The following is a 144,179-nucleotide window of genomic DNA, read 5'->3' on the forward strand; positions in this document are numbered from 1 at the left end:
GTCAGAGCTGTGTTGTTTAGGAAAGACAAAAAGAGGTTCCCAATAAAATCTATTACATACTGATATTCAGGAGACTCCAATAATAGATTCTGGAACCACAATTACGTTCTTGCCTGTAGCACATCTCTGATCTAAGTCACTGCTCTCTCTTTTTGAATCCTTGCTGGCAAAAGTATATAACCAGAATTTGAGCCCATTTGCCATATTAAACATGAAACACTTACAATTATTAAACCCTTTACTACTAGTATACTTGGTGCCCATCATTTATGGAAGAGCTTTCTTGTTTCTGTACATCTGTTTCCATTTTAAAAAAAAATTAAGATAATTATTACACGAATAAATAAAACTGGAACTTACCAACAGCATTTGAAGATTGAAGATACCCTTCATCTGCAAAGCAATAAGGAAGAATACATGAAAATCTATGATATAATCCTACTAAATGTCTGTCTTGCACAAGCGCAGTGAGTCCTAAATGGAGGCCCTGCTTCTCTTCTTCTTCCAGCACTGTATGCATGCAGAGGACAGTTCCCTCCTGTCAGCGCCTGGAGACTTAAATCACCGCTATTCCCCTGTGACCCCCATGAGAGAGACAGAGGCAGGAGCGGGGGGAAGGGGGGACAGACAGTCAGATGGGGGAGAAAAGGAGTTTCAGAGGAGAGAGAGAGAAATAGATGGTGGGGGAGGGGACAGAGATGGGAAGATGAGTAGACAGAGGAAAAAAAACATGAACTGCAACACTGAGCACAATAGTAGCAACCTGTCGACTGACGGGTCCAAAATACTAGTATAATCATAGCGTTGTAGGACACAGATATAGCCAATTGTTTTCAATATTGGAGATATAAAATAACTACTGTATTTGCCCTTACCATGATGCAGGAGGGTGAGCTGTCCAAAGTTCAAGAGTCTCCCAGTGGGTATGAATTAATTGATATATTTTGAGTATATTTTAGTTACACGAGTTAATCATAAAAAAAATTGATTCTGAAATGGTCTAAGCAATTTTATATTATTTTTATACATTTTCTTCAATGATTTCTCTCTAACTTATTTATTTTACAACAGGCATTATTTTCTAACTTTTTTAATACTCTATTGCATAGCAAATAATATATTGCTAATCACAGACATTTAGGGGTAAATTTACTAAGATGGGAGTTCTATTAAGAAGTGATGTTGCCCATAGCAACCAACCAGATTCCAGGTATTATCTTCTAGAAGGTGCTAGATAAATGAGAAGTAGAATCTGATTGGTTGCTATGGGCAACATTTATTCTTATATAGAACTCCCATCTTAGTAAATTCACCCCTCAGCCTTTTGTCTGTTTCCTTATAGAGAAATTTGGGGCATATGAATTCAAAATTGGGAAATAAAATCATGTTAACAACCACCACATTCTTCCCTCTAATCGCGACAACATCACCACAAATTTCTCCGTATGTATCAGGGACTGCTCCTCCGATAACTAGCTACCCCAGTGAAGAGGGCCTTTTTTATTTGAAGTCCATTGCACACAGTTATCTCAGATGGACCTCATAGTGTTTTTACAGTTCCCTATAACTGTGCGCATGTGCTGAATATAGTTTGGGCAAGTGAGAGTTTGCATTCAAATCCTTAATCACCATACGCAAGTGCAGGGAGCAAATAAAAGATAAATAGATTGTTTACAGATAGAAAATAAGTTCTGTCAACAATCATTAATATACTATTTATACAATGCTTTGTGTGGGGAGGAAGGACACATGGAAGGAGCTGCAGAAACAGGAGTGGAGGGATCTTAAAGATCCCCATGACCATGTGTAGTCTCTGGTAAAATCCCTCTTAATGCCATCTGAAGTTGGCGTTACCTTCTGGCTTTAAGCGCCCCCATTTTTATTTTTATTTTGCAGATTTTGACGCATTTGTAAATATCGCCATTACCATAGAGGATATTGGAAGAGCGATGTTATTACAAAAATATCAAGGAATTTAAGTAATGCAGGAGATATTTCCAATATCTCCTACATTACCGCCTAATACATATGGCCAATACTTAAAACATGTGGAGAGTGGCGATTCCTCGTGTTTTTTGGAAAAAAAATCCCAAAATACGCTACATTTGCTTTTTTGAGGTTACATTTTCTCTGTATATTTCTTATAACTCACCTGATAGGAAAATAGGACCATAGTCTAAGATAAACGTGTTCTCCTCATTCTGTTGTACACTTTTCCTGACACCGGAACATGACTACAGAAACAATAGTTGTAATATATTATATGGGTAAATGAATACCTTAAATGAAAATGTTTAACATATAGCTATATTGATTTTTCCTAAGCTGCTGTACCCACTGCAAGTCCTCCCGATACTTCTCTCTTTAACTGATATTAAAAAGATAGATGCCGCATTCCGGAAATTTATTTAGAATAACAAAAATAACAAAACTTCAACACACTAAGGAGGCGGGGGAAATTAATTTTTCCCATATTCTCCTTTATAATCAGGCTGCAATCTGTAGGTAAATTAAGGATTGGATTTTACGTAGAAACCTCATTGCTAACTACATCTGAAAGAAACAATTCCTTTCTGGTTTGGACTTGATCTGTTTTTACATATGCCTAAGAATGATATATCACTGCCTTTGCTTAATAACCCACTCCTGATGTCAACGTGGTCAACATGGCATTCTGTACGTAATAAATGTAAGATTCATTCTTCTTACTCATAATTACATCTCCCTCTCCTGGGTAACAACAACTTTCAGAATGGATCTGCTGCACACCCTTTTTGAAGGTGGGTTTCTGAGGTCCTCCGCACAGTTAGACATTTCACCAATTCCTTAATGTTTGAATAGGCACACATACAATATGATTTTCTACAATCTTGTGACTTAGCCTTTTTACCGGCACAACACTATACAAGTAACGTCCTATCTTTTTTGTTTCCTTTGGATTAGGATAATTAAGTTGGATACTGCTTTCTTGTCCGCTGGCTATTCCTATCGAGCTATAGCTCTTTTCTATCACATATTAAGACTTCCTTACTTTACGGGAACATTCACTATGGGCATTACTAAATGGCAGACCTGCTTTCCAGATCTAATGGAAGCTAACATTTTGCGTACTCTTCAATACTCTCTTAGGGAGATGTTCTACAGACTATTTTATAGAGGCTATCTTTCACCCAAGCATTGTCACCTTATCAGTATTGCAATCTCCCCTGTGTGTCCAAAATGTACCCATGTGGAGGCATCTCTATATCACTGCCTATGGGACTGTAGGGTCATTAAGAAATTTTGGATTGAAGTGAAACAGTTTGTGTTAGCTGACCTAGTTAATTATCTTCCATTGACGCCGGAATGGGCAGTGTTGGGATATATCCCGGGAACAACTAGCGTTTCTAAGGGTTGTAAAGAATTATTGCTGATTATTTTGGCTGTAGCTAAAAAGAGTATCTTCCAACAATGTCCCCCTCCTTCACTAGCCATGTTCAAAGATAAATTATTCTATATCTTCAAAATGGATTGGGTTGACTCCTCCCTTTATAAGGAAAAGAAAAAATGTTTTTCAATCTGGGAAAGTTTTATTGATACTTTAAATTCTGATATTAAAAGGCAGATACAACATCAACACAATGGTATAAAACTAGAATGCTTCTACAAGATCCCCCAAGTACCTACACTTAAAGATAATGGTGGCCTTGGGCCTGGGCGTGCATGGTTAATTTCTTCTTCCCATCTTATTCCCCTTTTCTTTTTTTTTCCTTTCCTTTCCCCTAATCCTTGCCTTTTTCCCTCATTACTATTGAAGTTACTGCCCTATTTTTTCCATCATTCCTATTCTGGTTGGAAAAAGAGAAAGTTGTGGTGAAGTCTTTGTCTCAATGCCACAAGCTGAATATATATGCCCGTTTATTGGTTGGTGTTAATGGACCGAGATGACCGTTATTTTTGCACTTGATTTCTGTTGATAATTTAGTATTTGTAATACATGCTGTAACTTCATCGTTGCCTTAATACTGTACGTACATATAATATTTTTTTGGTATACTGTATATTTTCTGTTGACTTTGAACAAAATATTTTTGAAAGAAAAAAACATATAGCTATATTCAATTATCTGCGTATGTGTTTTGCATTATTATTATTATTATTATTATAAAGAGCAGTAACAGCAGATAAATTACACTCTTACCATAACTGGTCTTGGTGGCCATGGTTTGCCTAGACATTCTGTTGTTGGAGGCAGTACTAACATAAATCAATCAGTGTAAAGTATCACTTTAATAAGCAGCTGACCCGGCAAATCTAAAAAGCTATACATTTGCCAATAATAGCAACAACAAATGCTTACACTGCTGGGTTCTGTCCACTTTCCTTCACATGTGCAACTCATAATGGCTGACTATGGTCCATCTCCAGGGACTATCTAGAAGATCCCTGGAGAGGGAGGTCCAGGTGGCAGTAGAGGCTTGGTACTGCAAATGAGGTCATCATGGCCCTGCCCCAGTGATGTTTTGACACGATTCCCAGCTTTGTGCTGCTTGGGGTGGGGCAGTGTTGACATGATTCATAACATTTGTAATCTTCCTGTCCTTTGCCTCTGCCCAATTCGCCTAATAAGTGGTGGCAGCCGCTGGTTGTAGGAAAGTTACCCACTTTTATGTGAGTCCAGAGACTCTCCCCCAAATTTGTGTGTCTCCTGGAAATTCAGGGAAGGTGAGCTGCAGAGAGTAGGTCACGCATGCTCACTGTGCGAGCCAGAGAAGGCAGAGGGAGCTAGCGCCATCTGAAAAAGGCATTGGCGATTGGTGTCAAGCTTTCAGAGCTTGATAAATAACAATCGCAACATCACCATACATTGTGCTCCCATTTTGACTATGGGGGGTATTAGACCTTAAACACCTAGATTAGAGACAGATAGAGCTGACAATGCAGGGGTTCTAAGGGGTTACAATTCTTAATTTGACTGCAGCCAATGGGCTTTATATACTTGTTACCGGCAGGTATCAGTGATTTCTTCTGTGAGGGGGCTGCTGTAGCTGCAGGTAAGTGATTTTGTATTTGTGTCATTTCTTGCCTTTCTGTTCTTTCTTCTCTCTGCTGTCTTCTCTCAGCTGTGTACATTTGTGTATGTTTGTTGGGTATATACAGGCGTATATGTATATTTAACATCTACTATTTTTGTATATGTATATTTTATATATAATGTGATGACTTGGGGTAGTTAGCTTGGTAGAGTGTCAGTGGTGCAGTGATAGGTGCTTTAATCAGGGTCCACACATAGCTTTTCAAGAAAGTAAACAAAAGAATAGAGCTTTACTGTCAACATATAAAGGAAAATAACAAACACCTAGCCCCCTTTCAGGGCACTGACTCACTTCTTTGCCCCTGCCTAACCTAGGGCAGCTAGTCTGCAAATAATGTCCAAAGTTCCTCTCTGCTTCCTGCAGAGTAAAAGTTGCATACACACGGTACGACATAAATGGACGATAACAATATTGATCATATCGTTATCGTTCATATTGTGCATTCTTCGGCCACCAACGACCTGCGATGCACGGGCATGTATGGTCAATATTGATATCGACCATCGCCCGTACATGCAGGCCAACCTGGTCGATATCGATCAGGTTACTATAGGGATATACTATAGTCGATATCGATCGTCCAGCACACCCAGGAGTTTGAACAAAGATATCGTTATCATTGTTGATCGTCCCATGTGTACGCGCTATAACACTGAGATAGTTAGCCTGGCCTGGCTTGGCCTCTGGCTTCTCAATTGTCAGCTGTCCTGCTTCCTGTAGCATGTTGACACAGGCTCTGGCCTTTAGCTGGCTGGCTGGCTGCCACAGCCTCACAGTTGCAGTCTTTTAGAGGTTTAGGGTTCTCCCTACAGGAGGTAGATCTGAACCCCGGCTTCCTAGCCACCAGTGGCTTCCCAGCACACACTGGTCCCAAAATTGCAGTCCCACTGGTCTGCCACAGTCCTCCTTAGACTGAATCCACTGGGCAGCAATTAGGCATCTTCCCACAACCCTTTTCTTCTCTGTGTGGGCGGATCTCGGTAGATTTTCTGTTTTGGGGCGTTTTCTGTACTTGCGATATTGGCCTATAGCCCAACCTCCATTCTCGTACATTATGGCTGTGCTGTTTTTATTGGTCTTTTCAAATCTTGCAATTGTGCGAGCAGTGCAGCATAGCAAAGGGTTGTTGGATATGTGAGACATTGCAGCTTGGTCACAGCTGTCTCCAGTGCATGGGGGTCTCAGGCGTACCCGTACCCTTGATGGTTTTCATTTAGTTTAGCCCTTATGGTCATTATTTTTTTTTGTGTTTCATTTCGACTCACCTTTGTGACTGGCCTTTCATGGGTCCTTTTGCATTGGTGAGCTTGTTGTCACTTTCAGATTTGCCATCCCACCTCCTGATATATGATTTACAATGTGCAGGTTGCGACGCTCAAAGTCTGATCGGCTGGATTGTGGTCGTAGGCTCCTCTGTGTCCCCGTGCTGACTACCAGTGGTGACAGGTGAGGCTGTCATGGGGTTATTTGTTGTCTCGATTGCGGTTGAGGGCTCGCGGTTGATGCAGTTGGATTGTTCCTTGGGCACAGTCTTTCAGTTACTGTAGGTCGGGTCTTCTGGCATAGTAATTCTGTGGAGTGGGTTGTCCAACATGCTGTCTCATCTTTTCTGTTGTCTTAGGTCCTTACGTTTGATTCTGTTTGTGCGGTTTGCGGCGTTTGAAGGCTTGTCGGCAGGGTCATGGTCATTGCATCCATGTGCTGACTCAAGGAGGTGCCTGGTGATGCTGTCTCAGGCATCTTTGTTGTTAGATTGTCTATTTGAGGGTGCTTGAATGATGCATCTAAATGATTCACTGGCCATGGTTTTTCAGTTCGGTTGGGACTTCCAGCATTATCTTCTGTTCGATCAGGTAGTGCCTTAGAGATTATGGTGCTTAGATGTTTTTGTTTCAGCACAGGGACTGCCTTGACTGCCCCCCGTCTTTGGGCTGCCAGAGCCTGTGCTCTAGGTGCTGGGAGTCAGCTTTTTAATTGACACGTTTCCCGTTGCTGTTGGGGTGTCTTTGTTGCATTATTGATTGGCATTTTTCCTACATTTTTTTTATCTTGGGAGCTTTCAGACACTCATCACTGTTAGCAGTGGGGGCCTTGAGGGATTTTGCCCTGTTTTTGCCCTGATCAAGGTTGATTAGCTGTTTTTACCTCTGGCCAAGTTATCCCTTCCCTTTCTTTCCTCTCTTCCTCTTTTCCCTCCTTTGGTTAGCTGATTTTGTTTATTCATTAATTTGTTTGGATATTGCAGGGTGATATTCGGGGGTTGGGTATGAAATCCCCGCTGTCGGGATGCCGCTGGTCAGAATACCAACAGCGGCATCCGTACAGCCAGAATCCAGACACCCATAGAGAACAACGGTGAGTATTTTTCTAACCCCTAACCCCTTCCCTAACCCTCCCTCCCCGATGCCTAACCTTAACCTCCCCACCCGTAGTGCCTAAACCTAACCTCTCCCTCCCCGCAACCTAAACCTAACACTCCCTCCCCAGTGCCTAAACCTAACCTCCCCCCCTAGTGCCTAAACCTAACCTCCCCCTCCCCGCACCCTAATCCTAACACTTCCTCCTCAGTGCCTAACCCTAACTCTCTCCCTAATGCCTAACACTAACCCCGCTACCTAACTCTAATCTCCCCCTAACACCCCGATACTTACCTTCAGGATGCCGGCGGTTGGGATACTGGTGCTGGGATCCCTACCTGTCGGGATTTCTGCACCGGTATTCAGACCATCGGCATCCCTCATGCAGGATGCCGATTACATCCCGATATTCGGATGTCTGGCAACTTTGTTTAGAAGGGCATTCCTTTGTGTACTGGGCTTACTGTATCTATCCCCATTGGTTCACTCTTCTCCCTTGGTTGCAGCATATCACACTAGTCAAATGATCAGGGCCAGGGGGTTACGTGTTTGGTGTTGCGCATTCGCTTCTCCATTGGGTCACTGCCTGTTTATTTGGACTGTATGTAGCCATCCTCCTGAAGAGGTCCCCCCCTTTTTTGTGGTTTGTACTTGGTGGGTTTTAGGTTTTAGTGTGAGCTTTTAGTGTGAGCTTGTTGAGTTATGGTGGTGGGCTCGGCTCCTGGTCGGTGCCTTGTGTGATGGGAAAGAACGGCAACCTAGAGGCCAGTGAGATTGTTAATAGGTTCACTCCCCTGTAATATACCTTCAGATTGATTGCCCTACCTGGTTCAGCAGCCTTAGTTTCTCTTCCGGGCCTTGGGGTATTGTTTGACTTTTTGGTGACCTAAGTACTTGCTGTTGAAATGGGCATTTAGCCCTGCAAGTATTTTGTTGTCATCTGTTTGTAGACATTGTTCCTGATAGCTGCCTTTCTGTTTCGGTTGCCACCATATATAGTTCAGTATTGGTATTATAAATAAAAAGGGCGACTAGTTTTTAATGCCATATCTGTGTCTGTGTTTTTGTTTTAGATAAGTTTGTTAAGTTTTAGCTGCACCGGGTATTGATGTATCTGTCATTTGCAGATAGGGCATTTATGATATCTAATATATAGGTGTATTAAATAGGTATTTTATCGAATTTAGTGATAAACACTGAAGCTGAGAGGCTTGATAAATAGACCCCTTACTCTGTAAGGAAAAAGCCAGAGATAAAGGATTCTCCTCTCTCTGAATAAGTAAGTTAGTGGGTTAGTTGTTACTCAATTTAGCATCCTTTGGTTTTGTAATGTAGGTCAGGCACTTCACTAGCCATTAACTTTATACAGGTAACAAAAATAATAATGTATATATGTAACTAATGGTAGTCAGGAAAAGCTTTTTATGTATACTACTCTAATTTGTATGCAGTATACATGAGAATATTTCTTACGGGTTGGCAAGAACCTCTTGTGGTATCACAGATGCTGGCTTCACAGTGCAAATAAACTAAGCTGTAATCTCCAACAAACTTGAACATTTGAACAGAAAATCGTCCCTGAGTGGAGACTCCATTTTCCATCACACTGACAGTTCCATCCTTCCTGTTAGGGCACCTGGAATAAAAAGGGAAGGAAAAAACTATAATCTAAAGACAAAGTAAAGTTTTTGATCAGTGGTGGTGCTATGCCCCTCCCAACCCTACTGTTGGTGATAGTGCCACAAGTCTGGCGAATGGAGGTCACCAGGTCTTCTGTTGTTTCGCGGCTGGTGTCAGTTCCATAATTTAGCAAGTCTGCCTCTTGCTATGATAAGCAGGGGATAACATGGAAGGTTAAACTGCCTGACACAGCTGGGGCCATTTATGAGATGTTGTGCGCAGAAAAATTGTAGTGTTCTCGTAGCAGATCCTAGCTGCCATTTTTGTAGTGTAGTATACAAAATGAAATCAAACATCTGATGGGTTCTATGGGTAACACTACAGTTTTCATTGTAAAACTTCAGAACATTGCTATTGTCTTTCCAGGTTCTCCATACCTCGCAGCATAAAGTATTAGGTAAGCTGGCCTGGAAGACTAACCATTCTGACACTCAACTAACTTACTAAGATGCGGGGTCTTTCAATTATTATATTTAACTAATTTTTAGACTCAGTACAGCAGGGGACAGTTTAAAGGAAGTGACACTAGGGTCTAACTACCTATTGTATTCAGCCTTCATCTCCTGCTTGAAGTGTATACCCTATTTATTATCCATTAAGATCATCAGAACATTCACAGAAGCAGGATGTGAGTGCGCTTACCTTGAGGGAGGCCTCAAACGTGTTTAAGGACAGGGCTGCATGTAAAAGAGTCCCAATAGTGATATAAGACTACTGTAGAACTGATGCAGTAAGATTGTGATGTTAAATGCACCTCTTTACAAAACAGAGGTGCACAAGTTACCATAGAATATATAAATAAACATTAATATCCACCCTGACAATAACTACTAATTCATTCTGAAGGGCTTGTTATTACTTTACAAGTGGCTGGAGTGTTTTACTAATATTTTGTGGTCTTTTAATATTAGTTATAGACCGTGGCATGTGCACACAGGGACCATACTTCCCCAACTGCCAGGCTGAATCGTGAAGGCAGCACAGAGCCCCCAAACCAGGAAATAGTCAAAAGGGAAACAGAAGAAAATATATCAGAAGGTAGTCAAAAAGGCAGCAAACACAAACCCCTGATGTTGCTCATTGATTGTGCAGAAGGATACTTTGGGCTCTATTTACTACAATCTGCATTGGTAATGCAGATTGTAGTGTGATATTACCGAGTGAATTCGCATTGCGAATTCAGGCAATATCACAGGGATTTACTACAAATCCCTTGCAGGGACAGAGCTTGCGATAAAGCTCTGTCCCTGCTAATCCCCTTCGGAGCCTTATCACAGTATTTTCGCAAAAAATACCGTGATTAAGTGCCCGCGCATGCGCCGACCAGTCGCCGCTGCTACCCCCCCTCCGACGCTAAGCCCCGCCCCTGGCACTAAGCCCCGCCCCCGCGATCGCGGACCCCTTGCGGTCTGTTTAGACTACACAGCTGATTACTGGGACCGACTCCCGGCTCTGCTCTCCCCGTTAGAGCAGGGCAGGAGGCCGGTAACCGGGGGAGACCCTGGATAACGCCACCTCCAGGTGGCGTTATTATCACAGGGCTTTCCCCGGTATTTTTTTCACATTTATTTTTAGTAACTATGGTCAGATCACATTTCCCATTACAGTTATGGGAAATGCGAACTGCTTTACTAAAAATAAGTGATACTTAGGGCTTGGAGTAGAATTTTACAAATTGGAGTAGAATTTTACAAATTGTACTCCAATTGCCCTGTAATAACTATAGGTGATACTAAAATAATGTGAAAAGGGTGTGAAAACACCCTTTTTCACATTATTTTAGTAAAAATAATGTTGATAAATAGAGCCCTTTGTCTCAAATGTAATAACTTGCGAGTTACAGACACCAGCATGATAGTGCCAATAATTTAAAGGGCAAAATCAGCCTGATTTTGCCTTTTAAATCATTATTGCTTTAAATCTACCCGCTAAATTATTAATATTGTGCCAGTGTCTACAACTCACAGCCTATTACATTTGGGCTTATACTGTATGTCTAAAATAGTAATTGTCCTGTTCTAAGCACAATCAGAGCAAATACTATTTCTGATGTTATTGTTACTTTCTTAAGTTCTTACGTTACCTTCTTAAGTGACTACGAGAGACTTCCTAATAAAGTTGTCTTAGGTTCAGGGGCGTTTCATGAGAGGAGGGGGCCCATGTGCATTCTTCGTCACGGGCCCCCTCCTCTCAGGCTGGCGACGTCCATCAGTGCACTGAGCACTGCACCACACTGATAGACTCTGGGCACTAGAGTGTGTCCAGAGTCTATGGCACATGTGCAGGTCACCGAGGCGGCCATTTTACAGGCATTTTTACAGCGATGACACCAACGCCGACGTGGGACTACAGAGACGTGGGCACCGCACACCCTACACCCATTATAAATACGCCCCTGCTTAGGTCCGTGACAGGGGCAGAACACTAAATCGCCGGACCCCATAACACAGACTGGAGGAGGGGCCCAGTGATGCAGACATCCCCCATAGTCACCACTCTACTGAGCATGTACACAGGCTTGTGCATGCTCAGTGAAGCCCTGTTTCATCTATGATTGGTCAGTGAGTAACTTAATCACTGCAAACTTCTTTCTGCTGATGAGGGAAGAGAAGAGAAAAATGATGCCTTCGAATGTACCTCTATATCTGTCCCAAATCCAATTAATTATTGTTCACTACAGATCTCTGAACTAGATGACTTGATTGTAAAAACCCTTACAATGCAAAACACACACTTTATTGATTAGTATTTATTTTCCCCCTTGGCACCCCCTTTATGCTATACTAGCTGGGATACCTGGCATTGCCCAGGTTGAAGAATGGACCTTAAAGTAGATCTCCAGCCTTATTTTTTTACATTGTCATCACCTATAACCCCATTCCATTGATCCATTGACATCTGCTTGTACTTCCTCTGAGATCTCCTCAAATTTTGCCTATCTATTACTTCTAGCAGTTGCGACCCAGAGTGGATCGTTTTTTTGGTGGCATGGCTATTCTGAAACTTAGTCTTTGGTTGTGCTTTAACAGTGAATGGTCTTGAAAAGGACCACACTTTTGAAGGCTTAGAGGTGAAAAGAACAAAACTTAATTTGAATGTGGTATACTAAAGGGAGAAAGTTTTGACAAGGAACACAGAAGTCATTCACATCTGGATATCAATGCAATTTACTGTAGGAGTAAATTACAGTTCAGGCAGGTGTATGCTCTGACTGTTTGGAATGGGGAATATCAGGAGCAGAAATCACTGCAGAACAGAAATTATTGCAGAGCAGAAATCTCTGCAGACCAACATTGGAGACCATGGCATATGAAAATGTTCTTGGAGGAAATTAGTAACTGTCAGTGCAGGTGCAGTGTGACAGTTGATCCTCTGACTCACTTCTCTTCTGTCGGAGCTCTGCTTGCCCCCCACTGGTACATATCAGCCTGTGTCTTCAGATCAGTGCAGTTTAAGGCACTTTAAGACAATCTGAGCGAACTTGCGTAAACCAAAATTTTAAATCAGAGACTCCATGGTCTACTTTGTGGGCACCATGTAGACCTCCATGGCTCTAACGAACTTCAGACATAGCCAAAAACTTAATTCTGGTCAAACTACGCCACCATGCCAAATTTGGTGGCGCTAGGTACAAAACCCTGGCTGTGCATAAAAGATAAACAGACAGACACACACATACTTTCTCACTTATTATATGGATATGAAAGCACAGCAATGACTGTATCTGTTACAATTGTAAACACAACTGCACATTATGTATAATACATGTTCGTGGACTTACTTGTTCTTGATCATATAATATTTCACAGGATCGTCAATACTTCTTGTAGGCGTAGCAAAGCAATTTTTCATCAGCACAACATACTGAGATGTGTTTTCACCCTCAAGAATGACCCCGATATATAAAATAGTTCTTGTTGACAGAATAATTTCCTGCCCTTGATACGGTGATAAGTAACTCTCATCTCTGTATAGTACCATTTGTGCCTTGAATTGTCCAGTGCCCTCAATGTTCAAAGTCATTGAACTGCAAATAAGATTACAATTATACATTACTGAATCCTGAAATAAACCTAAGCTATTGTTGGCCTGTGTGTATCCTAACTTAGTCCATCACTGTTTTGATCTATAAGTCAGAACTCTTTAAGTTACGCCAGCTACAGTATATGTTTTGATAAAATTGGAAAGTGTGCAGCCAGCTTAACAGAGGTACAGGGAGCAATGGGCATATTATTAATATTTTCTTTTGTTAATATTAGTTAATTTTGTTGACCTACATATACAGCTATCTTCCAACTACGCTTCCTCACATGACAGTTAATGAAAGTTTATTATCGGGAATTGGTTGTGTTGTCACCTATGCCCAGGGGTGTAGCATGGACATAGCAGGTGGAGCTCATGCTCTGGGCGCCATCTGGGGTATGCATTTTGTCCCTCCCTAGTTCTTCACAGACCACCAGGAAAAGGAAACTAGTCCTAGTGGTTCCTGATCAGATGACCCCCTGCTGATATTGTCATCTGACTGCTGCTGTCACACTACACGGAGGGCTGCTGGTGTTCCAGCCAGGTTCTATCTAGCTGACAGTACTCCAGAAAAATTGGGTAAGTCAAAAGTGTAATGTTGGGTCTAATCTACTGCAGAAGGGAGCATATTGGTGTGCAGGAGGGGATATTTTTCTGTGCAGGAGAGGGCATTTTGATGTGCAGAAGAGGGCATGTTGCAGTGCAAAAGGGGGCATGTTGTAGTGTAGGAGAAAGCATGTTGTAGTGCAGGAGGGGGCATGTTGCAGTGCAGGAGGGGGAATGTTGGTGTGCAGGAGGGGGCATGTTGTAGTGCAGAAGAGAGTATGTTGTAGTGCAGGAGGGGGAATGTTGGTGTGCAGGAGGGGGCATGATGTAGTGCAGGAGGGGGAGTGTTGTAGTGCAGGAGGGGGAATGTTGTAGTGCAGAAGTGAACATGTAGTGCAGGAGGGGGCATGTTGCAGTGCAGGAGGGGGAATAGTGGTATGCAGGAGGGGACATGTAGTGTAGGAGGGGGAATGTTGGCGTGCAGGAGAGGGCATGTTGTAGTGCAGATAGGGGCATGTTGTAGTGCAGGAGAGGGCATGTAGTGAAGGAGGGGCATGTTGTAGTGCAGCAGGAGGCATGTTGTAGTGCAGGAGGGGGAATGTTGGTGTGCAGGCGAGGGCATGTTGTAGTACAGTAAGGGGCATGTTGGTATGTAGGAGTTTGCATGTTTTTTATGCACGGGGCATGTTTTTTGTGCATGGGGTATGTTTTTTGTGTATGGGCTATGTTAAAAATGTTTGAGAGCTTTCTATGAATGTGATCATTGCTGTTAACATTGTTCAAGATTCCATATTGAATGTAGTCCTTTGTTTTTCTGTATTGTAGATTTGACGGTACGTGTGATGCTTCAATAAAAAAAAACTTTTTTCTCAAAACAAAAAAAATGTTTGCAAAAAAAAAATTGCTCCTTGACAAAGGCGGAAGCTGAAACGCGTTGGAGATCCACAGCACCCACACGAGGCAGATGGAAGAATCCCCACAGGCTACTTTGACTTATCTCTACAAGCCGCATTTATTTACCACACTCATCCGGACTTCGCGATCACGTGACCACAGGTAGCGCTTGTACACAGAAGACGGAGACGGAAGACACCACTAGCCGACAAGGGGCAGGAGCGGTCACCTGGCACATGCAAGGGGAGGTAAGTGCCGCACAGGAGAGGATCTATGGCAGCAAGCTCCGTGAGAGCCCACACCGTTACATCCACTCCCCAGACGTTTTGATTACCTACCTCCAGCAAACACACTGGTGCTGGTCTGGGACGCCCAGCCCAAGCGCCGGTGTACTGTCTGGACAGGGGGGTATACATCATGTCTAGGGCCTTTCCTCTATCCCTGCACACCCAGACAAGAGCCGTACTCCTGGCTTGGGAAGACTACCCCGGGACATCACTTTTGCATACACCACCAGCAACTTATATATTCTCTCACCCAGCCAGATAACGGGACGCCGCAAATCTGACACACTGACAATAATCGGGATTCTAAGTACTGTCTTATTATTCCCGGAGGGGAACAGTGACCTTAGTGCCTACAGCGATTTGTCACTATGTTCCTCATTTGCAATCATTCATCTTAACTGCATTATTTGCATACGTTGAGCATTATGCATAGATTTGCATTGACTTTATTTATCTAAATATCAACTTTGTTTCTCATTTTTTTTTTTTTCCTACTATATATGTTCATGTAATTTTTGAGTGTTTTTGAATTGAGTAAAACATTTTAAATTTTTTGATACATCAGTGTGTGTTTAGTATATACAATATTGATCATCATTAGATAGCAACATTGTATGGTGTAGCGCTTCAGTACTTCCATAACTACATTGCCAATTTATTATCTGGAGACGGGACATCTCTAGTCTTCTGAAGCAGCTCCCCTCTAGAATCACGATTCATTCCAATTAAGCGCTGGTTCCCTTCCACCCCCTTTTTCAAAAAAAATGTTTGAGAAAAGCTGGTACCAGCTTAATCATAACTATTACCCCCCAACAAAATGGAAGGTGCAGTAGCATACTTACTTTTGCGCCATAACTCCATGCTTAACCTCTGCTTTTGCCACATTATCAAGCGGCCCATATCACAGTGTGTTGGTGTTGTTAGAGGTTTGGCAACTGAGTTCTATTGTAATAAAGATTCATGTGTGGTTCATCTGCTCTTCACTGGTTCAGCAAGAAGCTCAAGCAAGAGATACATCTAATCTAGAATTTATTATACCATTACCTTATAACTGGTCTCAATGAGTTTTCCAGAGTGAGATTTAAATCCAGAGGATATGAACAGGAAAAATCCAGTTGGACTTCATGATATCGTACGATGATCAGGTCTGATATCATTTTCACATACATAGTATTTTTGTAGGTTGCATGTGTTCCATTATTCTAGAAACACAAAGTTAGGCAAATTAAAGTGTGTTACTATTGTATTGACATGGATGTTTCATGTACTTGTTTGTGTAACTGTTTCATAATATACTGGGGTTTATTTATCAAGTAATAGTTACTTTCTACCCCAAAACTGCTGATTATAGTTTTATTTGCAAGTAGACGTTGTTCCTTGCGTTGTCTGGTTTTTCCTGTCTTTCTCCTAAGGGTAAATTTACTAAGATTCAATTTGGTCCCGAATTGTTCCTTTTTCAACTCGGATAGGATCGATCAAAAATGTCAGTTTTTTTCACATTAAAAATCGGGAATTTACCATGCTCCCGATTTTGAAAGGATCGTTTTGATTGATGGTGTATTTGGTCGATTCTGTCCTTTTTGAAGCCCCGATTTCCCTGCCCGAATTTCTATTCTGAACAAGCAGGCTGCACATGTCAGTGAAATATGTGCAGATTGCTTGTTTATTTTTTTATATTTTAAGGCACGGCATCTCCAGCAAGGCCACGCCCCTTGTTGATAGATCACTCACCCCATTTTTGGGCGCGCTCATTTGGTGCGCTCGGTTTTCCCTCCTTGCTGGATTCAAAAGTTGGGAGGTACAGTATGTATAAAGTGGTTGATATACAATATGAAAATTCATAAGGAAGTATTAGAAAGTGTCCTATCATATATACCCTAAGTGGAAACAGGAATTATATACTGTATATGTGTATATGTATTCTTGTCTATTCGGCACTGTATTTATTCAGACAACCACCCTGGTACCTTCACTTCAATAGTGCACAAAAACAGTATGTCGGCAATGCACATGAGGCACTCTCCATGTATGTTGTATCCTGATGAAAAGGCTCTGCGCAGCCCTAAAATGTTTGTAGAATGTTTGCACATTGCTTATAAAAATTTTCTACTTTGAAATAAAAAAAATTAGTACTGAGGACACCGCCGGCACCCACGCACTGCCGACACTGTCAGCATGCCCGCACTGAGGACACTGCTGGCACCCCCGCTCTGCCGACATCGCTAGCACTCTGCAATGAGGACACTGCCGTGCCTCATACTGAGGAAACCGTCAGCACCCCGACACTGCCGGTACCCCAGCATTGAGGACACTGCTGGCACCCCCACACTAAGGATGCTGCTGGCACCCCTGGTGACATCGCCAGCACCCCCGCACTGAGGACACCACTAGAACCCCCTCAGTGAGGACACCGCTGGCACCCCAGGCACTGCTGACGCCGCCAGCACCCCCGCACTGCCGACACCGCCAGCGCCTCTGCACTGAGGACACTGTCAGCACCCCTGCACTGCCGCACCCCATGCTGTGGACACCGTTGGCCCCTGCCTGCACTGCCGGCACTCCCACACTGAGTACACCACTGACACCCTCACACTGCCGACACCACCAGCATCCGCACACTGAAGATGCTACTGACATTCTCGCACTGAGGATACCGCCAGCATCCCCGCACTGTCGACACCGCTGTCACAGTAAATGCACTATTGGTATATTCAGCCCACACTGTATACCGCACTGTATCCGACCTGTACTGTATCCATCCCTCACTGTATACCGCACTGTATCCGACCTGCACTGTATCCATCCCTCACTGTATATCGCACTGTATCCAACACTATATCCAACCTGCACTTTATCCAACCCACAAATGTATCCCGCACTGTATCCATCCCACACTGTATCCAACCTGCACTGTATTAGACATGCACTGTAACCGAATCACACTGTACTTGCACTGTATCCAACCCACCTGCACTGTATCCAACCCACAATGTATACCACACTGTATCCGGCCAGCACTTTATCCAACCCACAATGTATACCACACTGTATCCGGCCTGCACTGTATCCATCCCACACTGTATTCGACCTGCACTATAAACTGCACTCTATTAGACATGCACTGTAACCGAATCACACTGTATTTCCCACTGTATCCGACCTGCACTGTATCCAACCCACAATGTATACCACACTGTATCCGGCCTGCACTTTATCCAACCCACAATGTATACCACACTGTATCCGGCCTGCACTTATCCAACCCACAATGTATACCACACTGTATCCGACCTGCACTTATCCAACCCACAATGTATACCACACTGTATCCGGCCTGCACTTTATCCAACCCACAATGTATACCACACTGTATCCGGCCTGCACTGTATCCAACCCACAATGTATACCACACTGTATCCGACCTGCACTGTATCCAACCCACAATGTATACCACACTGTATCCGGCCTGCACTTTATCCAACCCACAATGTATACCACACTGTATCCGGCCTGCACTGTATCCAACCCACAATGTATACCACACTGTATCTGGCCTGCACTTTATCCAACCCACACTGTATCCAGCACTATATCAGACCTGCACTGTATCCCACACTGTATCTGACCTGCACTGTATCTGACCCACACTGTATACTGCACTGTGGGCCTGATTCAGAGATGAAAACAACTGCAAATCGCACGCAGTTCGAGCAATTATTTACCATTGCACATGCATCGCAGTGCGCGTGCGTGAGGGCAGCAGTGCCTTTGCGCAGACCATGGAGGCCCATTGCAGATTGATTGACAAGAAGTGACCATTTGGGGGTGTTGATGGGGTGGTTATTGAAACACAGGTGTGCCTGGCCGTTTTAACGCCGTTACGTGGGTGTGCATAAATTAGAGCCACTACAACTGCATATGCAGCTCTGCGTGGCAGATGAGCTCCCTGGACTACATCAGGTCAGACCTGCAGCAAGGGTAAAATGGCCACCAATGAACTTCGATGTTACCGATGTTTAAGTAGGTATGAGTAGTTGTACGCAGGCGTGAAGGCAGTAGTGGGCGCCTTTATGCTCGGGTGATCTTTGATAACATTAGCATATTTTTGCAACTGCGTTGTGTGCAGAGACGCAGTTGCTGACGCATTAGCGTCCGTCTCTGAATCAGGCCCTGTATCCAGACTGCACTGTATCCAACCCACACTGAATCCAACATTATATCAGACCTGCACTATATCCTGCACTGTATCTGACCTATACTGTGGCCAACCCACTGTATACCACACTGTATAAAACCCACACTGTATCCCACACTATATCAGACCCACACTGTATACCACACTGTATCCGGCCTGCACTGTATCCAACCCACACTGTATCCGCACTATATCAGACCCGAACTATATCCCGCACTGTATTAGACCTGATCTATATCCCACACTGTATCCGACCCACACTGTGGGCCTCATTCAGAGGCGGTCGGAGGATGCAAGCGGTCGCTCAGAAACTGGGCGGCCACTTGCATCCTGACCGCCCGCCTCTGTTGCGGTCGTTAGGCTGTGGGTTAACACCCACAGCTCTAACGACCGCTCCGGTGATGGTCGCGATGGTCAGAGACCATCGCGACCATCGGGGCTTACGACGAGACCCTAGGGTAGGGTCTCCCTTGTCATAAGCCCCAGAGAGCTTCTGGCTCTGTCTGAGCCGAAAGCTCTCCACTGACATCACTAGTGATGTCAGTGGGGCCACCCCCAAACGGTAGGCGTTCCCATGGGAACGCCTCAGTTTGGGCTGCCACACCCCCGGCCCGCCTTCCAAACGGGGCGAGCTGTCAATCAACATCGACAGCTCGCCTCCTTTGGATCGAGACCCGCTACGACCGGCACTGTCGGTCATAGCGGGTCTCACGCATGCGCGCGCCGGCGCCGGGGTGCGCATGCTCTGTGGGGGGCCATCGACCCGGTCCGAGCGCATCGGCGCTAACGACCGGGTCTGAATGACCCAAAGTATCCTACCGGCACTGTACCCTGCACTGTATCTGACCCGCACTGTTTCTGACCCATAGGTAAGGAATGCTGTTTTTTATGGTTGGAAGATTTTGGGGAACTGCTCAACAAAAAGGCTGATTGAAAGGGGCTTTACATGGGCACAAAGTGCCAGTCATCAGTGGCCCAGCACCCCCAGGAGGGAAATACAGATTGGGCACTGAGAATAGGCATGTGCTAAGGGCATGTGCACTTGTGTAGGGAGCATTCATGTCTGCTGTTGCTATTCATACATGGGTTAGGTTTTTTTTGTTTGCTGCTTGTTAACTACGGCTACTTGTTTTGAGCCAGGATATTCCACGCACAACTTTTAGTAAATTACTGTGTTGTATTGTTTTCTATTGAATGTACTTGCGAGTTGCTAATTTGCAAAACATTTGTAAACAGAAATAACTGCTGTGTGTTTGTGCCGCTGCTCATATATTAATACATACAGTATATACACACACACATACACATTCAAGGGTGGTTTAATAAATAAGGTAACAAGACCTCTCATTGCGTAAATATTACTCGTACATATACGTACTGTATAATTAATAGCATGGCCTTGGTACAGAATATAATCTTTCCACACAGCCCCCATACTTATCTAAGCATTTGTTCCAATGGTGCACCACGGTATGTATCCCGACATACAAGACATCTATCCCGGCATAGAAGAAATCAGTGTCAAGCGCCTGAAGCAAGGACATGATGAATTTTTGAACGTCACCATCGGTCATGAACCTTCCACCCAGGTGCTTCTTCAATGGTTCAAAGAGATGAATATCACTCAGTACCAGGTCAGGGCTGTAGGGAGGATGCTGCAGTACCTCCCAATAGTAGCTTTGTAACAACTCATGCCTGCGGTTGGCTGAGTGTGGCCAGCAACAAACATTTAAAATCCTGGGACTATCACTAGAATTAGGGAAAGTTGGTAACTACTGTATTAATGATCTGGCTATTGTAAGAGTTTCTAATAAAGAAAATATATAAACAAATGAAGAAATGGTCAGTAAAATAGGCAGCATAACTGTAAGATAGGATAGACTAGTTCACTTATTATTGCCATAATGTTCTGTGTTTGATTATTTAATAATCTTATTCCTTCAACTTCCCATGACAGATTTCTACATATCCTCAATGTACTTACATAAAGCTGGTTTCCACATGTTCTATCTTGCAGAGGACTTATAACAGAAATGACTCCTGTGTTGTTCCGGTCTTCATAACCAACACAATTGTTGTCTAATAGGTGGATGTTGGTGACATTAAGGTTTAGTCTTTTCAGCTGACATGTCCGAAACAAAGCTGTTATTTCATGTGTACTGCACATCAGGTCAAGGTGCACATCTTCAATATCTGTAGAGTCATCATTAAATATGGTGTATAGTATGTAATTATAAGGCATCTTAATCAATTAAAATAAATTCAATAAACAAAGTAAATGAAAATAATATAGATCCCATATGTAAAATAAATAAATAAATCATTAAATGTAATAAATTAAAATAAATTCCAGTGGTGTTGCTTACTGGTGGCATTCTTTAAATGTTGCACAATACAGTATCTGCTTCTATTGTTATGTCCCCTGGTATACCCTTTGGATGCATAAGCATAGATTAAGACGTTGGTGTGCGGCTCCACTCACAGTGCATCTTGGTGTTTAGTAGATGCAGTTAATTCACTACTACAACTGGAGTTGGAATATTACTGTCCCAATCTTTCACATACGCAGTTCTCCCACAGGTATCATCACTCACATTTACATCATTTGGAGTACAGTACATTCTATCAGGACTTTCACCCCTTTCTCTCTGCATGTTGCTACTGTCTATCGCCCACCTGGGCCACAACAACAATTTCTGGAATTTTTTTGTGCCTGGCTCCCTCACTTCCTATCCTCAAACATCTCCACCATCATCATGAGTGATTTCAATATCACTATTGACAGTCCACAATCTCCTCATGCCTCCAAACTACTCTCTCTAACCCCCTCTCTTGGCTTCTCACAATGGACTGACTCCTCTACTCACCAGGAGGGCCACTGCCTTGATCTTGTATTCACCAGACTATGCTCAGCTTCTGAATTCACTAAAACTCCTTTCCCTCTCTCAGATCACAACCTTATCACCTACACACTCTCCTCCATTACATCAACCACAATGTCACTGAAATCAACCAAGCCTCCACAAACCCGCAGAAATATTAATGTTATTAATTTTCAACAATTATCCAACTCTCTGCGACATCTATTCTGAACAATTTTTACATTCACTTCTCCTGAGATTGCTGTATCACCCCTGAACCAGACTCTAGAAATACCCCTTGATGAAGTGGATCCAGCTACCCATCACACTCCATGTACACTTAGACATCATCCATGGCATTCTAAATTAACAAGACCCCTGCAAAAACTCTCACGTAAAGTGGAACGTCATTGGCATAAATCTTCTACTCTAAGTGACTTCCTCACATATAAGACTATCTACCACTCTTATCGTAATGTTCTGGACACTGCCAAACAAACATATTTCCAATCTCTCATCTCTGCCCAAGCCTCTAACCACAAGCAACATTTTAATATATTTAAATCACTTCTTACTCCTCCTTCAACCAACCCACTGGCTACTGTCAGTGCACAAGATCTTACTTCCTATTTCAAAGACAAGATTGATAAGACCCGAAATGGTGGGCTCTTCCTCAGCCAGTGACCTGCTCAATTCCCTACCTGAACCATCTGGCACATTCTCTTTATTTGACCCCACAAATGAAGATGAAGTAACTACCTCTCCTGTTGACCCTATACCATCAAAAATCAGTAAAGCTCTGTCTCCTGTGCTAATCCCAACCTTAACTAAAATCTGTAATCTCTCTCTCTACTGGTATCTTTCCATCACTGTTCAATCATGCAGTGATTACTCCCATTCTGGAAAAAAAAAATTCTGACCCTAACTCTCAAATTACTGCCCCATCTCCCAAGTCCCATGCCCCTCCAAGCTACTTGAGAGACTTGCCTACACTCGCCTCACACACTTTCTTAACTCATACAACTTATTGGACCCACTGCAGTCTGCCTTTCATTCCCAACACTCCACAGAGGCAGCAGTGAGTAAGGTAGTGAATAATTTGGTTATTGCCAAGGCTAAAGGCCACTACTTACTTCTTATTCTTCTAGATCTCTCTGCTGCTTTTGACACTGTTGACCACTCTCTTCTCATACAAACACTACAATGCCTAGGTTTTCAGGACACAGGGCCTGATTCAGACCCGCTTGCGAGCGCTGAGTGCTCGCAAGCGGGTCGATGTTGCCCAAGTGTGCATGCGCACGACGGAGGCGGCTCCGTTGTGCGCATGCGCGAGACCCGAATAACGACGGCCAAGCCGTCGTTATGGGTCTCGCACCAAAGGGGGCATGCTGTCGATGGTGATTGACAGCACGCCCCCTTTGGTGGGCGTGCCGGGGGCGTGGCTGCCCAGACGGAGGCGTTCCCATGGCCTACCATGGGGCCGGCCCCACTGACATCACTAGTGATGTCAGTGGGAGTGCTTTTGGCTCTGATAGAGCCAAAAGCACCCCAGGGCTTGCGGCAGACGAGACCCTACCACAAGGGTCTCGTCGCAAGCCCGATGGTCGTGATGGTCTCTGACCATCGCGACCATCATTTTGGCCAGGAGGCCGCTCCAAAAAGTAAGAGGGACGGCCCTGATTCAGAGCAATCGCTCTGTCAGAGCGTCCGGCTCTGAATCAGGGCCACAGCCCTTTCTTGGCATCCTACCTATCTAATGGCTCTTTCAATGTGTGTTTTTCTGATTCTACCTTCTCATCACTACCTTTATTAGTTGGAATATCACAAGGCTCAGTCTTAGGTCCTCTGCTTTTCTCAGTCTATACCACCTCTCTTGGCAAACTAATCAGCACTTTCGGATTTCAGTATCATAGGTACACAGATTATACTTAAATCTACCTATCCTCCCTTGGTCAGTGTCATTAAATATCTTTCTGACATGTCATCTCACCACCTGGTCTTAATATTTCCAAAACAGAATTAATTATATTTCCAAAGGTCAATAGTAGTTACCAACCTGATCTCTCTATCACTGTTGATAACTCAACAATCCACCCTACCCCAAAAGTTCACTGCCTAGGTGTCATTCTTGACTCTGAATTGTTCTTTTTTTCCCCACATTCAGTATGTTTAAAGATCATGTTACATACATCTAAAAAACATATCCAAAATTTGACCATATGTTACACTAGATTTTGAAAAACTCCAGTCCATGCACTCATTATTTCCCGCATTGACTATTACAATAGTGTCCTTACTGGTTTTCCCAAAAACAGATTCTTGCCACTACAATCTTTTTGAATGCATATGCGAGGTTGATCGTCCTCGCCAAACGTCCATCGTCTGCTGATCTGCTCTGTCAGTCCTTCCATTGAATACGGTTTTCTACCGTATTCAATATAAAATACGTTTACTTACACATAAGACTATTAACCAAACTACGCCAACATACATCTCTTCGCTTATCTCAAAATATCTTCCAACCCGACCTCTCCGCACTGCACTGCGTCTCTCATCCACATGCATTACTTGCTCCCATTCATGGTTACAGGACTTTCTGCAGGCTGCACCCACTCTGTGGAATGCCGTCCCAGGCACAATAAGACTTTCTGTTAGTCTCCAAACCTGCAAGCATTCCCTGAAAACTCACCTCTTAAGATAAGATAAGCTTATCAGATTCCAGAACTGTCCATATAACGTTCATATCTTCATCTATCTAATTACATCCCTTCATACAGTCCTCACATAACCTCACATATTTTCTCTGTCTTCACTTTCACATCCTCCTAAGCCTAGGCCAGCATTCCTGTGTGACTGGATCACACAGCCCACCAAGAACCTCTGCAATCTTGATGGGCCAATATGCAATATGTAGGACCTAACCTTGTGTATCAATGTCTACTTCCCTATAGATTGTAAGCTTGCGAGCAGGGCCCTCTTACCTCTATATCTGTCTGTTATTAGTATCCAAGTTTTGTTCTATTAATGTTATATACAATTGTAAAGCACAACGGAATATGCTGCGCTATATAAAAAACTTAATAAATACATCTATATAATATAAAAGAAAGCATTTCTGTCTGTTTGTACCTTATGCAAGAGTTGTGGACCTAGCTCAACCAATTTTGGCATGGTGGTGAAGTTTGGCCAGGATTAGGTGTTTGCCTAGGTTTGAACTTCGTCAGGGCCACACACCCTTTTTTCTTCACAGTCTGAGCAAGTGTCAAACTTTATGACTCATGCAAGTTCATATTAAATCCAGAGTTCTTTATAAAGTGACCATATTTATATTAGTCAGCCCTCTGTGTTTGCATGTAAGGACGTAACTGGAACTTTGTGGGCCACATAGCAAGATCTTAAAATGGCCCCCCCAGAGGTAAAAAAAACACATACATTTGCCCCCACACAGAGCCCATTCATGTTATGCCACACAGAGCCCATTCAGGTTATGCCACAAAGTAGTACCCCTTATACACATTATGCCATGCAGTAGTAGTGCCACTTATACATTATGCCACACAGTAATGGCCCTTATACTGTACATTATACTACCCAGTAATGTCCTTTACAGATTATGCCACATAATAGTAGTGCATCATATAACCAGGGCCAGCGCCACCATTAGGCAGCTTTAGGCAACTGCCTAAGGGTGCCGGCCACTAAAGGGAGCTGCTGGGTTAATTGAACTAACAAATGAAGGATGCCTCAAAGAGACATCCTTCTTCTACATTCTGCTAGTGGTGGCTGCAGGTCTAACCAGCTGCAGCCGCCGCTGTCACCTCACCCCACACATGACCTGGAGTAACTGGCACTGTCAGAAGATGAGAAGCAGGGTTGCTGGAGCTGAGCTGAGAACAAAATTCACAATATAAACGTTATCCAACTTGCCTAACAGCCTGAGCCAGTACAGGTAAGTCAGCTCAGCAAGCTTTGGGTTAAGTGTGTAGTCAGAGTAATTATATTTATTTTATACAATCACACAAGACCACTATATACCGACAGAAGGGTCTGCTGGTGTATGCTACATAACAGTAAAAATATATATACTGTAGCAGGCAGCTTTACTGTCACAGAAGCAGGGGGGGATGTTATTTGGAAGGAGCCCAAAGGTTTTGTTAAAAGCGGTAGTGAGGTTGTATGGAGATGGCTGGGAGGAAATAAGGGTGGTAGGATGAATATTTGTCTAGGGCGCCCAGAACCTTGCATCGGCACTGCATATAACACATTATTTAACACAATAGTAATGCCCCTTACACATTATGCCACACAGTAGTGGCCCTTACACATTATGCCCCCCCAGTAACTCACCTCCCCGTGTCCCTCCAGCAGCCGTTCCACCCTGTGTGCCATCAGCAGCCAGCGGGTATGGATTTGGTGCTGGGCATGCAGTATCAGACATGGACAGACAGCGCCAGCGCAATTTGAATCTGGCGCCAGTCGCAAGCCAATCGGAACTTACGGATCGGCAGCCAATCAGGAGCCGCCACTGCTGATTAGCTGCCTGTCCGCGAGCTCTGGTTGCATCGCAACTGCCAGCGCTGTCTCTCCATGCCAGCCAGCCAGTGCACCAGCTGTAATCAGCTGGCGGGCCGACACCAAATCAACACCGCTGCAACCCGGGCCCCCTTCAGCGGCCCTGACTGGACCGGCCCACCTTGTGTGCGTGACTGGGTGCAGGGTGAGCGGCAGGCCAGAAAGACATACAGTACTGTAGAATATTATTCCCCTGCTGAGCAATTAGTAAATTAGGATGATATGAAAAATTAAATTACAGCCTTATATACTTAGCGACTTTCTTAATGTCCGCAGAGGGTGATGTCAAGGTGGGAGGAATGGGAGCCAGGGTATGGTGCAGCATATCATGTCATTGGTGCCCCTCCATCACAATTTGCGTCAACAAGTCCCCAGATTGCACACTGCACTGGTGTGGGATTCAGAAAGCTGTTCTACTCTGCCAGGAGTCTAGGAGAACTTCCCGAACTTCATTAGATAGATTTAATGTAGAGATGGATAACAGGAACACATACATAGAGGTTAAGTACGGGATGCTCAGGATCCCGATGGTCAGAATCCTGTTGGTAAGTATCCTAACCCTACCCCTAACGTTCCCTACCCGCACCCTAAACCTAACCTCTCCCCCCTAATGCCTAAACCTAACCCTCCCCCCTGGTGCCGAACACAAACCCTCCCCCCAGTGCCTAAACCCTCCGCCTAGTGCCTAACTAACCCTCCCCCTTACCCCACTACTTACTTTCGGGATGCCGCTGGTCAGGATGCCGGTGCCGGGATTTTGACTGGTGTCGGGATTCTGGCGCTGGCATTCAGAGTGCTGGCATCCTGACAGCCGGGATTATAACTCCACTATACTATAATCCCATACACAGTAGGCAGTGCACTGAAACGGATGCCCATGTTCGCACATTGAACATATGTGTTTTGTACATATTTAATTTCACACTCTGTTAGTAGCAGAAAACACATTTGTCTGTACCAGTGCACCTGCAAGTAGAAGTGCAATTGTATGTCATACAATCTACGTTCTAACCACTTTAAGCCCCCCTCCCCTGTCACCAATAAAACATACAGTATATATATGTTTTTCATCTAAAATGCATCTCAGATTAGTCTCATGTATGCCTTAAATTAATAATGAAAACCCTCAAGTACTGTATGGCGTAAATTCATTTTGACAGTCAAATACACTTTTATATTTGGTAAAGTACACCCAGAAATGTGCTTCTCTGCCAAGGCGCGACTGAAGATTCAAGATGTCTTAGATCAAAAAATCCTGCCATTCTTTTCCTGCGTGCCCTTGCAGATCAGCATAAATCTAGGCACAATATGAGAGGCACAGCATAAAGGACTTTGGGCCTGATTCAGACCCACTCGCGAGCAGCTGTCTGCTCGCAAGTGGGTCGATGTTATGGATTGAGCATGCGCACGATGGAGGGAGCTCCGTCGTGCGCATGCGCCAGACGCGACGAGCGAAGGAAAGTCCTTCGCTCGTTGTGTCCGATCAAAGGGGGCGTGCTGTCAATGTTGATTGACAGCACGCCCCCTTTGGTGGGCGTGCCGGGGGCGTGCCTCCCTGACGGGGGCTTTCCCACGGGAACGCCTCCCGTCAGGAGCCGGCCCACTGACATCACTAGTGATGTCAGTGGGAGTGATTTTGGCTCTGATAGAGCCAAAATCACTCCGGAGCTTGCGGTTGAAAACCTCAACCGCAGGCTCCGGCTCGCAAATTCGATGGTCGCGATGGTCTCGACCATCGCGACCATCACAATGCACGCTCGTATAGCCTGTGGGTGGTGACCCACAGCTATACGAGCGTCCAGGAGGACGCTCCATGAAAATGGAGCCCAGCCCTCATTCAGAGCGTGCGCTCTGCTCAGAGCGTACGGCTCTGAATGAGGGCCTTTGTGCTATTCCTTATACATTTTGCAGTAAGGCACTTTTTGGAACCAGAAATAGACATACACACTTGATGTGCCACATTTCTTCATAATTATCTCCCAGTGTCTTTCAATTCTTCATCTCTGAATGTTTTATTTGCTCAATGTCTACCAGTTTTACATACCTAAGGCTTCACGTCCATCTTTACAGTGACAACTATAGCTTCCATCCTCAAATCTACATTCTTCATCGTTTCTACAAGGGCAGAGCTCACGCAGGGTAGCTGGGTCTAAAATATAATGACACGGTGTTAGTTACAGATAGCTGCGCATTAGTTACAAATACAAATAAATAGAACATTTTTGGAAAACAGTCCCAGAAATTCTTATCCTCACAAATAATAGAACATTTTTGGAAAACAGTCCCAGAGATTTTTATCCTCGCAAATAATAGAACATTTTTGGAAAACAGTCCCATCAATTTTTGCCCTCATAAATAAATGGAACATTTTTGGAAAACAGTGGCAAATGACACAATAGGGCATCTGGGCTGGTGAGTGGAGCCCAGGTCCGTACTGTGGGTGGTGCGACCTGTACCTCATCCCAGGGTGCAAGGTCATGGAAGCAGCATGGTTGCTGCCTTGGTAGATCTGTAAAATAGGTAAACATACAACAGGAGTGGAGCATCGTCTATACACAAGTCTGATCCACCTGTTTATGTTAGATCCACTTACCCCACTTTCTCTTCCTACTACCTCTGGGCCTGATTCAGAGATGGACAGTATTTCACATCCGCACACAAGCAGCTGTGCAATGTTGTCCATCTAAAATGCTAATGCTGCAGGAGGTGTTTGAAGAATGGAGACGCCTCCTGTCAGCATCTGCGGTTGCAGCCTGAGATCACCACTGATGGCTTACACAGGCTGGTCAACTCCTGGCTGCTTGTGAGGCCAGGAAAACAGAGTCCATGGAGGCAAACCCTGACCTCGGCAATCCAAGAAAACAGGGTCGACAACCCCCCGTGTATAAGGGTACGCAGGCTATACCAGCCCCCACACCTCCCTCCAAACACTTCTGCCTATCAGTCAGGCAGAGGCTCGGGGGTACTCTGTGTGAGATCGCAGGACCCGTTCTGTAGATGCTCTAAACTGGTCCAAAACATCAGAGATGTGTGCTAAGTAACCATCGGTCTGGTGACTACCATCCAAAACCCGGACTCTATGGGGGCGATTCAAATGTTTTGCCGGCGGCTTTTTTTTTAAGACGCCTGACAGAGCAATTCAGAGACTTGCTGTCCTGTTTCCTCCACACTCCCGTACTCCTACCCCAGGAAGATCTACACCCCGGGCACGATCTATCATCCATTAGCGGGACGCCGCTAACTTTAACAATTAACATCTGCAGCACATCACGGTTTTTGTGGATCATACTTTCTACATACCATCATATTTACAGCTGCTTGTCTACAAGTACACTTGCATGTACTTAACATCCAGCAAATCATCAGTTACAAGAGGTTACCTACAAAAGTGCAACCTGATCAGTTGCAAAATTTCACCTTGTCCATTTATTGCTTAAATAGACCGCTGACCCATTTATCTCTGCTGCCCAAGTGACATTAGATGTTCACTACTTGTTTTTTTTGATGTGGAGAGCCTGCTCCCATCACTTTGTGATGCACATTGACTCTAATCATCAGTAATTATTATTATATATGATTCTTTGTATTCATGTCAGTTTTGTCTGTATTTTTTGTTTATGCAAGCTTCTCATAGTAGGTACTTGAAATTATTTTTGGTTGTATGTACATATCGTTTTTGAGTTCTTTAGTAAACCTATGTTTCTTATTATAACAGCCTCATCCATCTATATTTTCACGCTACAGTACATTGTATTAATATTCATTGCTTCGCATTACAATACATTAAGGGGTTTACAGAGCGTGTTTTAACCTCTTTACTTTGTATCTATATAGGAAGTTAGATACTCCTTCCCAACAAACGCAGCTCCCCCATACAATAGGCTACAGCTCAGTGCGCAATTGTACTTTTACCTATACACACATATTTGCCTCCACAGGAATAACATACACTATATTGGCCTCCACAGGAATAAAACTCACTACATTGGCCTCCACAGGAATAAAACACACATATTTGCCTCCACAGGAATAACACACACTACATTGGCCTCCACAGGAATAAAACACACTACATTGGCCTCCACAGGAATAACACACACTACATTGGCCTCCACAGGAATAAAACACACTACATTGGCCTCCTCAGGAATTAAATGCACTACAGTACAAGCGAGCTGAGCTGACCACCGCGGCACACTTGACAACCGCACACGGCACAGTGGTTGAAAAACGCTGAGCTACAGGAACCTTCTTTATGTCTAGTATTTCACTTGATTAGCTGTCCATGCATTAATTAATCCTAAATGCAGCAGCAGCAAGACTGATCATCCTTTCTTGTTGCTCCACATCTACTGTACCACTTTGAAAATCCCTAAACTGATTCCCGATTTTTTTCTTAAGTGAACCTCACCTACAAAGCCCTCAAAAACACTGTCATACTATATCTCACCCGTTGTCTTAAAATACCTTGTGACCTTTCAGGTCTGGCTGTAACCTGTGCCTCATCATTCTGTGATAAGTACCTTTCACTCCCACCTGCAAGACTTATCCATCACCCCTACCTACCTCCCATATCACTCCTAATCTGATTCTACCCCAGCCTTCAAATATTTAAATGCTGGTACACCATGGAAAACCCTCACTGTTGTCTTGATCTCTTTGCTGATACACACTAACTCCTCCTATCTCAGCTTTGTCCTTTTCTTACTAGATTGTAAGCTCTCTCCAGCAGGGCACTTCCTAGCCTTGGTTTTCATGATTGTGTTTACTTTTTGTGCCTACTACACTGGCACTGCAGAGTACTAGGAAGTCTTACAAATCAACAACAATAATATATTTATGCTTTAAAATAAGAACTATTACCTGTACAATATGCAGCGTTGCAGAACGATGTTCTGCTGAATTTGTACACGTGGTAACCGTGTGGACAAGCCTTGATTTGTATATCAGTTGATGTGTAGCAGCAGTCACCATAGAAATGGGTACAAGCTGTTACATTAACAATCCCGGCGCCTTGCATAGGATGTGATCCGTTTACCCACATTGGGAAGTTTGTGCTGCAATACCCTTCAGGCACACAGGTTTCTGGCATGCGAATTCCTCCAGTGCCTATAAATCTGTACCATCCAGACATATAACTATCACATTGATATCCATAGTTACTTGATGTGCTTCGCCATGGTTCGTTAAGTAAAGTATATTTAATACATGGGTCAAAACAGGAATAAGATCCTTTTTCTTTAATGCAGTCTGCGTCTTGAGGACAGACATCTGTTGTACATTCATCATGCTCACAATGAGACCCATTCCCATAGTAGCCATATGGACAAGAACAAGAGAAGCTGCCCACACTGTTTGTGCAGATTGCTAGAGAATGACATGCACTGTGTGCAGGGTCTGAGCATTCATCAATGTCAACACAATTATCTGCCAAGTTTTTCCTATACCCACTTGGACAGTCACACACATAGGAGCCAAAAGTATTTGTACAGGTAAATGAACAGTTGTTGGACCACGAGTAGGCACATTCATCAACGTCAGAGCAAGTAAATCCATTCCCGATGAAACCATCATTACAGGAGCATTCTTTATTGCCAAAACGTTCTTCACATGTAGCTTCAGGATGACATTCAGAGCAATCAACTACAGCTGGAGAAGATGGACAACATCAATTGACAGCAACTGCAATGTAATCTTCCCATATTACATTGACCATTATACCCAGATGGGTTGAGCATGGGATCCTGATGGTCAGAATACCTACAGTGGTATCCCAACATTAGGTATCCCGACAGATTTCTCTAAGTATTATTAACCCTTACCCTGACCCTTCCCCTAACCCCAACCCACACCTCCCACAGCCTAATCCTAACCCTCTCACCCCACAGTCTAACCCTAACCCTTCCCTCCCGCAGCCTAACCCTAACTCTCTTCTCCCGCAGCCTAATCCTAACTCTCCGCTCCCACAACCAAACCTTAATTCTCCCTTCCCGCAGCCCTACCCTAACCCCCCTCCTTGTGCCTAACCCACCCCCTAACCCTAAGCCTCCACTTAACCATAATACTTACCTCAGCAAGCTATCGGGATTCTGACAGTCGGGATGCCGCTGTCGGTATTGTGACCGTCAGCATCTTGACTGCCCGGATGCTGACTACATCATGACTAGTTATATGCTCTACCTATGTATCAATCAGAAAAGGCCATATCTTTTTTCTTTTTTACTGCACTTTATCTTGTGTACTAGTATTTTACAGTATTTGTGCAGCCTTAACTGGAGGGGAGGGAAGGAGCAGAAATGTCACTAAGTGGATCTACATAATCATGCATGGTTTGGCAAGTCCATACCATACCCTTGAATACATTTTCTCCATCATAACTCTGGAAAATGAATACAATTTGAACAGGAAATATTATTGTGCACGGAGGCACTTTACTTTGTTACTGAAACAATAATAGTTCTTTGTAGGATTATTACATTGTTACATTATGATTTGTTTTGTTTAACAGACAAGCTGTCAGATCATTTCCGTCCAGGTTGGGGCAGTTTAATGATTGCCATGGACAAATTGGATTTAGATATGGATTACTTACTTGAGGTGTTCAGTGCTGAAAGGAAAACAAAAAACAAGAGAGACTTAGAAATCACAACATACTGTATAGCCAAATTACTAAGCTTAATACTAAGCCTAAATACTATACACTGTCTGCAGTAATATTATCCAGGGGGAGGGGTGCAGTAAACAAACAAAGTCTGATTAGAGGTGATGGACGCCAGTAGCGGAGCCAAGAATTGTTTAAAAGGCAGTAGGGACGACTCATCATAACTGGATATGAGTGTCACCCTCCTAGGCCAGATACATCCCTTTTCAGCAGAGCCTCCATCATCTTTAAAAGGCTGGAAGCACATGAATAAAGGCAATAATAAACCATATTTTTAGTCATTTATAAACAGATGGTTTCATGGATAAAATATAATTGTTATTATGATTATTATTATTATTTCAGCACATTTGAGCCTGTTTTTTTTTTTTGTAAAATGTTTGAATTAGCGCAACAACCAGAGGAAAGTTTAACTAACTGATTTTAGCAATTCCCATCTTGTGTATCACTGCATGTTTTTTGTCTATATAACCTTCCCTCCTGTCCTGATTAAGAAGGACAGGCCTGATTCTAAGAGAATGTTCTGACGCTCAGACGTCAGAGCTCTTGACTAACTTCCGAGACTGTTGTAAGGTATGTCATTCTCCCCTCCACTTTGTTAAATGAGGAGCGCTGTGGGAAACGGGTGACTAAGCCGGCTGTTTGTAGGACCTGCCGGAACTCAGCAAGAGGTCCGACCTCTTACATGCACTACTGCACACATGCGACATCTCTGCATGTCTTTCTCCCTGGCATCTCTCATGGTCAGACGCAACCCTGAGACTCTCCATCTGTTTGCTGTGTGCAGGGCCTGTAAAGCTGCTGCAGGTATACTACACCACCACCGCTATAGTGATGGGGAATAGTGATAACATACATTGGTGCTCTTACCACCCAGACGCCCGGCGCACTACATTGCCCTGCAATACCCATTAGCTCCAGGCTGCTTCTATGGTTCTTTTATACCTGTTATAACCCTTTGTTTTATGCTGCTTGTTGTGCTACCTAGTTCAATAAACCTAAGAACTGGTTAAGCTGTACCACGTATGAACTAACCTCCACCAGTACCAAACAACTGTGAAAACACATCTAACATCACATATACTCTGCCACGTATATTTCATCACGGATGGCAATCTGTCTGATTAATAAATACATCTAGCATAATTCCATTGCGCTCCACATTGTTAGGCTACTCTGCCAATAGGTTATGGGACCAGGACGCAGTCCAGCAATTTTAAGATAACAGGTTATGGCCCTCATACACCAACTCTGCTAACACACTTAACACTGCAAAGCATGTGCCAAGCGCACCTGCCCCTGGTGCACAAATGTTCTGGGGTTTACAGTTGTCTCAGCACTTCAGAAGCACTAGACATGACCCCTGGAGATATGACCATGTCCTGTGCCCTTACTCCAAAGAGCCAAATTCTGGGAAGTATGACTATAATTATGGGAGGAGCTAGATGGTCTCATTGTATTCCATTGAGAATTTGGACAAGCCAAATAATGTTACTAATTATGGGGCCTCAAAATTCATAACCATGCTAAAGCGGCTGGAGCTAAGTCCTACAATAATAGGAGGACCCAGCTATGGATTTCCCAGTTTTAATGTGTCTAGCCTAGCCTGTCATAGCCTGGCACTGGGTGCAGCTCTGGTTGTGGCTGTTCGTCCCCTGCATTAGTGGTAACCAGTCACTGCAGCCAGTATTATGAATACTATGAATAAAGGTGCTTGTTTCACTCTTTGGAGGGACACACAATTTGTATTTATTTTTTAATCTCCACAGGCTGGATCATACTGTGAATGTATGTACTTCAGTTGAACTTGCTAACTCCCACTTCACCTTTCCAGTAGTAAGGGGCTGCAAGTGCAATTTACATGAAACTCTCTACGCCACACTGTTTTCTTACATTTATAATATTACATTTATCAGCTATATTAATAATAAAATAAATATTGTATTGGAAGATATACCTTTCATTCCTTCCACATGTACAGAGTGATATCCTTCTCCAGTTACATTTATTGTCCACTTTCCTTCCACAGGATTCCTCACAAGATACACAGATCCCCAACTTTCAGACAAAACCTTTTTTGTGTCGGTGTCAGTATCTGGATATTAGATCATATCAATGGGATATTATACCCAAAATAGCTTCAGTCGAAAAAAACAACATACTTTGTGCATCACCTACAGTAGTTCTCACAACAGCAAGAATAATCTAAATTGCTGTAATAATTTTAATTGTTTATATTTATAAAAATGTTATTGGTAATAACTATTTTGTTTACACAGTGGTTCCCAAACTAGGTGCCACGGGGCACTTGTAGGGGTGCAACAGGTTGGTGGTCCAGTATCAATTCCAATTATTCATAGTCAATGTACTAGGCAAAACCAGTGTTGGTGGCTGCCAGCCTAACTGAACATAAGGAATTTAAAATGTATTGCTGAATTTGAGCCTATATCTTCTATGGAGCACATATACGCATTTGCAATGAGCAGAGGATTTGCATTGAAAGTTACAAATGTTCTTTGCAGTGACAGAGGGCCTGATTCAGAGCCGCTCGCAAAAAGCAAGCGCTCGCTCTGAATAAGGGCGGGCGCTTGTTTTTCAAGTTGCGGCCTCCTGGCCGCTCGCATAGCTGTGGGTGACCACTCACAGCTTATGCGAGCGGCCAGGTGATGGTTGCGATGGTCAAGACCATCACGACCATCGGGCTGGCGACGTGACCCTTACGATAGGGTCTCGTGGCCGCAAGCCCCAGTGGACTTCTTGCTCTAATAGAGCAGGAAGTCCACCTACTAGCATCACGAGTGATGTCAGTAGGGCCGCCCACAAACGGCAGGCATTCCTGCATCAACGCCTCCGTTTGCGTACCCACCCCCCCTCCCCGCCTTCCAAATGGGGCGAGCTGTCGATCAATATCGACAGCCGCTCCTTTTGGATGCGAGCGCCAGAGCGAGTGCTTTTTGCGCTCACTCGTGCGCACTGGCCCACCATCGACCCGCTTGCGAGCGCTATGCGCTTGCGAGCAGGACTGAATTAGGCCCAGAGTTTTAATTAATATACGCATGTGAGTAGTCTACATAGCCCTCTGGTTGTTTCAGAATATAGAATGACGTACATAAGCTGTCACTATTGTGACAGTATCACCAGAGACATAGCTGGTGAACAGCAGAATCTGTGTGGGGCAGCAGAGATCCACCCACATAGAGTAGGAAAGGAGTGTGGGAACCCACCTAAAGGCTGTGTTATGGAGAGTGCTCAGGTGAGGGCAAATAAGGCAGACCAGTCGAGCTGCATGTGGGATCAGTCTAAGGAGGACTGTGGCAGCTACAGAGCCCAATGTGCCTGGAGGCCAGTGGGGGCCAGACTTAGCCGGTGTCCAGACCTGCAGTCAGGCAGGGAGGACCGCAAATCTCTGGGACTGTTTGTGTGACTTTGTGGAAGTCAGGCCAGGAGGCCAAAATCCAGACCTGCAACCCAGGCAGGGAGGAACACATGAGAGATTTTGTGTGAAGACAGGAGGCTGTGTTTTATCTGTAAGAGACAGGAGTGGGACTATAAGACTAGCTGCCCATTATAGTCAGGGATCAAGCAGTGAGGTAGTGCCTTGCATAAGGGGCTAGGTTGTTTATTTTGTTCCTGAAATGCTGAAAAGTAAACCACCATTTATTTTCATTTAAACCTAAAGAACTGCGTGTGGATCTTTATTATGCACCTACTCACTGCACCACTGACCTCTCTACTGAGCTAATTACCCCAGATATATAACACTATAAAGTATTGTACTCTGCATGTCTTTACTAACTACTGCATCTTTTTATTAAAATGTGTTTAAATCTTACAAGTATTAGTAGAAGGTACTCAATAAAAGGTCAAAGCAGTCATGGATTTCAGAGAACTCAAGGACATGGTGATGGAGCGCACTGTTCAGGAGGAATTTTATAGTATGCTTTTTCCAGTGTTTATAAAATGTGGGGTCAATACCTTGTGAAAACAGCAGGTTGGTGCTCGCTATTCTTGTGGTTGGTTTTTGCTACCACAATTTTGCGAGCAGTTCTGGCTATTAAATAACCCAGTGACGTGGTCAATGACGCTGCTGTTTTAATTATGCACACCCATAAAACGCCAGTTTTGACCTTTAAGCACGCCTGCGTTCGGATCTCCACTCCCCATTTTCAAGCCCCTTCCCCTGTTACCACCCACATACGCCTCTTTCTGTCACTCAAATTATCAGGCATTCGCTATTTTGCGAGCACATGAATTTCGACCGCACTGACTGGTTCGCGCATGCATATAATGATCGGTACGCATGCGCAGTTGGGCAAACATCGCTCAGAGCGAACGAGCGGCCGCTTACGAGCGGCTCTGAATCAGGCCCATTGTCTGTCTTTAGGTACCATCCAAAAAACATTGTGTAGAGATTACATATGTAAATTGTCAGCCTCAACATCAACCCAAAGCCTAGATTGAGCATTGATATGGGATAATACAATATGAGTTAGGGGAGCCACCAGATAATATTTTTGTAAGTACTGTAGTCTAATGCTGGGTACACACTGGCCGACATATCGGCCGTTCAATTATTTGGGCAATATATCATGTGTGTTGTCCAGTGTGTACAGACGATATATCTGTGAACGACTTTGTTCACAGACATATTGTGTCGGCTGTGCTGGCATATATATATCTGCACATCATGCTGTGTGTATGGGTGGTCAGACAACTCCTGCACAGGCCGCCGGGGAGGGGGGTCCCTGCCAGCAGGACCCCCGGCTGGATGATAGTGATGATTGTTCAGTATGTATGAAAAACCATCATCTGCAGATTTACCTGCAGATCAGTCGATCTGCAGTAACTTCTTTCAGGTGTGTACCCAGCTTAAGACCTTACTACTTGGTTGGTCTGTAAAGGACCCTCAGATGGACCCTGGGGCTCCTACCCAACCAAATGAATAGCAACACACTTCTCTTGAGGTTTCTGAGAACAGCATAGGGAAATCTGACTGGCATAGTTTGGAATGGGTAGAGAAGCAGTAAAAAATGAAAGAAAGAAGACTGCTTTGTTGGGGGTACTCTTAATCCATATACAGTATATAAGTAAGAAAGATAAAGGATAAAATATAACTTTTATAATAGATATTTATTATAGAAAGCTAAAAAATATACTGATTCCACCCAAGTTCCGTAGTTACTTGTTAATATATTTTATATATCACTAGATTCTTGGTACGCAAACATTGAAGATTCAGTGAAAACCTCTTCCCCCTCTTTCTTTTCTGCACAGCTAGAGGAGTCTAAGCAGGGAGTTCATTATACTGTATCCACCCTACCTGTCCAGGAGATATATTGGCTGTCCCATGTGCAGAAGTGCATCAATTAGGGATAAGAGAGGGAGGATTTGCAACAAAAGCTGATCATTGTGCCTAGCTAAGTAAATACCTAGTTTAAGTAGGGTTGCCGCTCAAAGTTACAGTTAGCCTAAAGGTGTTGTTACTTCTCTGAATGAGTATTGAGGGCCTGGATCTTTGGGCCTGATTCAGACCCACTCGCAAGCGGCTGTCCGCTCGCAAGTGGGTCGATGTTGTGCACTGCGCATGCGCACGACGGCGGGAGCTCCGTCGTGCGCATGCGCCAGACGCGACGAGCAAAGGACTTTCCTTCGCTCGTTGTGTCTGATCAAAGGGGGCGTGCTGTCGATGTTGATTGACAGCACGCCCCCCTTGGTGGGCGTGCCGGGGGCATGCCTCCCTGACGGGGGCGTTCCCAAGGGAACGCCTACCGTCAGAAGCCGGCCCACTGACATCACTAGTGATGTCAGTGGGAGTGATTTTGGCTCTGATAGAGCCAAAATCACTCCGGGCCTTGCGGTTGAAAACCTCAACCGCAGGCTCCGGCTCGCAGTGGCGATGGTCGCGATGGTCATTACCATCGCGGCCATCAAACTGCACACTCGTATAGGCTGTGGGTGGTGACCCACAGCTATACGAGCGTCCAGGAGGACGCTCCATTTTTATGGAGGGCGGCCCTCATTCAGAGCGTGCGCTCTGCTCAGAGCGTACGGCTCTGAATGAGGGCCTTTGTCTTTTTAAAGTTGGAAATCCTAATTTCCTTCCGGACTTTGTTCCCTTTTTATGTTTTTTTTTTTAAATGAGATGCTATTGGGGATTTTATTCACCATTTGTCATAGTTACTTTTTTTTCTTTCTATAGAAGTACGCAAATATTTCCTGCTTTGCTGTTTGTTAACCATATGTGCCAAATTCTAAAGACAGAAAAAGGAAAAAGAAATTGTACAGCGTGGCACACAAATGTGAGAATATTAATGGATTAAAACATAACTTTTAATACTATTGAATAAAAGGAAAATAAAGACACCTTGTTCAGTGAAATATTAAAATCAAAAGAAAAAATATATATTACAGAGATAGTGAAATATAAGTAAGAAAAGTGAAAATAAAATGAGAAATATATATTGGTAAGACAATCAGACCTCTGAAAGTAAGAATACTAGAGCATGTCAACAGTATTCTTAATGCAAAAAAGGACTCAGCAAGATTCAAAACTTTGACACCAATAGCAAACCATTTTCTACGTCACCATGGAGGTTTCCCCATGGGTTTAAAAGCCTTTGGGATGCAACATATAAAAATGGGAATTAGGGGAGGTGATTTAGATAAAGAATTGCTGAGAAGAGAAGATGATTTTTCTCTTTAATGGTGTCTCTCCTAACGGAGATGTGATACAAATGCTTCTTATACTGAAGCATACTGAGTTGTGCTTTACAGTACAGACATCTACATTTGGAAAGTAATGTTTAAATATTTACAATCAGCAAATGTATCTTACCAGTTAATGTTGTTACAATAGAATACAGCAATAAAATAACAGTATAGCTATAATTGATTCATTCGCTGTATTTGAAATACATGGAATTTACTGATGTAAGATTAGAATTGTGAATATATGTAGGTGTCGATCCAGATGCGATATTAATATCACTTTCCAATTGATGCATATTAGTTATTCCCAATTTACAGTGTTATTGGAGATAATTTGCAATTTATGAATCCATCTGACTTGACAGCAGGAGTATTCTTTATTGAGATGTATATACATATGCACTAGATACTTATATCTACTAGTGACAGAATAATTCATTTATTTATTACTTTTGCCTATTTAGATTATTACACGTGAACTATTTACAAGGTATTTGAACCATTATAGTAATACATAATAAGTGAGCAGCATATGGTGTGTCAGCTACATTTTATTTTTACTTTTCTTACTTATATTTCAGTATCTCTGTAATATATACTGTATTTTTTTTCTTTTGATTTTAATATTTCACTGAACAAGGTGTCTTTATTTTGCTTTTATTCAATAGTATTAAACTTATGTTATAATCAATCAATATTCTCACATTTGTGTGCCATGCTGTACAATTTCTTTTTCCTTTTTCTGTCTTTAGAATTTGGCACATATGGTTCCCCATATTGTCAGTGGCAGCACCCCCATTTATTATACATGATCTTTTGATCAACTAATCTATTATGGGGTTATTTTTGTAATTCCATTTGTTAGTGCAGTGGTTTTTTCTTTTCCCTTTTTTCCCTGGATTGAAACATATTTGTTGTTTGTTAAACCTGAGCCCTTTTGATTAATTACATATAGCGCCTTTTTATATATTGGCACATTAATCCACCTGCTGGATTATACCAAGCACCTCACCTGTCACTCAATCGGTAACCATGTATGGACACAACTCGTTTGCCCCTTATTTAAAAAAGTCTGAAAACCCCCACTTATTCAGTGCCTTCGTGTAGCGGAATACCCCACATTATATGCACTTACCGTTTGGTCCGATAATGGTTAAAGAGAAAATGACTCCATCACAGCTTACTATGAGAGAAGTGAAGCTATTCGAGACTGAGAACTGCTCAGAATTAGAGCCACCAGAGAACTCTGCAGAGTACAGATGAGTTGAAGTGTTTACTGGTCTTGAAAGAGTGTAGTCCAAATAATAAAATACCTAGTAACAAAAAGAGTGTATTATACTGATATATGTTTCTCATCAATAACCTTTTTAACAATTTCACAATTTGAACAATAAGCTGCATTTCTATGCATGAAGTGCAATGTAGAGGCATACATTTTATCCTCTTGTTAGTTTGCCTATTATACTCTCTCGTCTCCGCTAACACCCTCACAAATTTGGGGATGGGACTCAGAGGGAGGAGGTAGAGGGGGGGGGTTAGTATATCCATGTGACCTCTGCTTTGCCTGTCACGTGGGAAGAGAGTCTGGACTGGAGGGTGCTGCAATAAAGTGAGGAGTGTTGGACTCTCTGTAATAATTTATGTGGGAAAGGCAGAGCGTTGATGCTGCCTGTGCCTAGAAACTCCAGCCTGGAGTGGACAGTGCCAGTGACTGAAATTACCAGTGAAAATCAGTCAGTCACTGATAGAATATAAAGAGACAGTAGTATTATAATTAGAGATGAGAGGGTCCGCTTCTCTGGGAACCGGACCCACTCAAATTTCGGGGATCCGGGGGGATCCGAGACACAGCTCAGATCTCCTACCTGCCCCGGATCCCTAATCAAGGCAAAACCTTGCAATCCTGCTGTCAGATCGAGAGGTTTTGCCTCGAGCAGGCTGAACTCTTATTGGCTGAGAGAGCCGTCTGTCACGGCTCTCAGCCAATCAGCGTTAAGCCCATTGAATATAGGCACAGGGAATTTGAAAGATGCCGCCAATATCCCCTTGCCTGACACCTCCAGCACCCCTTGCTGCCATTACTACCAGCACCCCTGCACTGCTGCTCCACGTACTGAGGACACCGTCAGCGACCCCACACTGCCGACACTGCCGGCACTCCCACACTGAGGACACCACCGGCACCCCTGTACTGCCGACACTGTCAGCACAAGTGCACTGAGGACACCGCTGGCACCCTCACTTTGCCGACACCCTGCACTGAGGACACTGCCAGCACCCCTGCACTCCCCACGTACTGAGGACACCGTCAGCAACCCCACTGCCAACACTGTCAGCACCTCTGCGCTGCCGACATTGTCAGCACACATGCACTGAGGACACCGCCCTAAACTAGATTAAAAAATCAATAGTGAGGTGGTCAAAATTGACTGGAAATGACTGGAAATAAAAGTTATTGAGGTTAATAATACTGTAGGAACAAAAACAGGCCCAAATAATGCGATTTTAACAATTTTTATGATTTTTCAAAAAAAAATACAGATCCAAAAACAAAAAACAAAAACTAAACACGCAAGGGCGGTTTTGGCAAAACCAATCCAGATCCAAAACACGAGGAGATACAGATCCAAAACCAAAACACGGGGGTCGGCGCACATCTCTATTTATAATATACGCTACAAATATTGTGTGTGAAACACGGCTAATAAAAATGTAATCCTAATGCTTTACTTTGAAATTTTAATAGCTGGCATTTGTGGCCTGCACACCCCTTATCTAGACCATGTACACACCTATGGTCTAGAGTCACAATGAATACTCATAAGTACCTTCTTCATGAGTCTCAAGTAACCCTAATAGAACTGCCGGTAAAGCTGCTTTCATTAAGCTGTGAATTTAGCCGAGACAGAACATACCATGAATGTATGACCAGAAACCAAAGGCAATTTTTTGTACTACAATTGCTGACTGCAGTTTAAGAAACTGATTGGGATACAATTTTAATATTAATGTAGCAAGGCCAATGGTAGCGTAGGTAAATCCGGGCAGTGCCGTAGCGAGGGTAGTGCGGACAGTGCCATCTCCCTGGGGGTGGCACGGCCACTGCCCCTGCCTGTACCCATAATGAAAACAAATAGCCAGTGCCAGTGATGATAAGCAGCTGGTGCAATCCAGGAAAATAATGTATCTACAATACACACTCTGGATCTAGCCCCCGACCTCAGCTTCCTTCCTCTTCTTTTCATCATGTGGCTCAAGATGTCATGATATAACAATGTCATGTCTTGTTGGGTCCCGGAGCGAAGAGGAGCCGCAAAGAGGAGCTGTCCGGAAAGAACGGCATTCTGTACGCCGCTGTCGACACCTTGTGATGGTGCCATATGAATAAAAGTTAATAATAATAATAACAACAACAAATAGAAATGGAGAAGGTAAGAAACCCAAAAATGTTTTAAAAAAGTGAGGCACTAAAAGATAAAGAAATATAGGATTCTGGACCTCTTTAAAAATAGTTAAAAAAAATATTTACAAAGACGTAGAGGTGCTGTCACATTATAAGAATATTTATTATCAGTTAAAAATCTAATAACATTTCATAATTAGAAACAATATAACACCAGTGTTCCATGTAGTGGGAGTTCCATGTAATAGTATTTATGGGACCTTTAGAATGTAAGCTCCTATGAGAAGGGCCCTCTACCCTCTTGTGCTTCTCCTTACTCTACCTTCATCTACTTCATACTCTCTACCAGGACACCTAACACTTGGTTGCTTTGTATTGTTGCTTATCTGGGTGTTATGGTCACGAATGTAGCAATGTATATTATCCATGTCCTGTACTGTACTGTACTGTAAGTGAATGTAAATCAACCTATTTGTTTATGTACTTTGTAAGGCGCTGCAGAACACTTGTGGCACCATATAAATAAACGATAATAATAATAATAATAATGGGTATAAATTAAATACAGCATTCTGCATTTATAGTCTGTCCTGGTTTCCAAGCCCACTCAGCCTACTGTGTGCTCAGGAAGCTTGCTGCAGTCTCTTGATCCACTGACACATAATGTGCTTGCCAAGGCATGATGTGACTTCATTCACTGTTTTGCCTACCTAATGGTCACAGTCACAGTGCTTGTTTCCTCTGACGTTCATGTATGAGGCTGTGAGTCTGCTATCCCATGTAGGACTTACACCCATCCAGATCTCCTACTACCACACTAGTTGTTAATATTATTATATTATGCCCAAGTTAATGGAACAGATGAACAATTCTACTGTACTTTCACCAAGGTCTCCCACAGATGAACTAAATATATTTTTGGGAACAGCACTTCATGCCACATCCAGCTGTTAAAACTGGTATTTACTGCCCTTATTGTTCTAATGCAAACCTTTGAGTACCCCATACACTTATATCTGTCTGTTGCTGGATTTGTTCTTACAGACATTAGTGAAAAAGGATGGGGGGGCATAGACATGTATGTCATATATGGAGACTGATAGCGAAATACTCACTATACACCTTTTTGGGGTGGTGTGGAGTGGGGGAGGAAAAATGGCACCAACTGTTTAAGAAAAAATATGTGAAGGATATGGTTGGAGGCAATAAAAGGCCAACAAGCCACTTAAAATTGATATATATATATATATATATATATATATATATATATATATATATGGGCTGGGGAGGAGAGAAAATAGCATAACATGATAAAGAAAAATGAAAGGGGTGTTGAGTTAATAAAAGGTAAAATAGCCAATAGCAAAAATACTGTACATAGATTGGAAGATTGCATAATAGAGAGGGAATGGCACCTGAAACAATTTGTAATCTACTCTTTCATCATAGACGTTTGGACCATATTGACTGACAAGGATTATATCCTCATATGTATTTATATAGCAGATGAATGTCACTGTTTTTGGACATGACAAACTGCTCTATAGTCTTAATATTAAACCCCAAATCTACTAAATGTCATAAAATTTTTAAAAAAGAGGAAATCATTTGGCTAGTCTATAGTTTTTTCATCCCATATCACAATTCTTTTCATTTTTTCAATGTTGATATTTGCATATATACAAACCACTTGATGTATATAATAATACAACTATCTTGTTGCTACTTCATAAACACTTTAAGAGCCTGACTGCATGATTTACTTACCTTGCCAATCTCAGAGACGCGGACCTGAAATACATGGCCAAAGCTCAACAAGGCTATGTCTCTGTAGATCCGAAATTGGGGGTCATTTAAGCTAGTACATAGACCAGTGATCAAAAACAAAACCTACAAAAGATAAAAGAGTGCATTTCATAAACTATCAAGATATCAGCAGAGAATTGCACTAAAGTAGACAATTTTTATTTAATCATTAAAGGAATGGACTTACAGGTGGAAATATAACTGGTTCTCTCTCTTGGGAAATCAAACTTTCAAGAGAGATAAAGTGGAGAAGTTGCTCGTAGCAACCAATCAGCTTCTAAAGCTGGGTACACACCATACATTGGTGCAACCCAGCATTGCAGTGACCGATATTAAGGATACATCGTACACGCTGTACACACTGCGCAATCTGGCATACGACGACACAATGTATCATCAGGGGTGCCAAGCGGGTACAAATTACCCAGGCCTGGGCTTGCTAGAGGGGCCCGGTGGGGGTCCGGGTTCGGCACCGCTCCCCCCCTCTTACATCACAGCAGCCCAGCACACGCTGCTGTGTTCTGGGCTGCACTGGGAGACTGCTCGCGGCTGCTAAGAAGCAGCCACAGCAGTCTCCTATGCCTGTGGGGGGGTGCGATCAAGCTGAATGCGCCCCCCACTGGTTATGCACCGGGCTGAGGGGGCTCACTGCGGCCCCCTCGCCAGCAAGCAGCGCTGCAAAACTTTTTTTTTGCCTAAGGGGGCGTTGCCACGCCTCCCACGATTAGGCCACGCCCATTTTATTACCCGGGCCCGGAGCAGCTCTTGACGGGCCTGTGTATCATTACATGCTGCATGTAACTACACTTGTCATTCGCCACATTGTCCCATCTGACGTACAGCTCAGCAGATGGGGCAATATGATGAATGACAGACAGGAACGATGGATCGAGCGTACACATTATACGATGTGTACAATATTTATCATTCCAATCCATGTCGGGGTGATATATCGTATGATATTTTGTTCAGCATGTACCCATTGTAACTTTCTTTTTATAGACTCTGATAAATAAATGTTAACTAAAGTATATAGTTGCTATGAGCAACTCAATACCAGAGCAGGGCAATTTTGCCCCCACCCCTTGGTGTGACATCACAATTTCATGTGTTTGAGGGAGGAGCCATCAGTACCAGGAAGTATAGCACTCTGGGCGGCTAGACAGGCTGCAGGGTGCGTTCCCGTAGAGTCCTTCGGATGCTACAGGCGGCAGGGTCAGTCAGTCCTTGTGCATTCGCTAAGGGAATATGTAGATGTTATTTAATTATGTTGATAATATGTATATTCACTTAAGAAGACCTCTGTCTATCCACCAAAGCGCCAACTCAGAGCCTAGAGATGGGAAGATGGCTTCCATCGAAGGTGCCATCAGTGCGATACACGGAAAACCATCGATGACCATCACTGCTTAAGCAACACGGGTCAATCAGTAAAGGAGAACGGTGGCTAGTGGCATATCGGAGTCAAACCCATGTGCTATGCATCCTGGGGGAAAGAAACCATCACAGCACTATCGATGGCAAAACAGTCAATCATCTGTGGCAGTCCATCAATGGTTGCTATACATCAATGTTTGATGGCAATACCTATGTAGACCAACAATTCAGTAGCGGAGGATTTGACGTTACAGGTACAATTATCAATTAAACATTTATCATCGGTATGCAATACATGGCATATAGATCAATTGTTTTACAGTAGCTACTTTCATCTTTATTTGTAAATAAATTGACTTACTGTGAGATGTACTTTAAAAGATGCAAAATGAAATATTGTGGGTTATTGGAAAAATACCATATGGATATGAAAATGAGGGTGTAACAATCACTAAAGGTAATGACCAGAGTGCATCTGATGAGTTGGTGGAAAAAAAATCTAATTTCTGCACTTCTCCATACTTTACCTTGCTAACAAAAGTGTAAAGTGTCTACTCATTTCATGATCCATATACAATTTTTTACCCAGTTGAACAATAATTTTACTAGTTTATTTTATTACCTTTGAGCGCTTTGTTGATATAAGTGAATGTATGTTATCTATTAAAGTCCGATTGTTGTAATCTTTTGCAGAAGCATCAGTTAGGACCACGATCAGTGAACTATCAGGTGAAGCTTCCAATGCTAATTCAAGACCTCCCATAGCCAGCTCCGGGCAGTCACCTCCACCTACTGCGTAGAGATTTTGGAAGTAATCACCAAACTCAGTTCTTGAATGAGTGACTCGGACTGGTCCAATTGCTTAAAAACAATAATTATTTGTGTCACAATAGGTAAATGAAACTTTCACTTTCTTGCTCTCTGCAAAGTCTGCATTTTATTGTAAACTGCTTTATGTCTGGTTGTACTACTTTACCTAGTGATAACATTTGTAAATAATAGACATTAATACAAAAGCCTTGTTGCGCACTTCTAAACAGACTTGTTAAACTGGCAGCCTACAGCTTCATATGGCATTTCATACTGTACATGTTTCTTGTGATCACCACAGTGCTATTGTTCAGCAGGAACTCTCATTTACTATGACGTGATGTCCTGGGCCAGTCTTAATTTGAAGGCCCTTTTGAGTGCTTCTGAATACCATATATACAGTATGTATACAGTATATAATATATATTTAAGTATATATATTATATATAATTGTTTTCCTGTAGCTCTACCCACAATTCCTGAACCTATTGTTCCAGGATCTATTATATATTCTTCTGTACAATAAAGGAAGGGTTGCAGAGAGGGGGCAGGGGCATAATGTGCGGCAGCCCAACAGGAGCCACACTGGAAGCTGGGCAAATAACCATCAGATTAATAGCTTCCTTAGCATACAGTATCTCCTTTTGCCTAGGTTCCATGCAGCCTGCAGACATGTCGGCATGTTCACACACTACAAGGCTGCAAAACACAGCCTGGGAGGAGATTACTCCTGGCAGATGCTAATGGTAAAAACTTAGCAAACATATATTAATAACATTGATACAGACTTTCTCTTGGATAGTAAATTGAGTTACATTTTATATTCTTTTGGTTATTTCGTCATTATCAAAGTCAGATAGCAGCTGTAGTATGCACTTATGCACATTGCTGACCATTGTACAATCAGTTATATGTGTTTACACTACTGTAATCCTCATGCAGCCACTTGAATGACTGTAACCACATTCTTACTGATCTCTCCAAAGCTGGACTTTCCTCACTCCTGCCCATTCTAAATGCAGCTGCAATAAATTCTATATTAAGGGAGAGACATGGAGGGGGCAAATGGAGAGACCTGGAGGGGCAAAGGGAGAGACATGGAGGGGGCAAAGGGAGAGACATGGAGGGGGCAAAAGGAGAGACATGGTAGCAAAGGGAGAGACATTGAGGGGGCAATGGGAAAGAGATGGAGTTGGCAAAAGGAGAGACGTGGAGGTGGCAAAGGGAGAGACACGGAGGGGGCAAATGGAGAGATGTGGAGGTGGCAAAGGGAGAGACATGGAGGAGGCAAAGGGAGAGAGATGGAGGGGCAAATGGTGAGACATGGAGGAGGCAAATGGAGATACATGGAGGGGGCTATGGGTAAGAACAGCACAGTCTTTCTTTTTTCTCTTTCTTTTTTAAATATGTTATTTTGACCCAGCTATTTAAAAAACGGGACTGCTTAGTAATTATTTTGACTTAGGAGTGACTTGAAAAACCCTAAGGGTGCCTCGAAATGAGAAAGTTTGGGAACCATGGTCTTATACCAATGCAGTGCCCATATCAATATGGTACTGGGGCTGGGCTATGTTTGTATGAGGCCCAGGCATGTATAGAGCCAGGGAGCCTTGCCTAGCCAGTGGTCCTCCACATGCCCATGATCCTTGGGCCAGACCTCCCAAGGGGGAGCAGCCACCTCCCCCCCCCCCCAAGATGCAGTGGCCACATCCTCTGCAGCATGTGAAGAGAGCAGCAGTATTTCAACTGGGATGTGGCCACAGTCTCAAACACTTAACTACACACCCATTAGCGGGCCTAGTCAGATCTCCTGATGGCACTGCTTATGCCCACTCTCCACAGTCAAACAATGGTTCTATATAATGAATACATTTACATATACATATAAAATAGTTTGAGCTACAGCAGAACATTTTTTATTACTTGGATCATTGAACTCCACCATTGTATATTGGCGGACACTACATGGAAGTTGTGCTGACACTCTGTCAAGAATCCAATCATTGACTTTCTTTAGCTGCGCTAGGTCATCGCTCATAGAACCAGTTGTGTCCACCAGGTATGTCAGGGATGAGGACTCTAGTAAAAGAACACAAGTGTAAATGCTACTGTATATAAAGAAGTCAGCAAGTAACTGAGAATGACATTTCTCAAACACTATAAATTTGACTCAAATAGTTTCTATACTTTCATAGGACTTACTAAATAAATTGAATTATCTATCTTGCTCTCTTTTCTTTTCAGTCATGTATTTATATAATCAGACATATCTGTTCCCTTCAGATACAACACACAGCTACTCTGCTACATTTATTTCCCATACAAACAGCAAAGCTGTGTCAAATACCATAGCAATATGGAAATAAACTATACTGATTATCTAAATGCATAACTGAAAAACACAGAAGATAAAGCAGTGTATATAGTAAAGCTGAGTACACACCTAAAAGAAATATCTGCAGATCGAGTGATCTGTAGATGATGACTGTTCATACACACTAAACAACCATCATCTGTCCGCGGGTCCCGTTGGCCGAGGTCTCGTTGCACCCCCCTCCCCACAGCCTCTGCTGCAAGTGTACAGGCGGTCGGCTCTCATGGAATAATTTTTCTTAATTTTTATTATTTTTCACATCACTAATTAATTTAATACATGCTGTCCTAACATGTTCCCACACTGATCAGGTTATTGAATAATCTTATTACACAGTCTCAGTGTGGTGAAATAGGAATACCAGTGTACTGAATAATGGTCATGAACATTGGGTATCCATCTTTCTACTAGATACTAAGGGTGGGATGTACTATGGGCAAAAATGCAGTCAAACCCCCGAAAATGAAGTTTCTCTTATGCATTTCTCTTATGTACCAAGCTCCAGAATGCAGTGCATTCCAGAGCTTGGACCCGGTGGGTAACGCCAGGTTTAGATGCCTATACCCAATACAAGTCTATGGGCTTCTAGTCTCATTCCCAACTGAGAGGGCACCCTCCCAGCACCCCCAGCAGCTCGCGTTTCATTTTGCGCAGGTGCAGAAGGAGAGCTGTCCTTTGTGATTAGAATTGCAAATCTAGGTACATAACGGTGTAATTAACACTGGTACTGTATGTACCTGATAAGTGGTGAAATGTACGTCATTGTGGATGCGATGCTTAGTATTTCCCGTCATTGTACCCAATAACTGTTTCCTTTTACACATTCTTTATATTATGCAAACACAGTAGGTACCATTTTTGGGTGTATACCACAGAGAAGAAGTAATACAATATGTTATCCCACCACGTTCCTACACTAATCAGGTTATTGGATAATATTGTTATGCAAACTCTCTTGGAGAGATGGTGGATTCAAATTTGCTGCTGGAAGGATAGGGAGGTGATGGGATCAAAGAAGATGGGACTCCAGATTGATATAGAGAGGAGGGGGCCCACGACGGGGGATGCACACAGACCCCCTCCTCTCTAAAGACGCCCCTGCAATATAGCCTAAGAGAAAATGTACCATTACATTAGCCAGTGCTGAGAAGTAGAGAGATTTCATGGACATTACTGTATAGGGACAAACCATTAAATTGTGGTACTGTGACTGGAAAATGGGGACTGTTGGCACCTATGACATTGTATTTTCTATACCTGTTTGGGAAATGCATTCCTCCTTGAAACGTGTTGAACCTGAAGAAACAAAGGACAAATATTACAAAGGGTAAACTGTTCCTTTTCCTTTATACTCCCTTTTTTTTTACTAATACGAGTACCTAATGTAATCCCTATTATCAGTGGCTTGTCATGCATTGGTTAAAAAGAAAGATTGTCCAAGATAATAAAATATTGAGAAGTACTCAAACATAATGAGAAAAAATAAACTTGTAGGTTTTAAATTCTGTGTTAAATTAAGATAATTTTTATGCAAATTAGTTTTCTGTACTGGGTTACTTACAGTAGTTTACACTTTTATCTAAACCTAATTCACAAATAATACGAAATAAACTATATAAACTGTAAGAAGTAGAGTTCACTGAATAGGAAATTAAGCTTTGCCATGTGAAATATAATTTTTAATCGCCACATATTGTGGTAAAAAGGTATTATAAAAATGTGCAATTTACCAAATGTTGCCGGGACACTGGCTCCAACAAGAGCCCATCCTGTCGAGGAATTAGATGCAAAGTGATAGCTAATATTACTTTACATGCTCATACAGACCCGTGAGCTTAATGCGCATGTGTGGTCGTCGGGCTGATGGGAGGAATCTGAATAAATTCTGTACTATGGCTATTAGGGGCTAACGCTATATGAAGATGACTTTAGCTACTGGGGCCAAGCTCTGGAAAGCTTTGAATTCCGATGCCTGGTAAATTACACAGTTCACCAGCCCTCATAAGTTTCTATAAGGGCTGGTTTTTTTATTGTGATTGAAAATGTGGGACCACAGCAAATATCTATCCTACATATATCCTGGAGATAGTTAATATTTCCTAATATCTCCCACAAAATAATTGAGCTAAATATGCCCCCTAGGTATCCTAGCATTACTTACCCATAGTCACTGTTGTAGCCGAATATGTCCAACCGCACCATAGAAACAAGATCAAACACTGGAGATTCATGGCAAGAAAAGGTAATTTTCAGTGATATATGTTAAGATTTTGTATGCTTAATGTAAGAGTTAGCCTGCTATCTGTGTACTAATGATGTACACAGACAAACATAACCCATATATATAGAGCAAATATAAGGAAGTATTTACTATGCAAATGATACCCATTGAAGCATAGCATGTTGGCAGTCCTCCGAATACATATTGTCCTATTGTTTGTAAGCAATGTAAATGGTTATACAACAAAATGTATCCATTTACTTTCATACAATGAGGGATTATATGTTACTGGTATGCTGTTTGAAGCTGGCTTCCTGAAATATATTTGTATTGCTCATAATGTAACATAACTTCAGATTAGTTGAGTTTTTCTTGGAATCTGTTCATACAGCAGTGAAAAACTCTCTATCAATCATCCCCAATGATAACAGGGCTTTCATGGGATGTAGTTTGCTAGTTTATAATCAGAATGTCAAAAAGCAGTATGGGGACCCAAAACACAGACCCCGCAATGTCAGCAAATGTGAAATAAGAAATAACGTCACATAGTGGGCGTGGCTTATTGTAATTAGGTCACTCCCCCATTGTTGGTCGTCGGTGCGATGTGAGGGTGCACTTTGAAGAGTTGGCACAGGGTGCTCCGAACCCTGGAGTGCCGGCTCTGGGTTGAGATTAGGACTACCTCATTGCTGTATGCCTATATGTACTCCAGAGGCACCTGATTTGGACTGGCCGGCCTGCCCCATCATATAAGCCAGCAGTGACCCGACTATGAAGTTGTGGGAGGCAGCATAAGCCTGCTGATACCTGTAAGTGCTGAACTGCAGTGCCCGCTATGAATATCTAATAATCTATACACCCTAAATGTCGCTATTTAGCGTTGTAAGTCGCACAATAAATAATTGTTTTCCAGACTTTGACTGTGGTTCCAAAGCACAAAAAGTTATTATTCACATAAAAAGCATTTAGTTACATGCTGTGATCTAAATACAATTAGCGAAAAGATTTTTATACATAAACAAGGTACAGTCGGTACATACGCAGGTGCACCAGTCCCAGTTACAGTCATCAATCCAGAGGTCTGTGGTCATCCAAGAGAATGGCTACTAACTGGGACCGGGACACAGGCTATATACCCTAACAGATCATGATAACAACAATGTAGACAGACAAACATAATTCCACTGGTTCTTGCTCTTGGTCTTTGTAGTACGCTGTAGTTCATAGGACAGTTCACTAGGGGTATGTCCCAATTCTCCAGATTACATTGTCTTTCTTTAATTGATTTAAACTAGATAGAGACACTACATTACAGTGTATACATTCTAACCAATAATTTACTATATTCCATAACCATCGAACGCAAGATGCGACTCCCTCGCTGATAGATTCAGATATCTGGAAATAAACAGTGTGTCAGTTTAGTACCAAACATGCCATGTCTATCATGTTGTATACCATTAATATCAAATACATGCATTTTACATCATAATTAATAACTTTAATATAAACCATAATGTGCAGGAACCTTTTATGAGTGCGTGTATATTTATGATAATATGTAAGTATGCGTTGTGTGTCTACATGCAGCATAAAAGGTGCGCTGTGTGCAGGGTTTGTGTTACAGCGCAAACCATGCGCTGTGTGTGTTTCTATTTATAATTGCAACTGTATATATATATGTGTGCATGCATTGTGGATACCCATGTGATCGTTTAAGTATATATATACATATATGTATACATATATATACAGTCAGGTACATAAATATTGGGACATTGACAGAATTTTCATATTTTGGCCTCTATTCACCATTTGAAATGAAACAAACAAGATGTGCTTTAACTGCAGACTTTCAGATTTAATTTGAGGGTAATTACATCCAAATCAGGTGAACGGTGTAGGAATTACAACGGTTTCTATATGTGCCTCCCACTTTTTAAGGGGCCAAAAGTAATGGGACTATCAACTCAAAAGCTATTTCATGGACAGGTGTGGGCTATTCCCTCATTATTTCATTATCAATTAAGCAGGTAAAAGGTCTGGAGTTCATTCTAGGTGTGACATTTGCATTTGGAATCAGTTGCTGTCAACTCTCAATATGAGATCCAAAGAGCTGTCACTATCAGTGAAGCAAGCCATCATTAGGCTGAAAAATCAAAACAAACCCATCAGAGAGATAGCAAAAACATTAGGTGTGGCCAAATCAACTGTTTGGAACATTCTTAAAAAGAAAGAACGCACCGGAGAGTTCAACAACACCAAAAGACCCAGAAGACCACGGAAAACAACTGTGGTGGATGACAGAAGAATTATTTGCCTGGTGAAGAAAAACCCCTTCACAACAGTTGGCCAAATCAAGAACACTCTCCAGGAGGTAGGTGTATATGTGTTAAAGTCAACAATCAAGAGAAGACTTCACAAGAGTGAATATAGAGGGTTCACCACAAGATGTAAACCATTGGTGAGCCACAAAAACAGGAAGACCAGATTAGAGTTTGCCAAACAACATCTAAAAAAGCCATTACAGTTCTGGAACAACATCACTCTGGACAAAGATCAACTTGTACCAGAGTGATGGGAAAAGAATAGTATGGAGAAGGAAAGGAACTGCTCATGATCCAAAACATACCACCTCATCAGTGAAGCAGGGTAGTGGTAGTGTCATGGCGTGGGCATGTATGGCTGCCAATGGAACTGGTTCCCTTGTATTTATTGATGATGTGACTGCTGACAAAAGTAGCAGAATGAATTCTGAAGTGTTTTGGGCAATATTATATGCTCATATTTAGTCAAATGCTTCAGAACTCATTGGACGGCGCTTCACAGTGCAGATGGACAATGACCCGAAGCATACTGAAAAAGCAACCAAAGAGTTTTTTACGCCTAAAAAGTGGAATGTTATGCAATGGCCGAGTCAATCCCCTGACCTGAAACCGATTAAGCATGCATTTCACTTGATGAAGACAAAACTGAAGGGAAAATACCCCAAGAACAAGCAGGAACTGAAGACATTTGCAGTAGAGGCCTGGCAGAGCATCACCAGGGAAGAAACCCAGCGTCTGGTGATGTCTATGCATTCCAGACTTCAGGCTGTAATTGCCTGCAAAAGATTTGCAACAAAGTATTAAAAAGTGAAAGTTAGATTTAGGATTGCTTAGTTTGTCCCATTACTTTTGGCCCCTTAAAAAGTGGGAGGCACATATAGAAACCGTTGTAATTCCTACACCGTTCACCTGATTTGGATGTAATTACCCTCAAATTAAATCTGAAAGTCTACAGTTAAAGCACATCTCGTTTGTTTAATTTCAAAGCCATTGTGGTGGTGAATAGAGGCCAAAATATGAAAATTCTGTCAATGTCCCAATATTTATGCACCTGACTGTATATATATACCAATATATATATATATATATACATATATATATATATATATATATATATATATATATATATATACATAACTCCAAACAATAATATTACTTCTGTCTGAACTAAAATAATGACAGACAATGGAGTTTGTCCTGTTCACAGATTGAGCAAGCTTTGGCAAACAGTCTGATAATTTTAACAAAAGGCTTTCCTATGTTTATTCAGAATACAATTGTCAGTCCCTCTTAACCACATCAGCATGGGACACAAGGCCTACAATTTCTAACGATAGCTAAATGTCTGACAATTGTTTCTAAATCCACTCTCTCTGAGCATATCAATGTCTGTGTTAAACTTAAATTGTCACAGACATACTGTATCTATATGCGGAGCAAACACTCACAGTATCTTTGTGTATTCTTAATTATTTGTCACAGACATGTCTACAAGACTTTGTCTGTCATCACTGATATATGTTTATTAATAAATGTATGTATTGTTTTTGTAAGGACTTTTAACAGTGTTCTATTGTGTAGGAAATGCACGATGCTAAATAATAACATAGCGCCATATACTGTGTAGGATTCGCAAAATGGCGCTGAATAGCCATTCGCAAAATGGCTTCATGCAGATTTTGATTTTAACAGATTCTGTCTTAGCCAACCATCCGACTTCAACACCGCGGAACTGGCATAGGGATCACAAGTGAAGGCTTTGGCCACCAGAGATGTTGAAGCGTGGATCCCTGTCTGGTGGCACTGGCAGCGCTGATTAGAATATACCTTTATTAAAATTTAAATATTGCATATTTAATTTTTTTATTTGGGGGGGAGCAACAATGTGCATAGGGGCGGCCTGGCGCCTAAATCTGTCTCTGTCTGTCTATCTCTGCAGCACGTATAGGAGGTATATGAAATGTTTGCATAGTTGGTGGATACATCAGCAGATATACAGTAGCTCTCTCTTTCTCTCCCCCTATATTCCCTGTGCCACTTGCAAATAATATAAAGTGTGTGCAGAAACTGGAGGCTTTCAGTGCGCATTCCCAAAGTTCACTGATACATGCAAATGTATTATTATTATTCTCCAAAGACAATCGCGTTGGCTATATTTAGCGGGGATTTGAGCCTTGTTAAAGGGTTGTACAATGGCAGTTCAAGTGAGAAGGGACCCATGTTCAGTCTCCAGTCTCCTTGTGGACCCCCCGCTCTTTCTAATCTATGGGTGCAGGGTGTGAGCCATGCTGGACCCAGGGGCCTGTATGCATCGCACACAGTGTAACTATTATAGATACGCCCATGGGGCTGTATAACATTTCATCTCGCGGTAAGGTGAGCTTACATGAATGTGTAGCAACAATATATTTTTACGCTTCGATAACATGCAAATTGAATGAAATATGAATAGACACCCATAGAGCCCCTGTGCATATAGTGCAGCTCTGCTAAGAACCGAAGTAGAGCCAACCTCTGAATCCTTTATAGGTGACGGTGAATGATTAATAATGAATACATGCTTGTACACTCTGCAGACAGCTGCGTAAATGTGTCAGAAAGGAGTCACATATTAAGGAGATAGCGGAAATGGAATCGGTTTGCAGTTGCTGTAGCTAACCTTTCCCTGTTCTGCAAGTGTCTAAACCTAGTCAAACATGTGTAAGGTTTTATTATATTAACATATATTTAAAAGAAGGAATTTATACAATTCAATATACTGCTCCTATTCAGTATTCCATGTAAGCGGGCACCAGTTAGGTGTATACAACCAATTACACATACCACATTAGACTTTTTTATGCGCAAGAAAATATAACCCTACAATTACTTATTTCAATCTCATTCCTTTCATTGCATATCATTGTATTCTTGGATACAAAGCCATATTCAGACACACCTACAGTATGTTTGGTATGTTTTTTTTCATAGAATAGAAGTGGCATCTAGTTGAAAGTAATATGACATGAGCTGCCTGTTTTATGCAGCCTGTGTGTTCACAGTGTATGCAGTCGGGAAGCCGGCAGACCTAATCCCGACAGCCGGCTTCCCAACTGCTTAATCCCGATGAGGGTTAAATGACAGGCACCTAAATCTAGACGCCTATCATTTTACCAACGCCGGGAGACCGGCGCCTGGCATCCTGATCGAAGGGACGCCGGGCACGGATAGCCACGGGGGGAGGGTTAGGTTTAGGGTTCCCAGGGGGGACTTAGGGTTAGGCACTCCCCCAGGAGGTTAGGTTTAGGCAAGGGGAAGGGAGGGTTAGGGTTAGGCACCCCCGGGGGGGACTTAGGGTTAGGCACTCCCCCAGGAGGTTAGGTTTAGGCAAGGGGAAGGGAGGGTTAGGGTTAGGCACCCCCGCCTATGCAAGGGTCTCGTCGCAAGCCCCGATGGTCTCAACCATCGAGACCATCACCTGGTCAATCGCTAAAGCTGTGGGTGGTCACCCACAGCTTAGCGAGTGGCCAGGAGGCCAGCTTTGAAATACGAAGCGGCCGCCCTCATTCAGAGCGAGCGCTTGCATTTTGCGAGCAGCTCTGAATGAGGTCCTCTGTGTATGGAACAGCAAGTATAGGTCTTGGGATGGATCGATAGGATCTGGTACATTTGGGTGTGTCATGGCACAGAGCACCATAGGGCAGGGGGCGCTATTTGGGCCTGTCAAATTTCCTGTTTATTATCATTCTCACTGTTAGCTTCCTCTACCAGTGTACCTTCCCTGGCCCTTCCCCATGAAGCCATCCATGGCCCTTTTTCAGGTGCTCTATCTTATGTCCTTATTTAAAAAATGAGGGGGGAGGAGCAATGCTCTCTCTGGCACAGAACACCAAAAAGTCTAGTTACGGCTCTGACCCAGTGATTGGCTGCTGGCACAAAAGGGAGCGGAGAAAACAGGGAGAAGGCAGGAAGACAGCAGTCTTTGCTGCTCTTTTATCCTAACAACGCTGCTTATGCCATCCTGGAATGGCAAATGCGATACTAGCAGAGAAAGGATAGCTGCGCTGACACATTTGATACATATGTTACATATTTGTTTTTTAATTATTAATTCAATATATAGAAATTCAAGAGTTTCCTCTTACATATACACGGTCAGATTTCTTGGTCGATTCAAACGATGCGCAGGCACGGACGGTCAATATCGATATCGACTATCGCCTGTGCATGCAGGCCAACCTGGTCGATACGGACCAAGTTCGCCTGGTTACTATAGGGACCCTCGCTCGTTGATCGAGGGTCGTTATGTTAGTTGGGGGAATGGAGCATGTTCTGGATGTTCGCTAACGATCATCCAGCACATGCTGGTCGATCAGACAACGATATCTGATCGTTGTCTGATCTGACTGTGTGTACGGTCCATTATTTAGGAGTACCTTTACTCTAACACCTCACGGTATACGCTTCGGGTTGCAAAAGCCGCCTCTTCGTAAATATAGACCATTGTGTCTGTCATCGGGATTATTCTAGGTTGTGTATCATGTGAAAAGAAAACCAATATATAGTGCAAGGTGTACAGAAATGAATCTTTACAAAAGTGGTAATCATGTGTACGCACCCGAGTATGCTGAGAATATGACTTATAAAGGGAACGTCAGTTTGGCGTAACTTCATCCTATTCTCAGTTGTATGGAACTCCGTTGGATCTCTCTTTCTGTGAAATACAGTGTTTTGGGGCGGCAACAATGTGAGGATATGGAACCGTCCTGAGTTATTGGGATGCCATGAAAATATTATGGGCTTGTAATGGGCATTTTTCAAAAGTACAATCTGAGTCGTGCATATGGGGTAGGGAATGATATCAGTTCCAATGGATGCCATAAAATTACACTTTTCAGGTTACAGGCACATACCCCCCACCCCATTAGCCTTCACATTAGCATAAGCTTGTTAATCAGGCTTCTTGGGCTGGCCGTAACTACAGTCACTTCGCGGGCAACTTAGAATCAGCCCCTTAGTTCTTACAAGAAGAATTCTACATTATACCATGGGCAGAAAAACACAGAAGCAGAGTAAAAACCTTGTTTGTGTAGTTCGTGGTTTAAATCCGTTGCTCATCATTTTAGTTTTCTGATTTACCTATGTGTTTATTGTTTAGCTCCTTACCAAGTAAGCCTACCGAAGGGACTGCCTTCCAATTTGTATATAATATGTGTCTTTCTTAACCTGGGTATCCACTAGACGAGATGTTGTCCGATCCTGCGGATCAAAGCAACATATCGGGTACATGGTCTAGCATGTACCCTTGATATGCCTGCTCCCGTGGGTCACTAGCAACATCCCTCGTTGGCTCTACTGCAGGGCTGACGGGGGATGTCGATAACAATGACATGCTGCAGAATGCAGTATGACACATACTTCCTCCTGTCGGAACTGGCATCGGCAAGTGTGTATGCACTTACCGCATGCTGGGCACTGTCACCGGCGATATCGTGCTGTGTACGCATCGCTAAGTGTGTACCCAGCGTTAGACTGGGTATACAACATGCGATACATTGGACGATATATCATCCTGACGTGGATCGGAATGAGATATCGTCCATATTGCTCAGTGTGCACCCTTAATCTATTATTCATATGGGTCGTCAGCGACGTCGTACCATCTCATGTGCTGTATGTGTATCGGGTCGGCTGGGATACAAATCGTTCTGATGTGTACCTGGCCTTACTGTGCTAGAATTCTTAATTTTTCAGACATGTCTGAATGCAGCAAAAAATCATCTTGATATGATGGCTCAGAATTCTTCAAAATGAACGAGACCACCTAGTCCTGGTTCCAGAGATCCAGTGAGCCCTCCACACTATTTGGAAGAGGATATTATTAACCCAGATTACTACTTACTGTACTTTTCTAATACTTGACAAGACATTACCTATACCGTACAACAGGTAATTAAAAAAGTGGTTAATTACAGGGAATAGGACTGATAACGTGTAGTCTTAAATTGATGACCATTTCCATTTTCAAGCAGAGATAGATATTATATGTTTTTGCTATTAAGGCTGATCTAGAAGCACTTAGGCCCCTATTTGGAATGCAATTGTGATAAGGTAATATATTGCATTGTGATATTGCATATTATTACAAGGATTTATTAATGTGAAGGTGCTGGGACAAACATTCCTGGAAAGCTTTGTCCTGGTGAATAAGAAGCAGATGGCCTAGCGCATGTGCAAACTCTTCATTTGTCAGGGGTCAGTCTGCGCATGTGTTAAGTAAATTCATTTTAACCCATACCCCATTCTGCTCCTGTGCCCAGCCTCCCAGCACAGCTGATTCCAGAGCCAAGGTCTGTCCATAGCAGCTGTGCAGGGAGGCCGGGCAGAGCAGCAGGATCAGAGAAAGTTCAGTGCAGTACTACTGTTCATAGACGGAATTTTAGGGCATGGAGGAGATTTTTGCAAAATCCAAAATTGCCTGAGATGCATTTAAGTTATACTAAATTAATGTAAAAAGGGTGTGAAAACATCAGTTTTCACATTATTTTAGTAAAAATATTATTGATAGATATGTCCCTAAGGGCTCTATTTACTACAATCCGCATATTGAATGCAGATTGTAGTGCGATATTAGCCAATATCACAGGGATTTACTAAAAATCCCTTGCAGGGACAGAGCTTGCGCAAAAAATACTGTGACAAGTGCCCGTGCATGCGCCAACCGGCTGCCGCTAAGCCCCTCGTCGCTAAGCCCCACCCCCATGATCGCAATTCCCCCGCGACCCTTCCCCTCCCCTCCTGCGACTCCCCTCCCTTAATTACACTTACTTCCAGTGATCGGTGCTCCAGTGATGTCCAGCGGATTAGCTGATATCCCATCCTGCACTGGGACCCGGTCAGGTGATGACCAGGCCCCAGTGCAGGATGGGAGACCAGCTGACCGGAGGGAGGACATCACCGGAGACCCCGATCTCTAATCCCTGGACTCTTAAGTTGTTTTTTTTTTACTAATTTTTTTTTTCTTCTTTTTTACAGTGTATCAGCATGTGGTCTATTTAGACCACACAGCTGGTCACTGGGGCTGGCCTGGGCTCTGCTCTGCCTATTAGAGCAGAGCAGGAGTCCGGTAATCGGAGAAGACCCTGGATAACGCCAACTCCAGGTGGCGTTATTATCACAAGGCTTTCCCCGGTATTTTTTCATAATTTATTTTTAGTAACTGTGGCCAGATCACATTTTCCATTATAATTATGGGAAATGCGATCTGCTTACTAAAAATAAGTGATAATTAGGGCTTGGAGTACAATTTTACGAATTCTACTCCAATTGCCCTTTAGTAACTTTAGGTTATACTAAAATAATGTGCAAAGGGTGTGAAAACATAATTTTTCACTTTAGTTTAGTAAAAATAATGTTAATAAATAGCGCCCTTAAAGAGAAGCAAGAAGATATGGAAAATAAATCACATTTTAGTAAAATAATGTTCCCTAATCAACTGCTACACTTCCAGAGTCCTTAAAGGGCTCCCTGACTCTGACTTGGAAATGGACAGAGGCCATAGAGTCTTACGGGTTGGGTACTGGATGCCAGTGCTCAGGATCCCGGCAGTCAGAATCCCTACACTGGCATCCCGAAAGGGTTAGGATACCAACACCTGTCGGTCAGTATCCTAACCCTCCCCCTCTCCCTACCTCTAACCCTCCCTTCCTGGTGCCTAAACCTAACCTCTCCCTCCCTACACCTTAAACCTATCCCTCCCCCCTTAGTGCCTAACTCTAATTCTCCCCCTAGTGCCTAACCCTAACACCTAAAACTAACCCTTCCCCTAACCACACTACTTCCCTTCAGGATGCCGCCTGTTGGGATGCCGGCACCCTGACAGGTGTCGGGATCAATTCTTTTGGTGGTATAAAAGGTCAGCTTGCTCCAAACTGCACAGGAAGACATCATTTTAGGTGGGGATTTAAATGTAATTATTGACCTCCAATCTAGATAAATTAACCTCACATTCATCTTCCCCCTCTCAATCATCAAGTAAAAATTCCAAAAAAGTGTCCATTATACTAACACTATATGATCTACGTGATACCTAATATGTTGTGATTTCAACAGGTAAACATTACACTCATTTAGTTTTCACTCATCAGATAAAATCTTCTATCAACATGCTATTGGTACATTTTGCTTTAATGCAGTTTTGAACTTTGGCAGGCATCATACCTTTATTTTGGACTAAGCAGTTTATCCTGCTTCAACCTAGCTAATTCTTCTAATCAATCTTATCAATGGCGCCTGGATTAATCCCTTTTTCTCAACTACTCCAATCTTCAAATAAGTTTGAGTTTAATTCCCCAGGGGACCGCTCAGTATCGTCTTGCTGTGACGAACATAAACATACAAGTGTTATGAATAACACCATATGCTTGTGATAAACCCTTAAGACAGAGGTTCCCAAACTCAGGACCTCATTCAGAGTCGGTCGTAAGCGGCCGCTCGGTCGTACGCATCCGATGTTTCCAAACCACGCATGCGTACGGTAAGTTGTGCGCATGTGCGTACGAGACCTTGTGATCCAAAATGCTGTTGATCGTACGGCTTACGAGCAGGAAGTGGCTTCCGAGAGTTGATTGACATGAAAGGACGTTTGTGGGTGTTGACAGGGGTGGTGGTCTAAAAATGCAGGCGTTCCTCACCGTTTTCAGGGCGTTTTAGGGACATACATAAATTTCCTGCTACGACCGACATAGAAGGCTGGAAGTAGTAAAACGTCACTCTGCGAGCAGGTTAGAGGCCTGGCTGATCGTACAGCTGGAGGTTGGGTATGTGCTCTCTCAAGCACCAGAATACAATCGATACTATCGAATGTTACTGATGTTAGGAGTGATGTTTCTATTTTGTGCCACACAATGCAAGCAGCTAATAATCGTTTGTTGTTGCTAATAACACTGCTAATTGGCTTGTAATTGATTCAGGTGCGCTTGCATTGGAGAATAATAATAATAAATATATTTCATGGGGATGGCTTATTCTATGCATTTTTTTGTTAATTTTTTTATGTAATTTGCACACAACACAAGCGGCCGCAACCAGCAGAAGAAAATTAACATACAGCGACTGACAACAACTGACAACGATTGACTCAATCGTTAGCTGCTATCACTCGCTAGCTAGAGGAGGTGCATTGTTCACGTATGGGCGTCACTTTGGTTGCGACCGACCGACCGATTGCTTCCTATTTCAGTTTTGCGGTCGTTAGGCGTATGAACGAGCGGCCGCTTACGACCTACTCTGAATGAGGTCCTCAGTCCTCAAGGCAGTTCAGGTTTTAAGGATATCCATGCTTGTCCACAGGTGACTTAATTAGTACCTCAGTCATTATGATTTAACCACCTGTGCTCAACCACGGATATCTCTAAATCCTGAACTGTTGGAGTGCCTTGAGGACCACGTTTGGGAACCTCTGCCTTAAGACCAGAACCCAGTATTTCACATGTAGCAGCTATCTATCCCTTACCACCATTTTCCCTGCGTTTTGAGACTATGGAACCAGCCAACGCGGGACTCCAGATAGGTAAGTATAATAAATATATGTTTGCAGCAGGGTGTGCAGTGTGGGACCCCCTGGACCAGGGGCCCATGTGCACCACACACCCTGCACCTATTATAGATATGCCAATGGTGCATATACGCTTACCAATTGTTCAACCGATGTGCCTGTGCTGACATCACAACTGGGTGGGCACTTGAGTGTCAGTCACAGACGGATCCCTGCAGCAAGTGTACGGGCGATCCGAAGGTCGCCCACACACACACTGCCAGAAATATACAGTATTTTGGCATTGGCTGTGCTGCAGCGCAGATGCTATATGTCTGTGAATGACTTGGTTCACAGACGTATTGTCTGTACTCACCTGCTGATGCACTACAGTTCAGGGGTGCTGAGAGGGGTGGGAGCGGGTATTACTTACCAGGGCCTTGGCTTGTTGGAGGGGCCCAGGCCCGACACTGCCCCCCCTCCTCTTATCTGTTAGCAGCCCAGCACACGCAGTCTCCTCTGCCTGTGGCGGGGAGTGATCACTCTGATCGCGCCCCCCCCTGGATTCGTGCCGGGCTGAGGGATTCATAACACCTACTTCCCCTATAGGGTTCTTTTTATGTTTTTTCCTAAGGGGACGTGGTCACGTCTCCCTCTATTAGGCCACACCCCTCGCCAGTAATGGAGCCCGAGACGGCTCTTAACGGCTCTGCTACAGATGTATTACCCGTTCAATGGAATGGGCGATATACTGTATCTGTTAGTGTATATTCAGCTTTACATTATAAAATAATTTGCCTTCAGTTTGTTGTTCTTTCCATTGTATAGAAAAGTAAACTTTTCTTTTGTAACCAGGGTTTGTTGACAGATGGCTTGTACTTGGGTAATATTTTCTTTTGAAGCTATAAACTAGGGATGTGTAGGCTCGGATTAGTTCAAATTTTCCCGGCAAATTTGGATTTTTTTCCCGCCAAAAATTGGTTCTAACAAAGAGGCAAAACGTCATCTTTCATGGACAAACATCGTTATTATTGTACAACAGTCCATGAAAGATGGTTTGTCCACGAAAGATGACGTTTTACCTCTTTCTGAGCCCTGATTTTTGGCTGGAAAAAAACAAATCTAAATTTGGCGGGAAAATCCGAACTAATCAGAGCCTGGACAACCCTAGTATAAACAAGTTTATGGGGGAGATTTATCAAACCTTCTAAAAATAAGTAAAGTGGAAATTTCGCTCATAGCAACCAAACACATTCTAGCAATCACTTATCTTGTACACTAAATAAAATGGCTAGAATATGATTAGTTGCTAAGGCCAACAGCTTCATGTATCCTCTATAGAAGAAGTTTTGATAAATATCCCTTTATGCTTTTGAGTATGTGGGTAAGGGTGGAAAAGGTTGCTCCCACAATTATGCTACTGAGCGGTTAGTTGCCTGAAGTACATGAAATGTTAATCTGATGGAATCTGGTAGAGAGTGTTGTCCAAGGGCTCAGTGGGATATTTGTTTGCAAAATATTTTCAGGTTGTTATTTAAATGAGGGGCCAAAAGATGGAAATCTTTTCACAAGTCCACCATATATAGAAGTTTGTGTTGCCCTAAATAACGGGGCTAGAGAATATAGGTATGCAGCTAGATCAAAAGGTTGAATACAGAACGTCCAGATTAAGCAAGACATTTTTCTGGTCCCTCCATCTTCCTGAACCCAGTGGGTTGGATGGAAATTAGGTCTAATATACCAGCTTCATCAGTTTCAATCTGTACCCAGGAGAATTTTGGCATAGATGGTTAGCCTAAAAGTATATCTTAATACTAAGGGATCCCTACCTTTATCTTTGGAGGCATTTAGCATTTAACTTAAGAACTAATTTGGGACATGTAATAAGATGGTCTGAAATAGTATAAGATTCTTGGTAGGAAACTCATTTTTACTGCCACCCTCCTCCAACTGTGGGATCACCTACTGCCACCATAAATACAAGTCTGTTTTTTTTTAAATCTAATTTTTTTTTTATCAATTCAAATTTAAGCTACATTTGTTATTTTATAAATGAGTAGCGACCCGCCCCGCCTTCGCACAGGAGCAATTTTGCATTTACGTCTTTTTTAACCAAGGTCTTATAAGATTGCTTTGTAGACGATATTAGTAATTTTTCCTCCTGACGTCAACACGAAAAGATTTTGTTTTGACATGACATGCAAAAGGGCCACGTAAAGTTGTCCATGAGAAAAATAGTCTCCACTTAGGTCAACTATAGCCATGTTAGGTGTCTGCCCCTGTGCTTTATTTATAGATATGCCAAAGGAGACTCGTTTGAAATTAAAAAATCGTTTTTCACATAAATTAAATAGGAACGGTAAAACAAGGGAAAAACTTACATTTTGTATCAGTAAACAGATCAATTTGTCTGGTAGAAACTAGAAAACATGTATCAATCTCTACATGGTATAAAATAAAGTCCATCGTTGTGATATATCTTTAACGGTTTAGGCTGAGTAAGATAGGAATGCTCTCGGTCATCCGTTTCTTTTTTTTACTTGCTTTACTCAAATCGTCACTGCTCGGCTCCCTTTTGTCATACATTAATGTTTCATACACCTAAGCCTTCCTCGACAAATGCTCTATAGAATACTGACAACTGCATCAAAATCTGTCCAGTGGTTCTCGAGATTAGCCCAAACAAACAGACAGATGTCTACCAGGGACTTTATTTTACACTATGTATAGATAATGTTAGTAGGTCATTGGTCAGGATATCAGTAATAAGAGTGCTATAATTCAGACATATTCTGTGATTTGCCTATTCTGTTATAACTGAGTTAAGCTTTTTTGAATTATGGTAAAAATGTAATGAAAGATTGGAAAAGTAAGTCTTCTGGCTCCAGACTTCTATAATGTGTTAAATGGATCATGTTTATAAACAAATCCTTTGCAGTTAATGGATTCTTCAGCTGAGGACAGAAGGAAGGACACATCAAACCCGCACTGAAGCCTGCTTTGCATATTGTGAACTGGTGACTGACACCACAAATCCAAATTCAACTGTTCTCTTATTGCTAATCCCTATTAAACATAAAAGAAGATTAACTCAATTCCTTGCTTGTGAAATAGAAACAGGTGCATAAGCCAGATAAAACACATAAGCAAATGCCTATGACAACACCTACTATTAAGATGAGTTCACAGAGTGTGTCATGAACCATATTTTATAAACCGTTCTTATGCTGCTATTCTTTGTCTCAGATTCTCATACTGTATCAGAGAGGGTGGGGCCAGGATGATGCGTTTTGCAGAAAATTGCATAATTGTGCTACACTGTTCAGTCCCATATCCACGAGGAAGTAGGTGGGATGCAGGATGGGTACCCACTCTGCCGGGATGCCACAAAAGTCTCCCAGGAGAGTAAATAAGAATGACTTAATATAATATATCTGTATAGTTTCTTAGCTCTTGATCAGGAATAATCAGCTTACAAATAATAAAATAACAGTTAAGCAGTTATAATAACACATGAATCATATGACATTTTGATGCCTACTCAGTAAATCTTTAAAATAACATTAGTGCTTATTGCTTGGTGGTTTGTGCATTGTTGTGACCAGCTGCCAAATAACGTGTCAAAGACCATAATTTTGTGACTGCCATTCTACCTCAATCAGGAACTAGAACCATAATATTTATGAATAACTGATTGAATGATGTATCTGTCTAGCTATCTTTTAAAAGAACATGCATCAAAAGTTTCACAATCGTTGTTGCTACGGTATTATCATCTCATAGCTAATACAGGTTAGCTTCCAGTTGTTATACTGTATTACACAGTGTAGTGATCATTTATTATATGAAAAATATGGAGCTGTAGCAGTATTAATATGTAGCCAATGTACATCCATTGAAGCACATCTTCATACTTTTTCAGCTGCTTTGGGTAATATTTAGACTTGGACGTAAGCCCCATGGTAGGCCGCAAACATCTGCTTTTCTGCACAATACGTATGGAATACAGGGTCTCATTCAGACCCGCTCGCGTGCGCAGGATGCTCGCAAGCGGGTCGATGGTACCCAAATGCGCATGCGCACAACGGAGGGAGCTCCGTCGTGCGCATGCGCAAGACCCGGATAGCGACAGCCAAGCCGTCGCTCCGGGTCTCGCACCAAAGGGGGTGTGCTGTCGATGGTGAGTGACAGCACGCCCCCTTTGGTGGGCGTGCCGGGGGAGTGGCTGCCAGACGGAGGCGTTCCCATGGGAACGCCTACCGTCTGGGTCCGGCCCCACTGACATCACTAGTGATGTCAGTGGGAGTGATTTGGGCTCTGATAGAGCCAAAATCACTCCAGGGCTTGCAGCAGCAAGACCCTACCGCAGGGTCTCGTCGCACGCCCGATGGTCGCGATGGTCTTCACCATCACGACCATCATCATGGACGCTCGCATAAGCTGTGGGTGGTTATCCACAGCTATGCGAGCGTCCAAGAGGCCACTCCATTTTTAAGTAGGAGGGCCCTGATTCAGAGCGAGCGCTCTGGTCAGAGCGTCCGGCTCTGAATCAGGCCCACAATCCTGTATTTAGTTTAATGCAACCTGGCTAAATGCACTAGCCTGTGTGCCAGCACCACTGCGAGAATACATGCGAGTATGCCTGTATTTTTAAAGCAGCAAGCATGTTAAAGGCTAAACCAGCTTGGTTTAGCCTTTAACATGCTTGCTGTCAGGGGTGTATCTAGGGGTCCGAGTTTTGGATCTGTATCTCCTTCGTGTTTTTTGGATCTGGATTTGGTTCTGCAAAAACCGTTCTTGGTTTTGGATCTGTATTTTTTTTTTTAATCATAAAAACAGCTGAAATCACATAATTTGGGCCTGTTTTTGTTCCTACAGTATTAACCTCAATAACATTTATTTATTTTTTAAAGGTTTTTATTGAAGCAATTAACACCGTACATCAAAATAATAAAAAATAATAAATAACATTTTCCAGATCAAATTCAAGAAAATAGTATACATAACATTTTAACAGCTACAAATATTCCAGGACATTTTTATATGTTTGCATACATAACTGTGTCCATTTTATCCAGTATTTATCCTAATAAAAATTATATCTGAGACACCAATAAATAACAATAAACAGATAATAATTAGCTAAATAAAAAGAAAAAGAGTGTCCGGCACTCACCCACTAGGCAACACAATAGGAGGATCACCCAAGAGGACCCTAGTTTCATACCATTGAGTCAGACGCATACTATGATAAATTTGGGTTTGTGTTAAAGTTGGCAGAGTCGTAATAAAACTTTCCCAGGTATGGAAAAAAAAACGACCCTTCTCTCCTTTTCAAGCACCGATTCAATCCAATCCATACGGAAAATAAAATTTAATTTTTCTTTATATAATTGAAAATTGATGGGAGTTGGGCGTATCCAATCCTGCAAGATGGTCTTTTTTGCTGCTGCACTTATTGCAAGTAATAATTTTCTACTTCCTGCGGTGAGCTTTTGTCCCCTTGGAAAGATACCCAGGATAGCCCATTCTGGAGTAAATGGTACAAAATTAACTAGGTGGTTTTCCGCCTCTCGTCGTACTTGTCTCCAGAAACCTTGGACTACCGGACATTCCCATAAACAATGATAAAGATCGGCCTCTTCCCCAGCACATCTAGGGCAATTATGAGAGTTGGAAAGACCCATTCTGTATAATCTGTAAGGGGACAAATAAGTCCTATGATATACATTTAAAAAGAGTTCATTATATGAACTAGCGGTTAATAATGTGTGAGACTTCAATAGTCGCTTTACCAAATCCTCATTAGTCAATGTTGGAAATTGCGTCAACCACTGGCGCATCCCCTGGCTGACCAAATCATGATTTAGATTCTCACTCAAGAATCTATAGTATATAGAAATAGCTTTGCGTGATGGTATTGGTCCTGAAAGCCATTGATCTAGTGGATTACACCATTCATCACTCGAAAGTGGCCGTATTACCGAGGCTATATAATGTTGTGCCTGAAAATATGCCAGGGGATAAGCCTCCAGAGTCTCAAATCTCGTGGTTGCCTCATGGAACGTCAGGGGCCTATGAATGTCTACATCAAGCAAGTAGCTTATAGTATGAATTCCCCTCTCTTTCCATATCGTAAAGGGATATGATGCCTCTCCATTTTGAAAATCTAAGTTACAATGGAAGGTAAATGGATTTGTGAGCGTTGAGACAAGATTTATGACGCAGGATATGCCAAAGGCGTCTAGTTGTCATTAATAAAGGATTGTCAAGAACTTCTGGTGGAACCTCTTGATCGTGGATATGAAGGAAATATTTTAAGGCCATGGTAGGTAAAAATTGTGATTCGAGGGATGTATTAGCATATATCTCTTTATCTTGTAGCCAATCTATCAAAATTCTCATTAAAGAAGCATGATTATAATCTAGAACATTAGGGAAGTTTATCCCTCCATTAGATTTAGGTTGATATAGTTTCCTAAGACTGATGCGAGCCCTACCACCCTGCCATAAAAATGAGCGAAATAGTTTATTAATTAATTGAACATCTTTTTTAGTAAGAAGAATGGCTAGTGCCTGCAACATATAAAGAAGGCGAGGAAAGGTCATCATTTTAATAAGGGCGGCTCTTCCAAGATATGAGAGCGTCAAATGTTTCCAACCCCGGAGCTCCTCAGTAATAAGTCGAGTCATCCGTGACACATTCATGCTATACAATTGAGTAGGATTTTTAGGTAAAATAATACCCAAATATTTCAAATGTGAGGAGGCCCAGGAGAAGGAAAAAGGCGAGGCCCAAGGGGGAGTAACAATAGTGGGATGAAGAAACATTGCTCTTGATTTATCTGCATTGATTTGAAGGCCAGAGATGCTGCCAAATTGATCAAACCTTTGCATAATTAAATGTAAGGTATGCTGAGGGTCTTGAATGTATAAGAGAATATCATCTGCGTATACTGTGAGCTTCACATTTTGAGTGCCTACACTGACTCCCCGAAAACTAGACCATTGTTGCAAAATTCGAAGGAGAGGATCAATAGCAAGGTTAAAAAGGAGAGGAGAGAGGGGACATCCTTGTCTAGTGCCTCGTCCCATTTCCATGGGAGTACCACGTATTCCATTAATCAATAATGACGTTGAGGGGGAATGATAAAAGAACTGAAGTAGTTTAATAAAGTTTGGAGCAAATCCTCTACGAATCAAAACCTCAAATAAATGAGGCCAGAGAACTGTGTCGAATGCCTTGTGCGTATCGAGGCTCAGGAGCATGTTTTGAGCGTGAGGGTTTTGATTGGAGGCAACTATGGCGGCTATAGCGGTACGGATACCTTTGACCGAGTGCCTACCTGCCACAAATCCTAACTGGTGGTCAGTCAAAAGAGTGAGTAATATTTGTTGCAAACGAGTGGCCATTACTTTCGCAAGTAATTTAAAGTCTACATTTAATAATGTAATAGGATGATACGAGCCAAGAAGAAGGGGGTCCCTATCTGGCTTGGGTAATAGAATTGTGTGCGAGGTGTTAAAGGACCTAAGGGAGGGAGAGCCGCGATGGATATGGCAAAATAGATCTAAGAGAAGTGGAGAGAGATCATCCTGGAGGATTTTGTAGTACTCTCCTGAATAACCGTCTGGGCCAGGGGCTTTATGGGCAGGCAGCGCCTTAATCACATCACGAAGCTCTTGTTCAGTGATTTCTGAATCTAAAATGTCACATTGATCTTGATTAAGTTTAGGTAGACGAGCCTCATCTAATATGAGTCTCTGTTGTTCACGATCAACTGGTTGTGAGGAATATAGTGTTGAATAGTAAGTGTTGAATAGGGACAAAATGGTCTGTGGATCAGTAGTAGGAGAACAAGTAGAGGGATTAAGAACTGCAGAGATGTGATTTCTAGGCTTTCGTGATTTGGCTATAGTGGCCAAAAAACGTCCAGCCTTGTTGCCACAGCGATAATATTTATGTTTAGAAAATTCTAGATTCTGTTTCGCTTGCGAAAGGAGAAAGTCCTCCAATAGCTGACAAGCTTGTTTATAAAGTCGCAGATGTTCAGGGGATGGGTTCAAAGTATATGTGGCAAAAGTTTGGGTGACAGATGCACGTAGTGTAGTAGAAGTAATAGTTGTTTCAAGTTTTCTCTTAGCCATATACCCAATGATGTGGCCCCTTAACACTGCTTTTGAGGTTTCCCACATGAGCCCAGGGTTGTCCCAGTGTTCAATATTATCATCTATAAAGTTGGACCATTTTGATTTAAGATAAGAACGAAAATCTGCGGAAGATGCTAGGTATGCAGGAAACCGCCATATGTTATCGCGGTATGGATTTGAGGGAAATGTGAGAGTGACAGTGATTGGAGCGTGATCAAAGATCAATATGTCATGCAAACGTGTATCATGGAGGCGAGACATCAGGACATCAGCCAATAATAAATAGTCGATTCGTGATAATGAACCATGTGCTGATGAGAGGTGTGTATATGACCGGTCGGTGGGGTTTAGGAGGCGCCAGGGGTCGGATAATTGTAGTGAATTTAGTAAAGAAGGGAGTATTTTCCATGACGATGGGGCCAATCTAAGTGGTGGAGGGGCCTTATCAATCTGTGGGTCAAGGACTGTATTAAAGTCTCCTCCCGTGATAAGAGGGTAATTGTTTCTTTGCTGCAACAGTCTAGTGATGTGATTGAAGAAGGTCGGAGAGTCCGTGTTTGGTGCATAAACATTCACCAACGTGAAACGCGAATGTAGAATTTCAACATCAATAATAAGAAATCTGCCATGTTTATCTACAAGCTGATCTAATATAGTGAATGGCAAACTCTTTCGAAACAAAATGGCAACACCCCTGGACCTAGTGCGAAATGGAGCTGCAATACATGACTCTATCCAGGGGGCACGCAGAGTAGCAATATCTCCCGTGCGCCAATGTGTCTCCTGTATAAACATTATATCAGAGCGTAATTTCTTAAGATGAGTAAGTACCCTCTTGCACTTAATGGGCGAGTTCAAGCCCCCAACATTCCACGAGGCAACGCACAACTGAACAGGATCGCGCGAGGGAGTCTCATTCGTTAATGGTATTGATGAGTTATCTCTGTGTGTCATTTGAGAAATTGACCAAAGACATTCTCAGGATATGCAGTCCACCGACAAATGCTCCCGTGGGCGAGTACCGGACACTTAACAAAATTAAACTCAAAATAAACATCAGACAAAACAAAACAACAAAAAAAAACAATGCACAGTGTCTTGCTTCCTACTACTCCAATTTTCAATTTTCCTACCAACAAAAAATGAGGACACATGTCGTCCTAAGTGGACGGCATGTGTCCAGAATTGCAACCAAAAAGACATCGGTAACAATAAGTAAAAAGAAAAGAAACTCTGAAAATAGTCAGGGGCATCTGACTAATTTGAATATTATAATAAGTAACCTATTAATTTTTCTTACATATACTAAGTTAATGTGATTTGTAGAGCTATGATTAAATATGTATTGCCCATCCTCTAACCAATATGGTAAGGGCAATAGGCCTAGACTAAAGAGAAAAATACACTATTTTGTATATAAACATCTACAGTCCATAATGGGACTAGCAAGACCATCGTATAAAACCCAAAATCTTTTGTACAAATCACTTTATTGCAAATTTTAGTGATCCATTATATAAGATCAATCTAGATCAAGGAAGTAAAGGTGGCCTAGGAGGTGAGCGTGTGGGGAAAAAGTGGCGTTTGGCCTGGTCGTGATTTTCAAAAAATAATGGGCGCCCATCCTCAAATACTCTGAGTTTTGCTGGATAAAGGAGTGCAAAACGATGATTATGGGAATGTAGATAGTTGCAAATTTCAGAAAAAGCTTTGCGCTTTTGAGCAACTAACATGGAAAAGTCTTGGAAAATCATAATTTTATGGGATTGAACTACCAAAGTGTTGGACCTGCGATAAGCAGTTAGAAGTTGTTCTTTAGTTCTGTAGTCTAGGAATTTTGCTATGACAGGACGAGGTCTGTTATTATCACCCTGTCTTTCTGGACCTAGACGATGGGCTCTCTCTATTTGGGGAGTACCTAATGTATCTGCAATATCTAAGGCTAGAGGTATGTCCTTGGTGAGAAAATCAAGGAGTTGTGGGCCCTTATAAGACTCAGGAATACCAATGAATCTTAAATTGTTTCGACAGTGTCGATTTTCTAGGTCATCGATTTTTTCTTTTAGGGATTGAATAGTGGAGGAATGGGAGGCTGAATCTTCTTGGATGGTCTGAACTCTGTCCTCTGTGTCGCTAACCCTTGTCTCTAAAGTGGTCAGACGAGCAGCATGAGCATCAATTCTAGACAGGGCAGCCTCTATCTTCATTTCAGTGCTTTCCAGTCGCTTGTCAAACTGGGGCATTAACACTTTAGAGATGGCCTCTGCCATTTCAACCATAGGTAGAGAGGAGACGGGGATGATGTTTGGGGCAGGAGAGCCTGTAGGTTCTAGGACCTCTGATGGCTCAAGGGGGGAAGAGGGAGGGGCATTTTTACCCGATCCTTTGGTTGATTTGCCCATAATGGTGGGAGATGACGTGTCTGAGGATGTGGATGAAGAGGCTTTGAGAAAATATCTGTCCATACCCCGTAGGCCAGGACTAAGTAAATTACATAAAAATGTAATGGCCACCAATAATACGTTGTCACTATGAATTTAGCAACTAAAAATCAATACACAGGTCACGGTGATAAATTTAAATCGATGCCCCTAAACCCACATTCGGGATCACATAATCATTTTTCTAGAGAAAAGAACGGGGGAAAAAGGAATCACCCCACAGTGAATAATGGATAATACTATATCCTGATTTTGTCAAAATTCAGGTATCAATAAAGTATTATCTTAGACAATAGCTTAATAACACCACTAGGTGGAGATGTTGTATTGAATAAAAGGTGTGAGATGTTATATCCGATGAGTTTGCACAGTAATAAAATTAATTAAGAGCTCAAAAGTATTCAAGTGTAGTTGTAAATAAAAGCAATTAAGTACAGTTATAGAGACAGTGCAAACCTATCTTTGTTACAAACAATACAAAATGTAATTCAGTAACTTATCATATATTATTATTAATGAACAGTAGTGATGCTAAGTGTTGTGGCCACTAGGTTCTCAGAGTGCATCCACAGCTAATACATAAAATAGTTAAGTGAAAGAGAGGTATAGGGTAAGCTGGGCATGTGGGATGGAGTGGAGTGAGGGTTGTGGGGGGGGGGGGGGCAGGGAAAATCAATAACATTTATTTACAGACATTTCCAGTCAATTTTGACCACCTCACAGCTCACAATATTGATTTCAACCAGTTTAGGCCAAAAGTTTGCATCGAGCTAGTTGGCTGACTAAGCTAAGCGACAGCAGTAGGCAGCACTAACATGTGGCAGTTCAGCTTCCAACATGGCACAAAGTGGCACTGCAGTGGGAGACAGGATGTCAGTTTAATAAACTATACGACCCCATAGGAAGTTTAAAAACCAAGAATGTTTTCATTAATCAAGAACTAGGTCAGAGGCTCGAGGGAGTTGGAAGTTGTTTATGGACTGAAGACAGGGAAAGAACAGAGGGATTGATTGATTAGTTTTTAAGTTATTTAGTTTAATATTTTGATTCTGCAGAAAATGTATGAGGGAGGATCAATGTAGGATCAAGTTCTTTAGTTCCTGAAAGACATCTTTGATCTGGAGTGTTAGGATCTGTGGTTAGCAGGTCATTTCAGTTACTATTGAGAAACTGCATTTATTCCTGTCTGTCTGTGAGCTGATCTCATGTGTTCAGTAATTACTGCCTGTCTCTATGCAGTGTCATTTGCACACTAATTGATTCTCTTGTCTGTGTGCACAGGCCAGGTGCAAGAGTCTGTCATTAGGGAGATTTTCAGGGCTTGCTTTGATTGCGCCCTGTATCTGTTAAGTTGCAGCCAGTCCTTCACTCCATGCCGGTGATAGCGTTTTCCATGTTTTTCCGCTTGTGGCCAGTCTCCTGTTTGATCAGTCAATTTCCAGTACTCCTGTTTGCTTTTTTCTTGTCTGCCGTTTGTACCTTCCAGGTGGCACGGTCCGCATAACATCTGCTGGTAGCCGCTTGTGTCATCTAGGCGGCACAGTGCGCATTCCTGCTCCCCATCGTTTGTGTCATCTTGGCGGCACAGAGTGCACCCGCAGTCCTGAGTGCGCAATCCAGTGCACCAACACCTGTGTCAACCCGGTGACTTAGGTCCCACCTCAGCATCCTAAGTGCACAGTCCTGTGCACCTACACATGTGTCAATTTGGCGACATAGGCCACACCTCAGCATTCTTACTGCACAAATTAACACACCAACATCAGCCTCTACCAGCCCTCAAGGCTGCTACACAGCCAAAGCCACATCCTATTCAGCCCAGAGGCTGCCTCTCGCCACGGCCATGGCCAAGACCGCATCCAATGCAGCTCAGGGGCTGCATCTCGCCAAGTCTTACCAGTCCTCAAGGCTGCTACACGGCCAAAGCCACATCCTATTCAGCCCAGAGGCTGCCTCTCACCATGGCCAAGGCCGCATCCAATTCAGCCAAGACTTGCCAGTCCTCAAAGTTGCAACACCTCACCAACCCTCAAGGCTGTGACAGAACTCATACTCTATTGTCTGAAATGAGCCTAAACATTTACCTAGCGATCTCCTGTCTTTTGCATAAACCCCTACTGTTCGGAGTTATAAGACCTGGCGGCCGCCTTAGTACTGGTGTGTACTGTGCAATTGTTTTTTATGGGCCCTCACATTTTGAGGAAGTAGCCTCCTACGCTGATCGTTGACAAGGTTTCCGGCTGTGCTGAAAACTGTTTTTGAGTACACACTGGAGGGTGGGCAGCTCAAGTAGAGCAAAGCCAGTTTGTGCAAGGGCCTCCAAATTGCCTTTTTTTCCCTGTCAGTAGTCAAATGGACTGTCTGACATACCTATTTGGATGCTATCATTAAAATAGTCCACAACCATTCTTTGAATGGTGACCGTATCAGATGGAGTCACGGTTGAGGTCTCATGAATTGTAGGCAATACTTTTAGACCCGACCTGACGTCAAATCATGGTTGTGTTGACTCATCTGCATCACCAGTGGGTCTTTTGGGAAAGTTTATTTTTTTCTTGGCAGCTGCACTTGCAGGAGAAACTGAAGGAGGAGCTATTGCTGCATCACGTGCCACTTGAGCTGACAATTTGCTTAACAACAGCACTTTGCATCTCTTCAGATTTGTGTCCATTGGGATGAAAAATATTATGTATGACTTAAACCTAGGATCAAGCACGGTCGCCAAAATGTATTGATCCGATTGGAAGATCCTGACAACCCTTGGATCCTGGCGAAGCGTATAAAGGACTTGATCTACAAGTCTGACATACTTAGCGGAATAGCTTGGATCTAGTAGAGAGAAGGGAGCTAGCTGACGCTGGACTGCTTGTTGTTACTTTTTTAACCAAAGTTTCTGAATTTTCCAAAAATTTTGATGGATGGGCTGCAGATGATGTAACAGGGAGGAAGTTCCAAGATGGTTAAGGTCCCTACATCTACTTACTCTGGCTTTACAAAGGATACAGATGGCTTGGAATTGTTGTCCAGATTTAGGTAGAAATAATTCAACACAGAAGAAGTGGATTTTGTTTTGTCTTATGCCCAGGCATGACAATGGGCTTTTTCTTATAATGGGCAACAACTGTTTCTACTGGTGCCTGATTTACACAAACAACATCCTCATCATCAACATCCTCATCATCAACATCCTTTTGAGCAACATAAGGTTGCTCATCCCAACATGCACACAGTTGGTTCCTGTGCCTTAACAATTTTCATTTTATGTGGTTCCTGCCCTCATCTCAACTGATCGTGCTCCATATCAACAAACACGAACAAAGTGGTGTACAGCACATGCCACAATTTGTAAATTTTTTTGTTTGTTTTACTTTATTTTAAACTTTGTGCACAAAGTCACAATACTTGTATGAATATTACACTGCGGCACGACCTACAGCGTCACAATACTTGTATGAAATTGAATATTACACTGGGGTATGACCTACAGCGTCACAATGCAAGTATGAATATTACACTGCGGTACGGCCTGCAGTGTTACAGTACTTGTATGAAATGGAATATTACACTGAGGTACGGCCGGCAGCGTCACAATAATATTACAGAGGTACAGCCGGCAGCGTCACAATGCAAGTATGAATATTACACTGCGGTATGACCTACAGTGTCACAATACTTGTATGAAATTGAATATTACACTGAGGTATGGCTGGCAGCTCCACAATACTTATAATATTACACTGCGGAACGACCTACTGCAGCACACAACTTGTATGGATATTACACTCCGGTATGTGTCACAATACTTGTATGAAATGTAATATTACACTGGGGTATGACCTACAGCATCACAATACATGTATGAATATCACACTACGGTATGACCTACAGTGTCACAATACTTGTATGAATATTACACTGGGGTACGGCCTGCAGCAAAACAGTGCTCATATGGATATACTGGGGTAAGGAAGCATAAACTCATAAACTAGGGTACGGCCAGGTGTTACAGTGCTTAAATGGATACACTAGGGTACAGAAGAATACACTGGGGTACGGCCAGCAGTGTTACAGTGCTTATATGGATGGACTTGTTGGGTTCGGCATGCAGCGTCACAGTTCTTATATAGATACAATGGGGTACAGCACAAAAAAAATCTTTTTATTTACTTTTTTTTTACAGCCTGTGGATGGACAGAACACCCCTTGATGAACAGCACAGTACACCCCTGCACACCCCTGGATGGACAACACAGCTCCCTGGACAGAGCACAGCACACCCCTGGATGGAGCACAGCACACCCCTGGATAGAAAACACAGGCCCCTGGACGGAGCACAGCACACCCTTGGATTGAACAATAGAGTCCCCTGGACGGAGCACAGCACACCCTGCATACCCCTGAATGGGGAACACTGTCCCCTGGATGGAGCACAGCACACCCCTGCACACCCCTTGCACTACACAACCCCCTGGATGAAGCACAGCACACCCCTGAATTGGACAATACAGTCCCCCTTGGATGGAGCACAGCAAAGCACTGCCCGGCACTCAGCAAGGAAATGGCGCCGATAACTCCGGGGAGGGACTTATATACAATCCAAAAGCCGCGAGAATCAGACGTGGGATTGATGACGTTTTGCCTCATTTTCGGATCCGAGTAAGATGGGAAAACTAGAGCCGGACTCGGATCCGACTCGGAATAGCGAAGTTTGGGCGGGCCGGTTCTCTAAGAACTGAACCTACTCATCTCTAGTTACAATACAACATGGTTATCTAATTACAGAGTATCAAATTATGTATCTGAAGCAAGATATTAATTTAACAGACCCCCAAAAAAGTAATGTCTGTGAGTATGTATGTACTATGTATATGTATATGCACTGATGGTAACATAAAATAAACACTTTTGAAAACTGTCTTCCAAAGATGGAAAACTATTATAGTCAACTCTCCAGACCGACAAAAAACATCCCATATATCAACTATTTCAAGGATATGTTCACTTAGATAATGCTTAATTTTAACTTCCTATTTAATCCAGCGGTCGTTTCTCAAACAGAATTAAATTTCTTGACTGGAAGTGAATATCATTAGTGACAGCTGCATATGCTCCCTCATTGCAACCTTCTCTGCTAATAGTTTTCCTGCTGCCATGAACTTTTAGGGAGGATTGTTGTTTGAATGTAATTCAGCTCATCTTCTCAACAAGTGTGGGACCTTTTTTATACTTGTTCCATTGTACTTATAGACAGGACACAACCTGCAGCACTGTTCCAACATTTAGGAGCCTAGTATTCAAGCTGGTTTTTTCATATAATAATGTAGAAACTGCAGTTTCTGCATAGTTCAGTGGCAAACGCTGGATTTCTAGAGGGGGGTTTCCAAATGCCTGATTTTAGAGTGAGTGTGGCCAGTCCATGAAGAGGGTAGAATTAGCACTTAATCAGCTTTATTATCTGTCATACAAAGTGTATTGTGTCATAATTCCAGCATGTACAGGACCAGCGATCACAATAAGCCATTAAATGCGGCAGTAGGGCTATCCTGCCTAAGCTGAATGTTTTTATTTTATATGTGGGCTCCATCCCAGAGCATTAGAGCAGGACCAGGAGTCTGGGAGCAACCTAGCACTGCCCTGGACATATATGTACATATTGGGCTCTATAGCAGCACATCCCTAACAGTGAATGTCTTCCAGATCTCCTAGTTGGTGCACAGGTTATTTATTACTAGCTGATACATGTTAAAGAGATCCACAGGTGGTGCTATTTATTTCATTTGTGATAGTGAGAATAACATGCAGCACTTGTAAAATTCTATTAACATGCAACACTTGTAAAATTCTATTAAATAACTATTTCTAATATAGTCATGGTGTGGGCTGAGGAGAGGGGTTTCCAGGCAGACGGAAACCCCCCCTGCGTTTGCCTATGTAGTTTATGGCTTGTTGCTACAGTATGTATTAATAGAGGCTTACAAGCAGTGTCAGCTTCCCCCATAGAAGTCTTTTATAAATGCTGTGAATGTAACTCACAGGGACAGCGGTTATCCCAACGCTGTCCCTTTAGTTTCCCTTAGTACATAGCGTGAATATTTTTATTAGAAATTAAAATATTTGTTGCAGAACAGATACTTAATAATCGCAGCAGTTCCGCGGTTATTAATACATAGGTTCCTTGATGCTGGAAACAGCCAAGGTCCTGGAAAATACCCTTAGCTGATGGAAGAGTTGGCTAGTTGGATACTTGCTGTTTCTTTTTCACAAATTGACTCTATAAAGGTTATCCTGCAATGCACATTTTAATGTTAATGTAGCCTTGAGTCTTTGAGATTATGAGGGACTAAGCAAATCCTTGGTCTGTGTACACCTGATTGGGTATCGGTTAGGGGTGTGCATCAGCCACTTTTCGTGTTTTGTGTTTCGGATCTCGATCTTTCTTCGTGTTTTGGATCTGGATTGGTCTTCCTGGAAGAATTGATAATTCATTTTGATGAACATCATCTTCTCCACATTTTGTGGAGCAACCTCCTACGCCTTACGCTGACAAGGTTCCCGGCTGCACTAAAAACTCTTTCGGAGTACACACTGGAGGGGGGGCAACTTAGGTAAAATAGAGCCAGTTTGTACAGGGGCCTCCAAATTGTCTCTTTTTCCTGCCAGTACAGATACAGACTGTCTGACATGCCTACTTGGATGCTGTCACCGATGTAATCCTCCACCATTCTTTCAATGGTGACAGCATCATATGCAGTGACAGTAGACATGTCAGAAATTGTTGCCAGGTCCTTCAGTCCGGACCAGATGTCCAAACTTGATCCTGCCTGCCCTGCATCACCGCCAGTGGGTTGTTAGGTTATCTAAGTTGTTTCCTGGCAGTCCCACTTGCAGGAGAAAATGAAGAAGGAGCTGTTGCCGTGTCACGTTCCGCTTCAGCTGACAGTGTTTTCACCAGGTCTTTGCACCTCTGCAGGCTTGTGTCTGCCGGAAAGAGAGATTCCACATAGGCTTTAAACCTAGGATCGAGCACGGTGGCCAAAATGTAGTGGTCTGATTTCAACAGATTGACCACCCTCGAATCCTGGGAAAGCGAATGAAGGGCTTCATCCACAAGTCCCACATACCAAGTGGAATCGCTACATCTTAGCTCCTCCTTCACTTTCTCCAGCTGCTTCTGCAAAAGCCTGATGAGGGGAAAGACCTGACTCAAGCTGGCAGTGTCTGAACTGACTTCACGTGTGGCAAGTTCAAAGGGCTGGAGGACCTTGCACAACACGGAAATCATTCTCCACTGCACTTGAGTCAGGTGCATACCCCTTCCTTTGCCTATGTCATAGGTGTATGTATAGGCTTGAATGGCCTTTTGCTGCTCCTCCATCCTCTGAAGCATATAGAGGGCTGAGTTATACTGCATTACAACCTCTTGCTCAGCCACCCCCCCTCCCCGCCTACAAAACGGGGCGAGCTGTCGATCAACATCGACAGCCGCCCCGTTTAGTTGCGAGCCCAGGAGCAAGTGATTTCTCGCTCGCAGCGGGGCTCATGCGCGTGCGCACTGCCCGGCCATCGACCCACTTGCAAGCGCTATGCACTTGCAAGCCGGTCTGAATCAGGCCCAGAGCCACATTGGGCAGCTGCCACCTCAAAGATCCCCAGAGGAAGAGTAGAGATGGCAGCAGCAGCTATGACAGCTGAGCTCATTGGGCCCAGTTCATTGGGAACTGAGATGGTGCCAGTAGATGCCCTAAACCACCCTGTCCAGGGTGTGATGACTTCTCAGCACTAACCTGTAATTTCCCACTGATTCCCCACATGTGTCACTGTGTAATATCAGTGGGAAGATGATGATGTGGGGTATAGGGCAGAGAGCTGATGTGCCGCACGGCCATCACCAACTGCCGCCCACATGCCACATTCAAATGTGCACAGCATTCTCCATGGTCACCCTGGTCAGGTGCCCACTGCATGGGCCTGGTATAAGCCCCAGCACAAGGCAATATCACTGGCATTTCTTCAGTTGGCTGTTGCTGGCACTAGAGAAAGGCCACAAAAGAGACAACTGGTTTGTACACTAGTGTATACTACCAGCAAGTTACCGCTGACCAGAGCTGAGCGCACAATCCCATTTGTGCTGTGTTATTATGTGTGCATCTACCTCTTACCTCACTTTGCCCATCATCACCAGGTGCCATGAGCCGGAGGGAGTTGGCCCAGCTCATTGGAAATGAGGGTAAGTACAATGTTAGCTCAGTAAATGAAATCTAAGACCAGTTTCTCAGTCTTTAGCAGCTGTATTAGGAAGTGGAATGATGATGGAGGTGTTAGGTCAGAGTACTGTATTTCTGGGGGCATCTCCCATGCTGTTACTCAGTTACTGATTAGGAAAAGTTCAGTTCTCAGATTGTTTTCTAATACGAGAGGGGAATTATGGGTAATATGTTAGGTGAGTTCACAGTAAATCTACTTTCAGCTAGTAATGGTCATTGACGGTTGTAATATTGATGGTTGATGGTTTTAAACCATCATTAGAAAACATTGATGTTTTTCACCATTGATGGCTGAGTGCTGCACAGGTGCAGACCTCAGTAATCGGATCGGCGCCAGCATCAGTTTCTTAACATCAGGCACCACTAACGATGATCTGGTATGTATATTTACCGGAGCTCTGCAGATTCCCTGTGTTCTCCTTCCCCATGTTATACCCTGATGAGCTCCCACAGCCTATTGTGCTTTTGGCTGTGATTCTATCTGTATTTCTCTTCTTTAGAGATCTTTTATATATATTTTATATGTTTGATAAACACAAATATCATACTGACGGGGGCTCTCTGTTACCATTCCAGCTAGCAGCCTTTTCTATAGATAACTATATCAAAATATTTCTAGTTGTGCTTGGAGGAAAAACATTTGAGGCCTATATCTATATAATTGTGGAGAGATGTATCAAGCCTTAGAGAGAGAAAAAAATGGATACGTTGGCAAAAGCAACCAATAAGCTACTAACTGTCATTTCAAAGGCTGCGCTAGATTAATGACAGTTACATGCTCATTGTTTACTTTGGGCAACTTCCCCACTTTATCTCTCTCCATATTAGCGATTCAATTCAGCGCGCTGTTAAGTCTGACTAAAGACACTTAAGTCAGAGAATGCCGGTTATTGTGACTAAGGGGGGTATCCAATTAGCCCCGAACATTGTTCGCCGATTATCCCTGGTTTTCTACAAGGTTTTTTTCCACCCTATCCTATTATTTCTGTTGAAATAATAGGATATTTCTCCCCAAAACTAATAGGACCCGTGATAAGGTTGTGGATTATTTTCGGGACACATCAGCTAATTGGATAGCCCTGCTGTGATAAATTAGCAGCGCTGCTTTAGCGCTGCTAAAGCTGGGTATATAGTCGCGCTAACCATCATTTTCCAACTATTGTGCTGGCTGCTGAGCTTGAAAACAGCCTTGCGGCCAGAACTTTAGTCAAATTTCTGCTCGTACCCTCAGGAGGGTGTGAGAATAAATCCTTTAGTCGGGCTAAAAGTGCGGTCAATTGAATAGCGCTGGGAGCTCCTTCCTGGGGTTATTCAACATCACACTTATATTCCTTATACTTTTGCAGCTCATTTGAGTTATATGTATCCTAAAATAATCTATAAATTTTGTTATTTTTGTAACTCATATTGTATGACAAAATATTACATTTTTATCTGTTACCTATGGCTATCTATTATATCTGCAATATATAAAATATCGTTATAGCTGGAGCAAACCAGACCACTGTGACATGGCTGAGATAAGGGCGCCTGAGGTCATCAGCAGGAAGCTTACCATCAGGAAGGCCATCAGCTGGAAGGATGCCATCAGGAAGGACACCATCAGGAGCACCATATTCAGGACGACCAACCCCAGGAGTACCATCATCAGGAAGTGCAGGAGATGGACCAAGTGGAAGCCAGTATGCAGCACTCGCACAGAGAGTAGAGCTCATTGCACTGAACACCGCGCTGAGAGTCATTCTTCCTCGTCTGCCAACCTACAGAAGACGCACTGTTGGGGAAGGAGAAGCAGGAGACTCCTGTACCATCTGTCTCTCACAGTTTCAAATTGGAGAGGATGTTGCCGTGTCATCCTGTCGCCACGTCTTCCATTTACCATGCTTCACACGATGGCTTCAGATTAACAACATTTGCCCCCTGTGCCACGCACGGTGCTTCGACTTCAACAGCTTCACCCAGTGTCATCTGTAAGAGAAAGTGAAAGAGACTAACCAGCAATAGAGACACCTCCTGCTCTACAGGCTAAGCTACCGGCCACTCGCTTGTTGGCTCTCACTGTTTTAAGATGCCTTATGTGTACATCTATTTCTGTGCTAGGCATGGCACGCTCGCTCGGTTTGCTTAGACTGGTTTTGAGAACTTTTTATGTCCGGCAGGTCATCAGGCTGGCATGGAGGGCTTAGCTTATTGGTCACTCACTCCCTGGATTTATTGGGCCTAGAGCGGCTTGGACAGAGTAGTAACTGTTAAATAATGGCAGTGGAATGAAGGTAAGAGTGGCCATTAACTGTCTCTCTTTTGTTTGGAGACTGTATATGGAGGGCAGTGAACGTTGGTTGTAGGCAAGTCATTGGCTGGCATCTCATATTTTCTATATTAGACAGGTGAAGTGGATTTTACAAAAGGTTTTCTATGGTCAAAGGCGGTGAAAGGTTGGGCAAGATTTACTCCCTCTCCTGATTCTAGATGCCCCATTGATCTGCGCTTGCTCCCTCGTCTGCTTGATATTGTGTCTTTGGTTTGTGCATGAATCGCTGGTTTCTCACTTGTCCTTTGCCATTGCTGTTCATTGTGCCTTTCAACTGGGAGAACTTGTGGCTTTTGCGAGGAAGGCAGCTCCTCCTTTTCTTGTATTGGCAGAGTGTGACTAACGTGCTGGGGGCAGGAAGTGCACAGCAGGCGTTCATATGGAGGTGAGTCCACACAGCAGATTGGCCTACCCAGGGAGTCAGTTTATGAACCAAGTAGAAACAGGTAGTGTATGATACAGGGTTAAAAAGTAGGTACAGGCTGCAGCAGGGTCGGACTGGGCTGCAGGGGAATCAGGGAGATTCCCGGTGGGCTCCTCTGTTTCAGAGCCACACCCTCTAGCATGGGAGGGTGGGGCCTAGCCCTGGTCACCTGCCGCTATCTACACTACAATGCAGCTGCTTGCTGGGCAATCATCAGAGTCTATTGACTGACCTGGTGGTGTCTGCAGGCATCTCCATGTGTGCATCAGCAGTACTCAAGCATTTTCCGTAATCAGTGGTGACATCATGGGGGAGGAGACATGCTGATGCAGTCAGTTAGGTCCTGCTTCGGTCTGAGAGATGCCAGGTCCGAAACATCGCTCTGATTGCAGCTGCTTGTCAGCCAGGAAGTCATCAGAGAAACCGAATGATTAGTATAAGAAAAGAGGTGGTTTAAACCTCTAGGATGGTGGCTGGCATGAATGCAGATCACTTGTTTTTTGTAGGCTATAGCAGTGCAGGGGCGTGTTTCATAGTGTTGTTTATTTAAGGGGCTGGAAGTGTGGGCCAAAGCCTTTTTGTTTCCATTTTTTTTTGCCAAGGACAGAGCTAAGTACATTTTTTAATGTGTGACTTGTTTTTCTGCTGTTTCCCTCAAATTTTCATTCTCCTCTTACTGCATTTCTCCCTCTGTATTTGTCTGTCATCTTTCTTCTTACGTACCTCTTTCACTTACTTTCATCTTTGCCCCTGACTCATTTACTATTGGCTGTCTCCTGCCCCTGCCATTATTATCAGCCACCATGCCCCATACCCTCCGCAGCGTTAGACCCTCCCCTGCCTGTTTCCTTACTGGCGCTGATGCTGCCGTGCCGGTACACAGGGAGGTTAGTCCGCACCAGCACCCAGCAGCTGTGAGCCCGGGCCTGGCAGTTGATGATGCTACCCCTGTAGAGAGTCACGTGCGTGTGCGCCACAGGCATTATCTGGAGCGCCAGAGGTCCCGCAGAGGTTATAGAGCACCTTCCAGGGTACCTGGAGCAATGGATTCTCTGGCTGTCTTCACAGTTCATAGCTCACAGCGGGGCGCCCGCCATGTTAGTGAGCGGGGGTGGGGTTTAAGCACCATCTTGCAGGGAGCACTTTGCAAGCTCCTAACTCCCTGCAGGAGGGCTTTGGGAGGGTTACTGCTCCTGTGGGGGTAAGAGGTAGGGGAGCTGGTAGCATCTTCTAAATGGGTTGATGAAACCATGCTCTGCTCAGATGTCCTGGTGGGTGAGAGGTCGGTTCTCTGTAGAATACGGTGGTCGAAGACCAACCAAAGTGGTAGGGGTAGGTGGATTTTGTTGTGTCCGTCTAGGGACGAGCAGATCTGTCCTGTGGCCCTGGTGACATGTTATGCATTGCTGCTGCCCGATGATCCTGGATTGTGGCTCATGCATATGGACAGGACTCTGCTTATGAGGTACTAGTTTGGCTGGTTTTTGAAGCAATGTGTGTCGAGTATCGGCCTCTCACCTCAGGATTTCGAAATGCACTCTTTTAGGATCGGCATGGCCACTTCGGCGGCAGCAGCAGGTTTCTCAGTGTTAGAAATTAAGGCCTCGGGACGATGGAAATCGTCCAGCTACAAAAGTTACATTAGGGCTGGTTATTGACTTTGCTCACGTATTTCGGTTTTTAGAAAAAACAAAGTTATGTGTCAGTCTGACTGACATTGTTATGTTTATGGTCCAATGTACAGTATATTTTTTTTTTTACTGTCTTGTCTTGTCTGTTACCCTTGTCCATCCTACTCGGGGATTAGCTACTCGCCATTGCTGGCGATGGAAGACTTGAGGGATTTAAAATTTTTGTCTGAACTGACGGATTAATTTGGCTAATTCGGCTATTTTCAATTAATTAGGTTCTAGTATGTCCCTCAGCAGGTTTTTATTTTACCTCTTGCCGAGTTCACTTGTTTTTTCACAATTCCCCCCACCCGTTCTTTCCTTATGTGTCTTTTTGTTTGTCTCAGCCACTTTAATTAGTAAAGTTGGTGACCTAATTTTTCTACTTTTATACATTTACTAATGTTTTATTCTGTTGCCTCTCTTTCTCTTTTAGGGTTGATTTTTGATTTATGTAGCATTTGGATAATAGGCCACTCATATATTTTCTGGGCTTCTAAGTTTATGGCTTCGGATCGAGCTCCGGTTTTTGCAGATTCTGCTAGGGTATGGTGGATAGGTTTCAGAGGTATGAAGTGGAATTCTTTTTGTCCTATGCTGTTGGAGTGTGCAAGACATTTTGGAGTGCCACAAATTTTGGTGGTTCATTTAGGGAGCAATGATTTGGGTCAGAGGTCCACTTTGGAGTTGCAGTTTACTATCATTGATGATTTGTCGCAAGTGCTGTCAGCATGAACCTCGTACACACTTGCCTGGTCTTACATTGTGCCTCGCCAGGTGTGGCGTGGGGTTAGGAATATTCCAGGTATAGATGAGGCCCGAAAAAAAACCTTAATTCTGCAGTGGCAAAATTTGTGTTGGCCAATGATGGCCATGTGGTTCACCATGTACGGATCCAATTTCTTTTCAGGTATTTGTATTGGGCGGACACTGTCCATTTAACGGAGTAAAGTTTGTAATTGTTTGCTGAGGATCTGTTTAGGGTGGTTGCATTAGTGGGGTAGGTTTTTCGTATGGTGGCAGTGCGGCGGTTCTATGGTCAGAACCTTCCTGTGGCGGGAAAGAACAGCAGGTCACCAATCCGGGTGCAATTGTTTAGTTGAGGTGTGCTCCCTTCATTGACTGGTAGTTGGCTGTACCAACCTAACGGGGGGCAGTATCATCACCTAGATGGGTGGGTAGTCAATGTAGAAGGTGAGTGGATACATTTTGTCACTTATAGGTTTTTTTTTAGTTCTATTCAGGCACTCTGGGCAGTATACGCCTGCTATGCCTGATGTAGGTTGTGTGTGGGCATTGCAGATGGCTGATTTCTGGATGTCCTTTCTTTGCCACCATACATCCTTAAATAATTAATCAATTAAATAAATAATATTGCTTCAATAAATCGCCATTTTAGTTTCTCTGCCAAATCTACGTCTCAGTGTCTTTACTTCTAAGGTTAAGTGGTTTGCACACATGACACACATCATCCGATAGAAGGTTTAAAGGCTGTTGACTGACCTGGTGGCGGTGGCTGCAGTATGTGGGCAGAGGGCAGCTGGCAACAGGCTATGCTTTAAGTGTGCAGCAGCAGCTCATTCCATTTCTTGGAACGTGCAATCAGTGGGGAGCTTGATGGTGGAGACACCCCCTGTAACACACCAGTGATGCTAACATGGATGTTTCTCCATCAGATGTCGCCTTTTCATATCTGCTTCAGTTGGCAATCTGGGACCCAACCTGAGTGGAGATAAGTGAGACGCAGTAGAACATCTGATAAAAAATGCCCGGGAGCATCCTTTCCTATATGCGTTGAAGTACTGTATAAGTTCCACCCCATGCAGTACCCCTCAAAGATGCAGAACATTTTTCCAGGCGAGGGGATCTAGCGCATGCAGGGGGGTTTCTGAGTATCTACCTAAAAAACTCACTGACTGATCATGCCCCCCGCCCATTACTGGCCGCATTGGGGATGGAGCCAATTCAGTGAGCCCCGCCCACATATCCCCCGCGAATCACAGTAAGGGGCCTTTTGATATGAGCTGCCCAACCCCATTTCCAACCCGTACCCGCAGCAGCTGCTGCATCAAAAGTATGTGTACTGTTTGACTGTGTATAAATGTGTATGCATGAGTTGGTGTAATGTGTATATATATTAGGGGTGTGCACCGGCCACTTTTCATGTTTTGTGTTTTGATTTTGGATCTGGATCGTTCTTTGTGTTTTGGATCTGGATTGGTTTTGCCAAAACCACCCTTCCGTGTTTTGGTTTTGAATCTGTATGTTTTGGGAAAAAAGCATCAAAACAGCTAAAATCACAGAATTTGTTTGTTTTTTTGTTCCTATGCTATTATGAACCTCAATAACATTCATTTCCACTCATTTCCAGTCTATTCTGAACACCTCACAATATTTTTTTTAGGCCAAAAGGTTGCACCGAGTTAGCTGGATGACTATGCTAAGCGACACAAATGGGTGGTACAAACACGTGGCCCATCTAGGAGTGGCACTGCAGTGGCAGATAGGATGGCAGTTTAAAAAACTAGGCCCCAAACAGTACATAATGTAAAGAAAAAAAAAGAGGTGCAAGATGGAATTGTCCTTGGGCCTTCCCACCCACTCTTATGTTGTATAAATAGGACATGCACACTTTAACAAACCAATCATTTCAGCGGCAGGGTCTGCCACACAACTGTGGCTGAAATGATTGGTTCGTTTGGGCCCACACAAAACAAGCTGGCAATTAATCTGTCCCTGCACAAACTGGCTCTACGGAGGCAAGATGTCGTCCGCATCCTCATCCACCGATTCCTCACCCTCTTCAGTGTTGTGTACATCCTCATCCTCACAGAGTATTAATCTGTCCCCAATGGAATCCACCACAACAGGTCCCTCTGTACTTTCTGGAGGCTGGTCTTCCTGGAAGAATTGATAATTAATTTTGATGAACATCATCTTCTCCACATTTTGGGAAGCAACCTCTTACGCCTTTTGCTAACAAGGTTCCCGGCTGAACTAAAAACTGTTTCGGAGTACACACTGGAGGGGGGGCAACTTAGGTAAAATAGAGCCAGTTTGTATGGGGGCCTCCAAATTGCCTCTTTTTCCTGCCAGTATGGACTGTCTGACATGCCTACTTGCTGTCACCGATATAATCCTCCACCATTCTATCAATGGTGACAGCATCATATGCAGTGACAGTAGACATGTCAGAAATTGTTGGCAGGTCCTTCAGTCTGGACCAGATGTCCAAACTTGGTCCTGCCTGCCTTGCATCACTGCCAGCAGGTTGGTTAGGATATCTAAGTTGTTTCCTGGCAGCCCCAGTTGCAGGAGAAAATGAAGGAGCTGTTGCCATGTCACGTTCTGCTTCAGCTGACAGAGTTTTCACCAGCAGGTCTTTGCACCTCGGCAGGTTTGTGTCTGCTGGAAAGAGAGACATCACGTAGGTTTTAAACCTAGGGTCGAGCACGGTGGCCAAAATGTAATGGTCTGATTTCAACAGATTGACCACCCTCGAATCCTGGGAAAGCGAATGAAGGGCTTCATCCACAAGTCCCATATACCATGCGGAATCGCTCCGTCTTAGCTCCTCCTTCACTTTCTCCAGCTGCTTCTGAGGGGAATGACCCTCAGAAGCTGGCAGTGTCTGAACTGACTTCACGTGTGGCAAGTTCGAAGGGCTGGAGAACCTTGCACAACACGGAAATCATTCTCCACTGCACTTGTGTCAGGTGCATACCCCCTCCTTTGTCATAGGTGGATGTATAGGCTTGAATGACCTTTTGCTGCTCCACCATCCTCTGAAGCATATAGAGGGTTGAGTTCCACCGCGTTACAACTTCTTGCTTCAGGTGATGGCAGGGTAGGTTCAAGAGTGTTTGCTGGTGCTCCAGTCTTCGGCACGCAGTCACTGATTGGCGAAAGTGGCCCGAAATTTTTCGGGCCACCCAAAGCATCTCCTGCACGCCCCTGTCATTTAAAAAAAAATTCTGCACCATCAAATTTATTGTGTGATCAAAACATGGGACGTGCTGGAATTTGCCCAGATGTAATGCCGACACAATATTGGTGGCATTGTCAGATAGATATCACAAATCCCCAGAAGAGTCTAAGTGGGGTAAGCCATTGGGCGATGATTTCCCTCAGTTTCTCTAAGAGGTTGTCGGAGGTGTGCCTCTTACTAAAACCGGTGATACACAGCGTAGCCTGCCTTGGAACGAGATGACATTTCTGAGATGCTGCTAATGGTGATGCTGCGTTGTTGCTGCGTAAGTTGATACATCTACCCAGTGGGCTGTCACAGTCATATAGTCCTTAGTCTGCCCTGTTCCACTTGTCCACATGTCCGTGGTTAAGTGGACATTGGGTACAACCACATTTTTTAGGACGCTGAGGACACATTTTCTGACGTCTCTGTACATTCTCGGTATTGCCTGCCTAGTGAAGTGGAATCTAGATGGGATTTGGTACTGGGGACACACTACTTCTATCAATTGTCTAAATCCCACTGTATTAATGGCAGACACCGGATGCACGTCTAACACTATCATAGCTGTCAAGGCCTCAGTTATGCGCTTTGCAACAGGATGACTGCTGTCGTACTTCATCCTCCTCACTAAGAACTGTTGAAGGGTCAATTGCTTAGTTAAAGACGTAGTGGTGTTCCAACTTCCTCTTTGGGAACGACTCCCAACAGCAGCAGCGGCAGCAGTACGCGTAAGCAATGCAGGATCCTCCGGAGGAATCCCGGATAGGAGAGGAGTCAGTCATGCCAGTGACATGGCCTGCAGGACTACTTCTGATCCTGATTGAGGAGGAAATTGACGAGGAGGGAGTTGACGGTGTGGTTTGCAGGCGCTTGGATACAACAGGACAAAGGGATTTCAGTGTCCCTGGACTGCTTACGGTCTTAGCCACAGTTTCTGAACTTGACTGCAATTTTTTATGAATGCACTGCAGGTGACGTATAAGGGAGGATGTTCCTAGGTGGTTAACGTCCTTACCCCTACTTATTATACCTTTACATACAGTACGCTACCTATGGCAAGGCAGTTGTTGTCTGGATTTGGATAGAAATATTTCCAGACCAAAGAGGTGGAATGTTTGGTCTTCTGCCCAGGCATGACCGTGATGGTCTTTTTCATCGCACAGACAACAACTCTTTCCCTTGGTGCCTGATTTTTTTTTTTTCCAAAACAATTTTTTATTTTAATTTTATATGCTCATAAGTGCAAACATACATGTATATGATTATCTATACAAACATACAGACATATTACATACATCCATATACACATATATACAGAACTGCAATCTGTGCAAACAGATACATTTCAAGTGCAACATCAAACAAATACATTCTGTCTGTAGGATATAGCTAGTCAAAAATGACTGTTAAACATAAGCACAGAGACAAAATATATAATTCAAATAGAACCATAATAACAAAAAAACAAAAACAAATGATATATGTATAAAGTAAAATAAAATAAACACATACACCCCCTACCCCTGAACCCTGGTGCAGCTTGTTCCCCTTCTATTGATCGGATATTCCTACACTGGCGGAAATATCATTGTTCCTCTACAGGAGACAAAGAATCTTATCCCCCGACCCTTAAATATAAGATTTAAATATATAACATCACTCCAAATTACGAAGTAGAGACCAATTCGTAGTCTCAAATAATCTCATTATATGAGTTCTAACATCAGAATCCAGGGAGTCGATATATATACCCCATTTAGCGTAAAAGCGAACCACCCCCTTATCAACATCAGGTATAGTTGCTCTTCTATCGAAATAAAGTATTTGTAGTAATATGGTTTTAACTGCTTGAAGAGATGGTGCTGTGGAAACTGTCCAGTTACGGAGGATAGCTTTCTTCGCCACAGTTACCACTATGGTAAGAAAGGGCAATAATTCCATCTTACGACCTTGCAGGTCCCAATTTATAAAATTAGCGCATAACATAGCCAATGGGCCTTTCATAAGATGTAATGCGCATATCTTATTTATAAATACCATAATCTTATCCCAAAATTTTCTAATTTTCCCACATTCCCACATATCATAGAAGAAAGTAGCTCATGAGAATTTACACTTCAGGAAGTAGCCTGACTCCTCCTCAACAATATGTTTCCTCTTACTCTGAGACATATATGCCCTATGAAGGGTCCTAATATGCACTTCCTGCCAAATAGCTGAATGGTGAATTCTTAAAGTCTTCTCTGTATGCTTTAATAGAACAATGGGGGAGTCTACTTGTGGTATTTCTGAGGACCAATGTTGGATGCAACTCTCCCATAGAACCTCAACTGTCATGTGAAGCAAGTAGGGGTATAACAATTGTGTCTTGTAATACCCAGTATTGGATAAATTAAATATGGGCCGTAAAATATCATCATCTCCCTCCTTCAACATAGGAGAGGGTAAAGATTGTATAAAGTGACGAAGTTGCAAAAACATAAAAAAATCTCTATTAGTAAGAAAAAATGTAGATTTCAAATCTTGAAAAGAATACATTTGGCTCCCTGGATCAAACACATCACGAATGGCAGCAATACCCCTCACCTTCCAGACCAGGTATTCAGCGTATTCTAGGCCAGGAATAAACATAGGATTACCTCAAAATGTATTATACTGAGATACAGTGTGGCGCCTGTGAAGCTTTCGGTTTATTTGCAACCAGACTAGGTAAGTGTCAAAAAATAGAATATTATTTTGCATCAATGGTGGGAGATGTGATTTGGGAGTATGAAGTAGAGCAGACAAAGAATAGGGAGAAGCTATTTCTTCTTCCAGGGATTTATGGGTATATGTTTCACAACCCGTCAACCAATCACGTATATATAGAAAAAATACTGCATTGGTGAATGCAGAGACATGCGGAACAGCTAATCCACCATCAGATTTCCCCAAATACATCTTAGCTCTAGATATATGTGGTTTCCCACCCCTCCATAAAAACTTAAAAAATAGGTGAGTAATTTGAGTAATATCGAAATGGGTTAATCGTATTGGCAACATTTGTATAGGATAGGCCAGTTTAGGAAATATAATAGATTTCAACAATGCAACTCTTCCCAGGAGAGATAATTGAAGGTGTCGCCAAATGTCTAATAGTTTAATTATGTCAGCTATCACTGGGGTGAAATTAACAATATACAACTTAGAGATATTAGCCGGGATATAGATTCCAAGACATTTTATAGCTTGCTGAGCCAATCGAAAATGATCCAAGCATATAGCAGAAAGAGACAAAGGCGGGGACCCGGAATCATGCATATAAAGGACCTCCGATTTATGTAGGTTAATCTTATACCCAGCAAAAGAGCCAAATTGAGACAGTAATTCCAAAATAGCAGGAACAGAGTTTGTGAGATCTGACACAAACAAAAGCATGTCATCCGCAAAGAGACACACCTTCAACATTACTTTTCCAATAGAAACCCCTCGAAATCCCTCATTCTGACGAAGGGCTATTGCAAGAGGCTCCAGGGCCAGTGCAAATAACAAGGGTGAGAGAGGACAACCTTGTCGAGTGCCTTTCTGAACTTCAAAAGGGGTAGACAAGTAACCATTTGTAGAAACCTGCGTAAGTGGATCGCGATACAAAGTTTGTAATATTGACACAAATTCATCAGGGAATCCAAATCTCTTCAATGTGTCAAACAGGTGGTCCCAAGTGACAAGGTCAAAAGCCTTTTCGGCATCCATAGAAATTATACCCTGAGACCTAGGACCACCCGAGAAACCAAGAGCTTGTACGGCTGCCAGCACTTTCCGAATATTAACTACTGAATGGCGACCCATGATAAATCCTGTCTGGTCATTGGAAACAATAGTAGGTAAAATGTATTTCAAATGATCCGACAAGATCTTAGTTAACAATTTGTAGTCGACATCCAGCAGTGATATTGGACGATATGATCCCGGATCCTTCGGATCTCGATTGGGTTTGGGCAGAACTCTGACAACTGCAGAGTTAAAATATAAGGGTAATCTACGCTCTTTCAAGATGGAATTGAAGACCAAATACAATGTGTCACTTACTCTATTAGCTAATAATTTGTAGAATTCCCCGGAAAGACCGACCGGCCCCGGGGCCTTAAGAGGTTTCAATCCCACAATAGTCTTAAGGATTTCTTCCTTAGTAATAGGAGCAAGCAAGGATTCAGCCTGTTCTTCAGAAATACGAGGAGTGGAAATATCTGTCCAAAAAGTAGCTTTTTGGAGTTCATCAATAGGACCTTGTGAGTAAAGAGAGGCATAGAAGTCTCTAAAAGCTTCATTTATATTTTTCCCTTTATAAATTAGAGTACAATCCGGCTTTTTCAAAGCAGAGACTATGGTGGAAGATCGTGTGGTCCTCACTAAATTAGACAAAAGTCGACCCGATTTGTTCCCATGCTTATAAAATTGAAAATTAGTAGAGAAGGTATGTCGACTCGACTGTTGTGCCAACACCTCTTCAAACTGAATCCTTGCCTGTATATAAGTGTCTTTATTACTAGGGGATGGGGAGGATTTAAAATTTACATAAGCGTCAGTTAATCTTTCCTGGGATTGCAGATATAAAGCTGAAATATCTTTCCTAAATTTGGAAACATAAGAAATAATTTTACCACGCAAAACAGACTTTGCCGTCTGCCAAAACAATAAAGGGTCAGAAACAGCATATTCCTGCCACTTCGCTTCTATCATATTCCGGAATTTTATGGAGGAAGAAAGGTATGATGGGAAGCGCCACTGGCGACAAGATCCCACATCTACTGATGTTGCAATAGTGCATATAAGTGCACGATCAGATAAACATATAGGTGCAATCCCTGTATCTAATACTTTAGAAAATAAAAATTTGGTCGGCAAAATATAGTCGATACGGGACAAGGTACCATGTGCTGCTGACATGCACATGAAATCCCTATCAGTAGCATGATGCATCCTCCAACTATCCACTAAACCCAGTTGAGAAATAAAAAATTGTAAACCTAATTTCGGAGGAGTGGGAATCCGTTTAGGGTTATGAGATTTATTCATAGCAGGTAATACCGTTAAATTAAAATCCCCGCCCACCAATAACTACGAATCAGTGAATGGGTATAACTTTGCTAACAATCTCCGGAAGAAAACTTTAGAATAAACTGTGGGAGCATAAATGTTACAAAGCACCAGAGTCTCAGACAAAATAAATATATTGCTAATAACATATCGGCCTTCAGGGTCGACTATATTAGATTGAACCCGGGGAGATAAATATTTCCTGACCAGTATCGCTACCCCTCCGGCCTTGGAATTGTAAGACGCATGCGCCACCAATGTTAAATCCAGTGAAGACAATTTAACAACCTCGCTATCTGTCAAGTGCGTCTCCTGCAGTAATGCTATATCTATTTGCATATTTTTAAGATACAAAAGTATTTTCTTCCGTTTCACAGGAGAGTTAATCCCCCCCACATACCAGGAACACAATTTAAGTTCCGACATAATTCAATTTGGACAGGATATAAATCTGAAAAAGTATAAATTTTTCACATCTAATGGTGAGCAGAAATAGACCATACACTGCACCAGGGCCCTCAACAAAAACATAAAAAAATTTTGAAATAAAAAAACTGAGAAAAATAAAAACGGACAAAAAAGAAAAAAAGAAAAGAAAAAACACAGAAATAGAAAACATGTAATTGAAAAATAGAAGCATCGTCAACATCTAGTGGACATAGTTATAGAACATGACAAATATTGAGAACCAATAGACCAATATTAAATCGGAACAGCAAAATGATGCAAGAATACACTTCAAAAGAAGATAAAGGTTACAATCAATAATATATTCAAAACCAATATGTTAGATTCGTGTAATGTACAAGACATAATGCTGATGAATAGAAGTATATATGTAAGCATATACCTATACTTGGACAGACGTATCTGTGAAGGCAATCTAGGTACAGTGAGCCAAAAAACGCTCAATTGAGGACTGTACAAAGAAAAATGTCATCTAAATAAATGAGGGATCGAACGACGACCAACCATTTAAATATTGGGCTATAAAAGCAAGGCATATACATTACGTAACAATATACTCAAGTATTTTGATCCATATCTGAGGACTGTGCGGCGCCATCCTCTTCCTGGAGATAAGCCTGCGCATCAGCTACATTGGTGAAGTCTCTAGCACCTTGTGAAGTAAATACTCGTAGCCGAGCCGGATATAGAAGAGCAAATCGTTTACCAGCTTGAATAAGTTGAGAACAAACCGGAGACATCTCTCTGCGAGCTCTAGAGACCTCTGCAGAGTAGTCTTGGAAAATATAGATACGCTTGCCATCCCAGGCAAGAGGGCCCTTCTTTTTGGCTGTAGACCAAATGAGTTCCTTATGTCAAAAATTTAGACACTTGAAGATGACTGCACATGGCCTGGTGTTATGAGAGTCACGAAAAGGGCCTAAACGATGTGCTCGTTCAATCTCCATATGCTGTAATTCTTCTGAAATGCCAAGGAGCTCAGGAAGGTCTGATAGTAGAAATTTAGCAATATCCGGGCCTCTGATAGATTAGCTCAGGCCTATCAAACGTAGATTATTATGTCGCGACCTATTTCCAAGATCATTGACCTTGGAGAGCAACTGTTGCTGTGTGGTAGTAAGTGAGGACACTTGCTGTTTTAACTCCGCAGTGTCATGAAAATTGTCCTCGATACGATTTTCATTTTTAGAGATTTGATGGGACATAGAGGACAATTTAGATTTTATGTCCGCTACAGCACCCATAAATTTGTCAGCTTGTGTTTGTAATAACGGTCCAACAGTTTCTTGAATGGCGCTGACCACCTCCGCATACGACAAAGGAGCGGGAGATACCAGAGAGTCCGAATGAAGGGGTGGCATTAGAGTCAGGAGTCGTAGGAATACCAATAAAGTAAGCTGACAGGTGATGGTGATGGTGCCTGTCACAACAAAATAAATCACTCCAGCTTTGAAGCATGAACCACGGGTTTGGGGGGAGGCAAGATGTTGATGCCTGTGTAGCAGGCTGAGTGAGGAGTCTGGCAGGATGACAGCTACAGCCCCAGGAGACAGAAGGGAAGCAGCATAGCCCAGCAGAAGTCTGTGCCTGGTGAGCTAAACTAGACAGCCCTAGGCTATCACATTCAGGGCTTATTAGAGGAGCAGGTCCAGCAGGGGGGAGGCTGCACAGCAGGGAGAGGGTGGCCCAGTTATATTACAGGAAGCATCCAAGATGGCGGCTCCCGCGACTCGCGGCTCCAGCCGCAATTGTTTGTTTCAACGGCCCTCGGGGGTATGGGGCACCCCTCCCCAGACCTTCACGCTATCAGCGGGTTCCAGAGGGCGGACGGGGGGGCCGCGATGTCGTCCAGCCACAGCCACGGCGTCGCTGATCCGCGGAGCTCCGAAATTGAGTCCCCGGCTTCTGGAGCTGGTGTAGGCAGCGGCACCATTAGAGGAGGGAAACGTTCCCGCAGTTCAATGAGGTACCCAGCACAACAGCAGGAGGCAAGGGGAGGACGATGGGGCCCACTTGTACAATAATAACGGCTCAGTGGGGTACTTTTGAAGGGGATCTTGAGGAGCGTCCACTCTACTCAGCAGCCAAGCCACGCACCCCTTGGTGCCTGATTTAAACAAAGCACATCACCAATAGAATCCTCCTCGTCAACTTCCTCCTCAGCGCCAGCTACACCAATATCCTCATCCTGTTGTACTTCAACAGTGCAGGGTTGCCTACCCTCCCGATTCGGGCGGGAGCGTCCCGATAAACGGGTGCAGCTCCCACCCCCCTGGAAAGGCAGGCAAGCCTCCCGCATGCCACCAAATACCCCGTCTCCCCCCCGCCAGTACCTGATAAACCCCTGCAGCGGGGGGCCGCTGACTCGATTCGCGCCATTTTGGCCCCGCCCTGCTTCACAATGCCTGTTTTTCGGCATTGTGTAGCGGGGGCGGGGCCAAAATGACGCGATCGCGTGGCTCCGCCCCCTGTCACACCTGCAAACTGCCTTCAGCCTGCCCGGCCATGCCCCCTTTTGCCGGCCACGCCCCCTGTTCTGCCGATCTGGCTGCTCACTCCTGGAAGGAGCAGCCAGATAGTCGGCAAGTATGCAACAGTGACATCTTCAATTTGAATATCAGCAACTGGACTGTGGGTGCTCTTTACTGCACTTGCAGAGAGAGTGCAAATGGTGGAAGGAGCCACCTCTTCCTGTCCAGTGTTAGGAAGGTCAGGCATCGCAAACGCTGCCACACTTGGACTCTCCTTGGGGATTTGTGATATCTTCTTAGAACGCACAGTTCTTTGCTGTGCTTTTCATTTTTCTAGCGGGAGGAGGGCTTCCATTGTCATCTGAAGCTGAACCACTAGTCATGAACATAAGGCAGGACCTTAGCCGTTCCTTGCCACTCGGTGTCGTAAAATGGCATATTGGCAAGTTTACGTTTCTCCTCAGACGATTTAAATTAATTTTTTGGGGTCATTTTACTGAACTTTGGCTTTTTGGACTTTACATGCCCTCTACTATGGCATTGGCAGACGACGTTGATGGCATTTCATCATCTATGTCATGACTAGTGGCAGCAGCGTCAACAAGTGGTTCTTGATCTTTCCCTATTTTATCATCCAAATTTTTGTCCTCCATAATTTTAATGGAGCGCATTATTTTTGTAGACTGACTCACCCCTGCAAAAATGATTTAGCTGAAGGGTAGTGTACAACACACAGGACAGCCCCTGTAAAAATTAGTTTGATGAAGGGCAGCGTACAACCCACAGGACAGCCCCTGTAAAATTTATTTTGATGAAGCACATTGTACAACACACAGGACAGCCCCTGTAAAAATTAGTTTGATGAAGGGCAGCGTACAACCCACAGGACAGCCCCTGTAAAAATTATTTTGATGAAGAGCAGCGTACAACCCACAGGACAGCCCCTTTAAAAATTATTTTGATGAAGGGCAGCATACAACCCACAGGACAGCCCCTGTAAAAATTATTTTAATGAAGGGCAGCGTACAACCCACAGGACAGCTCCTGTAAAAATTATTTTGATGAAGGGCAGCATACAACCCATAGGATAGCCCCTGTAAAAATGAGTTTGATGAAGGGCAGCGTACAACCCAGAGGACAGTCCCTGTAAAAATTATTTTAATGAAGGGCAGCGTACAACCCACAGGACAGCCCCTGTAAAAATTATTTTAATGAATGGCAGCGTACAACCCACAGGACAGCCCCTGTAAAAATTATTTTGATGAAGGGCAGCGTACAACACACAGGATAGCCCCTGTAAAAATGAGTTTGATGAAGGGCAGTGTACAACCCACAGGACAGCCCCTGTAAAAATTTGTTTGATGAAGGGCAGTGTACAACACACAGGAAAGTCCCTGTAAAAATTAGTTTGATGAAGGGCAGCGTACAACACACAGGACAGCCCCTGTAAAAATTATTTTGATGAAGGGCAGCGTACAACCCACAGCACAGCCCCTGTAAAAATTATTTTGATGAAGGGCAGCGGACAACACACAGGACAGCCCCTCTAAAAAGTAGTTTGAGAAAGGGCAGCGTATAACCCACAGGACAGCCCTTCTAAAAATTATTTTGGTGAAGGGCAGTGTACAACACACAGGACAGCCCCTGTAAAAATTATTTTGATGAAGGGCAGCGTACAACCCACAGGACAGCCCCTGTAAAAATTATTTTGATGAAGGGCAGCGTACAACACACAGGAAAGTCCCTGTAAAAATGATTTTGATGAAGGGCAGCGTACAACACACAGGACAGCCCCTGTAAAAATTATTTTGATGAAGGGCAGCGTACAACCCACAGGACAGTCCCTGTAAAAATTATTTTGATGAAGGGCAGCGGACAACCCACAGGACAGTCCCTGTAAAAATTATTTTGATGAAGGGCAGCGTGCAACCCACTGGACAGCCCCTGTAAAAATTATTTTGATGAAGGGCAGCGTACAACCCACAGGGCAGTCCCTGTAAAAATTATTTTGATGAAGGGCAGTGTACAACCCACAGGACAGCCCATGTAAAAATAATTTTGATGAAGGGCAGCATACAACCCACAGGACAGTCCCTCTAAAAATTATTTTGATGAAGGGCAGCTTTTCAGCTTTTCACACTGGGGTGGGTGAAGAGAGCACCCCTGATGGACAGAGCACCCCCTGGACAACACAGCACTACAGCTAGCCAGCCAGCTCCTATGGACAGGACAACAGCAGGTGCCTATATGGACAAGCACAACAGTAGCCAGTCAGCCCCTATGTATATGGACAACAGTAGCCAGCCAGCCCCTGTGGTCAGCGTCAGCAACAGCTCTCTCCCTCCCTCTTCACAGTAGCCAGCCAGCAGTACTTTATTATTTTTTATAACTAAGTGTAAGTAAGTAACACACAACACTGAGCTCCCAGCTCCCTAACTCTGCACACTCCACATTCATGAAAAATGTCGGTGATCACGGGACCTTTACAGAATCCAAAATCCGCGAGAATCCAACAGCGGGATGATGACATTTTGCATCGTTTCGGGAACCAAGTCTGGCGGGGGGGGTTTCGGATTTTGGAAATCCGAACCCGCTCACCCCTAGTATCGGTGAAGCGGTCGCACTTTTGTGGTGCTTTTAGCAAACTTTTTTTGCATTTTGTTGCTGGGGACTCCTGGTGTTCAGTTTAAATGAGTTTAATACATAAAATTTTGTTTGACACGACAATCTTCCCAAACCAGTGAGCAGTGAGCATATTGTTGTTTTCAAAGTTTAGCTGATCTGATAGGGTAAATGTAGGCCAGGCTTGCCTACCCTCCCGATTTGGTCGGGAGCCTCCCTAATATCGGGTGCCGCTCTCGACCGTCCCTGGAAAGGCAAGACTACCTATTAGAAACCCCTGCAGCGGGGGGGCCTGGTGACGCGATTCGTGCTGAATCGCACCAAATGGCTCAGCTCACGGCTCCACAATGCCTTTATTTTCCCCCAACACGGATCCATTGCCCAGCCACTGTTTGCAGGCATTCAGCTCCCTCCCGGAAGGAGGGAGCTGAATGTCGACAAGTATGATGTAGGCCTCATGTGTCTATTATTATGTGGCACTAATGAGCAAATATAAACTAAGATAACAAATACCTAAGTGTTTCTTGCTTTTTGGTAGGCTGCTTTCTTAGAATACAGTAAATAATAAGTAAGATCTTCATGTTTCAGGTACCCTTTCAAGTTGCTTTGTTTCATAATGATTGTTTTATGTTGGTATATTTTAGTTTTCTGCTAAAATGCCCCTACACTCCAGACCCATTTTCAAGGTGGCAACCTGAAATGTACAGCCACACAGACAGGGGCGCTGACAGCATAATCGCCGGAGTCACGGCCTCTTAGGATGATTTTTTTTTCTTTGCAGCGCTGAGGAGGGGGCACTGTGAGCCCCTCAGCTGGGTGCAAAGCCAGGAGGGGGCGCAATCAGTGTGATCACTCCCCCCTACAGGCATAGATAGGAGACTGCTGTGGCTGCTGCTCAGCAGCCGCGAGCAGTTTCCCACTGCAGCCCAGCAGACAGCAGAGTGTGTTAGGCTGCTGTGAGGGAAAGGGTGTGGGGCGGCACCTGACCCCTCCAGCAAGCCCGGGGCCAGGTAATTAGTGCCCGCTCCCACCCACCCTCTCTTGGCACCCCTGCACACAGATGATACTTAGCTTTACTTAAGCATGGACAACTTTACTAGTTTGTTTGTACTTTTGTCAGTATTCAGATGTTTTAGATATATTTTTATACAGTTTTTATATTAAGTTGTTAATAAATTAAGTGAAAATAATGTTTGTATGTAGCCCCATAGGAATTCTGTTGTGTGGCCATAAACTAATAATGATTACTAAATTCTGTAGTGTAGTCAGTGTACTGGGGGTCTAGTTACTAAGCAGTGTTAGGAGACAAAGTGAAAAGTGATACACATTGGTCACGCATGCCGCATTACCGGATAGTGTGCCTTGGCAATTTTTAAATCTTGTGTAGTGTGCTTTGAGTTGAAAAAGGTTGAAAATCACTGCTATAGACCCATGAACATTTTCAGCGCCAGGCCCATGTGGCCCTTAATCAGGCCACGGTTACCACCAGTGGTAACATTACTATCCTTGGTATGCAGGGCCGGCACTACCACTAGGCAGCTTTAGGCAGCTGCCTAGAGCCCCGACCTCTTGAGGGAGCTGCCTAACAAACATAAAATGAAGGATGTCTCTCAAAGAGAGCGGTGGTAGCGCACAGAGCCGGGGACCCTGTGTATCCTGAGCCTGGAGACAAAAGAGGCATTAGCCAAGGTGCAGCAGCAGCCATTGGAGTAGAGAGAATGATCTTTATAACCCAGGGAGACGGTATTGTGCTCTCATGCTGCATAATATATCACTATCCCCTAACAGCCTCTCCAAGTATATAAATATATGTGTAAAATGTATACTAGGTTGCTGTCTGTGCAGTATGGGATGCTGAATGTGCTCTATGGCAGTCACTGCAATCATGTCTGTATTTTATGGTTGCCACTTATCTACATATGGAGACTGTATCTACAGAAGGCAGCATTAGGTGTAGATGGTCACTTGAAATGGCAGCATAACTTAGATGCTGGAGCCATGGTAACTGTGTACGGGATCACAGATGCAGGATGTGACATACCCGTGAAATGGTTGAGATACTACGCCTGTGCTTTTGTCTGACACTCCCCATTGCCACCCCCAAAAAGCTCCCTGCCTGTCAATCACATTGTGATTAGAGACTGGCAGCATGCGCAAAGCAACTCAGACTCATGCGCAGTGGCACAAAAAAAAAGCTGTATTTGCGAAAACATTGACATAGCGTACAACACTGAATAAGGCCCCATGACAGTGCAGTCAGGTATTCTGTTAGTAACAGATTATAACAACTTTCTTCCAGCAACATGACGGGCCCGCATGGGAGCAAGGGCGGTGTTGTATAACTTTGCCTACGGTGCCTTGAAACCTTGTACCGGCCCTGTTGGTATGGCAAAAGATTTTTTTTTACCAGTGTTAATTTATCAAAGTTTATATATAAAGGTAATATATAATAAATGACAGCGATATATATTGTTTATATTATATCATGTTTTTGACTTTTTTTGTATATATAACAGTTTTGTTTTGCTTTAAAAAAAAAAAAAAAAGCTTTGTCTTTTTGTTTAAACAATGGAACTTAAAGCTAAAACCAAGTTTCCACTCCTGCACATGTGCCAGCCCTAGAGGGCTCAGTAAAGCTATGAGAGCCCCACAGACATATACTGTATATCTAAAATTGCCATGGTAACAGTATAGAGCCCATAACACTACTCTGCAGCACAGCTTTGACATTAATAAACAGATATAAAAGCTCTTTGTAATTAAGTCAAATAATCTCAAGTTTGGTAGTCAACTACCTTTTTACAATATATATCGTATACTTATATAGTATAAAAATACGTTTAAACTGACTTTGAGAATTTTTTTTTAAATATATTTCTGGCATATTAGGAGCTAATTCAGCTCAGGAACAACTGTGTAAGATCTGGGACAAACCACAGTGTAGGGGTGAGCATTATGCATGTTTTAAGTTTAATGAAGCTTTAATTGCGATAATTAGGTGAGCAAATATTTTTCTAAATTGAATATATTGTTTTTTTAATGTTTCAAGTGAAATAAACCTTTATTTCCTGTAATGTACATTTTAGAAGGTTTAAGTTGGGAAAGGAGGAGAGGCTGCCTGTATGGTACAGTCCTAGCTCATAAATAGCTCTCTGCCATGTGCTTTGCTCTCAGTTTCAGTTCCTCTGTGAAAGATCGATAGCGTACACGTGTGTTGCTGGCAGTGTGTTATATATAGATCTAGAATACTCTATGCAGGGCAGACATGGTCTAATTTGTCTCTAATGAAAATAAAAAAAGATGTGCTATGTACCTTCATTTTTAAATCCATTATTCTATCAACAAAATAGATGCAGTGTACTGTAGGTGCAGCTTTAACCCTATCATGACATGTTGACTAAATGAGGCTGTAAATATGCTTTGTATGTTGAACACATAGTTTCTTTGATCCACAAATTGACTTATGCAAGAGAATAAACAGATGGAAAACATTGCATTCAGTATATAAATGCAAGAAGTAAGCTGCTGTTGAATCTTAAAAAAAACAGATGTTTCTGAGGGCTAATGACTAGTAGTTTTTTTTTATTATTTATTTCCTGAAATAATGATTGCAGCAGCTATATACATGTGTTCTTTATCATAAATACAATATCCACCAAATACTGCTTGCACAAGTAAAGGCCCCCATATATCAGAGATTGATTGCAGCAATCGTGCAATTTGCAATCGATTGTGTATAAAAATCTTTCCTTTTTTTCAATCGATTGCAGATTGCAGAATTGCCACAATCGATTGAAAAAGGGAAAGATTTTTATACACAATCGATTGCAAATTGCACGATTGCTGCAATCAATCTCTGTATGGGGGCCTCTAGATATTAGTAAAGCTGCATACACACACAACGATTTAGTAAATGAGCGATTTTAGTAAATGATTTTCGTTAATTTTTTCAAGAGAAAAATTAACAAAAATCGTTTACTAAAATCGTTCATTTACTAAATGTATTGAATGATATTTTTGAACTACAAACGATTTTTGCATATTCCCTCTTAATGAAAATCGTTGAGTTGGTCAGTCTGACTGAACTACAAACTATACGCGCATGAACGATAATCGTTCATCGTTTTAACTCAGAAAGTGAACGATTTTTTTCAACGATAAACTATATCGTTATCAATAAGCGTTAAAAAAAATCGATGTGTGTGTGTAATTGTGTATGCACCTTTAGTATAAAAGCAAAGGATTGTGGCAAGGCCAGATCTCCTAACTAAAGTTTTCAAATAAAAGGAAGATGCATTACTTATCTCATAATAAGAAATTAGTAGTTACCTCTCTATTTTAAATGTGTTTTTATATTTAGGTGAATAATAATAGCCATACGGAGAGCGCACCTGGCTGCTTGCCCTGACTACTCAGCGACCGGATTCTATCAAATGTGTATATTTGGTTGCAGGGCACCATTATGACAGTAGCCAACTTTTCTAAATAATTGGGGTGCTCAAGGTAACACCATCAACCCCCACCAACATATAACCACTAGCTGCCGTCTCAAATTCCTGCCTGTTGTGTTTGCCATCCTTACAAGAAAAATAGAAGCAAAAGTTTACATTTATTTTTTACATTTTTTTTACCAAGAACAAATATTCTGACTAAGTGAATGAGGGGCACTTTATCATGTTTGTTCTTGCTTAAATCATTTGTCGAGTGTATAAATGTGTTTAGTAGTGTAGGCGTAAATGTAAACGGTCATGAATTTCAGGTAGACCAGAGAATGCATTATCACAGTGCACTGCTGCCAGTCTCTACTAGCCTCCATGTGGATAACCGAGAACAGAGAACAATAGTTTGCCCTCTAATATATGATAAGTGATTTATTATTTCATGCTACTAGGACTGAATGTCAAAAACTCTTCAGTGTGTAACTCATAATTTATATACCTGAGAGTTTACTTTCAATGTAAGTAGTTACAAACCTTTGGTATTGGGCAACAATGAATTTAGCACATTGAAAGGATAATCCGCATTGAATACTGTACATGAGGGGGTAGGGGAAATATTTTAATCACTAGCAGCAAGGAAGTGACCCAGACTTTACTTTAGGTGCATTTCAGTGGAAAAATGGGTGGGACAAGCTATGCTGTCATGCCTTGCCTAATGTGAGTGTGGTTTATATAGCAACTGATATATGACAAAATGTCAAAGACCTGTAAACAAATATACAGCACCTACTGGCCCCGTCTGGCAAAGCACTGACATTTCTAGTGACAATGCAGAAAGCATTACAGTGATCAATAACCAATACTCAGCTGTCTATTTACTACTATAAAATGGTGTGGTACAGTATATTGAGAGGTACTATGATTGGACACATTATTTCCCAACGACCGCACACCTCAGGCTTGGTCTACTTTCAACTGTAATCTGAGCCTCATCACAAAGCCACAGCTGTATCACTCCGCAGGTGTAAACACTAAAAGTAGCACATCACTGCCTCACTGACATACACATTTCTGACAGAAAAATGTCAAGAAATGTCCAAATTGCTTCATAACTCAATGGACCTGATATTAGTTTTCACCAAGGAACTTGATCAGGATTTACCTGAGCAGCCATTTCAGAATCTTGCACAGCAACCAGCGAGCAGACATGCCAGCCCTGACCCTGAATAAGCATTAATCACTTCAGTATAATTTACCGTACAACACATATTTTCTTTCCAAAATGAACCATTCTTTCAGTGACATTAGTCATTAATGTTGAACTTTTATTAACTTGCACACTGTTATCCAGTTAAATGTTTATTCATTAAAAATAATTCAAATTAAACAGCCTATTCTGAACTATTTTGTCCTCCTAGTCTGTATCTACCAGCTATGCCTCTGGGTGTACAACACAGGCTAGACCATGGGAAATGATAATGATGGGCCAGCAGATACTGTATGAACGACTTATACAAAGCAGCCACTTTCAAAGTCAGAGCAGATGCTAAAAGAAATATAATCACACATAATGTACACATTGGGAGCCAGACTGACAAATGGTCATGTCAAATATGAACCAATTTAGGCTGGATGTTGTATAAAACCTGTGGCAGTGGCACTCCATCTGCTGTGGAACAACACCTCTCATTCATGGGATGCCACAGGTTTGCTAAAAGTGTGGCAGGGCATGCTGAGATGTGTAGTTCTACAGCAGCTGGAGTGCCACAGGTTGCCTACTCCTGTTATATATAATCATATAGATATCCCAGTGATTGATAGATGGTTCTTAAAAATGCTGAATGAAGCCAAATAAACATCCTTCTGAAGAAGAGCCAGGTGGGCTCGAAACGCGTTAAGGTCGGCAGAGTCTATTTATTGAGGAGAAGGACCCTGGGCCCCCAGTACCAGTTATCGCTAGTCAGTCACTGCTTGACTTGGTCCGGACGGTCAGCATTGCACCCTCAACGCACTTATACATCTTGGATCTGGTACGCAGGGCTTATGGGCCCCTCCCTCTTTTTAGAGACGATATTATACCATGCCAAATAGGCATTTATTTGGCTTCATTCAGCATTTTTAAGATTGATTTATATGTTTGTGTGTTTTTTAATGAATAAATTCACCTGTTGTTTTCAATACTACACTATTGTTCCTATCTCTCTTTTTATATATTGGGAACTTCTTGATACATTGTCCCAAGAAAGAACAAGATAGAGAAGTAGCTTGTTCATTTATTTATTTGTCATCTTGATTGGTTCAGTTTATGTTATTACTTCTGTCACTGATTTTTGTTTAGGGGTTTAAGGTACCCTAGTGTTCCCACTGTGGGCTGCTTTACTTTTGACGTGCTGAGGTGTTGCATGAAACATACTTTGATCATCAATTTGAAAGACTTTTCGCCTAGGCGGAGAGTCAATGCAATGTACTAGGCGAAAAAGTTTCGCCTATGAATAGCAGGCGGAAAATAGTGCAGAATTGGGGTTTTGGGGTGCAATGTTGCGGGAACCCCCCTGCAGCCTTCAGACAGTCCCCCAAAGGTAAACTGTCAAACATTTAAAAAAAAACACTTTAGGACACCCCAAAAAATGACTTTGAATAAGGGGGCGGAAAAAAAAAGTTGGGGAACAAAGTTAAAAACTAGCGAACTTGACTCTGGGCTGGTCTCCAACTATGCACCAAGTGTGTTTTTGATTGCAGGTGTTTGCGGCAGGTGGATTTTTCACGATTTTTTCAACTTCATTTTAGCAACTTTTAAATATGCTGATCCCCATTTTCAAGTACCCCAAATTTGCTGGGATAAGTTATTTTCAGGAAAAATTACTCCAGAATACTATTCTGCACCACGTATAGAAAAACACTATTTAGCAGCTATTGAGCCCGTTTAAAAACACCAAATACCTTCAGCAAGCCAAATTGGGGGGTATCATATTGAACCCCCATGTCAAAGCATCTTTTGGGGGTGTCAGGTTGATTTCCTCATTTCTGACAGTACTTTTCCCCTGTTCAAGTTTCGCCGGGTCCCGTTTTCGCACACTTTCAAATTGAATACTTTTCCGCCTGCAAAACAAGCGAAAAGTCCGGGCTGCGAAAAAGTATCGCGTCTCGGCTCAAATTGAATATGGGCCTAAGTAGCAGATGTGTATGTACCCAGGCGTGTGTATAAGCTCAGGCTCCATTTCCACTCACTCCCTATTACCACCACTACTACCTTCACTACGCTTCTCTCTCTCTATATCCATCTCTCTCTCTCTCGCTCTCTATCTATCTATATATATATATATATATATATATATATATATATATATATATAATATATAGTACAGTACGAGCGGCACTCTCAGTATAAAAATGTAATCAATCATAGGGTCCCAGGCCTCTTCGTTAGTTCAACGTTTAAAATGTTATGCAAATTTTTTTATCAGGACGTACTGTACTATATATTACTGGACATCCTATTTGGGAAGGCACCCAGGACTTTGTTATAGTTATTTCAGCTATAGTGCCAAGCATTTTTTGGAGTATGTATGCGTATATATGTGTGTGTGTGTATATGTATATACATATACAGGGTTGTTAAAATGAAATTATCCCTGCTTACAGATATTTGGACAACTGGTACTTAATAAGATGCCCCAGCCATTTGTTAATCACAGGTAAGGTATACATATCTACATTTCTTAAAATAATCATCCTCTAATCCATGCAAATTGATTATGCAAGGGCCAAGAGTGAAGCTAGGATGTTCTGTCACTCGGGGCGAAGTCTCAGCACACTCCCCCAGTATATACTAGTTACCGTTCGTTTGCATGAATACAAACGTCAGGATTGTAAAGACTGATATGTTTGTAGGGTGATGGCAAAACCATGTTAAGTACTGTAACATTAAGGTGCCAGCACTTGCTGCATTTAGTCTGTGGTTCTGCTGTGTCTTCATTGTAAGGTGGAGCATGCAGACTCACCTTTCACAAGACTCAAAGGGAAGTATTGCTGCCTGTACTATTCTATTTTACTTACAATAGAGCATTGCAGTGACCGTCATACTATATATTGAGCATCACAGTGATTGCCATATAATACAGGGACCATAACAGTGACTGCTATATAAGGTAGAGAACATAATAGTGACCATCATATAGTACAGAGAACATCACAGTGACCACTATTTAATACAGAGAGCATCAGTGACCACCATACAATACAGAGAATTACCATCATATTCCCCATAATTGGCTCCAACATCATCAAATAATTACATTTATGTACATAAACCTCATAATTATCTTCCTAAGGGCCACATATACAAACAAAAAATAACCCCTTTAGTGCTTGCTAAAGGGGTTATGCCAAGTTTCTGTATTTAGTAAACAGTGGTAATCTTAGATTACCGCTGTTTTTTTACAGCATCGCTCTCACCATCTTTTAGATGGCGAGAGCGATGCAGGTCCCATTGCCGGCAATGGAGACCCAGCGGTGCCTTTCCGGCTTCAGCAAAGCCTTCCAGGCTCTGCTGGGTCTCCGTGTCATGCACATGCGCAGACGGACCATCGTGCATGTGCGTAACACTGGGGGCCCGTTGCTAGCAACGTTAGGCTGCCAGCAGCCCAGTGGAGGACCCCGCTGAGGACTTCGACCTCGTGGGACCTTGCCGGAGGGGCAATACCAGTGGAGTTTTCATTTGCATCACAGTGATACTAAACAAAAATTCCCGCTGGTATTTCGTTAGGTTTGTAAATGGGGCCCTAAGTTTTATTTGGGAAAAAAAAAAAAAAAAATCTTAATTAACCCCTTACTTTTATCGTATTACTACGAGGGTTGTCCAAAAAAATAATACCTAAATGCTCATAACTCTAAAATAATATAAAACATTTATTTTAAACTTTGTCAGTTTGTAGTTTAATATGTCTGCTAACTATATATGTAGTTTTGTATAGGTAGTGAAAGAAATACCATGGAATCCAAGATGAAACTAAAGAGCCATCATTGAAGTTCTGCAAAAAAAAGGCTGCAGTGCTACAGAAATCCACAGAAACCTGAAAAAAGTGTATGGTGAGCATACAATTGACTATAGCAATGTCAGAAGGTGGATGAAGTTTTTTCAATCGGGAGAATCATCCATGTGCGATAAACCTCGTGAAGGCAGACCATCAACTGCAGTGACAGCCGAGAACCAACACAAAGTCGATGCCATGATTCAGAAAGACCGTTGTGTGACCATCAGACCATCAGAGATATCAGTGATGAACTTGAATGTAGCCATGGCACTGTAGAAACACTAATCAATGATTTGGGATATCGTAAAGTGTGTGCTAAATGGGTTCCAAAGCAATTAACCAGGGATCATGAGGCCCAGAGGGTGGAAGTGTGCAATGACGTTTTGACCAACTTTGAAGCCAACCCTGAGACGTTTTTGGAAAATATCATTACAGGAGATGAGACCTGGGTATTCCTTTTATGACCCATAAACAAAGGCCCAATCAAAACAATGGAAACACCCAAGTTCACCTAGGCCACAAAAGTTTAAATCACAGCGATCCGTAAACAAAGTCATGGCCACATTCTTCTGGGATTGCCGAGGTGTTATTCTCATCGATTACTTGGAACAAAACCAATCAATCAACAGTGATCGATACATTATTACACTTAAGAAGCTGAAAGAAGCCATCCGCAAAAAAAGGTCAACAATTCCATTGTGAAATGTCATCTTACACCACAACAATGCCAGACCCCACACTTCGATGGCAACATCTGTGACCATTGCCAAAATGGGGTGGGCAATAATGCCACATGCACCATACAGTCCTGATTTGGCTCCTTCTGACTTTCATCTTTGGCCCTCTCAAATACTGCCTCCGGGGTCAACATTTTGAAGACGTAGAGGTTGTTAAAATCATCATACGTTCCTGTATCAAACACCAACCACTGTAATTTTTCCAAAGTGGATTCACAGCTTAGGTTGAGAGGTGGAGAAAATGTTTGAGGGCAGACGGTGAATATTTTGAGTAGAGTCATTCTGTTACAAAGACTTCAAAGTATTTTACTGCAAATTTTCAAATCTGTATCTATAATAAAATTTTAGTTGTGAGCATTTAGGCATTACTTTTTGAAAAACCTTCGTATTAACTCATTATACCCTGTTCACATAGACAGATTCTGAAAGGGAAGGGGGACACGGTGGAATTTGCTGTGAGGGGGATATTATGTGTTGTGAGGGGGACGGTATGTGGTGCTGTGTAGGGAAGGGACAATTGGTAGAACCGATGATTTTAACATTGGTCACAAAACATTGTTTAGTCCTAAATATTGGTTCTGGAACTGATATTTCTAAACTTGCTACTTAAACATATAGGGCTTAATTCAGAGTCATACGCAATGCCAATGTTTTTGCTAATCAAGACTTTTTTTACCACTGTGCATGCACCCGAGTCATACAGCACATGCGCCGTTACATTAGCATAGTCGAATGCTGCGAGTCTATTAGCAGTGTGATTGACAGGCAGGGAGCATTTGTGGGAAGCAACGAGGAGTGTCAGACAAAAAATGTAGGCGTGTCTTGATCTTTTCATCGGCGTAACAAATTCTGCATCTGCAAACCCATGTACACGAAACATGGCTCCAGTTTCTCAATTATGTGGGCCATTCTGAGTGACCATAGACTCACTCAAGGAGTCAATGTTTGCCTGGATCTGTGTCTAATGCTGTGTTGTGTATGCAGTTGCGTAGAGCTGCGATGGCTCCAGTAGGCGTCTCAATACAAGTCCCGGCGGCTGTTTCATTAGCATGTTTTCGTACATCCTCAGCAGCTATGGCAACACTAGTGTACAACTCCTGAACTTCTGAAATCATCCTTATGTTTATTTGATGGAGGTTTACAGTATATACAGTCCAGAGGTTCAAAAAAACAGTGGCACTCAGATTTTATAAAGTGCAAAACTTCTTTATAATATCTGTAAAGACGTTACTTTTTAGGCAGCATACTACAAGTAGTCCACCTGAAACATTGGCCTTGGATGGGGTGACGTATTTGTGTTGCTGGGATCTAGCGCCATGGCCACGTCAGTGGTTGCCAGGCGACAGCGCACCTGCCGTGCCTGATTTTGCTGGGAGACTGACATATTTTTTGAGAGCCCCACTGTCTGCGCCTTATGATCCCATCGGTCACTCACTGGGTTGGTATCTTCTCTATTTAGAGCGGGGTAAGCAGCATCTTTTTAAGGCAGTAGCTTTTTTATTTTGCTACATTATTGTTCTGAGGATGGTTTTTATATACACCAAAACATCAACTACACTGCATATATATTAATGGTGGTTTAAATACACTTAATGGAGTGCTTTCCCTGGATATATATATATATATATATATATATCAGAGGCAGATGGCAGCACTCGATGGATTTTAAAGGATTCATGCTCGCAAGCAGTTCCATCAACATCTATATATATGTGTTTTTATATATATATATATATATATATATATATATATATATATTGTGACAGTCAGGATAGGGGTCCCTCTCCTAGGGTAGATGGACTTCCTCTTGACACACACAGCAGCCGTAGAAACAGGATACAAGTCTGGGGTTCTCGTACAAACTGGTTGGCGCCAGTCTTTATTGTGCCAAATGCATATAAACATAAACAAAACATAAGCATAAGTCCTAGCCCGGCTGGGCACTAGCTACACAGCAGATTCCCTCTCTATAATAATGGTAGGGCCTATTGCCCTCACCATCAACAAAACACGTGCACAGTACTTACAAGGAAAGTAACCAAGTTTCTCTGAACAGGCTAGTCTGCCTGCTCTCCGAGGTGTGAGACACTCAGCCACAAACAAACCAAGCTTATATTAGCCATTTCCAGCTGCAAGCCCTAATGAGCCTGTTACCATGCTGAAAGACCCAAAACCTGGAGTGGCCTGTGGATGGAGCCCTCCCTCTCCTCACATCCACACCCCCAGGACCCAAACCGGCTTTTCCAAAAGCCGATACTCTGGTCTGCTTACAAAACAGACTTCTCCTGGGGTTTTTAGAACACATAGGCCAAAAACCTTGGACAAATGTATCTGCCATTGACCATGTAGCCCTGTTCTCCACTAGAGGGGTACAGAGAGGGATAAATCCCCTAATAAGCCCTTTAATAGATAGGGCTAATAGTATATGGTAACAGTTTAGGCGTACTTGGGACAACCTGAGTGATGGTGCTTTTAAATATACGTTCAGTGTAGAGCTGACTTCAACTTATAGTACTTTACTTTAAGTAGTATTACCATTGATCCTTTGGATCGGTTGTTGATGGATCCGCCAAGGGGTACCTCGTAGGTCAATTCACACAGGTACTCATTAGAGAATATACAAACATTAAATAGTTCATTTATGTATTAGAATGAGAAAAAACATGAAAGAACAATAGCATTACATTTCATATCTTTACGACATTAAAGGAATAATATCTATACTATATATGCTTATTGGTTTTACACAGTTCCATAAGTTATTTGAGAGTTCTGTCCTGGAGGAAGTCCTTTAGTGTCCCTTTGTTTCTAAAATGTTTGTAAGAATATATCCATACAGTTTCTTAGCAACTTAGAGGGAACAAGCTGGAATTGCTAATAGTCCATCCTCTTCCAAGTTATGTTTATCCAGCTTGGGGTTCCAAGTATATTTAACCAGAACAAGATTAATTCCTGGGGATTATGTACAGAAAGAATAACAAATGCTATGCACAATTATTGGGCTATAGAAGAATAGAATGTCTGTCCCTTCACTGTTGATATAATCCTTTGTAGTAATAAAGAATCGTTCACTCTCTGACTGTCTCTGACTCTCTTTGAAGTAGTATTAGCTTTAGAGCCTCCTGTTCCTAGTGTGCAGCTGAACTAGTCATTAATTTAGGCAGCCAGCTCTCCCAATATATTAATGAGAGCGAGCTCCACTTGCTCCGCTGGCCGACAATTTTAAGCACAGTTTTAACCCTTTATAGGCTTTAAATGTGAAGATTCACCCCGCTTCCTGGCAGCTAGCCCTGTTATATGTTTGGGTTATATAGTCAGTTAGTGTAGCTGGGGAGGGTAATGAGACAGGTGCTACTCACAATTCCCTGAGAGAGCAGCGCTGCTGCCTCTCTCTGATGGGATCTCTTAGCTCCTCAAGCGCCCGTCACCGTCTCCTTAATGAGCGGCACCAGCTGGGCTTCCCCCTACTCCAGTAGTGGGAGCCGCTGAGTGCCTCCCCCAGCGCCGGGTCATTGGTGATGTTGGTGCTGCGTCACCGCTGCCGGGACCTCCTACAGGGGATTCCCCCCTCCGGCTCTGTACCAGCTGACGCTGGCTCTTCCTTTAGGGAGGGCGCTGGCAACCTGTCACTACGGCCGGCGCCTCCCCCAGCCGATGACGCTGGTCTCAGCTGACCCGGCTCCTTCCCCTGGAAGCCGGAAGCAGCCGCTTGGCCTCCTGACCAGGAAAGCCCCACACAGGCCTCCGCTAGAGCTACTCAGCGCTCCTGCTCTCAAGCGCTCTGGTGAGTAGCCTAGCAGGCACGGGTGGGGGGCAACTGCATTCTGCTACACTAGCGCAGCCTATTTATAGTTATTTTAGCGCCGCGCAACCATCCATTTTCCCGCTCATAGCGCGAGCCCAAAGATCAGCTGACCGCTCATGCCATTCTGGAACTTTCTGTCCCTACCATGGAATTGCAATGGAGAAAAACCACATAGCACAGCCTTTGCTCTCCTCCATACTCTCCTCTCAATCTCCACATAAATATATAATTAGACAGGGGGATAATAAATATTTATACACATACATAGTAACATCCCTATACTTAACATTATATATCCTAAGTGTATTATCATTTACTGAGGTGCCGCACAGCTCCCCCAGCATCATGAGCATACACATATACACTATGGGACTATAGGAACACATATACATTCTCAATATATATATACATTGCCCCCTATGTTAGCCAAGTATTAACCATTGGCTACACCCTCCCCCTGGTGATCTCCTCGTCTCTTATTTATACTTGATCACCATATTATAAACTAAGAATCTTACATATACTAAATACTGAACTTCTCCTACCCTAATCCTAGTTTAAGTTTGCGTTTTATTCACTTTTTTGATGTCCCATCCAAAATAAGGCCAGGAGTATACTACATGAGGGTGCACAGCCACCCTAGGGGTGTCACTGGGTGACCCAAATTGATCATATGTCAGCATTATGGGAGGCCTAAGGTCTCTTTTAGGGTGAGGGAGCTCTTCATGAATTTCACTACACTCTGGACTGAAGTCCATGAGTGCAGTTTCCATTGAACTCTCCCGACTATCAGAAAACCTTTCCATACCCTTTTCCCTTTTTCCTCCTGAAACTGGCGACTTTTTATTAGGCAAGGTTTTCTTCCTGTGCTGATTATGGTCAGGAAAATCTGGTATAGGACCCATATCAAAATAGTAATACCCATCTAGCCCTTCCTCTTCAATTGAATCTCTTAATTTAGTCGAAGGGCTAGGCCTAGACATTTTGCAAGTCCTAATATTTGTTCTGATTTTAGGAGAAAGCATGCTAGTACCTTCGTGGGATAGCCCGGGGCCCTTTCTGATCCCATGCCCTAAGTGCAGAAAATAATGCCTATGGTAGGTTTTTATAGGTCCCATCTTTCCCTCTGGCTTAACCTTATATGAAGGGATGCCAGGCAGCTTCTCTACTACTTCATATATGTCTGACTTCCACCTATTGCTCAATTTAAATTTATGGGGGACTCCTAAGTGCTGTATCAGGACTTTGTCACCTGGGAGTAACGAATGCTCACGGACTCTTAAGTCATAGTAGTATTTATTCTTTCTTCCCAATTTTTTAGCTGCTTGCTGGGCTATAGAATAAGCTTCTTTTAAATCTTTCCGTAATTGATCAATAAATTGGGTATGGGGCACCTGATCGAGGTGTTCAATTTCATGGGGCTTGGTCCCTAGACAGATATCAATGGGAAGCCTAGCTTCCCGTCCAAACATTAGATAATATGGGGAGTACCCGGTCGCCTCATTCTTGGAGCAGTTGTAAGCATGCACTAATAAATTGATATACCGACCCCACTGAGACCTCTTTCTAAGATCTAAGGTGCCCAGCATATTCAGGAGGGTCCGATTATATCTCTCTGGCTGAGGATCTCCCTGGGGATGATAAGGGGTGGTTCTACTTTTGGCTATCCCACATATCGCACATAACTCTTTTATAATGCGACTTTCAAACTCCTTTCCCTGATCAGAATGTAACTGAGCGGGTAATCCATAGTGTACAAAGAACCTTTCCCATAAGGTTTGGGCTACGGTAGTAGCTCTGTGGTCCCTAGTTACATAGGCCTGGGCATAGCGGGTGAAATGATCAGTTACTACTAGTATAGTATGTTTTTTGTTCCCATCTGATTCAAAGGTCAGAAAGTCAATGCAGACCAACTCCAGAGGTCCATTTGAAGTGATATTCACCATAGGTGCCTTCTCTTCAGGTAGGGCTTTTCGCAAGATGCAATTGCCACAAGTTTTACAATGTTTAATCACATCCTCATTGAGAACTTTACCCTGGAATTTTTCCGGTAACACTAATTGAACCTTTGTCCTTCCATTTTTATTTACCATTTGTCTATAAAGAATCCCATTTTTTATCCTCAGATGCTGTCGTTGTCTATTCAATACTTTAGCTTTGGGATTGGTCAATTGTTGCGCATCTAAATGGTATCCTTGTCTCATTTCAGTGAAGACACCCCGAATATATGGATCGCCCATCTATTCCAGCTTTATTTGTCGGGGGCTCAATTGAGGTAAATCCCCCATCTCTAATTGGGAAACCCAACCATAAGCCAAAGGCAAAGCTGCCCCAGTGGCTCCTAGGGCACTGATGCACTCAGATTTGGGGGTACTAAATGCAATTTGGTGACACAGTCCTTTTACCTCTGAGGCAGGGACCTCAATCCATTCCTGATTTTCTTCCATGGTCGGTGCCCTCTTTATCTTGGATAGTGCATCTGCATCGATATTACAATTTCCTGGCCGGTATTTCAAACAAAACTGATATACCGAAAGGGCAGCCAACCACCTATGTCCAGTGGCATCAAGCTTAGCTGTCGTCTGGACATAGGTCAATGGATTGCTATCTGTGTGTACCTCAAATCTTACTCCATATAGGTAATCGTGGAATTTGTCTACAACAACCCACTTAAGGGCCAAAAACTCCAATTTGTGGGCCGGATAATTCCTCTCACTAATAGACAATCCCCTACTGATGAAGGACACAGGTCTTAATTCAGTTCCATGCATTTGGTATAGCACCCCACCCAATCCATCCAATGATGCATCTATGTGGATTACATATGGCCTCATAGGATCAGCATAGGCTAGTACCGGTGTATTGGTTAAACTTTCCTTCAAACCCTGAAAGGCCACTTCAGAAGCTTCCGTCCATCGAGCTCCAAATTCTTCTTTTACCCTGTAGTGTGGAAGGGGTGTACCTTCCTTAAGTTTTTTCCGCCTCCCAGCAGGTGGATATCCTTTAGTTAAATCAGTTAAGGGTCGAGCAATCCGAGAGAACTGAGGTACAAACTGACGATAGTAACTGCAAAAGCCTAAAAAGGATCTCGGCTCTTTTAAATCTTTTGGCCTAGGCCACTCCTTTACCGCCTCCACATTTGATGGGTCAGTTGAGATACCCTCCCTGCTGACTATATGGCCAATATATTTTACAGACCTTTGACATAGTTTACATTTTTCTAGTGAGAGCTTGTATCCATGGTTCATCAATCGGTCTAATACCTTTAGAAGTCTGTGATTATGCTCTTCCAAGGTCCGGCCAAAAACTACAATATCATCGAGATACACTACTACCTCTCTCAAATTCATATCTCCTACGTTTTTTTCCATGCTCCGTTGAAAAGTGGCCAATGCCCCTTTTATCCCTTGAGGCATTTTCAGGAATTCGAAAAACCCCAAGGGACATATAAAGGCCGTTTTTTCAGAATCCTTAGCATTCATGGGGATTTGATAGAATCCACTTCGTAAATCTAAAACTGAGAACCACTGGCTACCCAAAAGACAATCCAGTGCTTCATCAATTTTAGGAACCGTGTATTGATCGGTAATGGTTCTCTGATTTAAGGTACGATAGTCGATGCACATTCTAATCTCCCCATTTTTTTTTCTCGCTATAACTATAGGAGAGGCAAATGGACTCTGAGTCAATGATCACCTGTTGGTCCAGTAACCTTTTTAAATGCTGGCGGACATCTTCCAAATCTGCCGGTGCTAAGCGCCTGGACCTTTCTCGGAATGGAGTGTCATCCTTCAATCGTATGTGGTGTTCTACATCTTTGGCTAGTCCGAAGTCCCATTCATGTTGAGAAAATACAGGACTCCTATCTAACAGATCTTTAATCAATTCACTTTTCCATATTTCTGATACATCACTTTCCTTAAAACGGATATCAAAGGCTTTAGCATTTTCCACCGTTTCAATGTGTTGGTACACGGACAAACACAGCGGATGAATCTTTAACGATTTAGCATAAGCTGCTCCCCCAGCTTCTCTGCACCACTGTGCGAGGGTTTTGAATAAGTCTGCATTTGTCCCTATTATGATAGACACAGCTCTTTCTTCATTTGAATCAGGGCAGATCAAAGCCATTTTCTGAATTTCCCCCGCTACGCCAGCCACTTCCGTGGGTAACCTAAGAGTAATGGGAATGTATCCTAAATAGGGGTAACTTTGATCACTCAATCCCCATAACACTAGCCCAGATAAAGGGAGAATAGGAGTATCAGCCAGGAATTGTTTATACCATCCCTCAAATATGATGGACACCTGAGATCCACTGTCCAATAAGACAGTACATTCGTGATCATTTACCAAGGCCGGTATCAGTGGAGCCGGCCCCAACAGCCCATTAGGCATTACTCCCCTCATTCCGGGACTCCCCATTGTGTTTGGACTTTTATCTAGGGGACCGATGCGGGGTTCATCGATCGCCCTCTGGCATTTCCCGACGGTTCAAATTCTCTAACTTCACTTGGGACCCCACCAGGGCCTCCACCCTCCCAGGGACGATTACACTGGGCAGCCCGGTGCCCTGGCCTCCCACACCGAAAACATTTTTGCAACCCTCTCCCTCTGGGATTATTGTCCTGCCCTAAATTTGAGGGGTAATTATCAGGGGACCTCCACCCTCTTCCCAACTGTAAAGTCAACTGACCAACTTCCTCCCGCAAGGTTTCCACTGACCTTGCCAACTGTTCCATACTAGGAGATTGGTCCTGCATTCTTGGCATGGCCACTTTTACCTTTTTTATATTTTTTTCCCTTGACTCCACTAGAGCTTCTTCACGCTTTACCTCTTTCATCAACTGCATGAAAGTGGGGGGCTCTCGGCTTACTGTAGTATATCGCAATCTCTGTGCAATGGGCTCAGAAGTCATAGCCCCTTCTAACAACTGCTGCATACGGATTTTATGTACATTCTCATTCTCAGTAACCATCCCTCCCTTCTCCACTATCCTATGGATTAATTTATCCAAACGATAAATGTATGAGGCCAGTTTCTCCCCATGCTTCTGATAAGTATGCCTGAACAAGTACATGAGGTCATCTACTTCCTGAGGCGTCCCAAACTCCAGGTCCAAAGCTGCCATGTAGTCCCGAAAACTAGCGTTAGGGTCACACCTACGGGCCGCCTGAATCACCTCCATAGCAGTACCTCTCAAACATTCTGCTAACCTTTGTTTTTTTTACGGTATCAGGGCAATGCCATTCGTCAGATTGCTGGATGGTAGTCTCCCTCCATACCTCATACCCATCCTCACCAGCAGGAACTGGTTTTATACCTGAGAAAGGCCTCAATCTCCTATACCCCCCTTCATAATGGATTCTTCCAAACTCTCCCACAATTTTATCCACCGCTGATATTATTACGGAATTTTGGTGGGATTCAGTGCCAGACTCTGGTTCTCTATTCTCAATAATGGGTATATTATCTGGACCTAACCCTTGGTCTCCAGCTCCTGTCTCTCCTATTACCTCTTGTTCAGTGTTAGGCCATAACAGGCTCCTTTTTCCCCCTGAAACATCCACAGCAGGAATCATGGAAGGGATCATTTCCAGTTCAAGTGTCTGCTTATTAACCACTACGACAACATAAATGTCCCCAGCCTCATTCTTCCAGTGGTCCACTATCCTAGGTTCTTTAATTCCATACAGTGGCTCTAATGCTAGCTCAATTTCAGCACCACTTCTGTAGGTTACCAAATATGGCCACACTATTTACTGGCGACACTCCCATCTTCCTACACCACTCCAAAATATCACTTCCCTGTATATGGGCCTGAGCCATAATTTATAGATGATCTCAGCAGTGCCTCCAAATGTAGCCCTGTTCTCCACTAGAGGGGTACAGAGAGGGATAATCCCCTAATAAGCCCTTTATTAGATAGGGCTAATAGTATAGTTAGTGCCTCCACCCAAGTATGAATGTGGAATATGGTAACAGTTTAGGCCTACTTGGGAAAACCTGAGTGATGGTGCTTTTAAATATACATTCAGTGTAGAGCTGACTTCAACTTATAGTACTTTACTTTAAGTAGTATTACCACGATATTACCATTGATCCTTTGGATCGGTTGTTGATGGATCCGCCAAGGGGTACCTCGTAGGTCAATTCACACAGGTACTCATTAGAGAATATACAAACATTAAATAGTTCATTTATGTATTAGAATGAGAAAAAACATGAAAGAACAATAGCATTACATTTTATATCTTTACGACATTAAAGGAATAATATCTATACTATATATGCTTATTGGTTTTACACAGTTCCATAAGTTATTTGAGAGTTCTGTCCTGGAGGAAGTCCTTTAGTGTCCCTTTGTTTCTAAAATGTTTGTAAGAATATATCCATACAGTTTCTTAGCAACTTAGAGGGAACAAGCTGGAATTGCTAATAGTCCATCCTTTTCCAAGTTATGTTTATCCAGCTTGGGGTTCCAAGTATATTTAACCAGAACAAGATTAATTCCTGGGGATTATGTACAGAAAGAATAACAAAGGCTATGCACAATTATTGGGCTATAGAAGAATAGAATGTCTGTCCCTTCACTGTTGATATAATCCTTTGTAGTAATAAAGAATCGTTCACTCTCTGACTGTCTCTGACTCTCTTTGAAGTAGTATTAGCTTTAGAGCCTCCTGTTCCTAGTGTGCAGCTGAACTAGTCATTAATTTAGGCAGCCAGCTCTCCCAATATATTAATGAGAGCGAGCTCCACTTGCTCCGCTGGCCGACAATTTTAAGCACAGTTTTAACCCTTTATAGGCTTTAATGTGAAGATTCACCCCGCTTCCTGGCAGCTAGCCCTGTCATATGTTTGGGTTATATAGTCAGTTAGTGTAGCTGGGGAGGGTAATGAGACAGGTGCTACTCACAATTCCCTGAGAGAGCAGCGCTGCTGCTGCCTCTCTCCAATGGGATCTCTTAGCGCCTCAAGCGCACGTCACCGTCTCCTTAATGAGCGGCACCAGCTGGGCTTCCCCCTACTCCGGTCACTAGTGATGTTGGCGCTGCGTCACCACTGCCGGGACCTCCTAAAGGGGATTCCCCCCCTCCGGCTCTGTACCAGCTGACGCCGGCTCCGCCTTTAGGGAGGACGCCGGCAACCTGTCACTACAGCCGGCGCCTCCCCCAGCCGATGACGCCGGTCTCTGGTCTCAGCTGACCCGGCTCCTTCCCCTGGAAGCCGGAAGCAGCCGCTGCTTGGCCTCCTGACCAGGAAAGCCCCACACAGGCCTCCGCTAGAGCTACTCAGTGCTCCTGCTCTCAAGTGCTCTGGTGAGTAGCCTAGCAGGCACGGGTGGGGGGCAACTGCATTCTGCTACACTAGCGCAGCCTATTTATAGTTATTTTAGCGCCGCGCAACCATCCATTTTCCCGCTCATAGCGCGAGCCCAAAGGTCAGCTGACCGCTCATGCCATTCTGGAACTTTCTGTCCCTACCATGGAATTGCAATGGAGAAAAACCACATAGCACAGCCTTTGCTCTCCTCCATACTCTCCTCTCAATCTCCACATAAATATATAATTAGACAGGGGGATAATAAATATTTATACACATACATAGTAACATCCCTATACTTAACATTATATATCCTAAGTGTATTATCATTTACTGAGGTGCCGCACAGCTCCCCCAGCATCATGAGCATACACATATACACTATGGGACTATAGGAAAACATATACATTCTCAATATATATATACATTGCCCCCTATGTTAGCCAGGTATTAACCATTGGCTACAACCACTTTACCAGTGCTTCTATCACAATATATATAATCACATTCACTGCACATGCAGTGAGTGCCTGACACTGTCATTCACTGCTCAATTACCAATAGCTGCTGTTTGGCATACCAGAGTGTCTTTAACTGTCAACCACCACCCCCAACAGTACGCATGCACATGTATGCATGTGGTATAAAATGTTTCTTCTAAAGTTGTCTGATCTACTATTAATAATTTATTATTAATAATAATAATATCATCATTTATTTATATGGCGCGCCTAACAAAGTATATAAACAAATAGGTAACCAAACACTTAAGGGGCGTATACATTAGTAGATCTTTCTCAAAAGATGAAAGACAAAAGATTATCCCTTGAAAATTCCTGGGGCTGCAGTGACAGATATCTGTCATGTACATGACAGATTTTTGCAAACGACGAACGATATTGCATGACATCATTCAGGGAATGGATTTTTTTTTTATGTTTCTATTAATTTTCATAAAAAATATTGTTTGTTGTTTACCGCGACAAATATTTGTAATATCTGTCAGCGATAATTGACCAACATGTTGGAGAGACAAAAGACAAAATTTGTCGGCCGCGGGAGTGCACATTTTCGTCGTTCAGAGCCTATCCATTAGATAAATTGAACGACTGAACGATAAATCGTTCATCGTTCAAATTTATCTGCTAATGGATAGGCCCCTTTACAGTACAATACAATACAATACAATGCAGGACAAGGACATGGATATAATATACAGTACATTGCTACATTAGCGACCATAGCACCCACATAAGCAAGTGTTATATGCCCTTGTGGGGAGTAAGAAGTAGATGGAAAGTAAAGTAGGGGGGAAGCACAAGAGAGTAGAGGGCCCTGCTTGTAAGAGCTTACATTCTAAAAGGGAAGGGCAGACAAACAGGTGTAATACAGAAGGCGGTAGAGGATCTAGACATAGAAGAGGTCAGCTTGTCAATTTTATGTTCATGTTCATGTACATGTGCCAGATCATTCACTCTTATCTTATATACTCAAAGGGTAATTGCCAAGCTGCAAACATGTAACACCGTAGTGCAAAAATTCTTGTCATGTCACGCATCAACTTTGTGTAAGTGTGCTTAGCTTTATGGAGAATTAAGTTGCAGGACAAGATAGTAGCATGGACAGAGATTCATAGATTTGCCATGGGAGGAGTTGGGTGTTCCTTTCCAAGCGTAGTTTAGGTGCATGAGTACATGTAATTATGCATTTAAGTGCAGGAGGGAGATTCCATAGTTTGAAAAGGGATTGTATAAATATAATATAGGGGTGACCAGAGAGAATCCACAGGGAATCCCTTAATTTTGGAGAGTGTGTCTTGTCTTGTTCCCCTTACATCATTATCAGAGGAGATTAACAGTCTGAATAAATAAGTGATTTTCTCATGTAATTTACTAATCACTATCTATTAAATTATTTTAAAAATATAAAGTAATCATTATATAGAAAGGTTTTATTCCAGAATATTAAAAAGGAATTCATATTCTCCTTAATACATTTCCTATGTTTAATTTATTAATAATGAATGATTCCAATAATATCTCTGCTTACCTTTACAGATTAATTTTTTTGTTGAGCTGTGAAGGGAGAGGCTTTTTAAAGATCTAAAGGACTCCATGTGGCCATGTTATAGAACCAAACACATCCCTATAGATTGTAAGCTTATGAGCAGGGCCTTCCTACCTATATATCTGTCTGTTATTACCCAGTTTTGTTCTGTTTATGTTTCCAATTGTAAAGCACAACGGAATATGCTGCGCTATATAAGAAACTGCTAATAAATAAATAAATTCATAAATGCAATCTATTAATGTTACACAGCTGTTACTAACGATGAACAGTGAATTAATGTAGAATCGCAGCCGTAAGATATAACTATGTGTTTGTGTATCCTCTGTACCCAGGCAGGATCTTTCCTACACTTCTCAAAGTGCATCTTATACAGTTTTAAGTATTGAGTAGTTTCATTTATTTATTGTTTTAAATTGTCGTATGTGAAAAAAATTCAAAAATTTGAAGGTCATTTGGACTAAGAACAATAATATTTTTGGCACCATTCACCCAAGATGTTTAAGGTACAATGACCGTAACAATTGTCTCGGGCTCATCCTCTGATGACTGGCCTTGGTAGATGTTGATCCTGACCACTTCCCACTGGCTTGGATGGCTCACAGTGGCAGTGCATAGGGAGCAAGATAGAGGGCTGCTCCCTGGGCCTCGTATTTTGTATTCCTCCTGGCTCCTCTGATACCAGCGAATGACCCAGCTGTGATGTTCTGCCCGAGACCTCATCCAGGCACAGTGAGTAGGGTCTTCCGCCATGACCTATAATGATATAAGCGCCAATGAATCTAGTCTTTTCAGCTTAGACTCTTAAGCAATAGCTGTAATTCTAGTTTTATTGTGATTTTAGTTAAGATCATGGTGTGAAAAACAGAATTGTCTGGCAGATAAGAACAGCACAACCCATTTAGCTGCCCATTTCTTTCTCTTCAGTTCACATTTAACACAACTCTATTCTATTATCTTTATATGGGGATAGTATAACATACATTGGCTGTGGTTGATCATATCTCACCTGTCAGACCCAGTGTACATATTGGGTGGGGGAAGGAGTGGGATGTGTCAGGTGGAATTTATAACTTAGTTTCAGCTTTTATGCAGCTGAAAGTTCCTATCACATGCAGCATTTATATGTAATTACTTTATGGAGTGGGCAATTTCATTTGCGATCTCTAAATTCATCCGTCTTTATAATAAAACTATTTTATATAGTAAATCACATAATCACAGGCCTTTAATATAATTTAAATAAAGGTTATTAGTTTGTGATTTGATGGGTAGAAATTACTTTTAGATTCATAACTAAAACCCAAGTCCTAGAAAGTGAGTTGAGCATGCAGTAAGTCACCACCCTGTATCTACAAATGCATTCCCTCCATTATACAGTACTATGGGCCTGATTCCGCAAGGAATGCATGCTAGCAGACGCACGCACCCGTCCACTGCGACACTATGCTTCTCAATGCATACTCATGGAGACTGCAGCACAAGATGCAGAAGCCCAGCCCCATATTAAGCCGCCCATCTCCCTTTACTCACTGCCTGATCAGCATGCAAGATAGTGTAAACATCGGTAACATTGAGAACCATCAGACCCATACACACAATAGTGGTTGACCTGACCTGCCGCAGGATTTTGGCAACTTTCTGCGGGCTTCGAGTCGTCTGTCTGCGTATGCCACTGCACTGCCTTAATTATGCACGCCCATATAAAGGCGTTATAATACCTGGGTTCGCCTGACCCCCCCCATCACTACCCACAAATGGCACTTCCTGTCAATCACTATTGGAAGGGTCTGCGTACACACAGCATGTGGTCTGCGTACACACAGCATGTGGTCTGCGTACACACAGCATGTGGTCTGCGTACCTTAACCCAATTGCACTGGCTGGTTCGCACAGTGCAATGCATGCGTAGTGCAAAAACATCTGCCAAGATCCACTCCGGCTTGGAAGCCCATCCTCGTGAGTAAGGTGTCCCTTCTCTGATGCATCTCCCTTTACTCACAGCCTGAACAGCATGCAACATAGTGTAAACATCGGTAACATCGAGAACCATCGGACCCATATGCACAATATTGGTTGACCTGACCTGCCGCAGGATTTTGGCCTCTTCCTGTGTGTTTCAAGTTGTCTAGCTGTGTATGCTGCCACACTGTCTTAATTATGCATGCCCCTATAATGGCGTTATAATGCCTGCATTCGCCTGCCCACCCCCCTTCCCCACCCACAAATGGCATTTCCTGTCAATCATTCGCGGAAGGGTCTGCGTACCTTAACCCGATCACACTGGCTGGTTTGCGCATGTACAGTGCGATGCATGTGTAGTGCAGAAACATCGGCCAAGTCTGTGCGCTCCCTCCTTTGCATACCTTGCTGAATGAGGCCCTATATCCAGTGGTAACATGTCTCTTATCCATTATTATTACAAACCTCATGAGTAAGGTGTCCCTTCTCTGATGCAGACGATGTTTCTTCTCTCTCCACGTCCAGCCGAGGGCCCAGTGATAGATCTCCTTCCGGAACTTCACCTCTTCTTCTACCTGCTTGGCCAGAAACCTGGAGCAACACATGGATACTGAGCAAGAGACAAACGAGGACATATATTAGAAGAGACACAATGTTATAAGAGCAGAAATGGGATTAAGCCAATTTCCCTACATAAGAAAGGATGGATGTCATATAGATGGCATGTTATGGGCACTGCCAGTTATATGGTCACCTTGGTCAGGTTCTTCATTCTCACTTTACTAATTTTTTTTGCCTCCGTGTGCAGTCTGACATTGTTTAAACTCTTCTGTTTGGTCATTTGTATTAGTCTGGTTTTCTTCTTCAGGGTCCATAGGGCTCCACAGGGTAGACAATGGGTGTAGGTGGGACTTGGAGGACCGGACACCAGCAGCAAAGCTTTTCAATCCCAGGATGCTCCGGTCCTTCCCCCTATACCCCGCTCACAGCCTGAGGGCAACTCAGTTTCATTGGTGTTCGGCAGGAGCTGGATCACCATTTTTAACAGTGGGGCTGCTTTATGCAGCCCAAGCTTATTTTTATGATTTATTTTTATTTTTATTTCTAGTGTTTTTACTAACTGAGCAGCAGCGTGAGACAGTCCCTTGGACGTCTGCACTGCTGGTCCATCACCCCTCCGCGGTGCCACGACACCAGCCCTCGGCTAGGTGTACTCCCGACTAGCAGGCTCCCCGGACCACAGACTGCATCCCAGAATTCAAGGGACAGGTAAGGCGTACCCCTGCTTGCGGCGACTCATGTCTTTGTGCAGTCTTGTCTTCGGTCTCAGAAGACAGACCGGTGGCGCTGATGTGGACACTGGTTCGCCCACGACTCCACTGGACCACCATAGTTTGAAAAGGGATTGTATAAATTTAATACAGGGGTGACCAGAGAGAATCCACAGGGCATCCCTTAATTTTTGGAGAGTGTGCACAGTGTCTTGTCTTGTTCCCTTTACATTATTATCAGAGGAGATTAACAGCCTGAATAAATAAGTGATTTGCTCATGTAATTTACCAATCACTATCTATCAAATTATTTGTACAATACAAAGTACAAATTGTATAGAAATGTTTTATTCCAGAATATATAAAAGGACATTTATATTCTCCTTAATACATTTCCTGTTTTTGTATGTTTAATTTATTAATGATGAATGAATGATTCCAATAATATCTCTGAGTTGTGAATGGGAGAGGCTTTTTAAAGATCTAAAGGACTACCCGTGGCCATATTATAGAACCAAACACATTCATAAATGTAATCTATTAATGTTACACAGCTGTTACTAACAATGAACAGTGAATTCATGTAGAAATCAGCAACAAGATACAGTATAAATATGGTTTGTGTGTATCCTCTGTACCCAGGCAGGATCTTTTCTACATTTCTCAAAGTGCATCTTGTACAGTTTTTAAGTATTGAGTCATTTTTATTTATTTATTTATTTATTTTTGTAAATTGTCCCATGTGAAGAAAAAAAAAATTGAGGTAATTTGGTCTAAGAACAATAATATTTTTGGTACCATTCACCCTATACTCACCAGAGATGTTTAAGGTACAATGACCGTAAGAACCGTCTCGGGCTCATCCTCTGACTGTCCTTGGTGGATGTTGATCCCGGGCTCATCCTCTGACTGTCCTTGGTGGATGTTGATCCCGACCACTTCCCACTGGCTTGGATGGCTCACAGTGGCAGTGCATAGGGAGCAAGATAGAGGGCTGCTCCCTGAGCACTTCGTACTCCTGTCTGCTCCTCTGATACCAGCGAATGGTCCAGCTATGATGTTCTGCCCGAGTCCTCATCCAGGCACAGTGAGTAGGGTCTTCCACCATGATCTATAATGATATAAACATCCATGAATCTAGTCTTTTCAGCATAGACTCTTAACCAACAGCTATAATTCTAGTTTTGTAGTGAATTTAGTTTAGATCATGGTGTGAAAAAAATAGATTTGTCTGGCAGATAAGAACAGCACAACCCATCTAGCTGCCCATTTCTTTCTCTTCAGTTCATATTTAACACAACTCTATTATCTTTATATGGGGATAGTATAACCTACATTGGCACAGGATGATCGTATTCCGCCTGTCAGACCCAGTGTACATATTTGGTGAGGGAAGGAGTGGGATGTGTCAGGTGGTATTTAAAACCTACGGCCATATTCAATTAGCGGCAAAAACATCCATTTTCGACAGTGGTTAAAAAAAATCTCAGTTTTGTTCGCTAATTGAATACGACCCCTAGTTTTCAGATTTTACGCAACTGAAAGGTCCTTTCACATGCAGCATTTATATAGTGGCCAATTTCATTTGCTATCTCTAAATTCATCCGTCTTTATAATAAAACTATTTTATATAGTAAATCACATAATCACAGGCCTTTAATATAATGTAAATAAAGGTTATTCGTTTGTGATTTGATGGGTAGAAATTACATTTGGATTCCTAACTGAAACCCAAGTCATAGAAAGAGCTGAGCATGTCAACACCCTGTATCTACAAACCCATTCCCTCCATTATACAGTACTATGGGCCTGATTCAGCAATAAACGCACACTACCAGACGCACGGAGACCGCAGCACAAGATGCAGATGCCCAGACCCATATTAAGCCGCCCATCTCCCTGTACTCACAGCCTGATCAGCATGCAACATAGCGTAAACATCGGTAACATCGAGAACCATCGGACCCATATGCACAATATTGGTTGACCTGACCTGCCGCAGGATTTTGGCCTCTTCCTGTGTGTTTCAAGTTGTCTAGCTTTGTATGCCGCCATACTGTCTTAATTATGCATGCCCCTATAATGGCGTTATAATGCCTGCATTCGTCTGACCACTCCCATCCCCACCCACAAATGGCACTTCCTGTCAATCATTCGCGGAAGGGTCTGCGTAAACACAGCGTGTGGTCTGTGTACCTTAACCCGATCACACTGGCTGGTTCGCACATGTACAGTGCGATGCATGCGTAGTGCAGAAACATTGGCCAAGTCTGTGCGCTCCCTCCTTTGCATCCCTTGCTGAATGAGGCCCTATATCCAGTGGTAACATGTCTCTTATCCATTATTATTACAAACCTCATCAGTAAGGTGTCCCTTCTCTGATGCAGACCACGTTTCTTCTCTCTCCACATCCAGCCGAGAGCCCAGGGATAGATCTCCTTCCAGAACTTCACATCTTCTTCTACCTGGTTCGCCAAAAACCTGGAGCAACACAGCGATAGTGAGCAAGACATAAATTAGAAAATATATTAGAAGAGACACAATGTTATAAGAGCAGAAATGGGATTAGGCCAATTTCCCTGCATAAGGATGGATGTCATGTAGATGGCATATTATGGGCACTGCCAGTTATATGGTCACCTTGGTCAGGTTCTTCATCCTCACTCTACTCGTTTTTTTTGTCTCCGTGTGCAGTCTGACATTGTTTAAACTTTTCTGTTTGGTAATTTGTATTAGTCTGGTTTTCTTCAGGGTCCATAAGGCTCCACAGTGGAGACAATGGGGTGTAGGTGGGACCTGGAGGACCAGACACTAGCAGCAAAGCTTTTCAATCCCAGGATGCTCCGGTCCTTCCCCGTAATACACCACCCACAGTCTGAGGGCACTCCATTTCATTGGTGTCCAGCAGGAGTTGGATCCCCATTTTTAAAAGTGGGGCTGCTTTATGCAGCCCAAGCTTATTTTTATGATTTTATATTTATTTCTAGTGTTTTAACTTTTACTAACTGAGCTGCAGCATGAGACAGTCCCTTGGTGCCGTGACACCAGCCCTCGGCTAGGTACTCCCGGTGGGGATCTGAGAGGGATTAGCCAGCAGACTCCCTGGACCACAGACTGCATCCCAGAATTCAGGGGACAGGTAAGGTGTACCCCTGCTTGTGGGGAGCCTCGTCTTTGTACAGTCTTGCCTTCGGTCTCAGGAGACAGACCAGAGGTGCTGATGTGGACACTGGTTTGCACACAAGTCCACTGGACCACCGGGGAAGATATATTACTGGCACAGGGCATATTTTTACAGGCTGGTGGTTAACATCAGCAAGGGGAGAAGGCACTCTCCCTGCAGCCCCTCCCCCAGCTCAGGGTGCCATTCCACTGCAGTCTTGCTGTTCCCTGAGCTGCTCCTCCCTCAGCCTCCGCCCCCTTAGAGATGCTGGTTCCAGTCTCCCTGTATACCTCTCCTAGGGGCCCGGTTATACAGCACTGTATCCTACCAGCCACTGTGGTCTTTGTAGGTGATTTTAGTGCCCACTGCAGCTAGATAGTGCTTTTATGCATTTGTATGTGACTTGTGCTAGCTCTGCTTTTATGCATTTGTATGTGACTTGTGCTAGCTCTGATCTCTACTTTCTATATTGTCCAGCTTATACCTTTCCCTTTATTCTACTGTAACCCTGGTATACTAAGGTATAGGGGGTTCACTGTACCTTAGCCCTCACAATTATATGGGAGATGTATCACATACTATTTAGTGTGGTTACACACTACACTGTGCCATATTACACAAACTTCTGGGTTGCTCACTGCACTGTGTGAGATTGTGTATTTTATTATTGTGGCTATGTCTGGCAGGGGAAAGAATTAACAAGCAGACTGATGCCGTTGCTCCTACTGGTGTCTTGTAAGTCCTGCTCAGCGGGCTTAACCCCAGAGGACCTCATTCAGAATGGTCTTTGTACAAATTGTTACACTGCCCCGGGCCCCTCAGCCCCGATGTCTTCTCCTCAGAACCCACCCTGGGCTACCTTTTGTGCTGGCAAAAATTGCAGACCACCTAGTGGTCCCCGTGGTAGCTCCCTCTATGGGATGGCCACAGCAGGTGCTCCCTGCAAATCCTTTGCCTCCCCCATGGGTAGACGTACCTCAGTACAGATTATGCAATTAAAATAAATAAAACTGTTACAAACAAAACAAAAAAGATTTAAAGAAAAAAAAAAATATATATATATATATATATATTTATTTTTTTTAAGATGGGGTTGGGATAGAATTAGGGTTGGGATATATATAGGATTAGAGTGGAAATGATACAGAGGGGAGGAAATAAGGAGGAGAAAGTAGATGCGATCCAGCACATTATTTTTTATGCTCTTTTGAAAATTGCGACATGTAGCCAGGTTGAATCAGCTGTATGGATGGAACTGTCCCTATTCCTTATCCTAAGTCTGGGTTCTTAAGACTGATAGCCCAGTCCTCCCCGGGCCAGCTTCTTGCTTCCACGTGTGTGGCGATCGCGGCTTCTGATGATGAAGTCACCCGCGCATGCTGCTTGTGTCGGCTGTTCAGCTGTGTCTATGTTGCCCGCTTATCACATCAAATGCATTTCGTAGCGCTTGGCTACATTTTCAAGGATGACTGGTAGTGTTGTAGAGACTTTTATAGGGACTGTTTTTTTTTTTTATTGTTTTCATTAAAAACTGAACTTCCAATACAGGAAGTGTCCTTCATTTGGTGGGAATCACATGTTCCTTTATAATACTGTATTTGTGCTGGATCAGAAAGGGAGAGTTAAGGAAGGTTAAAGATGTACAATAAGAAAAATAAAATAAATAAAGTTATAAAAGAAAATAAGAATATAAAAGATAAAATTGTTAATAAAATTATATATATAAAATTATAAAAATTGTATGGATCATTTAAATTTGGTACAATGTAGAAAATTATGTAGAAGTATGTGATTGCTAAAATAATGCTATAGTGTAAAATACCGCTATAGTGTAGAATATGGAAGTCAAGGATGAAAAAAAGACGAGGATTAGATAAAGACACCAAGTTCTATGTCAATATTCAGGCTGTTTGGTTGTAATGTATTTAGTTGGTACATCCATCTTGTTTCATTTCTTTTTAGGGCTGTTACATGGCATCCACCTCTCCAATCTATTTTGACTTTTTGTATTTCTAAGAATTTTAGTCCTCTGGGGTCATTATTGTGGGACTTGATGTTGTAGATGTGTTCAGACACTCTTGTTTTCAACTTTTTGTTTGGCCAACATATTGTTTCCCACAAGGGCATTGTAAGACGTAAATGACTCCTTCACTGTCACATGTGATTCTGTCTCGTAACTTGTATTCTTTGTTTGCTTGTGATGGTCTTTATTGGTTTTGTAGATGTATTTTGATTTTTCCACCCCATGCAGTGGAGACAGTAGAAGTGTCCTTTTGTTATTTTATTGGTTTTTGTTTCTGTTGTGAAGAAGCTCTGTTAGTTCTTGTTTCAAATTTTTTGCTCTTTTGTAGATTATCTTCAGTGCAGGGGGGAAAACCTGTTTTTATGTCTTCATCTAATTGTAATATAAGCCAGCGTTTGCGTAGGATTTGTTCAATTGTTTTGTAGCTTCCATTATATTGGGTAATAAAGGGTAATTGGTTTTTTGTTGTTTTGTAGTTAAGTTCTTTTATTTATTTTTATTTTATTAAGTTTCTTATATAGCGCAGCATATTCCATTGCGCTTTACAATTGTAAACATTAATAGAACAAAACTGGGTAATAACAGACAGATATATAGGTAGGAAGGCCCTGCTCGCAAGCTTACAATCTATAGGAAAATAGGCATTGATACACAAGGATAGGTGCTATATATTGCATTTTGGTCCAGCCAGAATGCACAGTTTCTTGGTTGGCTGCATGATCCAGTCACATAGGAATGTCGACCAAATGTCATGAGGATGTGAGAGAAAGACAATGTGTGAGATTGTGTGTGGACTGTAAAATTGGATGTAATTAGATATGGAAGCTATGAAGGTTATGTGGGAGGTTCTGGAATTTGATAAGCTTGCCTGAAGAGGTGAGTTTTCAGGGAACGCTTGAAGGATTGGAGACTAGAGGAAAGTGTTATTGTGCGATATAGTTCATTCCATAGAGTGGGTGCAGCGCGAAGAAAGTCCTGTAACCGTGAATGGGAGCAAGTAATGCATGGGGATGAGAGACGCAAATCTTGTGCTGAGCGGAGAGGTCGGGTTGGGAGATATTTTGAGATGAGTGAAGAGATGTATGTTGGTGTGGTTTGGTTAATAGCCTTATGTGTAAGTGAAAGTATTTTGTATTGAATACGGTAGAAAACCGGCAACCAATGAAGGGACTGACAGAGCGGGGCAGCAGAAGGAGAACATTTCGCAAGGAAGATAAGCCTTGCAGCTGCATTCATAATGGATTGTAATGGTGATAGCCTGTTTTTGGGAAGACCAGTAAAGAGGCTATTGCAATAGTCAATGTGGGAAATAATAAGTGCATGGATTAGAGTTTTTGCAGTGTCTTGTGTGAGATATGGTCGAATTTTGAATGTTTTTTAAATGTATGTAACATGATTTTGAGACAGATTGAATGTGGGGAACAAAGGACAGTTCAGAGTCAAAGATGACACCAAGGCAGCGAGCTTGTGGGGCGGGGTGGATGGTCTAGGTATCAACAGTGATAGAGAGATCAGGTTGGTAACTGTTGGCCGGTGGAAATGTAATTAATTCTGTTTTAGAAATATTAAGTTTCAGGTGGCGAGATGACATCCAAAATGAAATGGCAGAAAGACATTTAGTGACACGGACCAATACAGATGGAGATAAATCTGGAGAGTATAGGTAGATTTGAGTATCATCCGCATACAGATGGTACTGAAATCCAAAAGAGCTGATTAGTTTCCCAAGAGAGGTGGTATAGATTGAGAATAGCAGAGGACCTAAGACAGAGCCTTGCGGTACTCCAACTGATAGAGGTAGCGAAGAGGAGGCAGAATCAGAAAAACGAACAGTAAAAGAGTGATCAGATAGGTAGGAAGAAAACCAAGAAAGAGCTGTGTCCTTAAGACCTAGGAATTGCAGTGTTTGTATGAGAAAAGAGTGGTCAACAGTGTCAAAAGCAGCAGAGAGATCTAGAAGAATTAGGATTGAGTAATGGCCTTTAGCCTTGGCAGTGACAAGATCATTTACTACCTTAGTCAGTGCTGTCTCTGTGGAGTGTTGGGAACGAAAGCCGGACTGAAGTGGGTCCAATAAGTTGTGTGAGTTAAAGTGTGAGGCGGGTGTAGACAAGTCTCTCAAGTAGCTTGGAGGGGCATGGGAGCTGGGAGATAGGACGGTAATTTGAGAGAGTACTAGGGTCAGAATTTTGCTTTTTCAGAATGGAAGTAATCACTGTGTGCTTGAACAGTGATGGAAAGTTGCCAGTAGAGAGAGAGAGATTACAGATTTTAGTTAGGGTTGGGATAAGCACAGGAGACAGAGCTTTACTGATTTGTGAGGGTATAGGATCTAGAGGAGAGGTAATAGAGTAGGAGGATGAGAAGAGTGTAGATACTTCATCTTCGTTTGTGAGATCAAATGAGGAGAATGTGCCAGAGGGTTCAGGTAGGGAATTGAGCAGGTCTCTAGCTGAGAAAGAGCCTACTATTTTATTTCGGATCTTATCAATCTTGTCCCTAAAATAGGAAGCAAGATCTTGTGCACAGATAGTAGCAGGTGGTTTGGGTGATGGAGGGGTAAGAAGCAGTTTAAATGTATTAAAAAGTCGCTTGGGGTTAGAAGCTTGAGCAGAGATTAGAGATTGGAAATATGTTTGTTTGGCAGTGTCCAGAGCAGTACAATAAGAGTTGTAGATAGTCTTATATGTGAGGAAATCACTTGGAGTTTGAGACTTTCGCCACTGACGTTCAACTTTACGCAAGAGTTTTTGTAGATGCCTTGTTAAGCTAGAATGCCACGGTTGACGTCTAACTCTACGTGGTGTGTGATGGGTAGCTGGAGCTACTTCATCGGGGGCTTTTTCTAGAATCTGGTTTAGGTGTGATGCAGCAGTCTCAGGAGAAGTGAATGTAGAAATTGGTGAAAGTTGTTGTTGTAGAGAGGTAGATAGTTGTTGAAGGTTAATGGCATTAATATTTCTACGGGTTTTGGGTTTAGGTTTGGTTGATTTCAATGATTTTGATGTAATGGAGGAGAGTGTGCAGGTGATAAGGTTGTGATCTGAGAGAGGGTAAGGAGCATTAGTGAAATCAGAAACTGAGCATAGTCTGAATACAAGATCAAGACAGTGGCCCTCCTGATGAGTAGAGGAGTCAGTCCATTGGGAGAGGCCAAGAGAGGATGTTAAAGAGAGTAGTTTGGAGGCATTAGGAGATTGTGTACTGTCAATGGGGATATTGAAATCACCCATAATGATGGTGGAGATGTCTGAGGATAGAAAGTGAGGGAGCCAGGCAGAAAAGTGTTCCAAAATTGTTGAGGTGGCCCAGGTGAGCGATAGACAGCAACTCGCAGACAGAAAGGGGTGAAAGTCCTGATAGAATGTACTTCAAATGATGTAAATGTCAGTGAAGGTACCTGTGGGAGAACTGTGTATGTGAAAGATTGGGAGAGTAATATTCCTACCCCACCTCCTTTACAATTACCAGGCCTGGAGGTGTGTGAGAAGTGTAGGTTACCATGTGAAAGTGCAGCAGGGGAGACTTTTCTATCTAATTTAGTTTATTTGTTCTTCTAGAAATTCTTCCTTGTATCCTTGTTGTAAAAACTTTTGTTTCATTGCTTTGGATGATAAAGGTGCTTTCTTCTGTGCAGTTCCTTTTGAGTCTACAAAATTGGCCCCCTGGGATGTTCTTCATCCACTTTTCGTAATGGTTACTGTGGAAGGGGAGCATATTGTTGCCATTTACATTTATTTTATGCGTTCTTGTTTGTAATGTGTTGTTATTGATGAATATTTCTAAGTCCAGGAAAGTGACTTGGGTCTTGCTGTGGGAAGTGGTGAACTCTAAATTGTTCTGGTTGATATAGTTGATGAAATGATTTTATAGTAGAATCAGAGCCTTTCCATATAAAGAAAATGTCAATGTAACTATGCCTGCAAACTATGTTATTTAGGTAGATGTTGTGTTGCCATATGTATTCATCCTCCCACCAAGCTACAAAGAGGTTTGCGTAACTTGGTGTGAAGGATGTTCCCATCGCAGTCCCTCTTTTTTGTAGGAAGAACTCGTTCCAGAAGTAGTTGTTGTGGATGAATTCGATGTTACTCATAATAAAATTGATTTGTTTGTCTTCCATGTCTGTTTTGGTTGAGTTTGGCAAATACCTCTACAGTTTTTCAGCAAATGCTGCAAAAAGAGAAGCCTTTACCTATTAAACCAACTAAGCATGCTGTTATCTTCCCAGTCGACCCAGTTATCTGATTCTGATGTATCCTCTGGGGAGGCAGAAGACTCAGACCTCTCTCACTCTTACTCCTTCTCGGGAGACGAGGAGCCACCTTCTAAATCAGGGGTCCTCAAACTTTTTAAACAGGGTGCCAGTTCACTGTCCCTCAGACCGTTGGAGGGCCAGACTATAGTAAAAACAAAAACTATGAACAAATTCCTATGCACACTGCATATATCTTATTTTGAAGTGAAGAAACAAAACGGGAACAAATACAATATTTAAAATGAAGAAAAGTTAAATCAACAAATTTACCAGTATTTCAATGGGAACTATGGGCCTGCTTTTGGCTAATGAGATGGTCAATGTCTGGTTCCATATTTGTCACTGCTAGTCGTAACAAGTGATGCAAGTGTGCATCCGTTAGTCTTGATCTGGTTGGAGATTTCAAATGTTTCATTCTAGAAAAAGTCTGTTCACAGACATAAGTGCTGCCAAAGATGGTTGCCATTTTGAGTGCATGGTTCCTGAGATGAGGATATGTCTCAGAGGGGAGAGATTCATAGAAATATCAAATTGAATATCCTACACTCCGAGTCAATTTTTCTTTTTCTTGACATCATTGTTTCCTAGGGATTCCAAATTGCTATTAGTAAAATACCAATATATATATACAGCACTACAAAAACAATATACCAGCAATAACTGCCCACACAGAGACATAGAGACTGCAATGCCCATCATTGCAGTCTGATTGGTGAAACTCCGCTTTTACCTCAGGCTCACACTGAGATAATAATGCTCCCAACTTCCTCCAAGCTGCCTCTGCGCTGTGATGCCTCCATTTCCCGCACTCTCTCTCCCGCTCTTCGTGCTCCCGCTTCCGACCTTCACTGCCCACAAGTCACCGCTCAGGCGGCCCTCCCAAATGCCCTGGCTTCCTCTGAATCCTGGGAGATGAGAGTTGTAGTCCGGCTGCGCTGTTCGGTTCCTCTCACCGCCTGAAGCTAGATTGCAGCCAACAATTCTCATGATCCAGCGCTTCAGCTGGCCAGGCAATCGGCGGCGGGCGCCGCCCCCTCTCCCTCTTCCACCAATGACCGTCCTTCTCATGTAAAAAAAAATGACAGACAGGCAGCGGCGGCATAAACACCCGGCGGACCATATAAATGTCCTCCAGCGGGCCGCATGTGGCCCGCGGGCCGTAGTTTGAGGACCCCTGCTCTAAATTAAACATACCTGCACTGGTGAGAGCTATAAAATCTATTCTGAAAATAGAAGAGGCAGAACTTGTTCTTAAGACAAAACAGCCACTTTTTAAATGACAAAAGATAGTTTTACCAGAGTTCCCTCACTCTGACCAGCTATCTGATCACATGAGCGAGGCATGGAAAATGTCCAGTAAAAGATTTCAGGTACCAAAACGTTCCTTTTACCCTCTTCCCGCTACTGATTGCACTAAGTGGGAAGTTCCCCCAGCAGTGGATTCTCATGTAACACATCTGGTCAAGAATGCTGCCTTACCCATCCATACTGCAACCTCCTTGAAGGAAACTATGAATAGAAGAATAGATACTTGTCATAAATCTATATACTCTTACAAGAGCTATTACTCATCGATGATGATGAAGAACCTGTTCCTTTTTTAGAAAGAGGGAGAAAACCCCACAATTGGAGATAAAACGTGTCCGTCGTGGCACAAAAGGGAAGAAAGGATAAAAAGAGGACTCGAAATAAAAAGAAGAAACAAGAAAGAGTCCAATGATAAAAAGATTATTGCATCATAACAAAGTGCAAAAATATTTAATTTAAGTGATCATTTATTGATGGAGGAAAGAACAGTACTTGAAAAAGGACTAAAATTCTGTAAAAAAGTCAACCAATTTGACATCTTTATCGATATGCAAAAGTTTTTAAGGAAATTGACACTAAGAAATTTTTTTAGTTTGAAATCAAGTGAGGAAATAGTACAGGAGAACAACTTTAAAGTCACTCCTTTCAAACCTAAATCTTAATTTTATCCCGCACACCTTAAAGGATGCTTTTTAGAGTCTTTTAGCACTTAAGTTTTAGGTGATATACAGAAATTAAGTACCAATGGGGTTAAAAATAACCTTACATTTAAGGAGAGGAATGCCGTAAAAAATCTTATGACAAATAAGGATTTAATATAAAACCGGCAGACAAAGGGGGAAGCATAGTACTTTTTAATAAAGCCGATTATGATGCTGAGGTGTTAAAACAATTAGAGGACAGAGATACCTATAAGAAAATAAGAGGTGACCACACCCAAAAAAAAAATGACATCACTGAGAAATTTGGTGGAAAAATTTAATAATAAGGGGACAATTACAGATAATGAATTAAAATATTTGTATTGAAGATCCCATTATCCCCACAATCTATATTCTGCCAAAAGTACATAAAATCCACTCTGACCTCTGGGTAGACCCATTATATCAGGGGTGGATTCACTTTCAGCTAATATGTCAAACGATTTTTATCTACAACCCCTCATTTTAGAAAATGCTTTCCATCTGAAGGACACTACTGAGGTGTTACAATTTTTATCAGAGATGGAGTTGAAAGACGATTATTTTCTTATCACTGCCGATGTTAGCAGCCTCTATAGAATTGATCACAATCGGAATAGAGGCAGTGAAGAAGGCACTCGAAAAATCCTAATTGAGTCTTGATTTACAAGAGTTTTTAGTAGAAGGTATTAATTTCATTCTTTATAATAATAATACTTTTAAGGAGGAATTTTATATCCCGAAGAGGAGGACCACTATGGGCACCAGGTTCGCCCAAAGCTATACTAATATTTTTATGGGTATGTGGGAGGCCGATAAAGTCTGGTCCAACAACCCATTTTCGGCGAACCTGGTGTCCTGGTGACGTTATATTGATGATATTTTATTTATATGGCAAGGTGATGGAGAAACACTGGAACAATTTTGCACATGTGTTAAAATGATGTTAACATGAAAAAAGCCAAAAAAGTGTTAATATTCTTGATCTGAACATATATACTGAGAATAATGTGATAAAAACGAAGAATTTTATAAAATCAACAGACTCAAGATCTTACATTAATAGAGAGAGAGTTGCATCAAAGGGCATGGTTAGATTCCATACCAATGGGACAGTTCAGAAGGTTACACAGATATTGTACAGATGAAAAAAACCTATTTGTCCCAAGCTGCAGAAATGAAAACTACCTTTGAATTTTGTGGATATAATAATCAAGATATCCGTATCATTAGAAAAAGCACTTGACAGAGAAACTAATAAAATATGAGAAGAAAGAGAAAAATATTATGGATTCAGAGAAATTCAAACGGTCCTACATTAACAACTATAATTCTCAACACCAAAATGTTAAAAATATCCTTAAAAAAACGTTTGAGCACCCAATCTAAAATCAAAGTTAGTGAGAAGCCTTTGTCCATCATCGATTAAAAATCTGAAAGTATTGACCAGTGGATTTTAGGTGTGGGACTTATATTGGGTGCAAAAATATTTCCAATAATTTTGGTGTGAAATTGGCAGAGATTAATGGGAAAGTGCAATATTAGGGATTTTATCACGTCATACTTTTAATGTTATTTATTGTATAGAATGTGAGTGCCATAAGTTTTATATAGGTAGAACCAGCAGACCCCTCAAAATTAGATTAGGAGAACATTTAAGGAACATATGGAAATGCTTGGAATCACATGCACTGGCAATGCACTTTAAAAAAAACAAAAACATAACTGTGACGTTAAATAGATTTTACATTTTTATGCTTTAAGAAAAGTCACTTCGGATGTTAGAGGATGGCGCGTGGCAACATAATTACCCAAAAATTAAATATGATTTACGATTTTAAAACTTTAGCTCCCTCAGGACTTACCAAGGATTTCAAGCTCAAATGGTTCTTATAAATGGCTCATGTTTTCACTTTGTATAATGGTCCTCCTGTGATTGTTTTTTATAACTAGTTTTTATTCTTGTATTGTTCATTTTATTTATTTATTTTTTTTCAAAAAACCAAGAAAATGACTTCCGACATTAACAACATAGGATGACCTACCTCAAAATGGCTATCGCTATATGAAGACACCTTCTAATATATATTATGAACATGCCCCGAAGAACCGGAAATACGTCAGCTGGAAGTGGGCCCAGTGACACGCAAGTGTATCCTAAACGGTGACCGCAACTTCCGGCAATAAGCGAGAAGCGCGCCGGATACGGGAAGGTGCACACGGAGTGGCATAACTACAGCCAGTGCCCGAAAAGGAAGATCTGAAATGGATTTCGGGAATCAACTATTGTTGATAGAATGTGTGGTAGAAATAGATGATTAGGTGATCCGTGTCTGGAATTAGGTTTTTCTTTTGCAATTAGGCTGTCCGGGTGGAATAGTAGTATAAGTATAGGTTTCGGTAGAGTCCTCAGAATGCTTTGACAAAGATACCATTTCATTATCGAAACACATTGGCAAGAAAGACGTTTCTGAGGAACACCGGGGACGCCCGGCTTTTGTTATCTATGCTCTGTGTGTCTACTTGTTTTGGTAGACATTTCTTCACGGTGAGAGTCCATCTGTTTTTGTTTTTATTGATTTGATGTGTTCTATATTAAAGACGTAATACACTATTTGGAGTCTGTGCTCTCCTATGTTCCCCTTATGGTTATCGGGAAGAGGAAATACTTAGAGAGTATTACAGTGGTATCCTGAGATCCTATGTGGTCAGATTTGTATGCCGTTTTGTCTGCTGAAATAAGTAGACCAATTTAAATGGTATGATTTAAATTCATCAATATAAAGGACAAAAGTTTATAATCAAACCATATTATACTATTGTGGACTCTTATTTTTTGGGTAATTAACTTACGGAGAACCTAATCTATATATCCTGACATTGAAGATCCAGATCTAAAAGTGCCAAGTGGACTGGATGATTATTCTGGTATTTGTATGTTAATGTTGATATGCGGTGATATATCTTTTAATTTGTCTTCACATTGGCTGCTTTTCTAGCGCATTTATTAATACCTGATTTTACTTGAGGCATGGAAAATGTCCAGTAAAAGGTTTCAGGTACCAAAACGTTCCTTTTACCCTCTTCCCGCTACTGATTGCACTAGATGGGAAGTTCCCCCAGCAGTGGATTCTCATGTAACGTCTGGTCAAGAATGCTACTTTACCCATCCATACTGCAACCTCCTTGAAGTAAACTATGAATAGAAGAATAGATGCTTGTCATAAATCTATATACTCTTACATACTCTTACCGAAGCTATTACTCGTCCTGCTAGGGCTACGGCCGGGGGCGTGGCTGCCCAGACGGAGGCGTTCCCATGGGAACGCCTACCGTCAGGGGTCGACACCCTGACATCACTAGTGATGTCAATGGGAATGCTTTTGGCTCTGATAGAGCCAAAAGCACTCCAGGGCTTGCGGCAACGAGACCCTACCGCAAGGGTCTCGTCGCAAGCCCGATGGTTGCAATGGTCTTGACCATCGCGACCATCATTTTGGATGCTCGCTATAGCTGTGGGTGGTCACCCACAGCTATGCGAGTGGCCAGGAGGCCGCTCTTAAATTCAGAGGGCCGGCCCTGATTCAGAGCGAGCGCTCTGTCAGAGCGTCCGGCTCTGAATCAGGGCCTGTGTCCGGTCCTCCAGGTCCCACCTACACCCCATTGACTTTTGACCTGTTGACCCTATGGACTTCAAAGAAAGAGAGTTAACAAGGGTAAGTTTACCATAACTCTTCTTTCAATGTTTTACCTGACTAATATTTATCTTTCACCTCTAGTCTAGTGTGCTTGCCAGCCCTAATAATGCTAAACTATACCAGTCCAGAGACATGCAAGTATGAGGGTGCCTGTTAGGTCTATGGAAAGGAGCTAATACAGAAGATTATCATACCTACAGATGTGTCCACATTCATCTATCTGTGCTCTACAAGTCGTGTTCAGTATTGCAACCCATCGCTTGCAGAAAGCATTATTGAATCTCCCAATGGTGGGCACATTACGGACCCTAAACCCACGGGGTATTCGTTTTTCTTTCAAATAAATCACTTACTGTTATTCTCTTGAACACTAAAAATAAGGTGCTTAAATTAAAACTTGATGACCTTTTAAAGAAACAAATCAGAATGCCCTCTATGAACAAAATGATATGGGTTAATCGATAATATCACGGTAGTAACAACCTCCAACGTAAAGGTTTCAAAATATGGCCTATTGCAAAGTGATACAGAATTAAACTTACAACAGGCTACCATTATGCCTAGCTATTCCCGACATCGCAATTTGAGGGACATATTAGTCAAAGCAGACATAGGGCCTAATTCAGAGCCGCTCGTAAGCGGCAGTACGCTTGTTCGACGAACGAGCGAGAAAATGTAAATTCCAGCGCTCGCTCGATAGTTCGCTCGTAGCTAATCTTCCGCCCCAAAGTCACCCAACCCCTCCTCTAGCTAACGAGCGAGCAAAATTGCGACCGTCCATCTCCCAATTTGGTTGCAGAGAACGCTCGCACAAGTCCAAACAGGAAGTGGGCCTGTCAGATTTCG

At 42.7% G+C, this 144,179-nt stretch overlaps 1 protein-coding gene across 1 annotated transcript; it reads right to left on the minus strand.

Moving 5' to 3' along the window:
- Positions 1–244: 244 nt before the first annotated feature.
- On the minus strand, positions 245–72,103 carry LOC148519748 (uncharacterized). Its single transcript, XM_088476208.1, has 17 exons — positions 71,320–72,103; positions 50,887–50,925; positions 49,179–49,334; positions 47,068–47,306; positions 45,030–45,152; positions 40,991–41,172; positions 36,282–36,300; positions 35,109–35,223; positions 31,354–32,139; positions 28,535–28,639; positions 21,042–21,250; positions 15,907–16,064; positions 12,894–13,139; positions 8,906–9,068; positions 2,153–2,234; positions 361–393; positions 245–297 (listed from the first exon to the last, which is right to left on the minus strand). Exons 1-17 carry the CDS (start codon positions 72,101–72,103, stop codon positions 245–247), a joined length of 3,492 nt encoding a protein of 1,163 aa, XP_088332334.1.
- Positions 72,104–144,179: the final 72,076 nt, after the last annotated feature.

Source organism: Taudactylus pleione, unplaced genomic scaffold (genome assembly GCF_031769625.1).
Source record: "Taudactylus pleione unplaced genomic scaffold, aTauple2 ptg000184l, whole genome shotgun sequence".
NCBI lineage: Eukaryota > Metazoa > Chordata > Amphibia > Anura > Myobatrachidae > Taudactylus > Taudactylus pleione.

Excerpts from the sequence above, each read along its gene's own strand:
- LOC148519748 (XM_088476208.1), bottom strand. The coding sequence starts at position 72,103 with ATGTCTCGCCTCCATGATACACGTTTGCATGACATATTGATCTTTGAT. Across the intron at positions 49,335-50,886 it reads GGAATGCATTTCCCAAACAG|AGTCCTCATCCCTGACATAC; the intron begins GTATAGAAAATA and ends TTCTTTTACTAG. Across the intron at positions 47,307-49,178 it reads GGTGGAGTTCAATGATCCAA|CAATTGGACCAGTCCGAGTC; the intron begins GTAATAAAAAAT and ends ATTGTTTTTAAG.